This window comes from Rhea americana, unplaced genomic scaffold (assembly GCF_003343005.1).
Source record: "Rhea americana isolate MKP2758 unplaced genomic scaffold, rheAme1 scaffold_48, whole genome shotgun sequence".
Taxonomy (NCBI): domain Eukaryota; kingdom Metazoa; phylum Chordata; class Aves; order Rheiformes; family Rheidae; genus Rhea; species Rhea americana.
Window position 1 is genome coordinate 2,881,371 of NW_028186623.1, and position 128,370 is coordinate 3,009,740.

At 42.6% G+C, this 128,370-nt stretch overlaps 2 protein-coding genes, 1 long non-coding RNA gene and 3 other non-coding genes across 8 annotated transcripts; 5 read left to right on the forward strand and 1 right to left on the reverse strand.

The window, feature by feature from the left end:
* Positions 1-64,169: 64,169 nt before the first annotated feature.
* On the forward strand, positions 64,170-112,290 carry CLMP (CXADR like cell adhesion molecule). Of its 3 annotated transcripts, none has more exons than XM_085316813.1 (7): positions 64,170-64,585; positions 102,773-102,930; positions 103,651-103,852; positions 104,666-104,833; positions 105,227-105,349; positions 106,985-107,126; positions 108,581-112,290. In XM_085316813.1, exons 1-7 carry the CDS (start codon positions 64,438-64,440, stop codon positions 108,873-108,875), a joined length of 1,236 nt encoding a protein of 411 aa, XP_085172939.1. In that variant the 5' UTR covers positions 64,170-64,437; the 3' UTR covers positions 108,876-112,290. The 3 variants fall into 3 exon arrangements, 2 of the variants coding, with proteins under 2 accessions (XP_085172939.1, XP_085172937.1); XR_014897251.1 differs by lacking the exon at positions 64,170-64,585 and having other exon boundaries at positions 102,588-102,930; positions 108,581-111,284; positions 111,319-112,290; XM_085316811.1 differs by lacking the exon at positions 64,170-64,585 and having other exon boundaries at positions 102,588-102,930.
* A 2,118-nt stretch (positions 112,291-114,408) lies between these two features.
* Positions 114,409-115,633, reverse strand: LOC146589111 (uncharacterized). The gene is made up of 2 exons (XR_014897252.1): positions 115,178-115,633; positions 114,409-115,079 (listed from the first exon to the last, which is right to left on the reverse strand). It is a non-coding gene; the product is annotated as an uncharacterized LOC146589111 (long non-coding RNA).
* A 587-nt stretch (positions 115,634-116,220) lies between these two features.
* Positions 116,221-121,592, forward strand: HSPA8 (heat shock protein family A (Hsp70) member 8). The gene is made up of 9 exons (XM_085316814.1): positions 116,221-116,321; positions 117,255-117,464; positions 117,963-118,168; positions 118,258-118,410; positions 118,506-119,061; positions 119,391-119,593; positions 119,903-120,101; positions 120,392-120,624; positions 121,140-121,592. The coding sequence occupies exons 2-9, from the start codon at positions 117,260-117,262 to the stop codon at positions 121,323-121,325; spliced, it is 1,941 nt and encodes a 646-aa protein (XP_085172940.1). The 5' UTR covers positions 116,221-116,321; positions 117,255-117,259; the 3' UTR covers positions 121,326-121,592.
* Positions 119,231-119,321, forward strand: LOC146589113 (small nucleolar RNA SNORD14). The gene has a single exon (XR_014897289.1). It is a non-coding gene; the product is annotated as a small nucleolar RNA SNORD14 (small nucleolar RNA).
* Positions 119,716-119,812, forward strand: LOC146589114 (small nucleolar RNA SNORD14). The gene has a single exon (XR_014897288.1). It is a non-coding gene; the product is annotated as a small nucleolar RNA SNORD14 (small nucleolar RNA).
* LOC146589115 (small nucleolar RNA SNORD14) lies at positions 120,711-120,807 on the forward strand. Its single transcript, XR_014897287.1, has one exon. It is a non-coding gene; the product is annotated as a small nucleolar RNA SNORD14 (small nucleolar RNA).
* Positions 121,593-128,370: the final 6,778 nt, after the last annotated feature.

Consider the following 128,370-nt stretch of genomic DNA (forward strand, 5'->3'; position numbering starts at 1 on the left):
TTCTCTAGGGCTTTCCAATGCATCTTTCAAGATGGAAGTCACAGGATGCAATGCAAAACTTGTTACAAGCAGCAAAACCTCTCAAGAGTTCAATCAAAGTAAAACTTCTCTAGCAGTTTAGCGTGATGTAGGCATATGAGAAAATTATTTTTAACCATTTGTATTTAGTGACACTAAGAAGAGATCAGTAGTTACCATTAAGCATACAGTATTCTTTTCAGCTCAAATCAGATCGAGGTAAAATTCAAATGAGGGTGGGAGAGCAGAGAGAAGTTTGGTAAGACTCTTTTAACATGAGACCCATCTCTCCTTACACACACACGCCGCGCACACTTGTGTCTTTTTCTAACCCACTCCATCAGTCCAGACTTTGTTAACTCTGATATTCAGGGGCTGTGATCTGAGCTCTACTATTTCAACTACACAGTCATTTCCTGATCTCTGCTCAGCTTCCAGCACAAATCTCCACTTCCTGACTCTTCTGAAATTACAGAGTGCTGTTGGAGTTGCCTTTCCAGTAACTTGCAGTGAAGATTTGACTTCCCTCCCTGCCCTTCCCAGTACATGTTGGGTGTTTAAAGAAAAGAGAAGTTAATATTTCCTTGTGCCTTTACAATCCTATACTAATCATTCCAGGAGTTTACAGGACTATTCCCATCCTACTGGAAAACTCATCGGCTGTGAATAGATATCAGATTGCACGATGCCTTTCGTTTTTGACCCCAAGTTTTTTTTAGATTACCTCAGCATGACACAGTTCAGTTGGGATGAAACTACTTTAAATTCCATGGTTCAACTGTAGTTTTCATAGGTTGAACTGAAGTCAAGCAGTTCCCAAAGCATTTTCACCATTTTACATAATCTATAATCACTAATAGGGCAGTGAACACCGCCATCCTGTGTGTTATAACCACACATTCATAGCAGCTTAGTAAGATTCAGTTCTCACTTGCCTAAGATAACATGCATGGGCCTTCCCTCCTCAGAGGTTTCCATGGAAACCTCAAATTATGCGTATAGAGGAAGAGAAAAAAAATAAAAGAAAAAGGTTTCCTAAGGTATGGATGAAACAGCTCCATGGAAACAAGCCCTAACCGTCAGAGAAGGTAGAGGGAGGAGGTTTGTGTGGGAAGAAATCAGAGATGATCATCATCTGCGTGAGATGAGCACCATGCAGACCAAGAGAGCCGTCATTCAAAGATCTGTTACTTCATGACTGGCATTGAGAAACCCAGGGACTCAGGAGCTCCCAGTGTATTTGGGATCAGTCGTTGCGGATGACTGCAGTGCCCATTGACCCCGGAGAGGTACAGACATTTGTCTAGCTATGTGGTTGTAATTCACCATTCAGCTGCTAAACCTCGTAGCCGGTTCAGTGCAACCTGGCATAATTCAACGTGGTTCAAGCTAAGAAAGGTTAGGTGGGGTACACAAATTCACTTGCTCATTTGAGTAATCTAAATCTCATAATTCTACAATGTTGCTCTGAAAGCAAGATAATGATTTCTCATCTTTCCTTTCAGAGGGCTAGGAGGGGGGAGAGAGAGGGAAGAAGGAAAGGGAGGCTGTCAGTCTTTCTTTGAGGCTCATGCTGGAAATGCAAACCCTGCAATAAACTCCATTTAAAAATAGGGAGAAGCTTTCTGGAATGGAACTCACCATTTTCTTTGCAAGATGAAAGACAAAAACCACAGCAGTGTGTGTTACTGTTGAATTGTGCTCAAGTCACTGGGAGAAAGACTCAGTTATCTTAAATATATCTGTTGCAGTTGCCCTCTGTTCCCTCTCTAATAAGTAGGGGAGTACATACACTGTTATCTCATCATGAAATAAGCATTTAAATAGGTTAGAAGTCTAAAGCAAATGAGTTGAATCTGATCCTTAATCAGCACGTGGTAGTCCGCTAACCTCCGTTAAATTATTTAACATTGTCTTACTTGCATCTACCTGAACAGCTGCCTATTTGTGCCACCATTTCCCTAGTTGCAAAATAGCAGCATTACCTCAGCCATGACCCAATTCCTTTGTTGACTGTCAAGGAGAAGTAAAACATAAGAAAAAAGTTAAAAACAACGACAATAAATTGCCTCAAGGTCTTCATGAAAAAAGCTTTTCCAACCTACCTGCCTTGTCATTCATCTCAGAAAGCACATTTTGCCTAGGTTTAAGGAAGCTCAAAGTTTTTCTTCCTGAAGTTATTCTTCAGTTCTTTTTCCGTTCTGTGTTTCCCATTTCCATTCTGCACTTTCCCTCTCTCAGATTTTACTTAACACTTTGTTTTCAGTTTGAGAAATTCACTTTCATCTCTCCAGCTGTGACCCTGAACCTGTGAAACATCCAGTTGTGACACAATGCTCAACCACAGTTCATAGCCAGCCAGATAGCAAGGCACTCAAAAGCTATTCCTAAGCTTTATTCCTAAGTTCATACGAGGCAAGCCTTTTCCCTAAGGAGGGCAGAACTCAAAGGCACACAGCATTACCTGCTCTACCCCCAGTTTTCCAGGCCCTGCTATTTCATGCTTTTGCTACCATACATCACAATCCCAGCAACTTTTCTGCCTTGCTTGATTTCTCATGCCTCCCAACACCTGCCAAAACCTAACTCACATAACACATATCCTGATAAATTCCCTCTCTTCTAGACTCAGCAACAACCTTGCTGGTCTATCTTTTAGGAAGTCTAGTTGTCTAAGTCAGCCCAACTTATAATCTGTCTGCCATCTACAGCTCTTCTAGAGATAGCAGCTTTCTCCACCGCAGAACATTAAACCAGACCTATGGGAAGAAAATGATACTGCAAACTCAATAAGCGAATTTTAAGATCACTGGAACAGAGCCATGAGGTCAAAATTCAAGTATTCTGTAAATTGGGTCTCTTCTGAGCTCAGAATTGACCTTTTTTTACCAGCCACTTATGAAGAGAATTAAAGCTAAGTTTGTGGCTACAAGCTAGCATGTTTCATGGAGAGAATCAAACTCCATAGAAATTTTTAAGTTAAAAATCAAGAATTTCCAGAGCTTCCAATTTCATTCAGAACGCCGCCTCGAGGAAGGAGTTCAAACGAACAGGAACACACACATCACAGAATCATAGAATTGGTAAGGTTGGAAGGGACCTCTGGAGACCATCTACTCCAACCCTCAAACGAGTGGCCTGTACAGGGATCGAACCCACAACCTTGGCATTAGCAGCACCACGCACTAAACAACTGAGCTAATTTTTAATAAGTAAATATCTTCCAAATGGAACTGTACTCCTCTAACAACCACTCTCGTGCATCTCAACAGCGCAAAGAAGGCTTGCTTATCTTGGAGAGACAATCAAACAGCTACGTGGCTTGTATAAACAGGCACAGGAAAGCTGTGTTCTACAGACTGAGACTGAAAACCTTGCTCAGCATTGGAGCTATTATGCTTCTCCCCTGGTAACAATTAACAAAGTTGAAATGGCAAATTTTTCCCCTGACTCTTGTCAATGATGAACATCTTTCAAATCCCTCTCCAGTCTTTCTCTCCCCCCCCCCCCTCATTCTTCCCAGCAAAAGCAGCCACATCAAGCACTTCTACATCCAAGGCTCAAGTCAGGAACTCTTAGAAAACAGAAAAGTAATTTCTTTACCTGGCAAGCTTTTTTCTTCTGCAGAGAGGCACTCTCTCTGTGATGTATGAAGATGATATGAGTAGAACTCTCATTTAACACCTGGACCAACTTCATCCACACTTATAAAAACTAATATTAGGGTGCATAATATGTGAAAGTAACCATTTTAAGCCAGCCTCATTAATGAGTCATATGCAGTGATGCTTTGGGAGGGAAGAGTCCTACTTAGAACCTATCCCATTTCCTTCTCTGCCTACTCAGATCACAAAACAACACAGAAAAATCTCAACATGAAAACCACAAATCAAATGGGATAAGCTTTTATTCAACTTGAATTTTATGCCTAATGTAAATACATCTTAAAGAGATCTTCCAGCCCTCAAAGACTTCTGTGGCCCTGAACTCCATGACAAACTAAGATAATTCACTTCCTCAACTATCAGAGAGCAGGTCACAATGTCACAAGCCACTTCACTGCGGAGCACAAGCATGCACATGGCCATGGCCCATCGTCTCTCATTCCTAGGAGAGCAGGCAAAGGGGCCAGCAGCTCTCTTCACTAGCAATAGATACTTTTTGTTGTTTTTAATTTTTCTCCATTGGTACTTATATGGCTAGATGCAACCAGCTCTCTGTGCTGAAACGCCTGAGTATTTTTAAGACACAACAGGCAAAGAAGCATCGCTTGCTCTGCCCCAATCCTCAGCACAGAGCATGCATCTCCCAGTCTCCCAAGTATTCATACTCAGTCCTGAAAATGAAACACATGAGAGCCTGCTTAGTAGCATCTCTCCTTATCGACAGTAAATGTAGATCTTCATAAACTTGAAATCCAGTACACATTATGATACTCAGGGGGCCAAACATTCGAGCTTTGTAGGGTCTCAGGCAAAATGTTATTATTTGAAGCTCTACCAATATTTTTGGTAAAAGCTACATCAGGAAAATCATTTTCATCCCGAACATCAGGGTACAGAATATGTATCCCTAACTGGATCTCTCTGACAATACAGTGATGAGGGGGAGTTGAGAACCACCCCAAGCACCTGGTATTAAATTCTGCATCCTTCTCCCCAAGTTCATAATTTTATTTCCTTTGGTTTTGTTGGCATTACTGTTTAGCTATTCCCACACTTCACTTCACGTGACTGGAGAATTAAGTTACTAACGCCAGGAAGGTGGCAGTTGGAACTACAAGCAGTGGGACATTGTCCCATTGACATTGTCGAAACATCAAACAAACTCAAAGCAGCTCCCTCCAAGACTTGATTTCCAGTCAGATTTAGTGCTACCACTGAACAGATTCACCTTGCCAAACTGCAGGACTAGTTGCCACTTGTTGTGTTCTTAAACAACCTTTTTCAGACTGTCTGTGTTTTGTTCTCTCCCTCTCATTCCTCAAATTGCTTCATTACTTCCACTTCTCATCTAATACTAAATGGTTACCTTACATGTTTTGTTTTTATTGTCTTACTATAGACACTGAGTTCTCTCTCAAAAAAAGGCAGACTTTTCTTTTTTTATAGGATGATGCCTTAATCCAGAACATCAGTGCAGGTGTAGAAGTTCATTTCCTCCTCAGGTAAGAGTTCTAGGAAAGGAAGGTACTGTAGCTGAATTAAACCCCTTCGAGAAAAAAAAAAATATATCTTGGGAATTCTGCTAACAATCCAAGGGTGATAGAGACATCAACTACACACAAGAACAATTTGCAAGTTATTGAAGAGTTTCACTAGAAAATACACAGATGGCACATGCAGACAGTCAAACACTACACATAAATTTTCTTTTCGACATTTTGGAAGCAGCACAATTGGATTTGAATACACCAAGCTGTTACTCAGAGCAAGTGTACCTGCCATAAACAAAGCTCTAAGCCATTTCTTCACATACTTGAGCACATCTGTGGCACGTATCTTTGATCATATTCATAGTAAAACTATTAACATGGATTTGCTATGTTGCTGTGATTAGTTATCTCCTCCTGGCAATCTGGAGCTAGCCAGGAAGAAGTCAAAGAACAAAAAGGCAATAAATGACCTTGGAAAAAGGGTACAAGCCTTTTCAACAGCTTTTAATGAAATGGTCCATTCAACTGACCTTCAGGTGTCTCTGACAACTTGGTTTTTTTCCTATAAAAACTGACAGCCTTGTGCATTGTCTATCGATAGAGATTGAGGATATTCTTTCCCATTCTCATTCTTCTTCCCTCCCCTCACCCACATAGCAGACAAATATGCCCAATTCTGATTTTTCAAACACATCCAAATCCCCTCTGGCAGTTTTGCAGTCAACAGAACCATTCTTACAGAAGCGTTCTCTGCTGCACTATTTTCCTGTGGCAGGAAACTCGCATGATCCTGCAAGCAGGTTGCATGAAATACTGAAACACGCTTATAAAGTGAAAGCCATTTCTATTGCCTGGACTATAGTGTCCCCATGACTTCGTTTTACTGAATAATCTTCTCAATGCATTATGAACTCCCAATTTCAAGCTCAGGAAAAGCGTAGGATTCTTGACTTAAAATACTAAACAACTTATGCATCATATTCAGTTCTCAGACTTGGAACAAAAAACATTGTCAAGCTCAAGAACAGCAATTTAAACATTTGATACACATGCTGTGATACTGAGGGGCTTAAACTTTATTTAACAGTCCCAGTTTGAAAATAGAGAACTCCTCTGATTGTTATCCTCTGTGAATACTGATGGGGCTTGAGTTACCAGCAGCTAGATTTAGAAGTCAGAATTTGCTAGAGATTTTCTCCAAGTTCAGATCTTCCCATAGTGTTAATCTAAGCTTCTTAAGAGTGACCACTTCATTTAGCTGTATATAAAGTTAGTTAAATATAGCAGCCACAGGAATTCCTAGAAGCCTCAGCTGAGAGCTGCCTTCGAACCCAGCGTAGTGCATCCACCCTTACTGAAAAGACACCTTTACCATGTAAGAGTTGCTGAATAATGTAATCATTTTTACAGATAAGGCCTTTGCAGTGCTTTTCCCCCCTCTAGTTAGAGACTCAACATTGCAGGGACTTCTGCAACACAAGAGCATACTTTTCTAGCTACTTATATCTAGGCATTTATCCTAGGTATCCTCTGAAAAGTCACACAGAAAGGTTTCTTGCAAACCTCAGGGAGAGTAACAGCTGCCTAGACAAAACGCAGAGCTGAAGCTGCTACAGCGTCCTCCAGACTAGAGGTAAGCACTCAGAAGTCTTTCTGGGGAGATACAATCACACATAAGAGATAGAGAAGCCAAAAAATGTTTTACTAGATCAAAGTCGGAGGCAGGCAGGGAGAAGAGGGGGAGTAACTGAAATGGCAGAGCTGCTAATCTTGCAGATGCCACAGCAAAAAGGGACAGAACACTGATGAATTTGAGAGTTTTCCCTCAAGTGATGTTGCTCTACACAAAACCCTGGAAAATTCTGCTCTAACCAGTACAGGCTTGTGCAGAATCACCCTTCCTGTCACTAGCACCAGTCTGAAAATAACCCATGAGCTGCTGACTCCCTGATTCCTACTGCAAACTCTAGACTACCCTGAGCTAATCACAGCCCTCAGAGTTAGGCCAGAAACCAGGGAGTCTCTGCTATTCCTATATTGTTTGATCAAATCTCAGGGGAAAGCTGAGAAGGGGAGGGAGAAAACACTGTGGGGGACATGGCTTTCAGGTCCTCAAGCAACCTTACCTCAAATTCTGTTCATCTCAGGATGAACAGAAATGTCTCCAAAGAGCGAAGGGCACTAATAAGTAGATCATTTCAGCAACAATTACACTTGACATTTAAATTACAGCCCAGAATAATTTCATTTAGGCTTTTATCAAGTAACAGGAAAAAATAAATCCAAAAACATGACAGAGGTATGACAGGCTGTCACAAGAGCTGTCTTTAACTCCTTAAACTCCTGCACTTTGTGAAAGACTCACAGGACACCTGAAGGGAAGCTACAAAATAAGCCTAAGACCCCCCAACCCTCGGTTGGCTCTTGAAAGCAGCTGCTGCAGGATCCTATAATAACATGCGTGTAAAAAAAAAAACTGCATTTAGGAATAAACAGGAAAGAAGCCAGCACTGACCCCCATATGTCGTTGGGAGAGGTTTTAAAACACCCTAGAAATTGAGACACAGCAGTGAACAACATCAGCTTTAAATGATGTGACAGTTTTCACACGATTTTAAATCAATTAAGTTTTCGTTGCCTACATAGCACCGAGATCCAGTTACTTTAAATCCTTTTGAGTAATCCACAGCATTTAAGCAGAGAGATCCTAACAAGTTTCCCTTTTCACTTTTGAATTTACTAACCATTTTCAGCATCAGTTGACATTTTGACAGTGAAGTCAAAGGAGACAGCCAAATCAGGAACAGCAAGAGGCTTGTTCCAAGAGAATTTTGCCGTTGTCAAGGACAATGCCAGCCAACAACAGCAACAAAAAAATAAATCTTTTTCTTTCTCCGCAATACTCTTATTTGTCCCTGCATTTTTTTTTCTTCACACCCAATGAAATACTAAATGCCAGTTCCACCACCTGGCCTACTCAGTTCAGTTTCTGCAGTTACCAGTCAAAAAAGGCAGTGAATGAAAAGATACGTTTGCAGAAAAGCAAATGCTAGCAGTAACATGGACAGCTACACAAGACCAGATTAAAAAGCATACTACAGGCAAACGCTCTTTGCTAGCACAAAGCAGAGCAGCTCGGTTATCTCAGTAGAACTGCATCACCCAGCACAGAGCACTGGGAAGCCTGGCTTTATGTCCCCCAGCTGCAATCCATGTAGTCTGTGGTATGACACCAAGCACATTCCACTGGAAAAATAAAAGATGGTTTGGCATATAAAGCACCACTGAAATTAAAGAGTTCATTTCTATTCCCACCTTCAGTTTAAGTTTTAGTTCTCCAAAAGGTTCCCCATGTATCTCCATCTTTTATCCTGGGAGAATATCTGCACAAAAACAATACTGTTATTTGTACTGCGTTGTTCCCTAAAAGCTCCAGCAGAAGCTAGGAGTCTACGTTTCCGGGAGATAACTACTCATACTAGAAGAAGCCCTTCCTCAAAGACATATAAAGATGCAAAAGGCTTCCTACACAAATAGTAGATAGACAGCTGAACTGATCTGCCCACTCCAGTCATAGGATTACAAGGGCTTGGAAAGGGAGTCCACCTCCTCTCTTTAACGGCTTTTTGATGCAGGAGCAGCAGTTTACACACATAGAAATAGTGTATTCCCAAACTTAAGCCGGTAAGCCCATATGACACTGCAAAGACAACTCAACAGCAACTGAAAAACAACCACCACCCCCTCCCCCCCACAAGAGCATCAAGATACCAAGCCATCTCTTAGCAAGGCAGAAGCCAAAACGTTCCCTGCCCAGAGGAATGCATTGCCTCACACCAGTGCAAACTGCTTTAGGAACACTTTCTGATTGCATCCAGGTTTGCAAAACCATAGACCAATAGACACAGCTGCCTTTGTACCCCAATGTTTCACTGAAGTCAGAAGCTTTTCTTACACCAGTATAGCCCAGGGCCTCCACCCTGCAGTACTCACACATGTCATTCTCATCCCCTTGTGACACAAGGGGAAAAACAAATCATTCAGCAGTTAAGACTGCTCTGACTGTAACTAGGTTTTTGTTGTCACAAGTTGGAATTGATTAGACAGAAGAAAGATGGCTTCTTTCAGTAATCACAACTGCACTAGCCTTAGCCACAGCAAAAATGTATCATTAGGCATGCGGAGTGTGTGTGTGTATTGGGGATGGGGCGGGGAACAGTATCACACACCAGGCATCAGAACAAAACAAGCTGATCTTCTCCAGCCTTCTGCCTGCTTTAATGGCCTTACTTCAATAGCCTTTTCTAGCACAGGGTCCCTAGGTCCTAAACAAGTTAAGAAATAGGCACCGAGTTGGCACTGTCAGAAGAACATGGATAATGATCAAGCCTTGAAAACTCCTCTAAGTCGAGTGGTAAACATGCCTGGATTAGTTTGGGTTTTTGAGGACAAAAGCTGGTGTTACTATAACCAAGCCATCTGTACTAAATTCAGATGACCCCTTGCTCTTTAGTCAGGCATATAGGCCCTTTCAATACTACAGTACTTACATTCCTGAAGACTCAGAGTGGAGTTAAAGCAAATCCAAATTCTCTCTCTGCTTCCCTGAAATTCCAGAATCCAGAATGAAGCAGCTAAGAATTGGCAAACTGACACGAAAGTTTGAACCTTGCAGGCAAACACAGAACACATGGAGATTCAAAGCACGAGGAAAGGTGTGCTGACCTCTGACAGGATAGTCAAAGGGACAGAAACTGAAGTTCAGCAGAGGAAGGGGACAGGCAGTAGACACACAGGCCATGTAACAAAAAGATCTGGCTAATTTCTCATTCTGTTCACCTGTAAATCCTTTATTTACTCAGAAGTCTCAACACAGGAGGTGAGAATCTGCATGGGGCTTGCCTCACTTGGATAAAAGTGTGCGTGTGCGTCAGTATTTCATGCTCCCTTACAGTTGCATAGAGTTTCAGAGTTTTGAGCAATCTAGGGATCTAGCACAGTCGTTCACCTTTTAACTATTTGCTGGGAGCAAAGCTCCTAGTTTTAAGGTTGCCAATACTCTGTTCATCTCATCACCGCACCAACTTCAGGGCTTAGCAGGTAAAGACAGCAAACACCCAAGCTGCAGTTCATGACTACCTTCTGTGCCTATCAACTCAAACAACAAGCACCTCTGCTCAAGCTCTGCCACCTATACCCCCCAAAACACACCTGTTCCACTTCAATGCTTGAAGGCCACAGTCCCTGAAGTACAGGCATTTCTTCATCACGCAAAGCACAGGCATTGCGGGCTATGTCATAAATTCCTGTACAGGAATATCTTCCTCTTTTCTGCTTAGCCATCAGGATAGCTTGATATTCAGATACAGGTGCATCCATAGGTGCCCTAGGAGCAGTTACTCAGTTAATGTGCATTTTCCTTGAAATATAAGCCCTCTTTTGGAGCCTGGAAACCAAACCTGCCTCTGTAGATTTGCTACAAGATGCCAGTGCCAGCATCCAGACCAGCAACCTCAAAGCCTGAATATTAATTCAGATTAAGGAGGAACGAATTTAAAACAAAGTGTCATCATGTCTAACTCTCCACAGAGAGATTTTTAATTCAAGACAAGAGTATGTCTTGTTCCCCGTATAAATAACCCCTCAGGCAAAGCTGATTTGGTATTTTCCTGAAGCCACGGGAATGTTTTAGTCAACTCCATTCTACTAAAAAAGTAACAGCAGTTTGCACGTCTCAAACAGAAACCCCTTTTTATGATTCAAGTTACATCTCTCCGCATTTTATAAAACTCACGACAGATGCATGCACGTTTCCGCATGACACGTTGAGGTACTTTTGAAGGCTGTTTTCTTAGCTCTTTGTCATGCCAGACAGTGGCACGTGGGCTGTTTTGAGGGCTGTCTAGAAGCCACCTTTGCACAAGATAATTTGTTTGAACTTTGTCTCTCCCTTGCAAAGATGATTTGCTGTGCATTAGTTTCTAAAAACCCCAGCTGCAGTCCAAGGTCCCCCTGTGATGTCTTTCATATGGATAACAGAACATACATAAATAATTCTTCCAAGGAAATTATGACATAGGGAGTTTACTTCCTCCATCTCCCTCAGAGCCTTCTATTTCGACTTCCTTTCCCTTCCACTACTTGCAAATACTTTGCCTGCAAATACTCAGGACATGGAAGCTGAAAGATCATAAATCATTTGGGTGAAAATACATATTAACCCAACAGTACTCTCTCCTGAGACATGCCTTAGCCAACTAGTAGGTCATTAGCTGGACTCCGCAGTTTCATCTCAATCACAGCAGTGCATCAGAGTTATCCCTCGATTAATTTTTTATTTCAACACAGATAATCCATCAGTTTTTGAGGCTATAGATCCTCCTTCCCAGCCACATAGTTAATTAAAAACTGTAAAAAGACTAACAGATAGTTCCAAGAGTACGTTTTTCTATGCTATCAAATAGCTTAATACATATACAGACCAGAAGCATGCTCATTCTTCTGGTCATGACCTCCCACTTCGGATTTGCATATAAAAACTGCCTAAAAGAGGAACTGGAATGGCGGGGGGGTGGGGGGGAAGTGGCTGTACTGCAGTCATCCAGGCTGCCAGCTAGGCATAGTTACTACTCTCAGTGACCTAGTTAGAAATGGAAACATGTGCGAGAGCTGCAGAAATCTCTCACACTCAATCAACACTACAGCCTAAATCAGCACACCAAGCCTTTGGTTTCATTTCCCTATCCACCTGTGCTCTGTCCTGTCAAAGGCAAAGGTCTTCCTGAACAGCACCAACTGTTCCAGGTTCTGAGCCACCTGGCTGATTCAGCATTAGACAAGGCACTTGGGAAGACATACCTTCCTTGCCCATACGTGCTCTATTCTATGTTTTATAGAATTAGCTCTAAAACCAAGCCTGTCAGATCAGGTAAACTGTCCTTTTTAGGACATGTTCCCTCTTTGCTTAAGGGGGCACAAGGGCTGCAAGGTTCTTCAGCTGGCGGGTCTCTGGCCTTTCTACTGTGTCATGTGTCACAGCAATGAGCGTCACACCAGAGGGAGAGATGACAGCTTGCTCTCTTACATTAGCTTCTCTTGGATCACACAAGAGCCGAACAGAGTCATAATCGTCTGGGACTCATCTCAGAACCGCATTTCCAATCCCTGTTTCATTCAGCACAGTACACACAGGAAACAAGTAGCACACACTTACTTACTAGTCTCATAGTGAAAAGGTGTGTGTTGGGGGGAAGAATACAATGGAACTGTCCAGAAGCTAGGCATGTGTGTTTAAGGAAAGCCAAACAAATCGTGACATGCAGATAGCAGAAGACATGGCAGTTAGGCTAGGTGCTAGGCTAGCATGGTCCCTCTGATCTAGTACCCCTGCCCCATCCATGATTAAGGTGTGACGTTGCATAGCGCGCTCTGAAACCCAAGCCCAAAATTTTCCCGTCATTATGGGCCACAGCCGCAGACCCACAAACATGACATTTTCCTTCCCTTACAGAATCTCTTCCTATTTCAACTCCACTGTAGAAACATGAGCATCAGCCTTACAGAAGGCCCATGACATGGTGTCCATCTTGCTAAATGTCCAAGTACTAGGTGGGAGAGGACAAAGACAGACAGACATATATGGACATATGTGAAAAGTGCTGGAATTAGAATCAAGCTGAAAACAGAAAAAAAGATTGTGGAACACCAGAAACTAGATTAGCTACAGAACAGTACAATTAAGAAACCATGAAGCCTATTTTTAGTGTACAGAGACATCAGAAACATATCCACATAAGACATCATCCATATTTTTACAGTATTGTACAGGCAGACCACCACATTTTGGTTATGTAGTGTATGATTTCAGTGTGTCAGTCAATTTGAGATTTTGTAAAGAGTCCAAAACCATGGCATCATACCTTTCTATACAATATTTAACACACGCACACAATATTTCAACAGACAAGACAAAAGCTTGACTTTAGAAGTCTCTGTTCACAAAACAGTGGAGTATTGTCATAGCTATGGTAAACAGGACATTAAAGGACCTCTTGCTCACTTTTCTGATTTTGTGAAAGATTTAAAAATACTGAATAGTTTTTATATATAAAAACTGAACAAGTTCTTGAACTCATCACTTAAAGTCACCTCTGATACAGGCACGTTACAGTCTCACTACAAGCCCAGTATCTCCTGGGATGCTGATCAACTATTAATTCTTTGTCAGGTATAAATAAAACCTTCACAGAAAACACAGCCAAACAGACAACAGGATTATTTCCTAATGGGTCTTGCACCTTACACGCAGTCAACATTGCTTCATTTTCTTCTAGGAGATGACATGGCCTCCTCCAAGACTCATAATTTCAACATGCCAAGTAGTCAGAATAACACGCTTTCTACCCTTTGGCAGCATGCACATGCCTGCCATAAATAGTTCTTAGCTCTAAAACTCAATTATTAGTGAGCATCCCATGGTGGGAACTCCACCTTGGACTGATCATCCAGTTCACAAACTACATTAACTGCTCCCAAACTGAGCGTGCAGAATCTTTTGTCTGTTGTGATACTCAAAAGAAAAGATACTTTAAGCCAACACGCAAGGCAGGGTGTCGGATTAGGAGATAGCTTAGGTCTCTCCATTCTCAAAACTAAGTTTATCAATTTTTCCTCTTTTCTCTAAATTTCCCTCTACTCCATCCCCAGTATACCATCACCATTTGCAGACTGCTAGTACTTCCTCTTAGTCCAAATGATCTACAGTATCATCTTTCCCACGACTCGTCTAGCGCTGTTTGACATCCGGTAGCTCTGGTGACAAATGTATTTGACTATTGTTGCTGCAGGCAATCAATGCTGATGTCTAACAAAGATTCTCCCTGTCTTCCATAGGAAGGGCCTTCTCTTAAGGTAGGCTGACAGTGATAAACTACAACAATATTTTGTACTGAAATAATATGCATTCTCAGGAGCTGTGAGATAGCTGAAAACCGAGAGCTTCTGTTTTAACAGATATGCCAGCCACACTAACGGTGATATCTGATGTGTTGAATTTTTGCATACATCCTATAATGAACTCCAGCAGCATGCCTCCCTGGCACATATCAGGTCCTCAGGAGTCTCCTCAGGTGTTGTTCTAAGCATTCTTCTGCCTGTTAAGAATTCTTTGATTCCTACTGGACTTTGTAGCGAAGAACAGATAAGTTCTAATCATGGACAAACATCTATATTTACAGGAAAAAGAAACAAAAACAAAGACAACCCCCTCCAATACTAAAGAGGAGAAGTAGTAGTGAACATATTCGTTCTACAGCAGGCCAAGAATTCAAATACTCACTGCCCCGCTTCAGTGCTGAGGGAGATGGGTGAGAAAAGTCAAAGTTTTTTTTTTTTTTTTTTTTTTTTTTTTTAAGACTTCTTATTCGGAAAAGGTCAATAAAATGATCGTGGTAATACTGCACCCGTGATTTCTTCTGATGGACCACTTGTTTCAGCGTATTTTCAGTAAATACACACAGGCACAATGGATTGCATATAATGTGATGCAACATTTTCTTATTAGATACATGTAAGATGAGCTTGGACTGGTCACAAATCACTGTATTCTTCCATTGCTGTTTACAAGCTTCCAATTGCTATAAGCAACAGAACACTAAGTAGTTTTGAAAAAGATTAAACCAAAAAATAGGGGGAATATTTCATAGAAATTAAGTCAAACTTCTACCTGCTTCCCCCTCCCCCCGATAGTTTGAAATTTGAATCAGAATTGCAATGGTATATTAAGTTTGTTACTTTTGCGTTCAGTCTCTACATTTAAGCACATGGGGCTAATGTTCTTTCTTCCCCCTCCTTCCATTAAAAAAAAAAAAAAACAGAACATAGACACATTTTACTTTTAAATTTTTCAGAGCTGTGATATTTAAAGAATTACAACCAGCTAACAACCAAGGAAAACATCGCCATCTTTTATTTTAAGTCCTAATGCCTCATTGTGTGAAGGATCATCATTAATAAGATAAGTCAGGTCCAAGTTTTATGAGCAGAGCATATTCACAAAATCCTTGCCTAGCTCTGTCCACATTCCAGTCTAAGATTTGGCAACTCAGTTCATTTAGTGTGCTAAGTAATGCCTCCTGACATACAAACATAGATGACCAGAGAACTAGCCATTAAAAGCGTGGACAGACTGAAATTAGTTTCTTTTAATAGCTCTTCTGTCATGACTTGAATGAGAAGGCTAAAGTCACCTGCTGCATTCAGTAGCCTCCTAGCTCACACCAAGCATAAAACTTGCAAGACAAACACTTAAATATACAAGCTATGAATGCATGTTGTGAGCTAACGAGCTAAAAGCTTCATTTTTCCATTAAAGCAAAGCAAAAAAATGAAGGAAAAATTCCTTAGAAACAGGAGACATGAGCACAGACAGTGAAAAGCTGGATTTTAATAGTGAAGCGATATTTGCAGGAGTGTTCTGCACTATCCAAAAGGTCCACAAAATATTACATATTGGATATACTATTATTTAAAAAATTCACCCATCTTGCATGAAGAGACACATTCTTTCCAGTTACATGGTACGTAGTATTTTAATAATACGTCCATCTCCGCAACATTTAAACCTTGCAAAAAGAAACAAATTTAAAGCAACCCAATTTCTTCTCTCTCCAAAAATAGAAGCTGATCTTTCCCATCACAGCCTTTTCAACAGTCCATGTTAATAGCTTTACTATTGACTTGCAGTAACTTCAGTGTTCCACACCGGGACCACAGTGGATAAAGCAACACAATCGCCCTCATGGGTGCTCTAGAGGAGACTGTGTGACTGTGTCCCCAAAGACCTATACTTTTTAGTCTGTGCCAAAAGACCAGCATGGTGATTTGTTTGCCTGGCTCCCCACAGAGGGTCTAAACCCAGAGCCTACGGTACTGCCACAGGCTCCCAGGGTTACCCGAGCCAGAGGCCAACAGGAAAAGGGACAAGAGTAAGACTCAGCGTCTTACCTGGCTCTGCTCAGAGTAGCACTCATTCATCAGCCAGCTGAGCAACTCCAGCTGAGCCTGCCGCGCCAGTGCCTCACAGCAGCATGCTCGTGTCAGACGCCACCATGCGAAGGAAGACAGGTCCCCATTTAGAAGGGCAGGATGCGTGGTGAGGAGGAGGGGACCCCTTGCTGCAACCCTTCACTGGCCTCCGAGATGCAGGGTCAGTCCGTCAGCCGGTAAGAACTGAGAGCTGCTCCACTCCTCCTCTCACATACTGTAGCACATCTCGCTGCCAAGTACACACTGCCTGCACAGGAGCTGTGCGCCGTGTTAACCCTCCTCTGGCTGCAGGGCAGGAGGCAGGCGCCTGAAGCTCTCTTAAGGGATCTTCCTTCTCCTGCGCTTTCCAATCCATCCTCTCAGTACAGCCCTCTGGAAAACTCCTCTCTCAGATCAGGAAGGATTTTGCAATGTAATCTAAGGAAAGATAGATTTAAAGGAATGAAAAGAGATTGCCAAATCAACAAAGACCCAGGAAACAGTTACAGATGCACAAACTACAAGCAAGACCCAGTATCTTTGGAACAAGGGTCTAGTATGGAATGGGGGTTTCTCAACAAGCCGAATCCCCACATTGTTTTTATCTCCAGTCTTGTGTGCCTCTAACAGTGTGTTTTGAATCCTCCCAAGAAGAGGTCTGCGTGCTTATACTTCTTCCATTTTACAAGTGGATTCAGATAAGGTCTGAGCTTGTGTGCCCCTACCTTCCCCCCCTCCCTATCTGCAGCAAGATTACAGTTCTACAGGAGTTAAAGTATTTAGTTGTTCCCAGAATCAGACAGGTTAGGCCACTAGGGTTATACATGCAACAAAGAGAGAAAACAGATACTGAGCTAGACCCAGTTAATAGGTGATCAGGATTTTCTTCCAGCATAAAATCACCTCTCAGTACATACACCACTCCTCTCTACAAACAGAAGCTCACAGTTTTGGTACATGATCCTCTTTTCTCAGTCATACCATCCGTTTCCTCTGCTCTCACACATTGTCTTAATTCAGCAACCACGGACAGTGATTTTTCCTTTCTTTGAAGTATGCTCTAGGAATTTGGATATCAAGTTCCCATTAACTGTAATTAAATCAAAGTCTGTTATGTAGCTTGCAACTTTCAGAAATCTCTGCTCATCTTTTACCACATTCAGCACACCACCTAACACAAGAACTCCCGTTCTCTCAGAAACACTATATCCCACCCTCAGACAGACCCATATTACAGACACCAGAGAAAGCTGGTCGACTGGTTTCAATAGGTTGAGATAACCCATCCTAATCAGAGAAAGATTTTTTTTTTTTTAAAGAAAATTTAATAGTTACAGCCATCAGGATTTCAGACTAGCATTTTCAACTAAATCCTGCTATGACTATCTTCCAGAGACCCCTCTTAAAATACCATCTCATGCACTATGACTTTTGACAGCCCACAAAGACACAGATATACAAAGCCATCTAGATGCCTACTACTTCAGTAGATTGAGATGGCTGAAAGAACTTGCACGCATTTATAAAAAGACAGAAAGAGAATAAGTACCCAAGCACCTCACAGTGTGTACTATAGATCATGTATTTAATACCGAGCAGTAAAAGCTTGCTTGCAAAGAATCTCTTCCTGCTTATACCACCTCTTACATTCTAAGATGGAGCTGGTTAGAGCCACAGTCCTTCAAAGCGCATTCTGAAATAGCAGGCCCCAGACATTTCTTTACTAGCTTTGTGGGGAACACTGACAGTCCCCGGCAACTAGAAGCAATGGATAAAAAGTGCCTGCAGTTGTCCATCTCTAAGGACAGTTTCTAGCATATCATCCTTCATTGTAAAAGTAATCCACAGGATTTTCTCCTCAACTACCAGGATCACATTAGCCTTTCCAATATGTTATTAGAAAACAGTAAAACTGTGTTTTGTGCTTTCCCTTAAGATACATAGCAATACTAGTAGTCATTTCCCAAAGAACACTTCAGATCAGGTGCAAACAAAAATATTCTAATTGCATTGCTATCCTAGGACTAGAAAAAGCCATTAGTACTATGATTCTGCATCCAAGCCTGTTATTAAGCAACTTTGTGACCTTAGGCATAGGTCAGGTTCTCTACATCTATACAATCCACATGATACTGTTCATTAACTCATGTCCTGCAAGGTCTAATTGAATAAAGCACGTGGAGTTCTTCAAGATTCTGGAGAAAGAGGCAGCTTCAGAAAGACAAAACCTACCTTACGCATGCTGCAATGATGCATAGAAGTACTTGGCTGTAGGGTGTTTTGAGTGGAATTACCACTCTCCTCAGCTCCCTATTCTTTAAGGGAAGAAAAAACTTAAAGCTTTTCTACAGCTTTCCATATTGAGGGAATTCTCTCACAACTGTTCTGTCTCGATTTTTCTACTGTTCACTCATTTGGTGGAAATAAAATAGGCCCAGAAATCAACATGTGCTTCCCACACATTGAGGCATGGTGTAATCTTCCAGCCATTGAAGAAAGAAGTAAAATTCACTATTTTTTCCCTCTAATACAAGATACTTCAGAGAAGGCTACAGCAGCTCTTATACTCTATTTGCATATATATTAAGGCTGACCCTCATACCATCAGACTCTCCTCTAATCTGTATTTAGACAAGCAGTTTACATAAATCCATGACTGCATGCTTTAGCATAAACATCTGGTTGAGTAATGTCACCTCTGAAATTAAAAACTCAACACTTTTTCAAGAAATCTCTCTGATTACTCTCAGAAAAGAATGTATGTATCCCAAATTGACCATGGTCAGGCCAATAGTACAGCTCAAAACGTGGAAGACTGCAGGCTACCAAAAACTCACAGGCTACCACAAAACAAAACCCACTAGTCTCCCTCCTCTCAACAGTTGTTTCTGCCTACTCCTCCACACACCCCAAAACCATTTAACTGAGAGCCCTGAACTCCAATACTACCTGTCCTCAAAGCAAACCTTCACTATTGTGGCAATGGAAGTAAGCCATTGGGAAACTCCTGTGTTTGTTCTTTAATGCCTGCTAGATGCGTCTAGGCACATTCAGATTTCGCAAGGATGTGAACAGACCATTGCCAAAGAGCAAGCACTCTCCTAGAGAACAACTTTATCTAGCATAAAGGACTATTGCAGCTGCCAGACAAAACTGTAGTCAGGGACTAAAGGTTTGTCTACATTGCAGTGCAATACAGATAACCAGGTTATCTTGGAAACCAGAGGCAGTCTAGCTGAGACAGCAGAGTGTGTCCATTCCAGCAGCAGGCTGTGTTGGCCTACTTGGCATCCCCCTCCCTGCTGCCGCTAGACTGCTTGGCTCTCACACAGAGTAGCACATAGAGCAAGTAAAGAAAAAAAATGCATCTCCAGATTCTTTCAAGTGCAAAATACAGTCTTCCCCTATTCTCTGTATAAAAGTATCCCTCACGTTCCAGAGTACAACTTCTGTTTTTCTAATCTAATACAGAACAGCAGCAGTATAGATGCTGAGATGCACCATTGTCCCAATACTACTGGGCTGTAGAAACATTTATATCTAAAGTCTGCAGTTCACTAAAAAGAAACATAGCCACCTACCAGCAGCCTTAGGTAATTGTTTTCCTTTGCAGAATGCTAAAAGCCCAAATTTGTTCAAGTTAAAGATATTTTTTCTCTTGTCCATTTGCCTTCCACTCTTGGAAGCACAGCCAGTGTTTAAGCACATCACAGCATAAAGTACTTGTAAACCACAAAATATAGCCCATCCCCTGATGTTTTACTTGCGAAACCATTTGCTTTGCATACGGTCCTCACTAATTATTGCTCACACGAGCAAGCACAGAACCAAAGCCCCTGTATTTCAGCTAACAGGCTATGCCTGAGAATAGAGAGCTGCTCAGTAACTGTACAGTTCTCTTACAGGTTGACAGCATGAACACAACGAGCACTGGTTCTGCTTGCAAAGATCATCAGTTACAATGGTAAGCTGCAAAACCCACCATTACAGTCCGTCTCCAGGGTTAGCAGACCTTGGACTTGAAAGAAATCTTGTGCTCAGGATCCAAATAGTAGTCAGGGATGCAGCTGTTATGCAAGAGAGTTTATCTTTGTCTCTCTAGTTTTGAGTGCTCATATGCAAAAAGCAAAGCCTACCCCTTCCAAAAGCCTGCTCCTTCAGGCATCGCATGATGGCTCAGAGAAGTATCCTTGAAGCAAGAGCTGTCAGTGCACAGATTAAAGTTTGTAAGATAATACCTCCTGAAGGTAAACCAGAGCATAGCAGCAAAAGGCATGCTCCCTAATGCTTACAGTAGTTACACATCAGACATCAGGTCCCCCCTGCCTATTTTCAGAAGTAAATCATTATTTCTCTGTTTACTTGCAAAGACAGAGTACTTGGGCCCCTACAGCCAACACTACCATTTTTAGTCCCCATAGGCTCTCTTCTCCCTCTAACAGGGAGAGACAGCAAAACGCTCATCCAGCACCTTACAGAATGGAATTCAACCACAAAGGCTTACATTGATATTGATAAGCAGCATGTCTTTTTCAGCGAGAGGAGAAAAAACAACACTTAACATAGCCCACCCAGAAAAGGGGTTAATTCTGTGTTGGCACAGTTACCTATTTATTCCTTCCCAATTATGACATTTTCTGCTATGGTTTGACTCAAGGGTGAAATACATCATTTCATTTTTGCCAAACATTCTGTTTCTGATTTAAGACCAACAATTAAATATTCCTTTCTTACTACATAACTACAGAATTTTTTCTCTCGATAGGCAAAGACAGCACCCAACCTTTCTGCTAGGTAAGCCAGTCACAAAACTACATTTAGCACTTGTGCACTCTTCTCCATTTTCAGAAGTTTGGAGTAGTACCCAGCCAAGGCAGAAAAATCACCTCTGATGGAGAAAACAAAGCAAAGAGATTGGCAGAGCTGGGACGAGAACTCTGAGCACCAAAACTCCATTTGCACCAGACAACTCTTACAGTTACACTGTTGTTTTGCTTTCTGCATACATCATCAGTTTAGGACATGTTCATTTCTGTCCTGAAGAGAAAAGAAAAAGCAGCTGACAGCTCAGCACTGTAAATGACAACTCCTAAATCATTCACAACTGTCATTGCCTCCTTCCAGCTAGGAACTGCTCTACAACTATGCTTTTACTTTTTCAAAATCCCAGTAAATAGAAAGAAAAAGCCAGAAAGAGCTTGTTCTTCCTCTGCTAATCCTTAGAACAGATCTGAAGCAAAGCGAAATTTGGCCCTTTCCTTCTAAGGCAACACGGAGCAGTGCAATTTTTCTTTGCCCCCTGTAAAACTGAAGGTGAAGCAGTTACCAGTGAATTTGAGCAGGCGAAAAAGAAAAGCGGACTACACTTAATCAGCAGTAAATTCAAACAGAAATTGAGCAACTTCTGGTGTTGCTTAAGACAGCTTGAGCATGGGATCCCAGTGACTTTGGATGATTTAAGAGGTCTTTACAAATCTATTCAGTCCTGTTGCGCATTCTGTAGCTTTGATCCCCACTAGAGACTGATACAATATATAATCCAGTGCTTTGAAGAGTAACTTTACATGACACCAGCAAACATGGATTCCACATTTTCTCTTACGAGGTGATATTACACTCCGATACATCTCTCAGGAAATACAAAGATAGCTTATTTGTCTGCTAATCCATATTACATACACTTACGCCAAACACCGTAACCAAACAGGAAAACCAGTCAGCTGCCAAAGCTGCATTACAAGTCATCAGTTAATCAGTAGTACACATCTATAAAGGAAATGGATCTGGAAACAGCTTCTTTTCCCCAAGAGCCTCTGCTAGTCACAGAAGCAGGTCCTGCCTAGGTTTTCACTTCATTTCCTCCCCGCCCCAGATGACCAATTCAAGTTTCAGATATAGGTCATTTGATACAGCAGAATATAAAAAGCATCTGAGGAGTTGCAAGTACTGAGGAAGAGAAACTGAACGACATTTTAAGTTGACTACAGAGAATTTGAAAACAAACAAACGAAACAAAAGCTTCACTTACTCTCTGAACCATTTCCATGAAGATTTCTTGGGCTACAGGCTATTTACACAGGAAGATTTTGACATTCTTCATGTTACAGAGGTCAAGCCAGATGAGATATATATGTTGAAAAGCATTTTTTCATTCTCCAAATGAATGCTTTTGGCAGAAATGCGCAGTTGTAGATTCTGAATTTCCTCCCTGAACCACAGCACCTTCCTCTTAACTCCCTGTTTACTTCAGATTGCCCACTTGTGAGAGGAACACAAATGCACAGATGAGTGATTTGACACAAAAAAAACCCCATGCTATAGCTTCAGTAAGCCTACAGTACAAACAGCTATTGCTCAAACTAAGCGAATCCATGCATTATCTCATGCACTCTTGAGGAATCTCTCTCATTTCCTGAAATACTAGGCTAGACTTACAAAGATCAGGCACCTTAAGCATAATATGGCCAGAGCCTTGCAATACCTGCAGCAATAAAAAGATGCACAACCAGTACATCTTTGGGCAAAAAGGCCCGATCTTCAAAGTTAAACTATCTGGCAAATGACAGAAGCATCGCCTCTAAACAATACCACCTTCAACCACACATCATCTTCGGTAAGCTTAGATCTGTTATTCCAACCTTGCAACTAGGACTTGTACTTTACCTAAAAAGCCAAATATAAACAGTTCTGCACAAATCAAAGCTTTATTCAGTTGAGATAAACATTTCATGCTCAAACTTGAAGCACAAAGTTAGCAGTCTATTTTTAGAATGCCGTTACGTATTGAGGGTAGTTTATAAATACGAGCTGTTACTCTTTTCGGCTGTTGGGAATTGTGTCCCGTTGGGCTAGACTCCAAGTCATTTGCCAGAAAAGCAGTGGTCACAATTAGAGATTCTTCCTTTGGAAGGCAGGCATCTGGCACACATCCTTCTGCTTAGGAGAGGAATGTTATGCCATCTTCACTATTCATTTCCCCTCCTCATGATTACTGTAGTCAAGGGCAGGACAAGCATAAAGCTGATAGATGATGTTAGAGACAGACAGCACTAGACCACAATAATAAATACCGGAGATAAAAGTTCTTGAGGAAAACCGGCCTTAAGGCTTCTTTCAAGGACAGGACGCTTAATAATAAATGCGGCTGTAATACAGCTCCCATAAGCAAAGACGCAGACATTCAGGGGAAACAGCGGGAGGCTTAAGCCTGTTTTATTGGAGTCATTTAGCACATTCACTGTGTTTAGCTCATACCAGAAATGCTCCCCAGGAGAGACGCATTGTCCAGTTTCAGCTCTTCAGTTTTCCCATCTTCCTAGCATTTCCACACGCAACGCTGGTATGTTCAACAAAAACATCTTTAGAGCAGTAAGCAAAGAACGCAAAGCCAGTGGGAAGAAAAAATCCAAATACAGCAAGGGTGTGATTCCTGCTAAAAAGTAAAATAGCTTCTCTTCAAAAACCATCTAGGAAGAAAGCTGCCACAGTGATACTGGAGGAGAAATCACATTAAGTATATGGGGAAAGCATATGCTTTCAAAGCTCAAATTTACCTAGTGTTTCCAGAAAGTAAATAATCAAAATAAACAGGTCCAGCCAAACCTTGGGAGTGCAGTCTGCTACAAACTCACTGATTTACATGGAAACACCAACACCCAAGCCACTGCATTTAAGCTCACTGTATATTAAAAAGCAAGACTTATGCTTCAGTTATGAGAGGTATCAAGTGCCTCGAGCTTTGCCATGACTACTCTGAAAATGGGCTCAACTACTTTTGACAACTATGCAAGTTGAGGCAGTGTCTCAACTCTACAGAGAGGTTAGTGAACTGGTTTATGAAGCCAGTCAACTGGCATTTGACTTGGCACATACACAAGACCTTAAACAGGAGACACTGCTGGTGAGAAACCTGCTTATATAAAAAGCTGTTTTTCTGAACTAAATTAATGATGCATTGGCACCCAAAGCAGGCTGGCAATAGCTAGGTTTACTTTTTCTGAAATTCAGCTTTCATATTCTGTCAGTTCATGTGTGTAATACAGCTGTATGGACCTCTGTCCTGCACATCTGTTAGACAGCTGCTCACACGAACATCATCTCTCAGCATTTAAATTATCCTTTAGGAAAACAAAATTGATACCACGGAACTATGTGAAGAGCATACAACTTCAGAGAACCTTCTTCTTCCAGCAGATAATTTTTTTTTATTTGTTTGGCTCCTACCATTCCCACTACTCAGCCTTCACAGAACATTCTGGAAAGGCAAAGCAGAGCGCAGACACCGACCGTACAAAGGGAAACTCCAACCTCAGATGCAGCTATTGAAACAGATAGTTGCAAGGCTTTACCAGGTAATTGTTTACAGGGAAATACCTTGCTTTCTCTTAAGACCAGAAGCAAGGTGCCAAATAGGCACTCCTTGAGCAGACAGAAGTTATAACCCCAAATATATGTATTTTACTGTAAAATTTTATAAATTGAATTTGTGATTTCCCTAATAGGAATCTTGCAGTTAAGGTCAAGAACATAAGCCTCAAGGGAGAGAGAGAAGCACAGCAAGACACTCCGCAAAACCACAAGTTAAGTCCTAATCTTCATCTCCTCCTTCCTGCGATACAGGGGAACAGACATCACCTTTTTGCACCCTTTATCCTTCACGACTTTTTACATCACCAGTTCCGAGTAGAAAGGACCAATTCGACCCAGGATATTTAAACAATTTCTTATTTTTCAGGGGCATCTTGCAACCCCATGAGTATTTCTTTAGTTAACACCACACTCCAGCTCTGAGGGTGGGAAAGGGAGGTCACTAGGGTGCTAAAACACCGATTGTACTGGAAATTGATTATTTACCGGTCAGAACTGGGAGACTTGAGCGCAGGCTTCCCGACCCCCAGGCAGGAACCCTCAAGCCCTCTCTCCACCCTCGGTTCACCTGCAGCCACGGCAGGGGCCGCAGCACCCTCGCAGCCATTGCAGGGCCTGTTACAGCATGCGGGGAACCTTCTAGAACATCCCCCCCCACACACACACACCACAGCAGCACCGGTGGTGGGTGCGCAGGGAGGGGGCTAGGAAATCGCGTAGTCACCTGGTTTTGGGGAGAGGCACTGCAGCAGCGTTCACCTCAGAGGAGCCGGGCAGAGCTGGCCGGCAGGACCCCCCTCCCAGCCCCGCTCCTGCTGCCCCCGAGGGCACCAACTGCCTCACCCCAGCCAGTGCCCCACAGGTGGGTCCTTTCCCCTCGTCAGGTCATTGCAGCCATGGTCTCTACCAGGGGGAAGTTGCAGGGGGGAGAGTGAAAGGGGGAAGGTGAGCAGCAGCTCCAGAAACAACCCCCCCCTCAAGCCTTCCACCAGCTCCCCACAGCTCCCAGCACACGTTGTCCCTCAGGCAGCTGCAGAGGAGACCGATGGCAGCACAGAGAACAAAGGCATTAAAATACACTTGTTTCCCATTTAATTCAGAGCTGCTGCTGCCAGGAATAGAGGAATTTGTGGAAAGGTTACTGGGAGCTAGATGCAAGGAAGTGACTTGCCCTGAGTCACCTGGGGAGCCGTGTCAGGGACAGAAATAGAATTTAGCCATCCAAGTTCCAAATCTCTTACCTGCCTGATCATGTTGCTGTCCCCTTTTAACCTCTTGCAATTCATCCAGGTACTAATAGAACCGAGTCTAGTGAGAGACTGGAGCAGAGCTGATGATACAGCTGTACCTCTTGCCTTCCCCGTAGAGGAAGTGTAGGCAAGAGGTTACTGCTTCTGGAGCGCTGTGCCTTTCTTCCATCAGTACAGAAAACGAACTAAGTCAAGAAACTGAAGGCTGGACAAACGAGAGGATTACAGCCATGAAGCCGAAGCCCTCACTGAGCCTTATCAAGGGTTTTGAAGTCCTTGCAATCATTTCATGTGTTCAGAAGGCAAGTGAACTCAGCTAGAATAACGCAAATCATGTATGTGTTATGTCGCAGCAAGAGACTGGGCCCCATCATACCCGTTCAGTTACCCTGTGTTACTGCAGTGACAGTCTGAGCTTTCTCAGACCCACTAGACCTAAATCAACAGTAAAATACTGCCTGCTTCTATTAGGCAAAGACAATTTCTTCTTTCATGGCTACGTGCAAATTTAGGACACTTACGTGAAACAGCAGCAGATGCCATTGATATTTCTATGTAGCATCACTTAAGCTTAAGCAAGTTGTAACATAGGGTACGTAGCGTGTGATTTTCTGACCTTTATTTCCATGTCACTTGGCTTTTCTTTCTTTTTTTGGTAAGGGTCTGTGTTGGGGTAATAACAAGTAGTTTCAAAACTCATTTCTGCACCACTGAAGAGCAAGATAATGCTAGTGAAACTGGAACTATATCAGGAAAAAAACTAAACAAGAACTCTCAAACCACTAACTCTATGGCTGGATTCCAATATTTAAAAGGAGAAAAAAAGCAAATGCTAGACAGGCAACCATTTCTTATCAAAAAGCTAAGTGGGAAGATATTTCTAGTCACCATGTGATATTTATGCAACACTTAAAAAGCTCAGAGAAAACAAGTCATAAACTAGATGAGAAAACCAAATACTAGAAAGCATCCGGCCAACCATCTGCATAATCTACTGCTGCCATACATAACAGATCTCTCTCAAAAAAAAAAAAAAAAAAAAAATCAAGTAATCCCTCCACAAAATGCTTGTATCATGTGGTTACCCACATCCTATTTCTAGTCTGTTCATCCACTTGTTGAATATGGGCTCTTCACCAGAGAGTAGCACTTGCTTTAGGCTTAGGCAACATCCATCACAACAGGCCACTGATGGCCTTTGAGACACTAAGCCATCTCACAACATGCTGAAGCAACTAACACTTGAAGGAGGGAGGAGTCAAGTTAAAATGGAAAAGCCCAAGCCCTGGTAGCATTAATGCAGCATTTATAAGCATTCTGATGACAAACAAGCTTCAGATGGGGTTTACAGCAGAAAACAGTCTGTGAAAGTCGCTTTTACTACAGCTCCTGAGGCCTCACTTACAAATCCCTGTAGGAACATAGCTTGTAGAACTGCCCACGGATTACAAGCAGAACACAATCAGTGAGAATTGGTCAACAAACTTTCCTGCTTCGCAGTTCTACTTTATCCTGTTTTCCTCTTGTGCACACCTGGGAACTGCCTTTGCAGGAAACTGTATCCTTACTGTCAAATGACTCCAAGTCTGTTACTACTGTTGCAGTCTTAAACATCCCCATGCAACATACTGGGGGGAGTGGGTGAGAAGGGGAAATCGCTGTCTTTAAGACAATAGAGTACAAACAATAGACAGCATGTTAGCCTCGGTTCTGATGAGAGCCGAGAAGGTCTAGTAATCTTTTAACACCATAAATCACAAAAAAGTAGTCCAGTGTAACAGCAGATTTTCCTCTTTCAATAAGGAGTAAGGGATAGGGTTATTGTTTCAGGAACAGTCACAGCAGAGTTGAAATAAAGAGTAGGAGTCTACTTAGAAAATAAGAGTCAAATTTTTACAGGCAAGAAGAATTAACAGATATTTAGAGGGAAACTCTTGTCTGTCTGAATACAGAAGTTGTAGCAATCTTACAGACAGTGCCCTCCAGTCACTGCAGTAGAGCACACAGAACTTGAAGCTTTCCACTAGAAGAAACTTGCATGCAAGTTTATTATTCAATTATTAGCCAAACCAATCCTATATTAGAAATCTAGATACAGATCATCTGAAACATTTAAAACTTAGGTTTTTCATTCATTCTCTACATAAAAAGTTAGTACTTGGTGCTTTCCTGGAATAGTAAGTTTTAGCCTGTTGAGTCAAGAAGTAAAATATACACAGCAACCATCCTGCATAAGGTTTATCAGGAAAAAGCCTATAGGAGAAGGGAAAACAAAAGGTGGTCACATTTGCACTGCAGTGTACCGTGTACCTAGCGCATCCAGGCATAGAAAAACCCCAAACAAAAGCTACAAAAAATACACTAGCTACTCTAATCACCCTCTACTTCAATCACATCTTTAGGCTCCTTTAATTGTACTAGTATGCATACTCAGGCCACACTTCCCTTTTACCAAGGCCATTTTCTGAGGTAAAATATCCTAAAAACAGTGTGGGCTGTCTATAGAGATACAGAGAGTAAGGTAGAGAGCAAGGCAGTCACCCTAAAAGCTTCTACAATGTCCTTCCTGCAGCATTCATGCTTTTGAGCTGTGAGATAGAGAACAAGCCTTTAGCTGGAAATACTTGGGAAGGCAAGCAATAGGCACGCAGAATTAGTCTCCTAGAAACAAAAGTAGAAAGCTTTCAGCCAGTCTTTAGTAGGTGCAAGGAAAACTAATAGGAGATTGTGAGCCTTGGGCATCAGATGTTGTAGACAAGATCAGCAGGATGTTACTTTACATGTTACATGTTCTGGTTATGGCAGTAGTTTGTCTGCCAGACAGAAATGATTTTGATTGTTGCAAGTACTATGGCAAATTTAGACCTTCACATAAAGGCTTCATACCAAACTGTTCTATTGATAGCTACAGGGGTTGTATCAAGTAGGATGATTTCTCTTTGCTAGTGTTATCCAGACTGATGTTCCTGCTGCAGTCTTTTCTTGCTAGGGCTTATTACACAACTGAATCCAGTGCATTCCCAGAGGCTGTATTTCCTGTTTTTATGTAAGGCAGTGGCAGGTGCAGCCCCTGTCTTAGTGGCAGAGGAAGAACTGCTGTCACATCATGTGAAGTGAGAGCATACATTACCTTGACAGTTTTCCATCATGGGCATCAGCCCTGCTAGTCTCCTTTACTAAATCCATGTTTGATTTAAGTCTGTTCACAGAGACTGGCAAATGCATGAGCTTTGCTACACTAACCATAACATTGCAATGTAGAAGACTGGGAGGCAAGAAAGAAGCATTGCAAATGAAAGGGGTTGGGGTTAGGGAAGAGAGCTATCATTAGCATAGTAAGGATCAAAATATTAATATAAAAGCTGACTGAGCTAGAGGCCTCCACCAGGACATAGGCTTACCAGCCAGGATGTAGCTTGTGTTATTTTCTCCGGGAAGCAAACATTTCCTTGTCCTGAACTGTCATGTGGCATAGCCATTCTGTCTTCAGCAGCTGCCACCCAGAGGTCGCTGTCACTGCGCATAACAGTTTTCCATTGCTTCTAGTGGGTGCTTAAGGTGCTTTGAGTATTTTTGGACTGCATTTAGGTGAGAGAGTTAGTATAAAACTGAGTTTATCATTACTTCACCTCCAAATCCTTGCTTCTCTGTTCTCACAGTTATCTGGTGATGCCAGACCTCATTCACTGTGACCTCTTCGCTGAAAACAGCTTGCTGGCACAGAGCTTAAGGATCTATCCTCACTTCAACCTCACTGCAGACTTTAGCTGAGGGTCTTCTGGTTCATCCAGTTATGCTCAAGTCCAAGGTTTGAGTTTGAAGAGTTATTTTCTCACACATTCTGGGCAGCAGAAGCTGGCGTGCTTTGTTGCGCTAGCCTTGCAGACCACTTAATTTCAGAGCAAGTCTCTGACTTGTGTATTGCCATCAAGGGCACATGCTGACTTTGAAGGAACATTTTCCAAGTGCAGTTTGAATTACTAACCACTTGAAAAGCAGGCTGATTGCTACAGAGAACACTGATCACTACAAATCATCCGCTCTCTAGGGATGCCAGCAGGACATCACTGACGACTGAGAAGTCAGAATTCAGGACTAAATAACAGAAGCTGGCAGAACAGAGAAGAGCTGCCTCTGTTCTCTGATACTACTTAAAAAGCACAAGCATGATACTATAAATAACTGCCAGCATTGTACAGGCACACATACATTGCTGCATGAAGTATTTGTTTCCTTAACTTACGCTACCTAGACTGTTTTCATAAATGAATACCACTGCTCAACTAAGAATGTCGAAGCACTTAAGTATCTCTGCCTTAATCTGGCAGAGCTCAGTCTTTTGTGCCACTACTTTCATCCACACAGGAGAAGATGAGAGCATCATTTTGTGAACAGCCTCTTCATTCCAACGCGTCTCCAGATGCACCTTGGTTTTAAGACAGGCTGAGCATCCTTCCCACAGTCCCATTAACTTCACCGCTTGGCCCAGGTACTCAGGGAATAATCAAAAGCTACAGTGGGTGGCATCATGTCCCTTCCTTTAGGCAATGGACAAGAAAGCAGTCACCTCAAGATAGGCAACACACCAGCATTACCCCACCCCACCCTTTCAGCCTAGAGATGCCACTCAGGTCAACCACAAAACCATAATGTGCAGGATGTGGTAGGGCCTAGCTTCTCTATAGCATGCTAGCAATTGCCAGAGTTATTTTAAGCCTTCTGTAATTGACTTAATTTGCATGCAGTAAAACTTTGTAGGGCAGGAACTGTATTTTCTTTAGTATTTATACAGTACCTAGCACAACAGACTCCTTTGTCCATTTTAAGACTCCTGTATACTAGAGAGTAGTAAATGGGAGGTTTCATAAATACATTCCTAGCTTTGCCTCTGGTCTAGGAAATTAAGCCCAACCCCTCAGAAAAAAAAAGTGTGGTGCTAGAGGGTAATAAACAGTAGAGTTCATAAATATATTCCTAGCTCTGCCTCTGGCCTGGGGAATTAAAACCCAACACCTCAGAAAAATCCAGAGTGCCATCTTTGAGGGTATATACCTGAAATAGAAGACTCAATCAGAAGCTATTTTCAGCCAGTTAGCCTTAAAATACTTCCTGCAAGTCAAATGGAAAATCCTAAATACAGAACCCAGCAGATACACCTCCTGCTCATGTACTTCCCTGAGGCAAAGCCTTTTGCTGACCACTGCTTCTTTAGAGCTCACACACCGGCACTTTTGAGAGGGAGGGGAAATAGTTTGGGAAACCCAAATAGCAAATTTCATACAAATGTCTCTGCCAATGCTTTTTGAACACAGTGGCGTTCATTCCTCATTCTCCAACCCCCTGTAACAATGTACTGTCTGTACCACATCCCTCATATTTTAGACATTCATACCGTAAAAATTCAGTTCTCAACTCTCCAACTGTGCCTCTGTCACACAGGAGAATCCACAGCCCTAATATGCCCTCTTATACCTTATCATGTAGTCTGCAGCACAAAATACTGTGCCTCTGGAAACCTCCTTTTAAGCAGTTCACAAGATTTATTTGCACACATTCGTCTGTTTGCATGCAATTGTGCTTCATCATAAAATGGCCTTTTCCCATCAACACCATGTTACTAATTAACACTGCCTAATAAGCACCTTCCAGCTTGAGTTTTCTTTCCTCTCACACTAAATACCAGCCTTCCCAGCCAGTCTCTCACAAAGGACTTTGATCCGAAACGCAAATGATTGCATGAAACCCTGTTAATTGTACAGGCAAAAGCAGAAACACGTATTCACAAAGAACATGACAAGGACACTCCTACGACATCTGTGAAAGGTAGAAGCAGACTTGTTTATTTTATAATCTGCACTGTTACATTCCTTCATGCCTCCTAAAATGTCAATTTCTTTACAGAAATAGTTGTTCCATAGGTACACATACCTATAGACCATGCTGTTTTCTCCTACATAGGAGAGGAACAACTTGCTACAGCACACAAAACTCCAACATTTTACACCAAAACAGTATTTTTGCTTCCTAGAGTATTTAATCAAGCAATAAAAAGCTTCTTTTTCATATAGGTGCCTCCTGACAAGTGGAAAGAAGCCATCATAGCACATCACTGAAACACTGCAGAATCTAAAAATAATCAGGCAATATTTTCTTCCAATGGAAAAAAATAAGAGGACAATGTATTACCTAACATGAAATAAAGTCGGAAGTGACAACTTCAGTCAAGTGTGCAGACTATCAGATGCCATTAATACCCATGAGCATATGGCTTCAGGTTCTCATTTGATATATCACGCAGGAGAGAATCTCCCATATATTAGTATATGTTAGTTAGTACACAGCATAAAAGTAGTCCAGGATAAATAACTACTTAGGCATTACAGGTTTTATTATTCAAATATTAACCTAGACTGACCCTGCTTGATTTTAGCATCAAGAGGAAAAAAAAGAAGTCACTACTTACAAGATTTTACTGTGGAAAGGAGTAAAAGAGGATGCCTGTAATTTAATTGTGGGAAGGAAGAAGATGAAAGCACCAGGGAACAAAATTAAGTTTCTTTGGAAGCCTGAGGAGAAATAGGTTTAACCTTGAATGTGGTCCCTAAGTTTATAGCAGGATGAAGCATAAAGCACTGGTCAAAACCAGTCCAGGGCTTCAGTTCCCCACCACAGGGGGAATTTTCTTTAAATTTCGTGTATCCTCTGCAGCTGTTTCCTTATCTTCTGGATCAGCTCGCTCACAAAGCAAGAGGAAGGGGCAGGGTGGTGGTGGAGGGAAGCCAACACACAGCTTCAACTATAGCTCTTTTCTCCTTATTGCTGTAATCCTTGCAAGTGCTCATGGACTTGTGCTTGCTAGGGTATGTTCAGTTGATGCAGCAGTTACTGAAAAAGGACTCGTGAAACAGGAATGCTCAGCAAGGGTCCATCTACTGAGACACAGATTAGGCCTTCGGCTCATTTTGGGACTTCATCCCAGCACAGAAGTTTAAGGCCTAGGGCTAGCAGGGAGTTTCATGCCTGTGAAAGTTACAGAACTGGTGGATGCATTCAGGAGATGCACACTGCTGCAAACTGAGAAGTCAGCTGCCTGGGTAAGACAAACTACATATACTATACTTACCCCAGCTATGAGCTCTACTAAAACTGCCTTTTCATCCACAGGACTCGAGAGATCTGTGCTTCCCAGAGCATTAATGATTGAGAGCTAGGAACAAGAGGGAAGACATTTCACACAGCACTGAAGTGTGGCTTCAGTCCCTGCTGAGAAGGGCTAGGTTCAAACGCTGAAGCTCCAGCTTTAAACACAAGCAAACACTTCCCAGCAAACTAGCCTCCCCTGTTTTGTTTTCCTTCCTGCCCTCAAGTCCCCTTAGCATTTGTAGTTTCTATACTAAATGTTTTCTGATAGGTCCAAACCCCACAGTCAGACAGTGCTTGTTTTATGTATCAAGATAATCATTACTAACACGTAAGAAGTGTTGGCAGTCTCCCGCAGGAATGCTTGTTATGAAATGAAAACAGAAGGCATGTTTCTGGTTCACAGGCAACCCACAAGCTCATTTCACACACACTTGTTTCCTGTGACAGAGAAATCTAGTATTTCAATAGCAGCATAAAATAAGCAGGCATTTTTGTTTTCTTTTCCTAATCTGTTGAATTTAACGAGATTCACTGTAAGATTCTGACAATTTTTAGTTATTGAAGTACAATGACATTTTAGCATTCATTTTCCTCTTCCAAGCTGGACCAGTCTACAACGAAACCTAGTGAAAGCACAAAAACATCGATATCTACAGAAAACAGAACAAAAACACACACACATGGAAAAAAAAAATTACAGGATTTCTCAACATTAAGCTTTTCATGCCAGGAACTTCTTATAGCTTTTACAGCAAGTATATAATTAACACATGAAGGAATTTATGGGTTGCTTTATGGAATGATATAGAACTCATACACAGATTCAATTTGCTAGCATTCTGTAAACTTAATCCGTTCCCAGCACCAGAGAGCGTCCTTCCTAGTGAGGCACGCATGGGTTCCTAACAAACTGAAGTTATGGACTAGAGGCAGAGAGGTTTTAGTTACACTATAGACACAGTATTAAAGCTTATATGTGCTGAGGAAGCTTTGGATAGGTGACAAGGAGTCATCCCATTACTGACATGTAGTGGGTTGCCATGCAGCAGTTGATACGTAAAAGCTGAATGGCTGCAGAATTCTAGCCCACTCCAATTCTGGACTATTACGAACAACCAGATTTTATGTACACTGGCTCGTGACCTCAAGTGGCCAGCCTGCTAGCCAAAACCTGTTAGCTAAGCCCACTTTTCCCGTCACTTCCTTATGAATATAACAGATAACACACAGTTCTTTTCAGGGCTGGGATTCACCAATTTTTGGCCCTTGCTTTGCACATAAAAACTTTAGCATGCAAGAATCACGGCTTGAGCTCAAATGGTAAACACTTCTGCTACCATGCAAAGCACATCTTCTAAGTCTAGCTTTAACAGAAAGACACCAATTATAATACTAGAAGATTTTTCAAATCTTGTCTTCACAGAAATAACATAGCTGTAATGTGAAGGAAGATTCTCTTCCTGCCCCCCATCTCTCCCCCGCCTCCTGCCGCAAGCAGCAAAACCTGAAACTCACATAACTTCGCTATGCTCTGCCATTAACACAATTTTTTTCTTCTGTCCATCACTGTCACAACATATCACAGCATATAAAAACAGCTCTTTTGATGCTGCAGGTCAGTACGTCTATATGTTCTCCCTATCACCCTGGTCTTTGAAAACACTGCAGATGTGTGATACACCTTCCCTCCTCTTAGCAAATGCCTTTTCACAAATGACTGATTTTGTCTTTTTTTTAAGGACGCAAGAGAACACCACAAGAAGTGGTCTGATCCTTCTAAAGGGCCTCTCATCAAATCGCCAAGTAGAATGGTTACAGAACAGCCCCAGGTGTTAGTATTCTCATGAGCATGCATGAAGCAACTCTTCTATCCCTCCTCTGTCCGAGAGGCTTCCAGGATTCAGCTCACAGGTTAATTTAGTTAAGCCCGTTGAAATCTTGAGGAAAAGAGTAGTGTTCAGTAAGTGGAAGCTACTAAAATTTTTAGTGAGTGAACAATTGTTGGCAGTGTGGTTTGAATTTCTGAACACCTCTGGCAAATACATGAAGTTACTAACTTCTGCTTTTAAAACCACAAATTAAAATCCAAATAAACCTTCTAACAGCAGTTCTAGAAGTTGGCAGTAACCAGATGGCAACCATGTAAAAAGTTATTATTAACAAGGAAATTAAAGTTACCATGAATAGGAAAACGTAACACAAAGCCACTAGATGGCTTGAAGACATGAGAAGACAGTGAGCAAAATACTTAAGGAAGTGTAACAGATGAGTTTGCTGATACCTTATGTCACTTCTCGTTTCCCACACCAAAAACAAGAAAAAAATTCTCCTGTACATTAAAAAAAAAAAGCTTTTGTCTGCAAGTTTTACTCTTCAATAAAAATAAGTTGTCAACACTGTGTTGGTAGACTGGTGTAAGTACCATGTAGCAAAATGGAAAAGCATTGATACATTTGCTTTTCCAAGTCTGTTATCGTAAGATAATTCTTAATTCAGCTTCTCTACGTCAGTGGGCAAATTTTCAAATAGCTTTGAATTATCACTGTTCAGATGGGGAAAATGCATACTTCTTATAAGGAGGTAAAGCACTGGCAGAAACTATGACCATTGATACTTCCTTGATTTTTACCCAGTTGTGACATTTCACAAGGCCAAGAGCAGCATGCTTGAAGTCAATGCCCTGGGCTTTTTATTCCCTACACCACTATCCCCAGGGCTTTGTCTTCAATACCGTCACGATCATTTATGACACTCGGACTTTACGGAAAGAGTAGAAAGCAGACCTTTTTACTGTGCCCAGAACACCTTCTGCTTGGGAGCATCTTGGGGCAGAGGGCTCTGGTGCAGGACCATGGACAGCTCCTGCTTCCCTGGAGGGTTGCCATGACACTGAACCCACCCAGCATCAACATGTGGGTTAACTCAGGTAGGCTGTAATTAATCTTTAGACACACACATGGCTTTTTCACATTATTCCTGAGCATGTAATCATTACAGCATCTAAGCTGTAGAATTTGCCACCAAATCATGTTAAAGACTGGATTTTAGGAAGATTCAGAACAAAAAACAAGCCCACCCACTGATACCTTCATTGATGCAAAGCATGTTAACACTCAATCTGTATATTTTACTATAGATGTTGTAAGTGTACTTTAAATGTTTTAAAGAAAGCGCATCATAAGATGGAATAGTAAGTCTTATGCATTGGGGATTAGGACACCTATCAAGTACTTAAAATTAGAAAGAGATGTTTCCTTGTGTGTTTATAGAATACAAACCCACGCAAGCACAAGAAGAGGCAGTCTCACATCTGCATAATACCAGCATTCCTTTGTTTCGCTCTGAAAGGGTAGAACTATCCCCAATACTATTGTGCATTATGGGAGATAGAGCATGGCCAATACTGTGTCATGTTAAATAAAGGCAAAGAGGGATTACTGTACTCTGAGGATCTCTGCTTGCTGGGCTGAAGCAATCACTGTGCTGTTAAGAGCACAATCCTCCTTATGTTTTCAGCACAAGAGCCTCAGATCCCAACAAGGAACCCCAACACGCCACAGCAACGTAGCACATTTTGGTTAGGTGGCTTTGCTAAGGTTTGCAAGGCCAGCTAAAGAGATTTAGCCAGAGAACTGCTATTGACATCTACAACAAATCTGATAATTTTAAAGTATCATCACTGATCACAGTGCAGTGTCCCCATCTGGTGGGAGATGCTAAAGAGCTGAAAAGAGCCAGGAGGCAAATGATGCAGAAAACCATTTTCCACCTAGAGATTTCTAAAGACATTCCCATGCCAGAGTTCCTGTAAGACTGCCATCTGTGTAGAAAAGAACAGCTATAGAGAAGTCTTAGGAGTAGTCCTAGCAGCATGATTTGTACACCTACAGCTTTTAGCTTTTAACATTTTAATGCAGCAGAACAAGGTATACTTCTACAATAGAAGTCAGTGAAATAAACTAAACTTCAAAGACAGCAGTAGGATAAAACAAAAACACAAAAAAGATAGTCAAGGTCTGCAAACAGGTAGCTCAAAGATCTTCTGTTAAGGACCCAGAACATGGAACTCCTCATGCATCTTGATTGCTACTTATGTAGGGAAAAGACAGCATTTGACCAACTCCAGTACAAATATCTCCCTCAGAATACAGTATGTTCATTTACAGAGATTATTTCTTCATCTATGATTTATCATCTGAGTACCATTCTCTGCTTCTTGCATCAGCCACACTATCTACTTCAATAGTAAGACCTGATGTGATACTGCTCTACACCACCTCTGTGGAAAGTGACCAACTTGAACATTTGATCAAGGTAGACAAATCATACCATATTTGTTACCATATACCGTATTTATTGCATCAGATAACTGCAAATGTAAGATAAATGGTTTTAAAATCATCCTGTAGGAATGATGGCTAAGTACCACAAGTAGTGGTAGAGGGATTAAGTAAAACATTGGCAGAACGGCAAATCCTATCAGCCTTTCCAAAGCACAGGAAAAAATTCAGTAGTGTGCTCTCTATTCACCAGCCTAACCCAGTCACAGTCTTTTCCACAGCCCGCCTGCCTTCCTGTTGAGGAAGTCCACAAGGTGGCATCGTTTCTAAAAGAATAACAGCCTTAAAATTCATCATTTCAAACCAATAGTCAAAGACTCACAAAAAAGGGGGGAAGGGGGGCTGTATAGCAAAATTTGAAACTTCACTTAAAAATGCAGTGGCTTTTCAGTTGCAGATTTTTCCTTAGCCTACTACAGGGAAAGAAATAAACCTCTTGACAGGGACAAGCTTTCTGTTCAGTATTTGCAGAGCGCGGACTGTCAACATGCACAGATCTGTATAAGGGTCTTCAATACCGTAACACAACGTTCTACAGCCCCACTCCATCTTGATCTGAGGGACAGGATGAGAAACAGACTTGCATAGTGATAAAATTTTATATTGAACAACAGCTATGATCTGGACAGCAGTTTTTATAAACCTATGTCTGTCATGCCCCAGAGCTTTCATCCTATTGCACATCTTCTCTCCAATCCTAATTTTCCTAACAGTAGCATCAAGAGAAGCACTCTCTCATCAGTTCCATTGCTTTTCACATATGCTTCAATATTTAATGATTGAAATTGACTGCTGTCTCCGGTCTCTTCATGTCCCTTGTTCCATTTTTATTTCAAGTTTTAAGTCCCAGATTTTTCTTATACCACCTTAGAATGATTAATGCATTTTGACTTTTCTTGAAAAATACCGTAGTCAGCAATTGCTGAGAATTTTTTTTTAGCGCCATGATGCATCTCAAGTCTTTTTAACAAGAATAACATTGTACCGTTTTTCTTTCTTACAAGAGCAGTTTAATAAGTGCTCCGAAGACAATTCAAGTATCCACATAAGCTACATGCTGCAGACACCTAGCATAGGTGAAAGTTGTATGCACTACAAATCACTAAGGACTAAAGTTAGAGACCTACAATCTCCAAGTAGGCCACAAAATGATTAACGCATCTGATTATGCCAAAAGACCCATGTTTCTTCTCTACAGGTGTAAGGTCAAACAGATGCAGACATTCCTTCTAACACAGTCTTAGCAACTCCAGGGTTCAGTTTAGCCATGATGAACATAGCTTTGAAGCAACTGGACTCTTGGAAACTTTCTTAAAAATCCTTGGGTGATAAGGAGAAGAAATCAAAGTTTATGCTTTTAAGAAGTCCTTGCATTTAATTCAGTTGCCCAAAGAGACTTTCACAAGAAGCACATTGTTAGATAATTTCCTCACTGATAAATACAGAACTGAAACATGAAAAAATTTTACTAAGAGACCATTATCAGAAGTTAACCTTAAATGCAAAATCCAACTCACTGCTAGACAGTTACAAATAGGAAATCATCTTCTTTAAGTATGTGATAGTATGCTAGTCTCTTTTCAATAGGCAATAAATATTGACCACTGGGGGAATATCAGATGTAGTAAAGTCATAATCCAAACCCTTTGAAAAAGATAAAATCCTTGGCCAAAAGTGTTGATGTACTAAGCTGGATTATCCTATTTCTAATACCAGCTGCTAACATCTCTTGCTTTAGGGAAAACTGCAGTGAACCAAAACTCAGTTTAAGGTCCAGCTTCGTTGGAAATTAATAGCCAGGAAGAATAATTTCTTCTGCTCCTTGTAGAGCACGAGAGCTGCAAGAATCATGCGTTTCTGCTGCTGAAGACCATCCTGTCTTTCTGAAAGACAGTTGCAATCAATGTGACACAGGAGAATCTGAAACAAGGAGACATTTTCTACTTCACTGTGCAGAACAAAGTATGAGCGCAATGCATTCCGAAATTACCAGCAATCAAGAACATCCTGCCCATTCAAGGGAAAGAAACAGAAAACAGAGGAGTTGTATACACACACAGTGAGGAGCGCATGTATGCGCAACACAAGCATACGAACATGCACATACATGTGCACGCCAAAGGTAGCAGCTCTCTGAAAGATGGCCAATATGCCTTCCTAACAGCAGGAGGGCAAACAACAGGCCCAAACTTTATTCAGATATTTCCCAAGCAATTTAAGTTTTTTCTTCAACTGCTACAACCACAAAATACCATGAAAAGCTTCCCTCCTCCCATATCTTTCCCCTCCAAGCAAGCCAGGATATGAACACTTAATGTGCTCTTCTTTCTCCTCCCCACCATTTGCTTTAGATTCCTTTCCTCTGCACTCCTATTGAGATCAGAGTTCTCAGGGCAAAACTCTTTGAAAGGGGATTACACTACGCACCTACTGGAATCATCCCTGCTCTGTAGAAACTAGTTGGACAAGAAAGATGTAATCGTGCTAGCATTAGTTAGCACGTAGCTCCCTGCTAGCATTTTTTTTTTTCTTTAATACATGAGAGACTACCAGGCACTGACCAACCAAGCAAATAGCTCCAAGTCTCACACAACTTCTATAGCAGTCAGAAAATTGGCCAAGTTTAGAGAGGATTAGTTTAGTAGCAACTATGAATTCCAATCAAAACAAGCAATAGAGCCTAGCAAAATCCTCAGGTGACTCTGGCCAGCACAGAATTTACACTATATGAGTATGCAGCCTTCACTGCAATTCTGAAATCCATAATCCATTCAACATCAAAGATGCAGAAGAAAGCAGTTCAAGCTCTTTGGCTTGTCATTCTAACAAACCATTTGCCTTAGAAAATGGGAGCAGAAGCACAATGCATGCTTATTTTGCTTTGGATTTTTTTTCTCTTTCTAGAGATGCATCTGACCCTACAACTTACAAGACTCTGCTGCTGGTGAGAAATTAACATCCAGTAATCAAGACTCCAAATGCACAGAAGCTACAGAAAAGCAGGAGTGCTGGTAGAAGTCTTCCCTGTTAGAGGCATTGATCCAAATGGAACATGGTCTTGAAATTATTCATCAAGCAAATGCTTCTCTCCTTTTGGCAGTTATACTTTGGGGAAAAAAGATATACTGGGAGCATCTGTCTCGGTATCTGTAACAGCTTACGCTTCTGCCTGAAATATTTTTCCTTTAATAAGCTTCTGTATATGTTCAATAGCATGTGTGGGCCTCTGTACTTGGGTGTACAGTGACAGCTCTCAGTTTATACAGCCATGTCAGAAACATGCTAGCCCAAAAGACTCAAAAAGCGTTGTGGAACCAACTCTCGAGGTGCAAATCCAGTCCTCAGCGGACATCGCAAAAAAAATTCACACCACTTTCGATCAGTATTCTCCTTCAAGTGTTTTGCCTTCATACTTTACTACTTAATGGGGTAAACCCCCTTTCCTCCCTTCAGGTAACATCTAGTCATACCAATGTGGTGAAGTAGTGCCAAATCTGCTGCCAAATTGTGATATGGAATGCTTAGATGGAGAACTCCAGAGCTGGCAATCCTGGACATAGAGTTTGCACCCACTTTCAAGAAAAACAGAGCATTAGTCAATAGAGCAAGCAACAAATCACTCAACAGCCTTGCCTCAATAGGGCAGAGAAGACCTCTACATTTTGCAGCCAGTCTCTTATTATCAAAGAACAGGAATATTTGCAGCTCACTCCCTACCAACCTATTCACTTCCCCCCCCCCCATCCTGCAGTCCAGAGGGAAAACAATTTTTCACATCACAGTAAACAAAGCCTGCAAAATAATGTAAGAGGTTTTTGCAAAGAGGATGAAAGGAAGAATGAAAAACAGGAAGTTGTCCTTGACACCGAACTGAGTTTATGTACACTGTGAGAAATGGCACAGATTTCAAACACTGATGCAGCTGCTGCTTCCCAACCTCAGTTACTTCTTAGAGGTCACTGAAGCTGCAGTCAAAGTGAAGCAAGGTAAGAGCAAACTCACAGCAAACATTTCTGTATCAGTGGAGCCTCCACTTAGAGGCAACAAAACAAAACACAGCTTTCACACAGCAGGGAAAGAAAGCATGACCTGCACTACCAGCTACTAGTGCATTCACACTAGTTTCTACAGGGGAAAGTTGCTTCAGCAGGACATTAGCAAGCCCTCCACATGCAGACTACACTACCCAGCAGATGCTAGCAAACATCCTGCGCAGCTGTTTTGCAGCCTTTCTCTGTCTGTCCAGTTCAGCAGAAAGACTGTCAAACCCACCAAAATAACCCTCGTGCACTGACTTATCTTCCCTTCTGGATCTCGGGTGAAAAACAAGCAAACATAACTAAACAGCTCCCCTGTGAAGTGATCAGAAAAGGGAGTAGCAGAGGAAAAAAAAAGAAAAACCAAGAGTCAAAACAGCCAACTACGTGCATCAGAAGTGTAAGTGTCAAAAACCAGTGGGAACATAGTTCCGTCCGGAAGGCCAAGCTCACGGCTTTTTAGACTCTACTTGTACCAGGCCAGGGTCAGATCATAGCCTGCTCCATCTGTTAACAGAACAAGAAATATCTGTCGTCAGGCAACTATAGCCTTATCAATGTTCAAGCGTCCCATTTTCCCAAAAGGTTAACTTCTAGTATGTTCTTATACTATATACTACTCCTCATACTGAGAAGTAATAGAAAGAAGAATATCTGTCTGCTTTGCGTGTGCCAGAACTTAATTCCCCAAGTGACAGCCAGACCACCCAGCGTCCTCCTGCTTCGAGACAGCAGGGCACGACTTCCTACAATTTGTTCTGAAGAGCTTTTGCTTTATTATCTTCCAGAAATGTTATTTTGTCTTCAGCTCCAAACACAGACACACAATGTACTGATGAAACATATTTACATTTTGAAAGCTTTTTCATTAACTGGCTTTTCACTTGCTCCTTTCTTTTTGAAGGTTGGTCATAAATAATTCAGAGCTATGTACTGAGGGAAACATATGAATCTCAGCCCTTTTACATACTCCACAGCCAGAGGATCAAGTGTTCATTAAAAGAGAATCACAGATCTGGTAATCTGTGTGCTATTGTGTGCATTATCTAAATATGTTTAAGCACAGGTATAACAGAACTAAGTACAAAAACACATGAAGTACTTCAAATAAATCAGTTACAGTAGTGCACTAGCATATTTTATCTTGTAACACAAGCAGATGTTCATAGGCTGTCACATGTAAAGAAACAGTTAACAAACATAACTATGGATACAGTGATTCACATTAAAGCCTCAGACTGTTATGCTGAGCTGCTCGATAAAAATAAAATCATCACTGACTTGGGCAGAACAGTTTAGTCGTGAATGGACTGGCTGAAAATAATAGGTTTTATCTTCCTCCAGCTTCCCTGGCTTCACTGAATGCAATTAGTTTATGTTTTCAGCTATCAAACACTGGGAGGCAGTTACAGCCTCTGGCTCAAGGAGTCTCTGCCTTGCATGGTCCCGACTTTTAGTAAGAAGTGGTTTAAAGTCATACTGTGCTCGCCTTGTTCTTACTCATCCGCTAAGCTTTCACTACCAGCCAGCATCAGAAAAAGGATATTGCCACGCCTGGACTTCTGCTCTGAGTGAATACTCTTGTTCTATCTTTATATTTCATCTTCTACCAGAGAATATCCTTTTAAATTTATTCATGGCCACCCACAACTAAGGCAGGTCTCCTAGGCAGCCCTACAATAATGAAATAGGGTGCAGTACAAATAACAAAAATGCTGATGCTACAGCAAAGTCATCGACATCAGGATGTACGCGCACACCCTTCACCTGAAACTTGCCTTGTGAGCTCTCTGCTAGCAGCTGCCCTCTTCAGCTGAGGCTGGACAGGTGCAGAATTTTGTTTATGCCTTTTATGTCTGAGTCCTTGTCAAGAAACAGCAGGGCTCACATAGCTATCACTTTACTACCATATTTATAGAGGCTCTTATTAATGCTCCAAGTACCACACTGTGACAACTTGTTTAAAGGTTCACTAAAATATTTATAACCAAAAAGAAAGGGAACCAGAAACATCCCTCCAATAGGGAAGAAGAATTTTTTCCTCGCAGACACTTACTTCTTATCCCGAGGTTACCAAAGTTAGAGGAAACTACTAGAAGAGAAGAGCTAAACAAATGGAAGTAGCAACAGGAGAAGAGCAACTAGCTCAAAAGGTGAGAACCCAAAGCTTACCTCTCCAACAGTATCCTTGAAACAGCAATATTGCTTAGGAATTGTACTAGCTGGACACCATCTGCATACAATTTCCAATGGGAAAGGGGAGGGGAGGGATTAAAGCTGCTATAGCTAGCTGCCATATTTGATGAGTTGAGGCAGTTCCACCAAAATCTACATGTTTCACATGAACATGAAAAATATCAATCTCTTACTTCATTCCCCTACACTAACAGGGAGTGCAAAGGAAAAGAGGTAGGGGGAAAAAAAGTATCAAAAAATTTCATTCTAGATGTCAAGGTATTTCCTTCTTTCTTATTGTGATTATTTTTTACTGTAACTGTTACAGTGACTTTAAATATTAGGAGCAGTAAAAGGTCAAGGTGAGATGACTAAACACTGCAATGAGAAAGCAATTTTGAATTCAAGTTTCAGCTTGAATAGTCTTTTACCAGTTGGTTCCTATTTAGAATAACTTTATTCTTTTAATATGGCCAGCAGTCATGAAATGAGTATTCCAGTTCTAAGCTAAGAGTAATTCATAATTAAAACCCACCCACATACACAGTTGAGTTTAGAAGTTTAAACAGTGAGAAAGAAAGAAATTCACTTCATAAAGTATTTGAAAGTTTAGGTTAGATTTTGAACTAATATAAATTGAAAGCAAAAGAAGAATACCAGGGGATCTGAGAGCTCACTTAGCACACATAAAAGCCAAGTTCGTATTTATGTGACAGCTCAGCAGCAAAACTTTCTTCCATTTTCCTTCCTCTTCCTTTCCCCTCACACTCTTGTGACTCAAACCCCATCACACGTCTGAAAAACTTTACCAATAAACTTAAACATTCTGTGGATGCAGTAGATAACACTAAAGTTTTCATCCCAATCAAAATTAGTGATCTCTCAGATGAGATTAAACAGATTTAATTAAGAATTGGAAAGAGACACTTTTCCTCTCTCAGCATTGCCTCCAGGGCAGATTTTGTGCTTTTATAACGGTTTTTAATCTTCAAGTAACCTAGGAACCAACCTGTGCTTCATAAGGCCACACAGATCTTCAAAGTGCTATTTTTAATCAGAGCAATGCACTTAACACCTTTGAGGATCTGAAATTAGCTGCTGTTAAGACAGGGAGGATACTCAATTTCTTCAAAGTTTCCTTCCTGTGAGATGCAGGATGATACTCTGTCTTTATTAGTAGCTGCATCTTCTGTATCAGTAGCTGTAGCAGTACTCTCATAATGAGCCGATCGGCTCTGCTTTGTACTAGGCTGCATACACCCTCCTCCCCAAATAACTGCCAGAGGAGACTCTTGTACTGAACAGGATATCCAGCTAAAGAAAAAACAATTGAGAGTTTTTTTTTTTTTTAAAAAAAAAAAGGCAGCAAGACTAGGAGGTGTAAATAGAAAAGATCCATCAATAGAAAGTCCTATCAATAGAAAAAAACACAGACAAGAACCACTAGAATATATAAAGCAACTTTCAGCCATGATTGTAGTAGTAGTTAGTAAGAAAGTATCTGACTCTTGAAAATCTTCCCAGTGAGCTTTTTTTTTTTTTTTTTTTTTTTTTTTTTTTTAAGAGAAATGGAAAACTACAGTTGTGTGACAGAGCTGAACATTCTTTGGAGAGGAAGTTTCCAGTGCTCATTAACAGGATTTCTCCATTCAGATGTCTCATTGAGCCAGAATACTCCCCTTAAACATTCTTGTTTTAGAAATCCAAAACTCAGTCTGAAAATAAGTTAATTCATGTAGCTCCTGTCTGGGTGCATGCAAGAAAATACTAGTTGTTGTACACGGATTCATTCCCCAAGTTGTAAACCTAATTGATTATTATGCAAGCTGTTTCCTCCAAGTAGTGAATACAAAATACTCATCCTCTCTGCAGAACCCAGACAGATTCCAGATCATATGTCTCAGCCAGTTAAGTATCTTTTAAGTCAAAGGCTCAACAGTTCATATCACTGTATTGTTTGACAGAAAATACCAGCCCTCCCCGACCCCGGGGAGGGGGAAAGGCAGCAGAGGCAGCTCCCTCCCAGGTGCCAGTTCACACAGCACTCTGAAGCAGTCACCTGAAAGCTGGCATTTTCCATGAGCCAATCTGAATATCAGCTTAAGATAGAGGTTCCCCAGGTGCCACATAGCCCGAGTGCCTCCCATCAGTCTAGCATGAGCTGCATCATTTTGCAGTTACAACAGCCTAAAACTATGTATAGCTGGCATGGAGCACCTGACATGCAGTAACTTGTTAAGCCATGGTATATTCATCATGTGACTCAGTCCTAGGACAGCATCTCATTCAAGACAGTCTGCAGGGTTAATTCATGAAATTTATTGCCATGACAAAATACACAAGTGTTGCCCAAGACAGATCTGTCATGTATCTGTTGGGAGCAGGAAATGAGTCACCTAAAGTTGGGATCTGCTTTCCTGTAGCATCTGTTCCTCATCTAATGGTAGGCTGAATAACATGATACTGAGTATTTACTTATATACAGCATATGTCTATACTGCCTTTGAATCTAACACACAAGCAAGGTACAGCTGGTAACCCAGGAGAGGTTAGCCCAAGAACCTGACTGATTTGTGCTTTTCTCCATGTGCACTTGAAAGACAAGAGAGGGGAAAACACTGTTCCTCATGTTTCGCATTTCTGGCAAAGGGACAATATTCTAAATGACTAAGCCAGCATGCAAGTGAACATCTTCAGCTGACTAAATATACAGATGAGATTTCTCCCCCACATTGCTTCTCTGAGCTGACTAATTTCCATTTCTACCTTTAACCTCATTGCCCTTTCTCCCTCCTCCTCCTTTTTAAAAATACTTTGTATGCTATGTTAGTCCCAGAAATTTAGGCTGGAGCTTTTCCAGGTTGGAGCCTTCAAGTCCCTGTCAGCGAAAGCCTGCGAGTTAGAGCTAGAAATTTGCAAAAATCCGACACCTGCCACTTTCCATTGAGCTTTGAGTGGAAAATGTCCCTGGCCTCTTCCATTTTTAATGTCAGAGTCAGCCTGGCGGAAGAGATTACCTCCAGGTAAAGTCATTCAGAACAGGGGCTTGTGTCTGCCAAGCCCCTCCTCTTTTGTCACTCAACTGATGCACCAGAAGCAGCATAATCAGGTTGGGCATCACTATTTTCAGTGGCAGGGGAGGTCCTTGCAGTTTGCACTGAGACAGGATTGCTGCCTCTGAGGCTAGGCCTCTAGTGAGATCCTGACAAGTCTTTTCCCTCTGCAGGAATGGAACAAGTTGCCTCCTTTACAATTCTTTCATGACAAAAATCAGCCTGTTTCACGATATGGAAGAGGTGCCAGAAGTTAGCATTGGGGGACCTCAAGCATTACAGATACTTAGCAGCCCTCAAGTGTCCTTATTAGTCTGTCAGAGGGGAGAATCTCAGCTGCAGAAATTAAGCTTTGTCCCACCAAAGCCTATGGCATTACGCATTTCAGAATCAGCTGAAGAGCCCATTAGCTTTTTGCAGCCTCAGCAACACCTATGCTAAATAAACAGCTTTCTCCCATGATATACATTAGCACTTTCCGAGTATATGTTGCTAAAAGGAAAGAAACAAAGATGTGAGAAGTCAGTCAGAAACTTATCAGGTGCATTCTGCATTTGCATGGAAGTTCGTCACCTTTACATTTGACTGCATTTGCATTAGAAACCAGCTTCAGAGAATCATGCCACAAAAGCACTTGGATTTTTTTCTCCCCACAACTCCCTTTTGGGAGGAAAAAAAAAAAAGAAACAAAACAAAACATACACAAGATCTCTGTCCCAGCAGAAGTGGTACTGGATGGAAAAAATGGTTAACCTAGCATCCCTCTTTAGATAGAGGCTATACAATACAGAACCAAAGAGTTCACAACCAATGGTGGGATAAGCTCTTTATATGACAGGCAGACTATTCTAAAAGGGATACTGCCATTCAGAAGATGCATTTGGAACTCAAGCAATCACCTGTAGGCAACTAAACCTTAGGTAAAAAGTCAACAAGCAGATCATTTGGGCAAAGTTTGGAAGGGGCAAGGGATTTTTGAAGGAAATGTAAAGTCACAGATACAACACTAAAGATTGTTCTTGCCACTAGCCACCTAAGAGACAGTTGCAATGTGGTCAAAGGGAGATTTTAGCAGACAAAGTAGTGGAATAGGGCTTATCTCTTAACAAGCACTGAACCCTTTTGAAGTAACACTATGCCTACTTCACCAGCTTATTCTGCTTACATCCCTACATATGCTTACTGGGTACTCTGCCTTCCTGACATTCCACCAATACCTCTATGGCCTGAAATCAGTGTATTCAGATCTGTCAGGGAACCATCTTGGGCACTAAAGATAGCCTATGGAGAGGTTTAGGGAAGACTTGCACAGCTGCACATTCCTCCACTGTGCTTAATGGATTCCTTCAGTGCAACACAAAGTAGACATTTTTAAATAAAACTTTCAGAAACTTGCTTTAAGTGTCATTTTGATCTGATTGTTATAGCCCAAATGTTCTAAAACAGAAGGAAATAACAGCAAGAGATGTCATTCTTTCCTCACTAATGTCGTGAGATACTGATGCTCTTTATTTATTGATGGGGAACTCTCCCTCCAGCCTAGCAATCTCCCATCTTCATGAATATTTCTGTGTGCACAGGAAGGACAACCTTCTGCTTCTTTCCTTACTATTAGGACCCTGAAAACTGATTTCCTTAGAGAGACTAGGCTATTTAATTCAGCTGTCAAAATAACTGAGCAAACCTGGCTTGTCTATTTGCTCTTCTTAAGCTAGATCTCTTCAGAAGCCACAGAAATTCAGTTTCAAACAGGGAGGAATACCTTAGAAAAAGTTTGCTCATTTAATTACAAGATTAATTCACAGCACAGGTGTTAAGCTTCTTCCAAATGCTTAAGGTAGCCAGATGTTCTTTGAGGAGAAGTCACAGGAAGAGGACAAAACCAAGAAGGATAAGCCATTTCTGTGCAAATCAATTCTGTTCACTGCAGGATTCACAGCAGTAGTATACATCTAAGAGATTAACCACAGACAGGCTAAGAATCATGAACCTAAGTTCAGAGCGATCATATCCTGCCAAAGAGCTATTTGGAAGGAGGCAGGGAAATATGACCATACGGTGGTTTACAGAGCCAAGCGTATGCACCATGCAGAATTCATCATGAAATCACTCACATTCATGCACTTCGCATTCAAAGATCAAGTGCCTTAACATGAGCAAGGAGGTATCCGAACCCTACCAGCTGCAACACAGCAGAAATCTGTTCCACTGTGATGCTGAGCATGTCCTCAGAGCAGAGGACAGAAACTGAGTGAAAACACTCATGCTTTTCTTATGACTGCATCTAGATGATCAGATGAAGATCAGGGTGCTCTTTTGAAAAGCTACATCAGAACACAGCAAGAAATTATCCTTCCCACAGAACTTTCAATCCAAAGGAAACAAGACCAACTTAAAAAACCCACTGTTGTTGTTAACAAAAACACCAAAGTTGAGGCAAAAACCACTGACAGAATTTGCCTCAGCTCACACTGTTGCACAAGGCTATTCCAAAGGTGACAGACTGTGCTTGTTTTAGTTGACAGGCTGGAGAAACAGGTTGAGGGGAGCTTCAAAGTTCCTGGTTCCTTTGAGCAGCAGCCCTACACTTCAGTGCATGAACTAGTTCATTGCAGTATAGGATTGTCCATGAGCTTGCCAGTGTTGTGCTCTATCCCACCAGGACCACTGACGGAAATTTTCAACAGCCTCAGCCTCAATAACAAAAGTGAGAATCACCACTCACTCCTCACTTAAACAACTACCCTCCAAGCAGCTGCCCACCTGTGCAGTTCTTACACCCCACAGCTCATCTACGATTTGGCAAGTACCTCACAGTGAAACTGCTTACCTGCAAACATGACTCTGTTTTCTAGCCTCAAAAAGGTGCTCTCTCACACTGCACAGCATACTGTGGTGCTGGTCTTAATCTGACACAGTGAAATAAGAACCTTAAGTGTCCCTACCCACTTCCAGCAATTCTCTGCACATTTCTTGGAGGTCTCCTGTCCAAGTACTGCCCACACCCAGTTTTAGCTGATGCAGTATGACATGAACAGGGACCATAATATTTTTTTTTTGCTTTAGAAATATTTGGATTCAGGTCTTACCAATTAAAATGGCAATTCAAGGTTCAGTGTAATAGAACACCACTTCCTATCCTGAGACAGGAATACAGCTGCACATGAAGGCTGCAGTTTCTAGAGGGCATCAGCACCCAGCACAATTCTGTAGATGAGCCCCTAAGGTACCTGGGTTTCTTGGATATTTCCAGCTGTATATGTTGAGGGATTAAAGTCTATATAGGTAAGAGAATAGGAGCCCAGAGAGAGAGGCTGTTATATACACTGCTGTCCAGTTTCTGCCTTTTAAAATTCAGATCATGAAGGTCTCATTTACTATTTCACTTCTCCACTATTCCTATTAAATCTAATGTTTTAAGAAACATGAGGACTAGAATTCTTTGTGTGACTAAGAGCACAAACCAGTATAACCCGAAGCAGAATAGTGGAAGTCATACCTAAGTGTTACAAAAAAGGAATATACTCTGAAGGCCTAATAATTAACAACAGAAGGAGAGTCGTGCCTTAGAATGCAAGTAAATTGTAAAACACTGCCAAGTCTGTCCACATAAATCCCAGTGATCTCACATTTTATTAGACATATAGATAGGAGAGAAAGTAATGTAAAAGGAATTCAGTGAACCAAAACTGGGAGAGTGAAGAGACTTTTCTTCTGGGGTTATTTTTAAATTTGGAGGCAGTATGGCTTGATGAATTCAATGTGCATCTGAGCTAAAAGGAAGATACAGGATTTGCCTTAAAAATGGTGGAGAACTTTTTCCAGAAGGCTCTACATCTGACTTTCAGAAAGGTTTTGAACCGTTCACAAGCAATCTCAGACCCATAACAAGATTATTTTTCAACAGGTTTTATCCACAAGTCAAACTCATAAGGAAGAGAAAAATACCCTTCACAATCCTCATACAAGAGTCAACTCCTGAAGGATAATGTCAAAGGAATCAAGATTCTCATAACTAGCAAATTCACTAGATAATGACTATTTGGCTGGAAATGTAGTCCTGAGATGGGATCTGCTAATTTCTACGACCGGTGTCCTTAAGAGAAACAAAGGGGCAAAGTCACCTTCTCCATGTTAGTGTAATAGATGCTTATACCTTACAGTGGGGTAAGAAGCATGTTTACTCAGGCAGATGTAAGCAAATAAACTTAGGACAGACATTTTGCCCATAGAAGTCTAGTGAAAACTTGACAATAGCAGCAAACTGCAAGAATCCCAGTGAATACATAACGCAGCTGGCTCCAAGGCTGCGCGAGCTGCAGCGGGAGCTCTTTGGGACGGTTGCTCTGAGCAGCACTAGGCCAGAGGGAAGATGTTTACCACACGGTTGGGAGCACAGGATAGAGGGAGCAGCACCTGGAAGAGAATCTTTCAGGAGCAAACAAGACCCTGTTGTAAGCTCTGTGAGTGGCTGTCACACTTATACAAGTGGGCCTTCTTTGCTTAAGAGCTCAGGACTTGTTCTTTGCTACTTTGTAGAGAGCTGTTAGTATCCCCAGTTTAGCTTAATCTAGACAAAACATTCATTTCCTGAGCTGAAGGCTTATGAACAACCGGAAACCTAGTCTTGCAGCTATCTCATCTTAATGCTGTGCACAGATGAGCATCATGAGCACACCAAAAATCACTTCCTTGTCCAAGCAAGATGGTATTTCTCTCAACTCTACCAGTACAAGCCACAACTGTCTCTTATTAATATAATTAGCAATTATGAAACTTCCTTGTATATTTTTAGCTTCCCAGTGTAGCAACGTCGGCTAATAACTCTCCTGAAACAGTAAATGCTGCACCAGCCACCATTTTCAGCAAACTAAAGGGGAAAACAAACACCAAACAGAAGGCTGCGCAGAGATGTGGCACAGAAGCAGGGAGAAGAGACACCGCAGGCTGTTTGCCTGCCTCCTCACAGGCACACGAGAGGCAAACAAGCGTTCTTACATATTTTCCTACCTATCAGGATTTGCTTATAAATGATAGGAAGATATCAAATGATAGGTCACCCTTGTTGCAAGAAAAAAAAATTTTTGTCTTTTAAAAGAACACGCTCGTTTACTTTAACCATACTGCTTGCTGCAGGGATCACAAGATAAATGCATATAGCCTGTTGTATAGCATGTCGATAACCATAACAAGTCAGACTCCTCATTCCTGAAGTCATAGAAAGGGTCTCAAGATTATCTGGCATCTGCCTTTTTTGAACATCAGTTTTTGAGAAATACTTCCCACCGTTCTTTCCATCTGTGCAGCTTAGTTGCAAATCCCCAAACCTATTGAATTGCACAAATAGGGCAAGCAGCCACTTTCACGTGCATAAATTTTCATACTGACTCACTCACATCAAAATTCAAACACATACTAGCATATGTGCCCTAGCAAAGGTTTTCTTCTGGGCTGATGCAGTGAAAGAAGTTATGTACTCTTTCCCAGCTTCACATTCATTTCTTATGATGCTGGGGCAGGAGAATAGCAGAAAGATACAGCAAGAAGCTACAGCAAGAGAAAATCCTTTCATCACAAGCTCTGTCATATGAGTGACATATTTCCTCAGGGCAGGGGGTCGGGGAGGGAGGGAAAGGAGGGAAGATCTCTGTACAAATCTCCACTAGGAATGCAACATGCTCAGTCTCTGCCTCAAAGGAGTGCACATCTTGGTTTTAAGTTTAAGGAAACAATTATTTGCTTACGATCAGAAAAAGGAACAGTGAAACACTATCCAGTGACAGCAAAACGGGAGGTTTGAGGACCTAGGTCCTCTGCTCTCTGCTGCAACAAGCTTGGCAGACCACATCTCTTTCAGCAGGAATTCAGTATCCGGAGACTCCTGCAGACAGGGGCCCCACACTACAGATCCAAGCCCATCCTTTGCTCCCCATGTCACTTGTACGCAGGTTGGAACAGGCTCAGGCACTGAGTATCCTTTAAAGGAAAAATCATCTCCAGTAGGGTCAGGTCTTGAGGGTAGACTCTCTCTCATTTACTTAGCCTAGAGAACTGGACATAGCAAAGGGTGAGGGTGCTGCCATTCACTTCAACAGATTTACCACTCACTGTGCTGCCTGCACACAGCAATCATTAGAGCCTGACATTTCACACCATTTTGGCTCACAAAAAAAGGACAGGGGAAAAAGTACAGTATGCTTGAAATTGCTCTTAAATTCCCTCTTGATCTCACTCTCAATGTCCCTTCTGTCCCACTCCCTGCCCAGTATATAGAATAGAAAGCACAATTCCCCTATCTGAGAAGGTAGGCAATACTGCAAGCCCTAAGTATTGTGTACTTAAACAGGATTTAATGAAAACACAAGCAAAACTACACAGAAGAGCTCACAGCAGAACGTTATCTTCCTTTCAATGGTACAAAAGTCCTTTCAGTACTTGCAAGAGAACAAAATGAAATAAGATTTCAGGAAAGACCGAGATGAATGTAGTTCTGAAGCTCCAACAGGATGTTCAACTGCTGTTTCCAACCACCTGCACTACAGGCCTTCCCTCTCCAGCTCTCAGACATTCCTTATCATCTGCAAAGACCTTTTCCAATTCACCTGTCCTGTGTTGCACAGCAACTACTCCTCTTCTGCCCCAGCTTTTAACAGGCATGAAAATTTCAAGCGTTTCCCCCCCTCCCCCCCCTTTTTACTCATGCCTTCTCTCTCTCTAAGCCTTCACTGCTTTCATAACAGCAGTTAGCTGAAGGCCAGACACAACCTTTGAAAGCGCCAGAGCTCCTTGTTTCCTATTCTGAAGAAGGATGTGGGTTTCACAAGGTCGCAACTTGATAACAAAGGCAGAACTGTAAAAGAAAATTTAACAAGGGTGTCCATGTTGGTATCACCAGTTCCCACGGAACTGGTCCGTGTCCCTTGTCTCTATTTGGGATTTTCAAACACTTGTGTGAAGTCATTTGGGCCTTTGTGTTTAAATAGCTTTGATCTGGACAACTGAGAGCATCAGATACAGTTTAGCTACTGAGCAGAAAACCCCTATGAGCTTTTTTTTTTTTTAAGGCACACTAAGACAGTGCCATAGCATCAGTGACCATGCTGGCATTTTAATAGGAGCTGAAAGAACAGATCTTGGAACCTTCACTCCTTACAGTTCATGTTAAATTAGTAATAGACATTAAATGATTATCTTAGATGGCATTATTTAAACATAGCCTCACAGGACATTTGCCTCAAGCAAACTGCAACAGAAGAGCTGAGGGATTATGCAACTCACATACGCATGAGTGTACATTAACATGCTTGCACATATAAGCGTGCCCAAGCAAGTTCACAAGCCTCCGCATTTTTTTGAATACACAGGACACAAACACATTAAGAATCCATAATGATAAGCCTGCACTTTCAAAAGGAAATAGTCATTTTTTGGACAGGATAAAGCTTCCTAATTTTGGGGGAAACAGCACATAATACTTCTGTTAAACATCAGACCCCTCAGATTTCCTGGACCAGGCACCCACAAGTCTTAGCGGTTTCATGAAAGCTCAAGAAAGATGTCCCAGGTTACCTATGCTGGGGTTTTGCCTTGCTTTGGCACAATGCAGTAAAACACAGCAGCAATGAAATTTAACAGCTGCAGCTAGGGTTAAATAGCATGATACAAACCTAGCTGAGAACAGATTAACCAATCTACAAGAGTAAATTGCAGAAGTTCAACTGCATTGACAACTGGACGTTCTCAGCTTAAGCTCCTGCTGTGCTGCAGTCTCCATCAAATAAAATAACCCCTGCACCTAGTGCTGAGTGTAGGATCAAGTAACATGGAGAAGTACCTGCAAAGATGCAACAAGCGCAAGTCCTCTGAAACAAGCCCAGAGAGACTGTCATACGTAGAAAGGTAGTAAAGTACAACTGTGTTCAGACTCTTCAGACATTCTCTGAGCCATGTCAGCATAACCTGTCTGTGAAACAGCCTTAAGTCTTCCGATTAAATATCTGTAGGTAGGAATTGGGAATCAAATTCAAAATGCTAAGATAAAAGCAGACTGGGATTTGCACAGATCTTGTAAGAGCAACACCTTCTTTACTTCCAAACCACCAGCAAGTCGGCCCAACTATGGCACTGTGGCACACGAGCATTGCAACACTTTTTAGAATATTTCAACTTCGGGACAACAGGTTCAGAGATGCAACCTCATACTTGTTAAACGCTAGAAGTCAACTCATGACTTAATGACAAAACGTCTGCTTCAGGAGGACATCATTTTCTTGCTTGGCATCTTGTCAACATCTGGATCTCAGTCCATTCTTAAGGGACTATCACATACATTCCAATTAAATAACCAAAAGGTATCAACAAAAGGATGTAGCACAAAAGCTGCCTTCTGCAAGAGCTTCTTTAAGTCGTGATTTAGACAAACATAGCTATAGGAATTTTAGCATTCTTATTCCACTATGATCATGGAATTGTATGATTTTGCCATGTTCTGTCATTCCTGGATTACTTTGCTTCCTCAAGAGCTTAATGAATTATGTCTACTTCCTCCAGATCTCCATAGGAAAAGACGACTGATTTCTTCTTGCCTTCCTCCCTCCAGAGGTAAAGGAGAAAGAGGAAATTTCCTCTCTGAGAAAGCTGTTTTATTTATTTTGCTTTTGAAAGAAAGCAACCCATTTGCACAAGCAGCTACAGAAAAGTAGGCCAGCAGCTTCAATGAGCATTTGTTTCCTATTGAAGTTACAGATAAACAATTAAGCAGCTTGGATTTATCACCATGTGCTCTGAGGATGAGTGGGGATACACATGTGGAACTTTTCACCTCACAATTAATGGGATTGGAGTCACACAACTAGTTTTTGAAGAAATTAATGTAATTAATATCCTACTGCATCAGTCATTCACTACTATATTAAAACACCCAGCACATTTTTAAGTACATTGCTGAAAGGGTTCCCCTGCTGCATTTTTGGCCAGCTCTAACTGGATTAACTACAGTAAATACAACAATAAACTAACAGCAGAAGCTCCTTAAAGTACCCAAATATCTATGAGTAACATGTGGTTGTCTAAGCAGAACAAAAATACCTGGTACTTCACATACTGTAGGAAAGGGCAGCATTTTAATGCCAACTATCATGACCCTAAAGCAACCAAAGACCCTTGAAATGTCTCAAGTTTTACCTCTCCTTAAAATTACGCACTCTGTGTGTTTGAGCCTGTCAGAACAGTTGTAGAGTGCACAATATCAGTACAAGAGCTGAATAACAGTGAACAGAAGATTTCCATGTGTTCAGGCAACTCCAGTCAAGAGAAGAAAATATGCCAGTCTAAGCCAGTAAGATGTCAAGACAGCCACAAACAATCATTAAAACTAGATATTGAGCAATTTCAATAGAAGCATGCATATTGTCTGACTTTTCCCCTTCTTTTTGTGCAGCATGAGGATGAGTGTTATTGTTGAGAGTTTCTGAACTTGACTCTGCGGAATTATATGCTCAGCGTGGCATTGGCAAACATGGAATATGTCCAAATGGCTTTGTACATGTTTCTTGCAACACTGGATACCTAATGAAATTATCCTGTCATTCTAACCACTAAGGTTATCAGATTTGACTACTGAGAGGGAAATAACAGCTCAAGTGCAACAATTTTAAGAAAAGGGAGGAAACGGGTCAAATATAACCAAACACTGCATACAAATGGCAGGCTTGATCTTATGAGGCCCAAGTGCTTAAAAGTACATTCAAAGCAACACAAAATCAAAACATGGTTCACCAATTTATTTATAGAGCTATAAACTGAAGCATAAGTTAATGGCTTGTTGCATCTCAACAGCAAGTTGACAGGACAGAATCCAAGACTCTGGGTGCTCAGATCCCATGCAGACCCTTCCATAGGGGTCCATCATGCAGCTTCAGGTTTTTGCTTTATAGGGAGTACCTTTTAAAGGATAGGCTCTTCTAACTAGTGCTATTTAACTAGTGAACCAGTACTAGCAAACACCAACCCAAACACTCTGGGGACAGAACACTTCAACACAGCCTTCTTCCCCCCCAGTTCAACTGCTGATCAAATCCACACTGCCTCCATGCAATCCTCAATCTCCCAATCTCTTTTAACTTTCACTTGGAAGCCTCCACTAACCATGTTAATTTTGGCCTCCAATCCAGCTCACTGTAGCAGTGGGTTTAGCAGTGCATGGGCTTAGCATGACCCCTAGGCAACTTGATGAAGTTGTCAGATTTGTTTTGTACAGTCCTGCAAACAGCCACTGCATGTCAACAACGTTCAGACGCTTCCAAATCGATCTGGGTCTTTACCAACAGCCAACAAATCCCTTTAAGGGTCTTATTCACACCATTGTCCTCAATGACAAGATTAATAGATAGGAGACACCAATCTCTAAGACCACCCTGGTTTAGTACAAATCTTTCCTTCTCCTTAGGGTCATACAAGACCTTACCCAATCATTAAGCACTTCTTTGCAGCTGTCTGCTGCTAACAGACTGGTGGCCCCTGTAAAAGAGCAAAAGCAAAGATAGCAAAGAGATGGAAATAATAGTGAGCATTTCCACATAGAAGTGACCTGCTGTCCCTCCTCTCACTAAGGCCAAATCAACAGGAAGTACAAGGGAACCGAACTACAGCTTGGGACTTGCAGTTTCTCTTGGGTCAGGCTTCCTAGATTGCCCTGCCTGCTACATACAACCGCCTGAAGTTCACTGTTGTGAAGTGTGTTGATAGGCAAAAGCACTTCCTTCTTCCCCTCAATTTTTTTCCCCAAGTTCCTACTTTTCTAACTAAGCCCTTTTAAATCACCTCTTCTAATGCTGAGAGGGAAATCTTGCTTGCTAGCCAAAGTTTTTACTTTTTTTAATCTAAGTCAAACTGAGGACCAGCCTTTCTACAGGCTCCTGGCAAAGCTGTACCATACAAATTGTTTGCTGTGATAGATGTAGTCAAGTATGGATGCTTCAGTCTAGTTGTTTATTAGCAGAAGATAGAAGGGCTGAAATACATGAACAAGAGTTACTTGAAAGCAATTCAGAAGCACTATAGTTGCCAATGGCTTGCTATTCTGGAGCATATCTTTGTATATTTGCCCACAAACAGGTATGATATGTTTAAGATATTAAAAGAATTTTTTTTAGACATGAGTAGGAGTACAAAAAGCTCAAATTTTAAGTTCACATTTTACCTTCAACAGTTTTATTGATGGACAGGCTTAAGCACTTATTCTTGGATGAAGGGGAGGAAGGAAGACAAAGGAAAAAAAAAATCATATCCCTTATCATTTTACATGTAAGTTAAACTTCAGATTTACTAACCTTAATAGTATTCTTTGGAGAAAGAAATTTCTACAGAGTCAAGATGGGCTTGTAACAAGCCTTTCTATTTTCATTTGAATTCTCTTCTCTTCCCCACCAAAAAGACCCAAAGAGAACTGAGTATAGAAAACAGTAGCAGGGAGCTTCAGAAGAGTATTCAGGAGTATTACGTAACCACACTCTAAATGTAACAGGAAAAAAAAGAACATATCTATCTTCCAGTACCAGCGTTTTCTCTGTTTAGAGTAAGTTACATTATTGCTTTTTTTGAACTGCTAGGCATTTAAGCAAGTTTCTGATTTATAATCAGTTTTCTCTATCCCTGAAGTCACACCCAGAGTTAATACAGTGCTTTGTGCTACAAACAAGCTGCCTGTTTTTCATTTCACAACAATGTTTAAAGTCTTCAGCTGAGACTGAGGTCCCATATTGCTGACTGCTGTACTAGTAGTTACCATAGCACATAAAAAGAGGTACAATATTTAGAAAGCATTTGCATACAAAGGGGCCATGTCCTGAATATCACACAGGTCAGTGACAGCCTAGGTCTCAAGTGTGCCAAATTACTAAACGCTCCCTCCTGCAAAGTAGCAGCTACATGCTGAAGAACAGAACACTATTTTAACAGTTTAAGCTGGTAACAATCACATATGTGTTTTCCCACACCAGAAACTGGACAATGCAAGAGCTTCTCCTATATAACCCCCCCCCCCCAGCCACAGGAAGCACTAGCAGAACTGAAGCATCAGCATTCAAAAATTATGGGCACTTATTAGAGATGCAACACAGCTACCCAAGCCTCCAGGAGCAGATCGTTTAGACAGTAACACCTGAGCAGTCTCAGTCAAGCCAAGCATTTTCCAGCATCTTCCTTCCTCCATTATGCCTATTTTAAGTTAGTTTTACACACTTCAAGCCATTCTATCTGCACAAATTTTAAATTTACTTTTTAAACAGTTCCCAAAACTTATAATTACTTTAGAGAAGTTAAACAGCAAAAACATCAATACATAAGTAAGGTTTCTTTAAAACCTAACATCATACTGCCAAGTAGTCGAGTCTCAAGAACAAGCAGAATACTTCTGTTTACTCTTGGCTAGCTAAGAGCTTTGTTGGCTCTAGAAATACAGTTGTTTCTCACTCACTGTTAGTTACTCCCCCCCCCCCCCCCAAAAAAAAAGCCTATATGCATATTGTGCTTAATACTATCACAAATCATGACCCATAAAACTTTGTTTTTTATTAGTTCAAATAACTCAGTAAGAGGTGTTTTTTCACTCCCTTTAAACAAGAAGACCCATATACTCTTTACCTTAAAAAGATTCTCCAAACAAAATTTAATTTCATAACACAGGAAAAAAAAAGTCTCACGTACCTCACTGCATAAAAAAAAAATCTACCTTTGTAATTCTTTTTTCTTCTTTCTATTTCCTCAGTCTTTTTCCTATATTTTACTACCCATAATATGCATGTGGGCTTACTTTATGAGTAGCTTGCTTTATTCTTCTACCAAAACATACATACATACAAACAAATAACGCCACCATTGCTCAAGATAAAACAAAAAAAACCTTAACCCAAAACACTCAACAAAATAACATTACTTCTCTTCAGCTTTTCTAACCTTTTGTATCCCTCCCTATTTAATTTCATATTCTTCACACCTGTGCTTAGTGATTGCAATTAACTTGCCAATTATCCAATCCCACTGAGGGAAGTGGAAGTGTGCACTTTCATTGGTAGTTTTTCAGAAGAAACAGGATAAAAACAGCATTACTCCATCAGTCTGTTTTTTCAGAGACTAAGCAAACAGTGAAGGTAAAGAAGATTTATCATAATTAGGGTGCTCATAGATTAGGTGAGTTTTTTATTGAGATAATGGTGATTTTAAGTGAGCTTAATTAATTTTTGCTCTGAAAGAGAGAATTTATGTTATGAAAGTTTGTTGTTTTTGATAAAAATGAAAGCTTGCTCAGTATAGTTTACTTTTACTTTAAAGGCAGGAGACCAGTGTAAATACTTGAGGCTTAATTCCTGAGCATCTTAAGGTTTGCATGAAGTTAATGGCTTTTAAAAGATGTGCTCTTGCTCTGGGAAGCTCTCTATGCTCTTGACTGAAAACAGTTAATAGTAATGCACTTAACTGCAGATGTACATAAAGAGTAAGTTGATCAAGCAGGTAGGAAGGACTTGGTCCTATCAAACGAGCAAAAACATGCTGGTGTAACAAGATGTACATACACAAATTTTTCAATAACTGGAAGAAGATATGAAGCTTTTTGCTTGTTTACTTGTGTTCTCAAGTTGATATGTCTCTGCTGACAGTAGTGTTAAGGTTTATTGAAATAACTCATTTCTAGTATTAAATGACTAGTAATATTTTTACAATCAATTATTGAAGCCTCTTAGAGGGATAAGAGCTTCTTTAAACATCTAGTCTTTAAGCAAATGTCTGAATACTGATAGCATATAAAACATTTCCAATGAAGGTTACTGTGAAAATAAATCCCTGTGTTTGGTTTTATCCTCTACTTTGTTTTTCTCTATTGTCTTTTTTTGAGTTTTGACATCCAGAAGCTGACTGGTTTTGTGTGAATACCCTTTCCTTTTTCAGAGTTTTTTTTTTCCTCTGTATGTTTTCAGTTGTAAAGCCAGAGAGACCATGGTTTTGCTTTGGGGATTCAAAATGCTTTTCTGGCTATATTTGTGGGCAAACCCTATTGCCTTACTGACTGTATCAATAAATTTCTGAAGTCATTTAAGCTGTACAAGATAAGCTTCTTCTGGGAGTCTCAGAATGACTTGATTGGGGGATCCCTCCGAGATGGTACCAGAGCAGCAGAAGCTTGCGTTACTGCAGTGTAACAACTGTCCTAGAAGAAAATGAAGAGAGGGCAAGTGAAGGCAGAGTTGTTTTTCATGTACTCTGTGTGTCCAAGCTGGAAAGCTTTTTCTTTAAAACATAATATTTTCCTTCCATTTTGGCTTTTACTTGGATGATTGCAATGTTAGAGCTGATGTACCTGGGCATGTGCAGCACCCCTTGGGTCTGAGAAGATAACAGGGAGCTCTGCAGCAGAGGGGAACAGCTACATCTTAAGGGGTTGCTTCCTGTGTCCAGATCGATTCTGGCTTTGCAGACAATGTGGTATGACAGCAGCCCACTGTTCCCTTGGGGCAAGGGGAGCAAGGTGAAAGAAGCAACCTGATGTTATGCAAAGAGCATCAATAGAATAGGGAGGGAGGATCCCCTCCATGAATATGCTCCAGCAGCTGAGGTGCAGGAACAAGCCAACAAAAGCTGGCAGGCTCTTGAGGGAAATGCAGTACCTAGAGAACATGTATTTCTAGTCAGGGTTACTTAAGCAAGTCTGAGAGGGGCTGAAACTGAGATGGTGCCAGGGAAGATCATCAAATAGCTGAGTTCTGGTCCATGATGATTTAAATAGGGCAGTCTGTGTGCGATTATTACAGTGTGAACCTACTCTAGACTTAAAAGTTGGGTCCTGTCCATAGCTGTGCAGCAGCCTTGTATGCCCAACTCAACGGATGAAGGGTTTAATTAGCCTATTTTTACTTTAATGCTTCTGATGGCAAACATTCTGGTTTCTCTGCTCTGTTTTTCTCCCTACTGAGAAGTGCATGATAAATACCTCCCATGCTGTGCTAGCCCTGTGTGGTAATGGGTTAAATCATTCACAGATGTGTTAGAACAATTAGCCTCCCCTGGAATAATAATATGCTACAGATATTACTTATTCCACCAGAAAAATATCAGCGAAGATTTTCATTATGTGTTGGTGTTAGAAGTGGTATGGATGTCTGTCTAAATAGATGTATACACACATGTGCCCTCACTATTCCCTCACTTGAGCTGCTCTGCAAGTGAGATACCCTTGCAATAGTAAGTGTGAACGCCAGAGGGAGAATCCCCACTGAACCCCAAAGCACAAGTTGCTCTTGAGGAGCTTCCTGAAGGGGGTGAATGTAATGCGAGAGCAAGCTGTGGAATGGCAGGAGATGCTGAAGGAGGAGATCTTGCATGCACGGTATCCTTGCTCATTCTAAACATTTGCCTCTCCCGCTCCTTTGGCTTCTCTCGAACATCCTAGCTCTGTGGGTTTTAATGGAGGCTGGGGAGCAAGTGCAGGGTGACAACACTTTTCTGTCTTGGTTTCTGATGCATTGATTTTATTAAAGCCAAGAAGCATGCTGGGTATTTGCAGCATAGTTTGGGACATCTTCTGTCAGACTTGTAATGCAGAGAGACAAGCTCAGTGCTGCTTGGCTTCTGGAGAGCGGGGGAAGGGATTAAATGCACTTTTCTCCATTGATTTATGTCCTACACTGAAAATCAACAATGTTCTCTCGGATCCACTCAACTGTTTGAAGAACAGCAGCCTGTTTGGTCAAGTGTGTGGGGGAAAAGTTCTGCAGAAATCTGGCTCCTACTCTGGGGGCAGATGACAAAGATAAGCTGTTTTGTAGGGGCTGCTGTATTTGCTTGTTAATGCTAACTTTTATCTGCATATGCTAGGTGGATATGGTGTTCCAAACTTCCCCTTGCTGTTAGAGCAGCTGCTCGAGAGAGGAGGAGACATGCTGCTTTTGTTTCCATCTGTTGAAGCTGGGAGAGGCAAATGAGACTGTTGAATGAAGCAGGATGAGGGAGGATAATATTCATCTGTGTTACGTCTCTCTAACGGGAGTTACCTGAATCTCTGGTCCTACTGTGTCCTGTGTAGCAGCATTTCCTGTCTTCCAGTAAATATTTGGAAGTCTTGTAATGAAGAACTAAGCTACTGAAGTCCCAGCGAGCTTCTGAGCATAGTGCTCCTCGTTGTGAACTTCATAATCATTGCTGTCTCTGCTTTCCCTCTTAGAGAGTGGGCGTAGCACCTTATCCCTGTTTTTACAGGGGAGAGGTATGCAAACTAGATCCTGATGAGGTTACATAGGGAGCTAATAAGAGAACTTGGAACTGCAGTCAGAGCTCTCACACTACAGGCTACTAGCCATGCATGTGGCCTACTTTTCCTCTCAGGTATTAGAAATGTTCTTAGCTATTCTTAAAGGACAGATTTTTTTATCCTGATTTTCCTCTTCTAGAGCTTGCTTTCACCTCCAAGTTGCAGAAGGAGGGTGAATTCCTTTGTTTTGCAAGTAGCTGTGCATCACGGACATTGCTGCGTGAGTATGCTTACTTGTAATGTGCAGTTGCTGTTTAAACCTGAGGTATAGCTATAAGAATTAGCTGCGGTCCTGCTACCTGTATAACCATGGCTACACATGGAGATTGGTGTAGGGTACCTGCCCAAGTATTTACTTAATTTGGGTGATTTTTATAGCTGCTGTGGAGTTTCAGGCTGCCTGTGTCACTCTTCTGTTCGTATTCAAGAAGGTTAACTGAAAGCACTTGTTCTGAAGATCAGATGTGTAGTAGGACATGGACATAAGTGTAAGTATGACCTATCTAGTTGTAAAGAACTATAGATCAGAACAGTACCATGTATGCACACATGTAGTACATCTCTGTTTTGGTGGCTTTGCTGAAAGCAGCAGGAGTAGTGTTTTGCTTTAGCATTAGAAAAAGCTCAGTTCTGGCTTGTTCAATAGATCTCTAAATGGTCAAAGCCATCCTCTGCGAACTATTTCCCCTACCACAATTGATCCTTGTTATGGTAACTGAGGGGTTTGTCTTCACGGCAGTGAAAGGCTGCAGGCACCACTGTATGGCTGGCTTAAAACTAGTGTGAATATGTCCATATGAGTTGCATCCACAGCAGTCACTAAATATAAATATACCTTGTTTACTTGATTTGGTGCTTTCTCTAGTCAGTGAAACACAGAAAATTAAAGATGAAATTTACTTTAGTTTTTTTTTCCTTTGATAGGAACTCAGAGACCTAATCATAAAGGGAAAAATGAAGCAAACTGAAAGTGTCCTTCAGTAAGGTAAAGGCTTAAATTCTGCAGGTTACTAGCTAGAAGTGGAAATAAAGATAATGTATATATGGAAGTTTATTTATCAGTTGGAAAAGTATGTGCACTCTTTTCAAGAGTCTGTCTCCAGCTCCTGAGTGATGAATCTGATTTCCTTTTTTTTTTGTGCTGAGTCCTTACTGCCTGCAAACTTAACTGTTTTGACATTAGAAACTGTCTTGTTTTTCTCCAAAGGTTTAAAAAAAAATTATTATAGTTTTGTGAAGTTAGCAGTACCTCACCCACATGACTGATCCTCACTATTAATCCCAGCTGATGGTAGGGAGGGGCTCTTCTGGGAGGCAGCCATGTGGTGAACATTGAGCACAGTATTTCCCCCCCCTTCTCTCCTTTTCTTTTCAGACATGCGAAATTGTTCTATGCTGCCGTAGATGTGAACTCCTTGCTGCACCGCCTCTGCCTCTTCTCTTCCAGAAACTCAAGGGCCTGAATTATGAGCTGTGGATATCTAAGATCTCGGTGAATCTGGATGGAATATGAACAGCGAGATGAATAGCAGAAGCAAAGAAACGGTGAAGTTGGTTATTTTTCTGGCACATGGATGCAATTACGCTCAGTGCATTCCAGAGGCGTTCCTTTGAATTCTGTGCAGGTCTGCCTGCCATTCCTGGAAGAAGGAAAGAAAAAGGGAGGAAAAGTCCCTCTCTTGCCTGGAGACGGAATGTCTGCACTTTCTATCTTCCTTTTAGGTAGGTTGGCTTTTTGGTCTTATTTTGTAGTGTTAAACTTCCATGTGCCCTCTCTGCACAATGCAAAATCATTTATGGTGAGCTCAAAGGGATTTGCAAAGAAAAAACTTCTGCAAAACTCTGAATTCAGTGCTGTCTGGGTTTACTGTTGATGCTTTTCTCTTTCAATTATTAGCAGGTTGATGACCAGAGACATTTGAAAAACTAGATGGATTTTTAGAAGTGGTGGTTAAACCTCCTTTTGGTTTTTTTTTCTTTTGATTTTTAAAAGGACAGTGCTTTTAAGCAATGAACTAGTTGAGGGGCTTTAACCTCACTGGGAAAGCAAGGTGAACAAAATGTCTTTGTTCCACACGGTGTCAAGTTTGTTTAACTGTTTTGCTTTGCTCTGGCATTTAACATTCTGATTTTAAAATAAAAAGGGGTTATTGTTTCCAATAGATGTCTGATTAGAAACAGATGTGCTGAAGTGCAAGAGGGAGGAGGCTTGTGGGGGGAAAGCATGAGCAAAGAAGGGAGATAAAGGAAAGAAATGGAAGGGGAAAGGTTTAAAAAGGACTGGGGGGAGAGGGCTGCTGAAAGCAGGGCAATAAAAGAGCTAACGGAATAGAAGAAGAGCAGAGAGCAGAGAAGAAGACTCTATGGAAAGAACAGGGAAGGCAGGAGGACTGAAGGGAGAGCTGTTTATTAAAGCCATGACCTCTAGAGAAAAGGGGTTTGCAGCCCTGAGGTCTTTAAGGGGGCTTGCCTACAAGACTGACTCGGAAGCAGCCTGTGCCTCAGCATCTCCAGAGGCACCGTAATGCGATGAATGAGCTTCTGTCTCTGTTCTGTTCACCAGATCGCACTGACAGGCAGGCAGCTTAGAGAAATCTGTTGTGGCTGAGCAGAGGCTGTGATTCCTGGGCCCTCCTGTTCCCCAGGAACCTGAGGGCATGTACGAGTAGGGGGTCAGGTCTGTCATTTCCTGGGAAGGGTTGAGCCCCTCAGGGTGATGGAATGGGCACAAGCAGTAGAAATGAAGGTTTCAGGTGGGATGCTGGGAACAGATGCTTCAGGGGATAGCCTTGTGTGTGAAGTCTCACAGGTGTGAAACGGACTAGCTGGATTGTTAGGTGTCCAAAAGACAAGGAAGCATCTGTAGAGCTGCAGAGAAAGGGTTTTGCTCCAGGGACTGCTGTTAGCATAAGGTTTCTTCCGCAAGAATGTGCGGGAGAGCTCGGACATGCTGCAGAATCTGCAGGGGGAGTGCAGGCAGCAATTTGTCCCCTCTGTACATCTGTCTTGATAATGTGTCTCGATTGCAGACTCCAGCAGCTCGGCTGCTGAGGTTAGGGCAAACAGCTGGGTTCCTGTAAGGTGTGTCTGGAATGAGTGTGTCCCACAGAAATGACCAGAAAAGTGGCTCTGCAGAAACGGAGTAAGTAGGGAAGGCTGCTTACCTTAGTGACGAAGGGCAACTGCCATCTTCCATCCACCCAGCCTTCTTGAGTTGATGACTTGCTTCACAGAGGCCGAATGTTGAAAGTCTGGAGCAAATGAAATAAACTCTCTTCACAGAACAGGCACTTGTGGCTGTAACTACAGCTCATGACTAGCACTGCTTTCATCCAGCAAACACAACAAGCTTTTGTAATCACTCTCATGTCTTTGGCATCTGAGGTGCTCCATAGTGCTAGTATACCCAAAGGAAAAGACAGTCCTACGCTGAACCCATGGAGTTTCTCAGTCTCAGCACTGGCAAGGGGCAGGGTGTTAAACAGCTTTCCAAAGCTCCTGGCCTGAACCTAGAATGTTTTGTCTCCTGGCACCCCACTGTAGCCATGGAACTACCCTTTCTCCTGCCTGTGTTGTACCTGCCTTGTCAACAGACAGCTCTAGTATTTCTGCTCTGAGTCCAGGCTCATTCACCAGTATTAAAAGGATGCTCCAGGAAGAGACGACTGTTATGGCCTCTGTTTCTAGGTTGTGCCTGAGAGAAAACAAGAAGGGTGGAAAATCTCATTGGCTAGCTAGAGAAAGCCTCGTAGCTGCTTCACAGCAAAACAGTGAAAAGCAAGCAGCCACTGGCACTCGTTAAGGAAAAGACTTGTACGAAGGGCTTTGGAGAGGCCAAGCAGACCTGAGAGCAAGGTAGCCTGGTTTGATTTTTCATTGCTACTAGACATGTTTATAGTGTGGGCAGTCCCCACTACACTGTCCTTGCCCTGCAGAGGTGAAAGCGTAACAGGAAGCCAATTAGTTTTAAGGTGAGTTTTAAAATGGGACAAGATGGAAGACTTTGCTAAGTGTGGGCAAGACCCATGACCCTGCTTTCTTCTGCTGCAAATGCTAGGTGAATGAAGCAGAAAGGCATGAGCTGTAGAAGGTAATGCACGCTAAGATGTATACTTATGTATAAGCGTTAGTGACACTGATTCTTAATCCAAGTCTGCAGCTGGTCAAAATTTTGTTTCAAACTGCATATGTAACAAATTGCACTCTTAAAAATTAGAATGGAAATTTCCATGGGAAATACAGAATTTTTCTTTTGGGTGTGAAAACTTGCAGAGAAGGCTGATGTTCTCAGCTGGTAAGAACTAGTAAATATTTCCATTTAGATGTTTTGCCTAACTTATTTAAATTGTCAGATGGAGTTCTCCTTCGTCTTCTCCCACCTCCCCTAATGGTTTATTTTCAATGAGCCTTCTATTAAAGAAGGAAATTCATTGTCCTATAAGCAAATGTTTTCACATGGATATGGCTTGTTTGCCTGGCTTTCTTGTAGCACTTTCTTTTTCAACTTGTTGGCAGATGTATGAGCTTTGACCCTCTTCAGAAATTGAGGGGTTTAGAAATCCAAGGTAGCATAAGATGTGCCAAACCAAATCAGCTATCCAGCTTGCTGGTGTCCTGCTACTGACACCGAACCCTTGCACTGACCTTGGGTTAGGGACTGCTTACTGCAATGCTTGAAGTGCTCAAATATTGTTTAACCTGAAGAGCAGACAGCTACTTACCCACAGAGAAGTTGCCATTTACAGAGAGGAATGGGAAAGAGTCTGTTTTCATTCCTCCACAGTTAACTTCACAGTTCCATCAGTAAGCACAAAGCCTCCATGGTCTCTCTGAATGTGAGGCGCCAGCGGGATGTGAAGTCTGCCTTCTGAGATCAAGAGCAGATGCACTGGGAGGCAAGTCTGAGCTACCACTGTATGCAGAGTCTCTGGGGAATGACAGGAGTAGGATATAGTGACTGTGGGGAACCTGTATTGAGGCTGCTGAGCATATATACCTGTGACTGTCTGACTTGTGCATTTAATCTGCCTTATAGTCTAATAAAGATGTGTTCAGTATGAGAATCTCTAAGTGATGACATTTCTAGAGTGGATGCAGCTGTAGCAGCAAAACTACCTTTTATTACTGATGTAGCTGAGCTCTGACCTCCAAGCTCTGAGATCAAGGACTCCCTTACAGTGCTGTCCCAAGGGTATACAGTTACTGCATGGAACACCAAGGCTGTCTGGCTGTGCTGGGAAAAGGTTATGGTGCAAATCCCTCTAGTGCCTGTTGGCATGAGCAATTGGGTCTGACAGCATGCATTTGCCTAGGTATTCACCAGAAAGCTAGCTTAAACTCCTGTAATGATATGGAAGCTGCTTTGCAGCATTCAGCAGTGGCAGGTCAGCCTGGGGCTGTGCTGGTATACTGACTCTCAGATGTCTGAGCCTGGGCTTCTCTCCTGCTTTAAGAGTACAGGCAACCTGCACTCTGCCCCATCACATATCTTTGAGATCAGTCTTTCTCCTTAACCTTCCAACACCACATTCCAGCACAGCCATGCTCAAGAATTACTGCAGTATTGTGTTTAAGAAAAAAAAAAAACTTTCTGTTCCTAGTGAGGTTCTTGAAGCTTTTCATTGACTTTTAAAGGATCACTTGTGCCTGAAAACTGACAAGAGAAAAGGCAACTATTTTTAAGCAATCTGAAAAGTAAACTAGATCTTATGTTCCTGCTGATCTCAGGTCCTTCTCAAATTGCTCAGAGCTGTTATCAGTGTATATGGCACTTACCATCTCCAGGTTTTCTCAAAGCTTGTACCTGTACTGAACCCTGTCTCCTTCATACAGAATTGGTAGTCTGTTTGTACTGGGGTACTCTGGCCCACTTCAGAAGGTTATTTTGTGTAACAGCAGCACAGGCTTCCCAGAAATGCTTGTCATTGCACAACTGGCTTGGAGATATCCTGATGTTTATCCTCAGGATCACAACAAATGCCCCTGTTTTCCTCAAGGCAAATACAGAGCTTTATAAGGAACTTAGCAGGTTTGCAATCTGGGATTTGTTTAAGTTTTTAGGAAGTGCCAGAAAAGAAATGTAAACAGTTGCTGTGACAAAGTCTCACGCGTATTTGTGAAAATCTGACTTGTGTGTGATGGTAAATGATTGCATGTCTACTACCCAGCAAAGAAGGGTCTTGCTAGCTGCTTTGCGCCTTTTCTCTCCAGTTGTCCCTGTAGCTTCAGTGAAACTGTAACGTAGGTTTTAAAGTAGTTGTCTGTGTTAGCTTAAGTGGTAGCCATTGCATGCATGTGTTGCACATATGTAGTGTACTTAATAGAGACACAGAAAACTTTCAGTTCTTGAGTTTAAAATTGCCTGTCTTGCATGCAGCAATGTGTTACAAAACAGAGGTTACTTTGGGTGCAGTGGGAATTTGATGGTACTGTCTAAAAGATCAATGGGTCTTTTTTCCCTAAACTGTTACTTCATCCACTCTTAGAAATGATTAGTTTACAGAAGTAGCCCAACCAAAAGCCAAGGGTGAGCTCAGGTCAGAAGCTATGAATAGATAACTAAAGGACCAAATAATGGAGAATGCAGAAATGATGAGAGCAATAAGCACAAGAACAAAAAATGTGCAAAATGATAGAGAGTCAGTGATAGAGAGTTCTCCGCAGAAGCCAGGAAGATCCAATACTTCGCATCCTGTTCATCTGTTTCTATCCCTCCCATTGGATTCTCCAGTATTACTGAGTGGAATGATAAGAAGGGAACAGCTCTAGCACTAATAGCATGCTTTTGCCAATCAGGGCATCAAACCTTGCCTAAAACATGCTTTCTGTTTGGGCAGAATACAGAAGTTGTATTGCAGTAGTGACTGGGAGCTCTAGCAATGTGTTGCCACTCCAAAATACTGTCTTTCACCCTGACAGCTTACAGTCTAAGTTCAAGACAGAAAACAGCTGGGATATCCTTATGGGGGATGGGTATTGCCTTGTCTCAGCAAAGCCTTAGTGTCACTTTATTTTGGTGCCTCAGTTTCCCCACATGACTAATTAGGGAGAGTCACCTTTTCTTTGCAATGCCCTGCCAAGAGGCACGAGCAGTTATAAAATGCGTTGTAGGTGGTGAGTATGATTGGTGAAGATTTTGAAATGATTCCTGTCCTTGCCTGTTCCCTCATCTTCTCTCAAAAAGAGTTAGGCAATTATAAAAAGCAAATGTTCTAACTCAGCATTTGTCTTAATGGGCCAGACCCACGTTCATGATGTCAGAGTTGCTGTTTTACAAGGATCGATATACATTAAAGAGTATACTTTCAGCACGGCTTTTACTCCTCTGTAGCTGACATCTGCATTTTAGTGGCTGCAAAACAAATACAGAGCCTTAATATGTGCCTTTTCTTTTTCTGAAAAGAGCCTTGTTCCTGAGTTTGACTAGGTGGAAGGGCTGAAGTTCAGATTAGTGCCTGCAGTTTAATTGCCTTTGGTAGGAAAAGGTCAGTGAGAATTTTGTGCTTACAGTATGCATTGGTAGAAGGGAGGCTGCTCTCCCGGAAACAAGTCTCTTGAAATGCAGCATGCACAGTTAGAGGCGACTGATGACAATGGCTGCAGACTGCTTTTGGTCTCACTGCTAAAACTCTTGTAGCATCCCTTATGATGCATATTACATGACATTTCTGTTAGTCTCTGGATAATTCATTTAATCTTGCAGTGATATATTGACTTGAAGTATGTGAAGTGTATTTTTGAGGAGGAAACTGAGCGCAGATTGATGCATACTTCCTCATGATAAGGCAGTGCTCTTGCTGCATCGGTAGAACCCTAGCAGCTCTCACTCAAAACCATGTGCTGTGGTACTCTGGTCTAATAGCCTGGAGTACAGGCAGAAATGGTGACTGTCAGATCAGCTGCAAAGAGCTGAATTTGTCAGCCAGAACTTTATCAAGTTGAGGTCCTTGTGCTGTCACCTGGAGGGATGACTTCTAAAGAGAGATGGAAGATTTGACTTCATCCTTTTTTATTTACTTGCCAGTGATGTTTGACAAAATGTGATAATGGGCTTTAGAGCGCAAATGTGCTGAGAAACTCACTCATGATGTGAATGACTCATTGGTGTTACCAGAGGAGTCCTCACAGGAGGCTTTGGGCTGCCTGTGTTTAGTCTCTGAATGACTTCGTTTAGGAAAAAAATCCCCCCCCCCTTTTTTTTTCTGTCTATCATATACCTGCAGCATGATCATCTCTAGTTAAAGATGTTTGCTTTAAGCTGCTTGGCGGAGCAGAATGTGGAAGCCAGGTACCATAAATGATAGACTGGAGTCATAGAATCAGTAAGGTTGGAAGGGACCTCTGGAGATCATCTGGTCCAACCTCCCTGCTCAGCAAGGTCACCTAGAGCATTTTAGACAGGGTTGCGTCCAGCCGGTCCTTGAAGATCTCCAGAGAAGGAGACTCCACAGCCTCTCTGGGCGACCTGTTCCAGTGCTCCGTCACTCTCACAGGGAAGAAATTCCCCCTCACGTTCGGGCAGAACTTCCTGTGCTTCAGTTTCTGCCCATTGCCTCTTGTCCTGTCACACGGGGCAACTGAAAAGAGTTTGTCCCTGTCCCCTTGACACCCTCCCTTCGGATACTTTTGCACATTGATCAGATCCCCCCTCAGCCTTCTCTTCCCCAGGCTGAAGAGGCCCAGCTCTCACAGCCGTTCCTCGCAGGGCAGATGCTCCAGCCCTCTGATCATCCTCGTAGCCTTACGCTGGACTCCCTCCAGTAGCTCCACGTCCTCACTCTGGACCGTCTTTTTCCATGACCTTTGAAGGGGAACATTAGCATGCCTGCCCTAAAGCATGTGCATCTGCATTCATTGAAAATATAGCTGCTCCTTGTGAACTGTTGCTGGGGTTGGGGATGTAACTGTGCACCAATAAGCATTCTGTCTGTGAAAATGTGTCTCAGACCTTGTTTTAGAGAGAAACGGTATGCTTAGCTGGAGTGTATGAAAGTAAAACCAAAAGCAACAGGTCAGGAAAGCGTTGGGGACTGTTTAATGTAAGGAGCTGGGAATCTGGATTCAATCCCCTGCTCTGTTTTAGAGCTTTCCAAGCCGTGTAGGTCCCTCTGTATGCCTTCCCCACCACCACCCTGCTACTATTGGCTTGTGCTTTTCACTAGACTTGACTGCTTAGGGTCCTTTGGATAGAGGCTGTCTTTCCCTGTGTGCCTGAAGGGCATTTAGTGCAAACTGGGGTGGTAAGTGGCCTTTCCAGAACTGGAATATAAAAATAAAACAAGTGACTGTTCTCTTCCCCCTTTGTGCCTCAGTAAAAACATCAGGAAGAGGTGATTTTCCAGTACTCAGAATATTTGAGATGCGTGCTGGCTGAGTCTCAGCTAAGACTGCTAGGCTGTTCTTTTTTTTATTTTTATTTTGAAGCCTTGATAAAATTTTAAAGGCCATATTCTTTAATATAGAGATGAACTTTATATGGAGGATAGGGCTGTAAAGCACCAGGAAATGCTGGGGCATGTTTGTGTGTACAGGCTGAAAAGTCTTTCATATGCCACAGCAAGCCTTGAATATTGAGCTAAAACAGTCAGGCAAAAAAAAAAATCAAAAAATCCAGGGTTTTCAACCTTGAAGGCAAATTACTTTGTGACTTCATTGTTTAAATTTAGGTTTTGTTTTGCGGGAGGGGATTGTTAGACTTCAAGCAAAAGCCTTATAGCCCAGGGACTGTCACTTCTGATTACTTCCAGTGACACTTCCAATTATTTCCAATCACAATTCCAGGGACAAGAGGAAAAAGGAGCCGCGTTCTCCAACATCAGGCCTTTTTCTGAACAAAAGATCATTTATGAAACCTCTGCAGAAAAGGGGGTAGGAGCCAGATTTGGAGCTCTATAATAGTAGGGTAATTCCAGAACAAATTTGCTGAAGTGAGACTTCAGGCCAGTGTCTGGCAGAGCGCTGGGAATCCTGTGATGGACCCTGACTTGTTGGGTAGTATTAAGGAAATTGGTTCATTTTCCTCAGGCATTAACTGGCACTAGGACTCATTGCACTGCAGTAATATGCAACTTCAGTGAATGTCTGTTAAATAGTCAGTGGGTCCTGTATGACACTAAGAGCACGTAAAAATACTGTTCAGAGAGCCAACAGGCTTGTGCTCCAAATGGGAAGCAAGTCTGCAGATGTAACTTGACTGAAGCTAGCTAACAGAGAGGAATTTGGCCCAGAGTGCCATAAGCTATTTGGCCCAGGAGCTATGAGCTGTTTCCTGCAGAAAGACTCCTAGTACTGAAAGGCTGGAGAAGGTAAAGGAAAGGCTGAAATGTAATTCTTCGAGGGGGAGCTGGCTCTGCTTTTTCTAGTGGTAGTACCAGGCAATAGCTCACCCCAACTGTATTGCAGCATTGCTTTGGAAGAGTGTCTAGTGTCTCCATTTTTTTTCTGTTAGCCAAGTTTAGCAATTTGACTCCAGATCAATAACTTGGTGGTATCTTTGTTCCAAGGCCTTCAAAGCCTTGCTGAGCATCGGCTCTGAATGGTTTGCTTTTATCTGCTTGTCTGGAGTAGGCCTGTTCCACAGCAGTGCTGCCACGTCTGACTGAGGTGCCGCTTGCATGAGAGCTCAGTGCTAATCCCCTAAGAATTCTCAGTGTTTCATGTAAATATCTATTTTAGTGAATCCATCCAATCTGGATGAATGTTTCAACAGTACTGCTTTGTCGTGCTCTAATGTGGTGTGTGCTGTGGGCAAAAGCCATCTTTATTTCCATTGTTTCAGGCTCCTGCTTTGAGACAAAGGAGATTCTAATGTGACAAAGTGTAGTTCTGCTGACAAATGTTGTAATTTCTCTTATTCCTTTTCCAGATAGGGGCTGTAAGCAATTTGGAGGACTGTCTGGTCAAAGCAGTGTTCAGAATGTCTAGATTTCTTTCTTGGTTTGCCAGTGTCTCAGTTTGTCTTGGTTTGTCAGTGTGATGCAAGTAATTCCAGGCTCCGTTTTTAAGTACCTGTTTTCAGAGTGTCTATTTCAAGCGGTGAACTTGAGCAATGAAGGAGCAGCACTTCTGAAAATGTAATCCCGGGGCCTCATGAACTGGACTGAGTCAGACCAACGATGTGCTAAGCCTGGGGCCTTTTAAGTGTCTGAAGTTCTGAGAATGATTTGAACATTTTGGTTTCGATGGCTCTGTGCCTCAGCTGCTCCTCCCTAAAACGCAAGAGCGGTCACCAGTGTAGCAGCCCTCCTGCAGAAGTGTAAGGCGCGAGCCTGTTAAGATGAGCCGTGTACTAGCGTGAGGAAGACAACGGTGTGGATCCGAGTCCTCCCGTGGCAGCCTCTCTGGCAAACGCAGTGCAGTGTTGTTCGGCACTGTCGGAGCTCCTTCCGCTTGGCCCAGAGCTGTCCCTGAAGCGAACGGCAGAATTCTGCTGCTGTTAATTAATTCAGAGCCACTCTGACTCGGTATATGGAAAGCTGAAAACTGAAGTAACTTGCTCTGGAGCTAATAATTCTGCGTTGCACAATACTTCTTCCTCTAATTACATGAGTTCTCATTTTTGCCTGTTTAGTAATACCCTGGGCCTGTTGCTTCCACTGTGGGATACCAATGAAAGCACACCCATTAGTAAGCAAAGGCAGCGGAGGCTGCGGTTTTTTCTCTAGTGCTTCTTTATGAAGGTGTCAGCATCTTTGCTTTTCCCCCATGTTCTCTTGACCTAGATGAAAGCACCAAAAGGGGAGGAAAGCCAAAAACCGAAACATGAGTGGAACAAATTAGGGTATTATTGAACCAGACTTAAGTATTTGGGATGATATTTTCTGGATTATAAGTGCTCTGAGGCTGGGACTGTTTCACTGCATGGCCCCTACAGCACTGCAGACTTAAAAGCCGGTGTAGTAGTCCAGGCTGTTAAACCTACTTTTACTCCTGCTTCTTGTGAGAAGAAGCCAGGCACCAGCTTAGCATCTATGCCTATGAAGCCCAGGCAAAATGCTTCTAGAGCACAATCTCGTGCAGTGAATCAGCAGGGAAAATGGGCATCTAAAGTATTCAGACAGTGTCTGAACAATTAGATGAGATGCTGAGGGTGCTTGTTTTTTCATGAGCTTATGTGACTTAGGTGCGGTCTGAACCAAGAGCACTATCTGTTAGCAAATTCATTATACTTTGCTGAAGGTCCTTACGGCTGACCAATCCTACAGTGTAGTTAGGATGCAGGGAGTTGTCAGCCTCTCTGGATCACAGCACATGAAGCCACAGAAGAAAATGCAACAGAAATCTTACAGGAATACTTCAGAGAGCCTTGATATCTTGGTATGCACACAGTTGCAGGAATTTTAAAGCCGTCTTGCTTTAAAAAGCTGTGTCTCTCTAAAGATAGAGTGCAAGGATATCAGGGGCAGTGTTGAGGACGGCCAGAGGGTCTGTATAGCAGAGGCCAGATAATTTTCCTCTAGTTTTCCATGGATTTAAGCTCTTGAGTAAAATATCTTCCAAGATGGTCAGACTTGGATTGAAGGCCGCAAGTGGTGAAAAGTCTTCTGCCAAATTGTCACCAAGATGATGCATCTTACCAACACGAATGTTCCTGGCTTCAACTGTTACCATGTTTTTCTCCTCAAAATATCTGCTGTTTCCTCTCCATTAAGACACTTATGTTGTAGCCAAATTGTCTTGGTTTTTCTGACCTAGAGTGGCTGAGCTTCTGCTTCCCCTTTTGTTTAATGCTGGCTTTGCTTACAGAACACGAATTGCTGTAGCATGAAGCAGACTTGTGCTGCACCTCAAAGGGTGTCAGGCACCACACTTCTGCCAAGATGCTCTGAACAAACTCAGGATTTCAGATTTCCAAAGGACCTATGTTTGGGCCTTTCTGAAAGCAGTATGGTATCAGGGCATTTTCAAAAATCTTTAGTTGTTCTTAATCAGTCCTCTCTAAGTTAGAGACATTTATTTCTTGATTTAACTATTGTTTTGGAGGTGGGGGTGGTGTGCATGTTCTTGCTTTAGTTTTCTCAGCTCCTGGAACAATTATGTGTTAAAGCTTCTTAGAAAGAGTTAAAATAAAGGTTGCCTATATTCTCTCTCCTCATCACTTCCCCCCCCCCCCCCCAGAAACATCTTTAGGTGTAAAGATGGGGAGAGGAGTTGGTAGCATTCATGCATGTGGAAGGATTTGTTTAACTGGCCAGTTAAACAGATTACTCAAGATGCCAATATTGTCTGTATCCCTTAATAGTGCTCCTCTGAGAGCTCCTGAAGACACAGACTGCTTCCAGTTGCTTTACTGGCTCTAACTGAAATAAAACAGGCCATTTGCTCTTTGTCTCCAAAGAGAAACTGATGCACTGATAAAGCTTGCGCATGTGCTTTGTTTTATACAATATAATAGTGGTATATGGCACACTCTACCTCAGCTCAGAAGAATCTCAAGTGAATAGTAAGTTTGCTGCAAGTGATTTGTTACAGCTGAAACAATTATACAGGGCGCTTTAAGTGACAGCTCTTAAAGTGTACGCAATGGAGGCAGCATTGGGCTGAGGAGTACTTTATTTTCAAAGCCCCTGCTTTTCCTGAGTAGGAAAATCCCTTGAATGCAAATTTTTATCACTTTGCAATGCCATGTGACATGTGTAATAGCTGTGCATCTTCATGGCAAGACAATTCTTCAGCTATATTTTCCTGTCACTTCTATCCCTTCAACTCTGTCAGCAGAACCAAGGAGGGGGGTAAACATGAGTACAACAAGGTCTGTGGGTTGCTGAGCTTTCTTTTGGATTAGGGACTACCTTTTTACTGAGATGCTTATAGTTCTTAGTGCAAAGGAATCCTACTTTGTGACCAAAATCCAAGGTGCTGCTGTAAGCTGAATAGATGAGGAAAAGCATCATATTCCCAACTAAATATTTTTGTATTACAAAAGGTCTTTTGATATTTATTTTCCCCTTTGAGGTCATACTAAACTGGGAAGTTTGGACTAGAAGCACTGGGGTCTGGGCTGTCCTCCCACTTTGACCACAATTGCATCCTCTCCCATACCATATAGTGCAGGACTGTAAGCAATGTGCTTGGCTTCTGGCTATAGCCTTCCTTGGTCATGTCTCAAGCTGTTCTCAATTCTTGCTCTGCAGCCATGTGCATGGAAAACCTAATGTCCTCAGAAAAATAGCAACCTATTTACTAGCTGCTGGCTTTCTTCATTCCAGTGTGCTGTGCTTTGGGTATGCTGAAGCTCTTCAACTCTGTATGTGTATCTTGTGGTTTTGTTTCATGTGTGTTGAGGGTCTGGTATATTTACTGCAGATGTGTGACATGCTGGATTCCAGCAACATCATTGCATGGGGTGGAAAATGTCTTCATGCTGGAAGTGCCTGAGGTAGCGAGTCTAGCACAGCAACATATAGCCCTTGGAAGGAAAAGGAGCTTCCAGTTCCTGCTGAGAGTGGAGCTTATTCATGGAGGAACTGGCACTACTTTTCCTTTGCTGCTGATGCATGTGCTTTTTTGTGATGTGGCATAAACAGAACAAAAAAAACTAAAATAGCAAATACATTTTTTTCCCCTGAAGCTTCTGAGCAATAGGTAAGAACTGAGCCCACTTGATCACTTTTTTGAAAGGTGACCTGTACCATCTTTTCAGTATGGATCCACCTGGAAGAGGTCTGGGACATTGTTAGCTTTTCTTACAGAGTCTATCCAAGGCTATTTACCTGTTCATGCCTTAGGTGTCCCGGTGCAGTTACTGACAACTCCTTCATGACACCAGGCCTTCTCAGCAAAGCCCTTTGGTTTCTATGGAGTAGAAAATCCGTGTGGTCTCATTGTCACCATTTAATTTGCAAAAAACTTCTATGTAATTGGAGAGTGTGTGGTATGCTGGAGACCATCAAGGGTTTGTGATTTGCCCTCATTGGCTAAGGTCTTGAAGTAGCCAGGGTAAGAATTGGTCTGAGCTGCAGGAGGAAAAAAATATAGTGCAGCTGCATATTTCTGATCTTGAGGGAAAGGCCCTGCTCATTGCCTTAAATAATTTTAGGTTTTCTTCTGTGTCAGCACTGTCAGTGTGTATAATGCTCAGCCAAAAGAGGCCATCCTACCCCACCAAGAGGAGAGGAGACTTAGTGAGGAATCCCCTTCAGCAAGGATGTGGCAAGCAGACTGATAACATAAAGGACAGCAAAAATATTCTGAGCCAACCTGCATAAAATTTGGACTTGATTGATGCAAAATTTAAAAGGAAAAAATCTCAGCTATGGGGAGCTGGTAGAGCCCCACAATGGGCAGCATTTATTGCCAAATCATGCATTATAACAACAGTAATTGAGCAGGTAACGATTATATATGCTTTATAAACGCACCTGATCAGTTATGTTCATACTGTGCAAACAAAGACTCCAAGTAGTAGATGAATGCTTTTTTTGCAGACAATTTGAATAGTCATTGCTCATATGTTTTTTTTTGTATTCATTTCCAGTTCAAAGAAAGTAGTATCTCATATATGAACAAGAAATGTGTGTTAGCAGTTGTGAGAAATTAAAGATTTCGGAACAGTATACTTGCATTAGTGCTGAGGCATGCTGTGTACGTGGGGACGGTCTGGCCTTAGGGATGGATCAGTGCACAGAGGCTGAGAGGAGCTCTGGTCGTTATCTGGCTTCCAGTTTCCTGGACGATGGTGAGCAAGACTTTGTTCTTGTGGGTCTCAGATGGAGAAAATGACTTCGGGTGTCAAGCAGTGTCACTGATGTATGGAAAATAGGGTAGAAAACTTGGCAGTATCTATACTGCAGGTGAGATGGAACTGTTTGCAAGTAGAACAAAAGATGAGGCAAGAATCTGCGATTCCACTTCCAGCTGTAGTGATGACTGTAATTAGGTAATATAATAATGTAATTATACTGGAATCAAAATTTTCTGTAATACCTTTCCATTGATACTATTCAAACTGGGTTCACTGACTTGCAGCTCACTTCAACCATAATCCTAGCACATTGTATACAAGGCCTTTCTGAGCCTTAGCTTTCTCATCTGTAAAAATAGAAATATCTTGTCGTATTATATAACACAGTTTATAGTATTCAGAGAAGACAATGTGAAGTATCACATGAGTAGTTTCATTATACTATCAGCCCTCCCACTCTAAAGAGCTTGTGCCTACTACCTGTTTTCATTTGCAATTTGTTACCCTTCATCATAATTGCATTGGTTTGACAGAGCTAGTTCTTTCCTTGCGTTTTGGGATGAATTTGAAATCTTCAGGAGTCACAGAAGTTCTGACTTCAGTTTTTTTATGCATTTTGTAGGAAATACTTAGCCATGCTTCCTAAAAGAAGACATGCCTGAATCCTGTCTCTTGCACTTAGAATAAACAGAATCCAGACAATTTAATCTAAAAGGAAAATGTTCTTTTGAGGATAAACAGTCTGAATAAAACATTTCTGAGCAAACCCATGACAATTTCTCTCCCCTCACACCATCTCCCCAAACAGCAGCTTCCATACTGAGGCAAGCCAGAGGCAGCTGGCTGTCAGCTAAGGGGTTGCATGCAACCGAGAGAACTGGCCTCAGCAAACCAGACCAAGTCTTACCCAATACCCTCTTATGCCTGCTGCAATCATGCTTATACTATAATCATCCCAAATGAGCCTTGAGAATCAATCAGGACTGTGCAAGTGAATGGATTTTATTTACCTGACTGACTTCAGGCAGATGAGATGCTCTAGTTTTGTTTCTAGGTGTTAATGAGCCGGACATGCAGACTCGGGTGGTTGGGGACCACTGAACTGCTGTTATCTCTGTGATGGACCATTTTATTTCCTTTCTCCCCTTCTCCTCTACTTGGCAAGCATAATAAATATATATTTATAATGTTGTATTTGCAGCATTATAAAGTTGCAAAAGAGCTTTACTATTGCTGAGCTCTCTGGGCTGAAGAAACAAAGCAGAGGCTGAGAGGTTAAACTTAGGCTTGAAGCTGGAAGAGAATGGGTGTACAGCTCATGTCACTCCAGCAGATATGGGAAGGAAAGAGCTAATAGGCATATTAAATGTGTGAATCTCACACTTGTAATTAAGCTGTTTCCCAGACATAATGCCAACATCTAATAAGCATGTCTTACAGAATAAGAGGTGCCATGTGAGTTAGACTATCCAGTTAGCCTGATAGCTTGTTTCCAGTAATTTCCAGGAGCTGATGCTGAGGGGGAAGAAGTACAGGAAGTGAGCAAAAATAAGAGGGATTCTTCCCCGACCCGTTGGTTCCAAGTGTTTGCAGTTAGCATTTTGGGGATGTTCAGGAAATTTAGGTTTAATGGATATGCTTGAGCTCATCCTCCAGGACATTGTTCAGGTTTCTTTTCTGCTGCTTTTCCTCTGAGCTGCACATGATACTCTACAGACAACTCATGGCATTGAGCTGTAGTCCCTTCTGTGCCCCTCAGAGGACCTGGTTGCGCTTGCTTGATAACTGTACATGCACTGTTCTGTCTACAGATCTATTTTATTCTCTTTTTACCAGCTGCGCTGTACCACCAGTGTACTTGGAGTGGAGAAATTGTCCCTAGTGTAAAACATCACATAGGAGACTTGGTTCCACAATAGGCTCACTTTGTGACCTTGGGATAGTGCCACAATCTAAAACATGAGTGACTACCTAAATCTTGTGAGATACTGTCTGCACCAGCAATAGAGGGGTCCAGTGGAATCCTAGGCACTATTTATATGCCTCTAGGAGTACGAGTATGTGCAACTTAGGCTTGTGGCCACTGAATATAGTGAAAAAGTCATGAAGCGCCTTTAAAAAGTGCTTCAGGTACAACTTAAAGGCCTGGGAACTTGAGGGGAAAAATGTATGTGCTAGTTGCCATGAGAAATATGGAGACAAAGGAATGTCCCCAGTTACGCATATTTTCATGAAGTTCATTAGCCCCTTGTCATTTAGTAACAGCAAATGACAAATGTACTCATTTAGCCGTGCTTTCCTCTCTGGTCCGCAGGTTTGTCATAGTTGTTCATGCCCTGGATTTGGTTCTCTGTGTGCTGTCACAGTTGCATCAGACCCTGTCTGACAGATGCCTTGGAGAATCTACAAAAGCCCTAACTTACAAGTATTTCATTTTCTTAACATGAATTCATTCTGTGAGTCAGACTCCTTCTGCCTGAAAGCAAACATGGAAATAAGGAGGTAGGAACTATTGGACCGAATCAGACTGACAGTTATCTAAACCACTGTTTTGCTCTTTCATGGTCCAGTATCAGATGGCGGTGTGGAAGAAAACTTATAACTGACAGCTACAGAACAGCATGCTTGGGAGGGAAACTGATTGCTGAACATGGGTGGTTAGGCAAAAATAGGTATTTTTATACTTAGGTAATATAATTTTGGTTCTGAGCCTTTTAGCTGTCTAATGTCTTCTTGAATAGAGGTTCAGCATTTCAAATCTGTTTCCTTGTTGCCAGATGCTCCATTTTGTAACGTGCGTTCATTTTGTAATGAGCAGAACGGGTCGTCTTTCTTCGCCAATCTTTAGTATTACAAAACTAGCTGCTTACCATCCTGTCTTCTCTCTCAAGGGAAGTAGCCACTAACAATGCCCGTTTCAGAAATAGAAATCTTTCTGCCTTGTGTGAAACTCAACATTTTCAGAAGAAAAAGATGGAAATATGTTATTTCAAGGACTGCGGACTCTTTCATTTCTGCTCTTTCCGGTTTGTGGGAAGAGGCAATGTGTCAGCCTCGGTAAGTATTGCGGATGGACCTCTATTATCAGCCCACTGTGACTGTAGATCTTCCTTCTAGCAGATTCTTAGGTGCGTAACAGAAACCCTGCAGGCCCAGAAAAAACTCAGAGACACCTTGGCGTTAGGGAGACATATCCAGCTTGCTACGGAAAAGAAGGGTTATGGAGATAATGGGTCTGTGTAACAGATGCTTCAGTATCAGTGTACTGAGATTTCAGAGGAAAACGTATTTGGGCAGTATCTGAGCACAGATGAAAGGCATGGATGGTGGCTGAGCATATAGGTCAGGTGAACTTCAATGAATCTGGTGAACTGGACGAAGCAGGAAAGATGGACTAGAGAATCTCTGATAAGAGTTAAACTGGAGAACTTGTTAAGGAATTTGTCTTGGCTTTGAGTTTCATGGAGCCTCAGGGGACGTTGTGAAGAGCTGGCCTTTTGGATGTCCCTGCAGCCTTGCAGCTCTGCTGCTTGTTCTGCCTGTTCCAGGACAGCAGAAATGCATAAACAACTGGAGTGTGGCTTTTTGTTCAGGAGCTTGTGCCTGGAGAGAGTCTCGCTCAGTCTGGGTCAGGTTAAAGGTTCCTGCGTTAAACCACTGGCACAAGGCTGCTTTTCAGCTTGTTGAAACGATGCAGCCAAGCGGAGTTTAGCTTGAGGAAGGAATGTGAACTGTTTAAGACTGGGAGATGACTCTGGGCTGTGCTGGCTGTCGGATATACACAGAGCCTTGTCAGAATGTGCTGTCTCACAGCTCTTGGCATCTCTGTATGTTTTACCTGATTACCATTTATAGTAAATGTTTTGTGATATGCACCAATGTGTCCAGGCTAATGCAGGCACAAGGATGATATTAAGGAAACCTCCCCAGATCAAGAGAGAGAATGCTCTGATTGACCCTCTGAGAAGAGGGAGAGGATTAAATGCGACTCACTTCTGTAAATCTTGCCCCTAGTTCTAAATGAGCCCTGAATCCTAATATCAGCGGACAGCTAGGCCTGGTTAGGCCTCCTCTTCCCTCCCAGATGGAGCTTGAGATCAGGACAGCCGCTGCTCCTGGGGAGGCACAGGAAGCAATAGGAGTTTTCTGGGAAAAATGCACATGGGGTGTTACAAATTGCCTTGCCTTGTGTTACTGTGAGACACCAACTCCAAATTCTATGTTGTGACCCTTTATTTTTCTAAGTAGCAGAGGTAACTAGATTTATTTTTAAGGTCTCCTTGATTAGACATCTTTTCTCAAAGTGCTTTGTTGTCTAATGGGCCAAATAAGAGCTGGTAGCTAGAAGCTGAACAAATAGAGAATGGAAATCAAGACTCAAGTTGTTAAACATAAGGTTAATTCACCACTGAATCAGTCTTTCAGAGTGCAGCAAGTAGGAGTGTTTCTTTGAAAGATATTAATTGAACCGTGAACTATTAAACTGTATGTAAAAGTTATGATGATATCCTGTGTGGTCTCTACTGTGCTAAAAATTAGATTGATCAATGCTGTTCTACTCTGGCTTTTAAAAATCTATTCATCCTGCATTTCCTCCTTATAATTGTATGGTGGATTGAGACCTGGTTCAGTAGCATATGGAGCTAAGCACGTAGGATGCTCCACTTAAGCTACAGGCTTAAGACCTGCATGGTTTAAGTTCTGAAGTAACACTGGTAGCTCTGCAGAGCTGCTTAGCGCTTTACTATTCAGCGGTGGCAAGTGCAAATGTGGATAGATAACAGTATCCATGGTGAGTAGACCATGTTAATCTTTTTCAGACTCTAATATATTAAAGACTTTTGCTGACAAGCTGGTCTCTAAACACCATCCATCTGAGTATAGAGCTCAATTATGTAATTCAATGTCTTGGGTTCGTTGAAAGCTTCCTTTTTTCCCCTTCATTTCTGTTGGCCTCAGCACTTCTGCAGGACCAGCAGTCCTCTCTCTGAATTGAGGCATGCATTGCCCTTACGTTCAACCAGGGTGCTCTGCTGAGGACCTTGCTGAGCCAAAAGAACTTGTCAAAGAATGTCATAAGCCTGATTTAAAACAAACCCTAGAAAAATATCGCCAAGCTAGATACGTGTTTCTTTCCCTTGTTTAAGATCCTAGTTACAAAGCCTTTGCTCAGGATGTGACTTTGAACAGTGCAGTCTTGCTAAATCTTTGCATCTTCCTTATAAACTGCAGACCGTCAACAGTTAAAACTTGCTCTAAATGATACTGCTAATGCTATTCCAAAACTCTAGATCATTTTGAGTGCAAAATTGGCAGCAACAAAGCTTGCATAGTTGAGAAATGAAACTGAATGCCACATGGAGACAACAGTTTTTCAGAATTATCAACAATTATAGCAAAACAAAAGATATAACAAAAGCCACAGTCTGGAGTTTGTAGTCTGTCTCCATGCAGTTTGGTTTATTTATACTAAGATGTTTTTCCTGCCCTCCCATTCAACTCAGTTTAATTGTCTCTATACATCAGCTTTGAGCTAAGCATAAAGCTACATGTGCTGTTTATCTGTTTAATTCTCACAGAAATATGTTGCTCTTTCTTTGATTAATCACTGTATCAAACTTCAACCATCAGTAGCCAGTGTCATGCTTTGAAATGCAAGATTTAATTCTTTGTTTCCTTTTCTTGAGTTTGTTCTATTTTGCAAATACATTTTTTCTCATCCATCTGAGCTTCTTATTGGAATAGAGGCCTGACTCATCTTCACATCATATGTAATTTATTCCAAAGATATGGACAGAGCTTGCCACATTCTTTGTTTTGAGAAAGCTCATGGGGTTTGAGGCTTTGTCAACCTCTCCAATTGTTTTTCCCCTAGAAACTTACTTAGCAGACAGATGAAAGACATCATCTTTCCTGTTTATGCCCACAATTTTTTTCTTTCAGGCTGAATCAAGACTTTAAACAATTGCTCTATCTATATAGCAGCTATCTGAATGTTGCAGCACTAGAGGAGCCTGCTTTAACTGCTTTCCAGAGTAGCAGGCAACAAACAAGTATTATGCGTATATACCTATAGAGTATTTTGATATGGCTGCCTAGTACTTTGCAGGCTGAGAGGAACTCGGTTTGTATTCCTTTTCGCTGTATCTGCTCCTCTGCTGTCTTTTTGTTCCTGTTTTGTGCCATTTTTCTTTTTCTTCCCATTTTTTTCAAGTCTGTTTCTCAGTCTCTACTCAGGAGCATATGAAATGAGTAACGTGAATCGGAGTACAGGCTTTAAAGCTTACAACATCTGGATGGATTTGAAATTTTTTCACACTTCTGTTGCTTTACAAAAAACTTTAGCTGTTCAGTTTCTCCACAGACGCTTGATAATTCCTTCTGAAGATGTTCAGTCTCACAAGTCATCTTCTCAGGGCTTCTGCATTGTCTCACCCCACCTGTTGTCTTTTTCATACACAAATGTTAAGATGCTCAGAATAGAAGAGTCTCATGTTTTCTGCTTTATGTAGCATCCAAACAAAATGGATCATTGTCTGAGGCTTAAAGTCACACATCCTAACAGAAAACATCTTCCATTAGCTAAATCAACTCTGTAGTCAAGAAAGTAAATGTAGAAGCCACTTTTTACTAAGGAGCAATTTGACCCTAAACATAAAAGCCTCAGATGAGCTCTATTTTTGGCTGCCTAGGCCTTTGAAATACAATCAGATTTACCACATCAAGGGCTTTACAATAGCAGGGAGGCACCAGACTGGTACTTGTGTTTATATCACGCTTATTTCTCTTTATTTGATCTTAAAAGTTCTTTGGGGGAATCTCTTATCAGCTGTAAACTGTGGTTGCACTTGTAAATAAGAAGCAGTGACATTAAAAGTAATTGACATTAAAATGTTCTGACATTAAAATTAATCATGTTTGATGGATGCTAGAGAGTGCATCCACAAGGCTCCCGGGTTCATGTTTTAGCAAGTTTTGACATTCGTTCTCTCCCTCCATTCCCACAGCCGTTACATAACGGCTTTCCCCATCTGCCGGCTTCTGAGAGCTTGTGCAGAGAGGTGTTATGGAGAGACGGGACTCTGATTCAGATTTTGAAACTACAGCAGAAGTTTGGAGTAAAAAAATCATCAGCCCAAATGGCTGGATTCTCACCGCTGCTGAATGCCCTTAGCATAAGGCAAAGGGTGTTTGGGCTGTGGAGCTCCTCGCTGTCTCACTGTTAACATTGTAGTCTCCTACCACGCTCCTGGTGCACGGTGGCTTTTTTTGTGAGACTGTAGAAAGCGCTACAGGAAATGTGCAGTCTGTTTCCTGAGCCAGAATGATTAAGGGGCATTTTCTACACTTTTACCTGGACACTGTGCATCTAAGTAGCCCTTAAAAGTTGGAGCTTTGACTCTGATCACAGCACAGGCAACTGCCTTGCCACGATGCATTACAGTTTCCCTGTGCTGAAGTGGGAACTGAGTTGCCTGAAGCGTAGCCCTTTGGATCTGTTGCAACAGCAGTACTGACAGAGAGTCATAGAGGAGGCAGATAACAGTGGCAACACCTTGGGATGATCTGAATTTACTGGCTAGCTTTGGGACCCCATCTTCTTGTACCTATATGCTGCAAAGTACTGGCCTTCATATGTTCTTTTATAATGTGAAAGATTTAAGGTTCTGGTGCTCTTACCAACCCCTTTGGTAGCTTGGGATGAAAGGGCTTAGTGTCAGTATCTCAAAATCAATGCAGTACTTGCGACTAACTGGTTTCCTAAGTGACAGCATAAGGCTGAAGACAAACTGGACCACGGAGAAGTTAGCAGAAGAGCTGGTGAAGTTGTTCTGGAGCGCTGGTTTGCTGTGCCGTGGCAGTTCGAGGCAGAAGCAGCCTTGCAAAACACTGTCTGCTGTTACCATATAAATAGGAATTTGTGTTGCCCCCTCTTAAAGTAATAAGAGGAAAATATTTAGTTTTCCTAACAATTGTGCAAAGTTCAGTAGGAAACGTGTCTGTTGCCAGGTCTGCTCATGTGGCACTAGTGCTAAGTGAAAAAGAAACTGGCTGGTTTTCTTTAGGCCCTCAAGTTTCTCGAAGAGCTGGAGGGGATGGGGTGTAACACCTGCATTTTATAGCCAAGTTCTTTAGCAGCAGCCAGGAATATGGTGAGGGTCAAGAACGGTCAATGGCAGGTCACCATTCCCGCATTTCCTTTGTGAAGCAAGTGTCAGGTGGAAATCAGTCAGCTCCTCTATGGCTGAAGCTTACCCGGATGAGGCTCCCTCTAGGCAGGGAGCGAGAGGGGAAGATGCCGCATTTCTCATTTTCGGTACAATGCCTTCCCGCTTCCTTTTTTGGCAACATGAGGCTGAAGGGGCCTCAGAAGAATGAACTGTTGCATTGGGCAAAAAGCCAGCCACCTCTTTGCAGTTTGAGCTCTGTGCTGGCGTTGCTTTCTGTCCTATTTGGAAATTGTAAGTAATGAGCTGACATGAGCTGGTTTTCTCTGTTCGATTGTGCAGTCTGCAGAGGATGCCACTTGTGTGAAAATGTTGGCACAATAGGCAGACTTCTTCCACGGTGATGCGAGGAAATTTGCAGGAGAGTCAGCATCCCTTGGAAGTTGTTACTTCACTTCTGTAAGTACTTCATTCCTTCTAAGAAGGAAGAAGATGGTGCCATAAGGTTACATTAGCTGAGGGTTAAGTTTGGCCCAGTGTTTAGGACACAGCACTAAACTCTTCTGCAGGCAACCAGTCAAGGGGAGTTTCCAACCTTAGCTTGATTTGGACCTTATGAGTTATAGATCCTGTTCACAGCTCCACCTTTGACTCCTTGTGACCTTGGTCAGTCTTGCTGCGTGCCTAGTTTCTGTGTGGATGAATTAAGCCTTAAATATTTGCTTCCTCTTTCCTTTGCAAACTGAAAATAATGATACTTAAGAGCTTCACTGGGAGAATGTGAACCTCATTTAACTAACGGCTGCAAAAAGCACTGAGAGCTTGGAATGAAAGGATTGATGGGAGAGTCGTGACTTTGTTCTTTGAATGGTTACAGTGTGCACAAGTTTTATGGTGGGGTACCAGTGGGGAAAGATAATGATAGGGATATTTTTGCTTATGAAACTAAGTAACTGGATACCACTGGATGAAGTCCATGAAGTCAAAGGAAAGCAAATAGGGGGCAGAACTTTATTCAATACACGCTTTCCTTTTCCTTATGCTTTTTTCTCTTTATTTGGAGATATCCAAGCCTCTGAGAAATACATAGGCTCAAGCATTTGTGAATGTGTAAAGTACAGTACAGAGAAGTTGTGGTTGAGACTTTAGACATCTGGTTTGCAGAGGTGGCTGAGGACCCACAACTGTGCATGTCTTCAGTGAAGGGTATGACGGTCAACAGCACCTGGAGAGGCAGGGAAAGACCAGATCGCTCAGTTTAGAAAGCCAGCATTTTTTTCTAGTCTTCCTTCTTACTGAAAATACATTCTTAAAAGTGTGGGGGAGAAAAGCTGTTTGTCAGCTTCTAATAGGGAAAAGTGTTTCTCCTTGAGAAACTGAAATAGTAAAAACCCATGAGTATTGCAGTGACCCGCCAAATGTTTTGTTGGCTTGCCTTTTTGTGGAAATTCTGGCTCAAGAATATTGGGGATTTTTGAAGACAAAATTAACTCCTTGAAACACTGAACCGCAATAATTTAAACTATTGTTTTAAACTTTCTGCAGGGAAAGCAACCTTGCTTTCTGCGGAGGGTACATTCCTGTACATTCCTGGCATCAGTGTTAGGGTTTGGAGCAAGAGGAAGCCAACTGCAGTTTCAGTTCTGCAGTCTTAAGTTCAGTTCCTGAAATCAGAGTACTGCTGGACAATGCTAAGTACTCTGCAAATATTAAGTATTTTTCATTAATGTTTTTGCTTCCATGCTTTTACCATTTTCTATGGTTACTAATGACTTATTTTTCTGAAACCTTGAAATTTGTGTTGACCAAGTAAATATTGCAGAAAACCTGATGTTAAATATACTGTGCATTTACGTGCAAGTTCAGTCAACCAGGAAACAATATCAGATGATTTATTTGACTAATGACAACAGCTTGTCTTTTTCCATCGCATGGAGTGAATTTTTTTTTTAAAAAAATACATAGTAATGAAGAAACTGGAGATAGCTGTGACCTGCTCACAGATACTGTCAGCAGAAAGAGGTTAAATTCATCAAATAAGCTATGTGCTCAGCTCTCCCCACAGACCACACACGCTAGGAGAGCTGGGGTTTACTGTAAATGTGGCTGACAGATGGCTGCCAGACATTACAGTGGACTTAATCATTGAGAAGCCCACCACCTCCGTCCAGCAGCTGTGTACACAGTTTGTATGTCATGGCAGTTTAAACCTAACTGGCACTTTTTAGGAACCTTTCTGTAAGCAAGGTGATAGGAGGTGAGGTTTTTTGCTTTTTCCTTCTGTGTGGTCTAGAAGTTAGTGAAGCAGGAAGGCCTAAGGCTTGGGGAGTGGGACTCAAATTGTACAGGTCTTTCCTTCATGTGCTCTGTGATCTACAGCTTGTCATAGTAATATAAATTGGAAAGGACTTTGAGAGGTCTCTGGTTCAATCTCTGACTCAAATCAAGACTGCTCAGGATCTTGTCTACATAAGTTTTGAATAGCTCTAAAGACGGTGCTTCCACAACCACCCTGAGCCCCTGTTTCCAGTGTTTAGTTGTCCTCGTGGTGAAAATATTTTTCTAATATCTGACTGGAATTCCATGTTTCATATCTTGCACTTAAAGGGGAGAAGTGATGGACAGAGAAGCTGCAGCTTGTCCGGGACTGCTTGCTTTTGTATCAGGGCTTGAGGTCCTTGATTTTGTAGTTTGATTTCTCTCGCCAGGAAGGTTAGATAAACTCCCTGAGAAATCCCTAGTGCAGTCTCCCAAATCATTTGGCAGCAATAATTCTATCACTTCTCTTCAGACTGTGCAGACACACTGAGATCCTTCTTTCCACAGAAATTCTGTATCTCTGCACTAACTCTGGAACTCTTGTATCCTCCAGCTTAAATCCTTTCACTTCTGCAGGAGAAGACCTGGGGTCCTGGTGAGCAAGTTGAATGTGAGCCAGCACATTGCCCTAGTAGCGAAGCAGGCCAGTAGTATCCTGGGCTGCATCAGGAAGCGTTGTCAGCAGGTTCAGGGAGTGATATTTCCCCTCTATTCACACTTGTGGGACTGTCTGGAGCAGCATGTACAGTTCTGAGATCCCAGCACAAGAAAGCCAGACATACTGGAGCGAGTCCAGTGAAGGGCCATGAAGATAGTTAATGGACTGGAGCATCTGTCATGAGGACAGGCTGAGAGCTGGGACTGTTCACCCTGGAGAAGAGATCCCCTTGGGGGGGAAATCTAAGCAGTGTATAAATACCTGACTGAAGGGTGTAAAGAAGAACAGAGCCAGACTCTTCTCAGTGGTATCTAGTGAAAGGACAAGAGGCTTTGGGTGCAAACTGAAATACAAGAAATTCTGTTTAAACGTTTTTTGTTGTGAGGGTGATTGAACACTGCAACAGGTTGCCCAGGAAGGTTTTGGAGTCTTTATCCCTGGTGATATTCAAAACCCAACTGGACAATATCTTGAGCCACCTGCTCTGTCACCTGCAGCTGTCCTTGCTTTGAGCTGGGGGTCCCTTCCCACCTGAACTATTGTGTGATTCCAGTACATCTTTAATGAAGTTGAGCTATCGGAAGTTTCTGGCAGGTAGGTGCTACAAATACTGATTGCTGTCCCGAGCAACAGAGTTGAAGTGGCTCTGAAAGGTAGTGCATGCACATTCATCTCATTTGAACCTACAACAAATGTGTTTCAGCTGGGTCCAAAGACCATGTTGATCACCATGTTATGTTAAGACCACTAATAATTGCTCTCAGGGGTTAGAGACATTGGAGAAATTGAGGCTTAAATATGCAGTCAGCACTCCAGGAGGGTAGTGTGTTTTCCTCACCTTTTGTACCAACAAACTTTAAACCTCATGCAACCCCTAAATGGTCAGGAATGAATGTGGATGTTTAAGACATTTTTTTCAGATGAAGTTAGGACCTCTTGGGAAGACTCTGAGTAAATGTTAATTTACTCATTTAAGACAGATGGTTATAGATCTAGCAGATACAAGTAGCAGGCTAACAGAATGCAAGATGTGATCGCTCCCAAAGCAGAGCTGATATATAATGTAGTCTATTTCTTGTTTTATTGTGAGATCAGCCTGTTCTCTAAGATGTTACTCTTTCTTCAATACCTCCAATTTTATGCCTGCAGTCAGGGCAGCTCTTGATATAAACAGCTTCTGATGTAAAGGAAGCTGGTTGGTCAAGTTACTGTAGGGACCTCACAGGATCTGTGAAAGAGCAAGGGAAAAGTTCAGTGGCATTTTTTATTTGGATTGATGCTTATGCTGTGGTCAGACCTCCTTGATCACTGAACAGAAGGTGAAAATTCAGAGTGTCTTGATAGTGAAGTTTCAGCTGATCGTGAGTGTGTGCTGCCCATTCCTCCTGGGCTTAGTTTTATACACTTCACCTGACCTTTACAGTATGTTCCTTGATAATATGCCTGACCTTTTCATATCCAGTTAGCAGACTTGTTCAACTGTTGACCAAATCTCATGTTATCTCCCCAAACCCTCCCTCCCACTTCTTGTTCAGCATCTTGGAAACACTGTGCTTGCTCACCAGATGATGTATTGTAACTCTCAGGGCTTTCTTGCTCTCAAACGCTGATACCCAGTGCCAGTTTTTGCAGAGGGCTCTGCCTCTCTAGTCATACTTGGGGCAACCCTCACTTCAGAACAGGCATGTGTGCCGGAGGAGAACTAGATTAGTCTTTTTTTGCAAAGGTCACAGGAATATTTGGCAGACATGATGCTTACATGTTCTCAGTCAGGGTTTCCCTAGGAATGGCCTTAGGCTCTTGCAAACTATGCTGCTCTGCAGAGCCCTTTACATCTGCAAACATGCAAAACATATGTAACCCACAGCTCAGCTGCTGGCCTAAGAACCCTGTGGTGAGCAGAGAGGAGAGAATCTGCCTCCCCACCAGTCTCGGTCTCATCTCTAAGGCAAAGGCAGCTAGTTTGCTGCTAAGGACTACCAGAAAGTAGATAGTTCAGTGTAGTTAACTCTCGAATACATCTTCCACCCACATCCTAGTTTGCAGAAGGTTTTATTTAGCTGAAGTGATATGGAGCTCTGTTTTATTCTTTTCCCCTCCATGGTGTTTGAAATAAAGACAGCTAAAATTGGAATTAAAGTCAGTACCTTGAGGCTGCTGCTTCTATTCCTGAGGAAGCAGAATGGATCGCTTTCTCTCTTCAGTCCTTGTGCCCTTACCAAGTATCTTCCAGGGTACTTTAATTAATGTTTTGAAGAAATATTTAAATACTGTAGGTCTTCATCAAAACCCTTGTCTTAGGTTAAAGAAACAACACTGACTTCTGGTAAGCGTGAAGCCCATTCATGACTAACAGGAAATGTGGAAAAGCCTGTTGTTTGAAACTTCTGGAAGTTCCACAGAAGCGCAAAAAAGTCATTACTCTCTTTTCTTGGTATTTTTTATGTTGCAGCAATGCACTTTAGCCAGCTTGATCAACGTAACATTATCAGCTCCTAAGCCGTAGTTTTGTGGATAGTGGAATCCTTCTGAATTAACTGTCTCTGGCTCGTGTCGCTGCACTAGAATACCTTAGGTTCAGCCACACTCTCAGTAATCGCTGAAAAAATATGTATATCTAGCTAATAGAAACTAAAAGCCAAAACAAACCTGCAGGTCTGACATTTTGTAGCAAGGATAAAGCAACATTTCCTTATTTTCTGACTTTTCAAACCTTTTTCTGACTTGAGAAACACTCGTAGCAACTGTGCAGCGTTGCAGTCAGTAGTTAGAACAGCTGATGTGCTCCTCTTCAGAAACCTGTCCCTCTGAAGGCAGAATGCTTTCCAAGTTATGCTTGTCTTAAAGTGAAAGCAAGTTCTTGTGACTACAGTATTCACAATCTAGCCTTTGTTTTTTAAATACTGCTGGGAAGAGCCTTGATTACTTTGAACACGGGGCCTCACTAAAATGCCACTATAACGCAAACTAAGAATCAGTGTGGAGGGATCTAGTGTGGGTGATGCCAGCTTTCTAAAATCCAGGAGGCGTGTTTCTCTTCCCAACGGAGTTTCACGTTCCTCTCTAATCCTCACTCGCTCAGTTTCAGGCTGTGATTCAGAAAGCACGATTTATAGAGCTCTACCTCTGCTCTTCTGAGGCATCTCAGAGTGTGTGTACAAATGCCCTAACTCCCTGTAGCAGTGGAAAAAACATGACAAAAGCTGCATCTGTTGTTGGGAGCTGGCTTGCAGCTGGTATGCTGTTGTGCCAAACCACAGGAAAGTTGCAGGGAGGGAGTTTAATAGTGATAACAGTTAAGAACCTGATTCTCCTCTTTTACTTGCTTTCAGTTCATACTGAGATTCAGGACTGAAGAGAACTGGGCTTCTGTTTGTTTACCATGCTCAGAAGGTTTGTAAATAAAGCTAGTTAACTGATGCTCACTAGTTGTTGCAGTAGTGAGAAACTGAGGCTGGGGACAGTTGGGTGATTGTCTTGTGACTATAGATGGTATCTGCAACCCTTTTGGAGTTGGACTGCTCTTTCTGGTCCTGTGTTCAAACCAAAAGACTGCGAGTCTTGTTCATCTACTAAGTGTTACAGAGTTTAACACATCTTTTTCACAAGACTTATGGGGGTGATGGGGAGGAGCTGCTGCTGCTATTCATTTTCTGCCCTAGGGTAGACTGTAGCTGAGTGTTTGAAAGTGAATGAATATGAGAATATGAAAAGTGACAGAGTGCTAATACATTAGGCATTCATTTTGTATCATATTAGTAGTGCTTGTAGTGGATAAGTGAGATGTCATACCATGTTATATGCAATTATGGGTACGCAACTGAACAGCTCACTGAGGTAATACAGATGTGCTTAACAGGCACTGGAACCTGTATCTTAAGATTGCATCCAACTTCATTGAAAGTGTCTATGAGAGAAAGATGTAGAAAAGCATGAAGTTTATTTGTGAGAACCTTTCAGATTTCTTACTATCACCTTTTTGGGGGGCAAGCTTAAAAGTTTTAGTTCTATGAAGAAAAGCATCAGAAGCAGCTCAGCACTTTCTGGTTAACCTGTCTCACTTTAGAACTAAGAAAAAAGGAGAGGGAATCCTTAATATAATAATGGTTTTATGAGGAACCTTCTTTATCAACTGCTCAAGTCTTTTCCTTTTTCCCTGATTTCCAGAATTGCCTCAGCTGATACAACTCACTTCTTGGACTTTGAAATTGAAGAAAGATCACATAAGGGATCTGATCTAATGGACAACTAGTGCTTTGAAATCAGTTTTGCTACTCTTTTTTGGTTTGTGTTCTGGATTCTTCACGGTGTCTGCCTTTGGCTGATCACTGCATTCCTGTCTGCCTTCATTGCTATGCCCATTAAATGACAGTAGTAACTGGTGCACTGGGAGGCTGTTGAGGCCTAATAGAATCACTTTCTCAGGCAGAATAGGCCTAAAAATTGTTATTGAAACTCTCTCTCTTCTAATAACGAAGCCTTGTTTGCAACCAGAAAGCCCCTGGTTGACAAGGAGTGAAACTTCCGCTGATAGGGATGGAATGTCTTGTTCTCTTGCTTTCCTCAACACAGCTTTGTAAGGCACTTGGAGCGGTGCAGTGACTCTTGCAGAAAGCCTTCGGTGCTTCAGCCCCCTGAGGAATCTGTGATACGTACTGACGAGCTCTCTGTATGGATCTAAGCAATGCAGCTGGAAATTAGCAGCTGCATTACTGAGAGGCTTAGCTGAGATGTGTGTCTGTAAACAGAATACACCTGGACCATTTTCCTAATAAGATGCCTTGGACTAAAGGGCTAAGAGACTTTACATGTTTCCCTGCACAAACATCCTGTGGACCATTAAATAGGAAGACGCAGTTCTTGTGTCTTGCTTTCTGTTCTCTGTGGTCTCCAGAGATATAAACCCAGAACCTCCTACTCACACTTGATTTTTAAAATGTAATGAGGAAAAGGACAGCCGCAATACATAGTGGCTGACTGCCTCTGCAAATGTTCAGTTAACGGAAAGCTTCAGTGTTACTCTCCAGGCTTTGATTCAATCCTCTCTGTTGGTGCTAAAGGCAAACTTTGGTGTTTTCAAGGACAGAATTTTACCTCTTGTTTCTAGGAATGTCATCTTCAGGATTGCATGGGGTCATCAGCACTGCAGGATCTCAGTCTGTCTTTTGTCTCTGTTCCCACTTGTTAGAGGAAGGTTGAGTTTCTTCAGGAAATGCTGCTACCTTGCTGCTGGGGCCATTTGCAAGACCGAGGCCTCGTACTGGACTGATCAGCATTTCATTTGTGCCTCAGTGCAGTGTGAGCGCGCTGTGCACTTAGAGATTTGCATGCACAGGCACCGTTGCTGTCCTACAGAGCACCTCCCTGGCTCATCGGAGACCAGCCCCCAAGGACTGGTTCCTTCAAGGAGCCAAAGCAAGGGTGACCAGCTCCTGCCTATGCTTCTGCAGCTGGCAATGTTCCTTATGGCAGGAGTCTGTGTATCACTAGCCCAGTTTTAGCCCTCTCCTGCACTCCTCTATTAGTCCTTGCAAAGCTGTAAAAAGCAGAGGCTTTATTTTGTGAGACGCTGTTTTTTTGTTCTTCTTGGGCCTTCCTAGCTCCTCAGCGGTTTCAATTCCAAATGCTTCACGTCACCATTTGGAACCTCGGCAGTATGCAGGACTCTTTTTTTGCTTTGTGCAGCAGCTGCCTCAGCCGCAAAAACATGTGGTTCCAATTAGAGAGAACCTCTGCAATGTGATGGGGATGGGGGTTGGCCAACCTCTTTATTTGAACACAGCCAGCCTGTCCCTGCGGGAGCTGACTGTTAGCTCACATTTTTCTTATTCGAGGCTCTTTTCCTTCACAACCGAATTCCTGAAATCAAAGGGAGACTGAGGGTAGCAGGCTGCAGGCAGCATGCACTGGGGGCCGGGTCTCGGTCACTTGGAGCACTCGAGCTCTCGGGAGAAGGTGACCTATGGCCTTAATGTCTGTGCGAGCCAAAGAATACACAAAGCAGATGTCCCAGAGCACAGCCTCGGCTGAGTTAATTATCCTTAGGAGACTTCCAGCTGCCCCCAGCTTCTCCTCCCTTGTGCAAAGAATGCAAAATAGCTGTCTGTGTAAAAAGACACCATTTTGTATTTATTTTGGCTTAAAATGCTGTTAGGGCTAGAACGGTCTGATCGTGAGCGTAGGGTGCCAGCCTTCTGGGTTTTGCTTGCAGCTCTGGAACAAACTGTTTTAGTTATCTAGTGTTTTGATTTATCCACTGCAAAAATTGGTGAAGTGATTTAAAGAAAAGAGATAAAACTGTATGCGCGTGTGTCTCCTATACTTACTATTGAACGGTATTAGTGGGCAAAAATTAATTGGATTCTCAATGAAGGCCTTAAGTATTTAAGGGCCAGTGGGCCCTAAAATTACCTGTACAACTAGTGTTTTCAACAATTAGTTGGTCTGGGCTTCTAAGTCACTCAGGCATTTCTGGAAGTTTCATCCCAAATCTTCTTTTTTTGGCCATGAAAGTGGTTAGACGACTCTTTAAGCATGTAAAATGCTGAATTTTTGTTGAATGAAGTCTGAGTATTTTGCAATAATTATTGCTGTTATGAGCACTAATTGGAGTGGGGGAACAGGCTTTTGTTTTTGCACAAATGAGCTTAGTAAATGATTTTCTGTATAACTGCAGCAAGATCAAACTAACAGATGTAAAATGTCTTAAATTTCTGGCATGGAGGATTGCGTTAAAGCTGCAGTATGGCAATCTGTCGTGTTCTTAGTTCACTCTCGAGCCTTGTTCTTAGGTTTTTCATTTACATTGATGCTTTGTGTCTTCAAATGTGCCTCTGAGTGGAATGAATGCATGTAACTCTACAAGAACATGGAATTCAAATATATAGTTATTCACATATAGGAACATTACCTGCCTGAATAACACGTTGTGGACCACTTACTCACTTTGGAGCATGGATTTAACTTAAAACACTCAAAAATCTTTGCCAACTTGGATTGTTTTGACTAAAATGAGTTAAGAGGTACTTGTACAAGCAGTTCAGCCTGCAGTTGCAGCTGCCACCAACTGTAGCATGGAACTGTCAGGTGCACTGAGGTGTCTCCAGACAGCCTACGTGGGTTTTGAAGAGAATGCGTACTTTACACAGAGGACTGCAGGACCAAAACCTCCTTCCTACAAGGCCTTCGTTCTCAGTTAGTGGGATCACGTGGGGATGTGAAAAATGGTTGAGTGCACCAAAGAGGCTGCCTCAAATGAGTAACTGCCCAAATTATTCACAATGTTTAAAAACACTTGTCTTTAGCAGACTGTTCTTATTCTTTCAGGAAAGGCGTGATGTGCCTTGACAACTTTTGCCATTAACTGCTCCTGTCACATTTACATGCAGGTAATGTTTTGACATAAATGAATAAAAGCAGAGAGCACCTATTCCAGGTGAACTGGAAATCGTCCATACAGTACTACCAGCCATGTAGTACAGAAAACAAGAGGTTTTAAAACTGGCATTTTGGCTGTTGTATTGAAGCAGTTTTGCCTCTGCAGCAACCTTCTCACTTACCTGCTTCTCTACTCTGGAGAATGCTTTGAAGTACGTTCAGAAAACATTTTTGACCTTGTGTCTAGTAATTCTTAGAAGGTAAGCCTCAGATATGCACAAAGCTATCAAAATACCAATAGAAAAGAATGATCATAGCATATCCTGCTATGGTCAATAACATAAGTGGCAGAATTAAGTAGGTAAGTTCAGGTCTGAGGTATGAACAGTAGATAAATGCTGCATTTCCAAATCGGGAGTTGGTTGACTGCTCCCTGCAGTCTCCCTGTGCTGTGTCACTTACTGGATTACTTCTATATTTCTTGAAAGTTGCTAGCTCATAGCAATGAGAGAACTAAATGTACGCTGCTCTCTGGATTTGTTTGTTTTAAGAGATGGTGGCATAACAGTCTCCAAATCTGAAGCTCCTGAAATGTGGTCAGGCTAGGATAAACTGCGAGTGAGATTGCTCTGAATCTGCAACAGGCCTGCGCCTATCCCAGGTGAACAGCTTTTACTATCAAGGTTTTGATTTAGTAAAGCACTCAACCTTGCTTAATTTAGGGGAGTATTTACATCTCAGTTTAAGTTGGTGACCCTCACTTTTAAGGTAACAACTTGACTTTTCCAAATAAACCTGGAAGCTGTGGGAATCCTTTTTGTGTCTGGTGCTAACACAGGATGTCTTGAGTCACAGGAAAATAGCAGGCTGTGTTTCTACTTCTGCTCCTGAGACATCACTGTCCTGAAATAGTTGGTCACAGATACCATCTCTGACAAAGCCAAAAATAAACTATGAAAAGTGTAGCTAAAGAATATGTTTCACAAGAGAAAACGAGAAGTTCCTGGAACAAGAGAAGTTTTTCAAGACCCATTTTAGGAGTTCATTTCTCAAATTATGTTGGTAGGTATGGTTTGGGCAACGTCTGCTAAGTTTCACTGCTCATTTTTCATATCTTGATCTCTGAATCTTTTCTAGGCCATTCCTTCTAGTTCTAGCAGTCAGTAGGTGATATAGCACAACTCATTATTTTTTTAAATGTGTAATCTATATTTAGCATTGCTCCCTAATTTAAGCACTCTTCTGAAGCTAATGAAAGATTTAAATCTGGAAGCTTTTTAGCTTTTAGCACATGAATTTGGCTATGAAAATATGTCAGCAAAATATTTATTTTAGTTCCATTCTGTGTGTTTGTCTTGCCAATCCGTGTTTACTCTGTGTTCTCAGTAGGTACATGCATTTGTGTATATACCTATTTATGGATGGGCATGCAGGTGGCCTGGGCTTCGTAATAGATATGCTGCATATGTATGAAAGCTCTTGTGTGCATGTACAGGATTCAGACGTGAAAATATTTCTTTGGGCAGACATAATTTGTGATGAGGCAAAGAAGCGCTATGGTCTGTGGCAGTACCCAGTTCCTGAGAGCGCAGCACTTGCTGCAGCACCCAGAACAGTTTTCTCCCTCTGTTTCAGAGGGCAGGGGCTTCTGATAATCAAACCCTCTTAAAGTATCTCACATACATTCAAAATCAGGAGTCACTTAGCAAAGTATTGAAGCGAGTTCTGGGGACTACTCTAAAGCTTAAATTTTGCTCTGCATGAGAAAAATGCAGGGTGTTGTTCTTAATGTTTCTTCCTTCAAAATCCGGGATGGATACATGGCAGAAGGGCCCCTATTTCTGACAGGGGTTAAAAATCCCTTTATGTCACCTGGTCAGATCTGTGCCCTTCTCCTGATAAATTTGCACTTGTGCTGTTAGGGTACTATCTGTTCAGGTGTGTCAGCTCTTGTGATTAAAATATCTGTTGCACTATAATCCTTGAATTTAAAATGGTTGGAATGAAAGACAAAAATCTCTCTCCCATGTCTGCAAGGCTTTGGGTAACTGAGATATTGTCTTATGAACAATAGTGCAAATGTTTGAACAATAAAATCATCCCGTATTCCCGTCCATACTGAACAAAGCACTGCGTAGTGCGTCAGCGAGACTGGCGCTGCGCTGAACACGGCTTTTTTTTTTTTTTTTTTTTTCTCCAAGCCTACGAGCTAATGCTTACATGGTGCAGAAACTGCTAGAGAGCCAGGGTTCCTGCTCCAGAGGAGAACCAAACCAGCCTCCCTCTGAAGTCGTGGGACGTAATCTGAGTAGGGTCTGAGTAAACCGAAGGAAGCAATTCCCAAGCTGGACTTTGTGGTGTAAGGAATGCCACACAGGATGCGTAAGGGGACGAGTGGCTCCATGAGAGGTTTTTTGGGCGAGGACTGTGCAGCCTGCTGCTTTCCTGCATTGCCGAGTGAGACCCTGGGGGGACGATTTGGGGAAAATCGTGTATTTCTTCATTTATTCATCTCATCGTTGATCGCTGTGCCCGGGTGCCGGCCCTCGGGCATTATTCTCCGCGGAGCCTCTGCCCTCGTGTGGCTGCCAAGCGCCTTGGGAGGGGAAGGTACAGAGCCAGCTCTGCACCCACCCGGGACAGCAGAAGTGCTTGCCCAGAGTAAACTGCTTTTCTAGCTAGCAAACATTTATCCTGGCAAGCGTGTTGAAGATGATGAGTGTTTGCTGCTGTAAGGGGCTGCCCACATGCTGACACAGTCATCTTTTATAACCATTGAAATAAAACTTTTTTTAAAAAAAAAAAAAAAAAGCTTAAACACTGTCAGCAGAGTTTTGTTTCTTCTTGCTTGATCTCATCTGCACCTGAATATGAAATAAAAAATTGTAGGGAATTAATTATTTGAGTAATAAACCCCCCGAAATCTAGAAGGGTGCTCAGATTTGTTATCTATTTATTTATTTATTTATTTATTTATTTGAGGTGTATGTTGTAAATCCCAGCACACATGCAAATGTTCATTTTCGTTTTGTTACTGCTTGCTACAGTGAGACCTACCGAAGCTTTAGAAAGGTGGAGGTCTGTTCACTGTGAGTTCTTTTCCAAACTTTGCATAGCCAGTTTCCATAAATAGCACCCTATACTGGGTATCTTTAATCAAAGAACTAATATTAACTAAAGGGACCAGCCTTTGAATAAGGTACAGTCAACTATCTCATGGAAACATAAGCACGAGACTTGCATGCAGGTTTGGTAAAGAGCTCATACTGGTACCTGTAACGACACAGCATGTAGTTCAGTGGTGAATCGACTGCAAATTATCTCAGATTGTGAGACTGCTGCGGAGGGAAAAATGGTGCTTTTGAAATGTGCAGTTGTTTTTATCTTATTGAATGCCTCTCAGATGTTACTCGTCCCTAGCAGACGAGCTTACGGGCAAAGGGCTTCTTCACAAATCCAGAGCATGTTTTCTGAGGGCACCAAGCCCAGACCAAGGTGTGGCCTAAGCCGGAGAGGAGGGGAAATGATGCTGTTGGGGCTCCCTCAAAATATAACTTATATTCCTGACGAAGGGTTGTAATGGCCAGAGAAGATGCTTGTTCTATAAAGGGTTCCCTGCAAGATGTGTGTGGAACTGGCATAGGATTTTGAAAAAGTTGCAGATGTGTGAACAGTTGCTGTAGTTGGCAGATCAATTAAACTCATTGATCAGTCCATCTAGTGAGTGTCAGTGTGTTAATGAGGGGAGCCCCCAGCAAAGCAGGCTCTAGGAGAAAGCAGACATTCATTTTTAGACAAAAATGTGTAATTGTATTTGGCAGATGGCACTTTGGGACTAGTGAATCCAGCGCTGAACTGGATTAATTTTCCCTTTAAAGAATGCAACTAATGTCGCTGAAAGGAAGCTTTCAAGCTCATTGATTCGTGTGGAGATCCATGTAGAGGAGGAGAGTTTAATCGTCTGCAGCACTCTACCTGTCTTAAAATTCTATGCATTTTTCTATGTGTGCATGCACATACAGCTGCATGCCTTCTGTAAAAGTATTTGGCAAATATTGATTTAAATATCAGAGAGAAGCTCAAGACCTGAGGGATGGTCATGCTGACAAGCTGGAGCCAGATCTCAGAATGAACGGGTAGAGGGGAGCGGATCGCTGTTTCTTAAACCAGGGTTGTTCATAAAGAAGCAATACAAGCCGAGGAAGTGTCACTTCTGATGTCATTTTTCTGCTTTCCTCATGTAAAGCTGAAGGAAAGGTTAAAGATCCACTTGGTCTGAATGCAAGTGCAGGAACAAATTTAGCGTATGTTTTTAGAGCTGCTTATCCTCTTGCCAGTTATTCTGCTATATAGTCACAGGACTGTGTGTTCAAATACATGTGTCTTCAGTGTTGCCGACACTCCCAGTCTTAATCTGTTTCGTAATTAGTCTTCGAATCAAGAGATTTAATTTCACTTTGTTTTACAGGAGAAGAAAATATTTTAGGCTTCCTTGCTGCACAGCAAAATTTAAGACCAACAGCCCAACAACACTCTAAAGATTCAAACACGAAAGGCAAATGACATTCATGCCACAGAAATCCATGTGGGAACTCAAATGGAAAATTTTTCATTAGGTTTCATTGCAGATCTAGAGGTGACTCTGACCTAAACACCCGGAATTTTCTATATCTGACCTTTGGGGCCAGTTTTAATCCAGCTTGAGCTGACCAGAACCCATCTGTTAACAAAACATGGCGACTTGCAAGGCCTCCGTGCGAATGCCTGATTCGGCTGAGTTTTAGCAGGGATATAGTTGTATTTCAGTGCAGCTGAATACAGCACAGCTTCAGTGTAAGGAAAAAAAAGAAAGGAAATAAAGTGTGGGTTTCAGCATGACTTATACTGTGCTGATTTAACACTGCTCTTTTCCTAGGGTGTGCCGTTTCCTGGTTCTGGTTTTAGGGAGGTATGTGTGTTTTGGGATTTATTCAGTAACTTTTATGAGGCTCAGATTCCCTCTAGTGGTTCAACGTGGGAACACTTCTTTTTTTTCCCCCTTGATAAACTGTTTGACACCTTCTGTTTTTTGATGCTGCTGCTCAACAACACGTCACTACCCTACTTGCACTGTGCCCTTCGTTAGGGTTAACCTTTTTGTTCCCACTCTGGTCTCTAATTCCCGGTGCTGAGATGCACACGAAGAGCATTCTCTAGCGCTAGGGATGAGGCTCCGAGCCTTGTCACGCTGGCACACGCGTAAAGCCATGGGCGCTGAATGTCTTCCAGGCTGAAACGATATTCACGAATGAAAGCAGTGAAAGGTGAAGGCAAAAACGAGGAAGTAATCTGGAATTTTGAGTTCATAGCTGATATAGGTGCATCTATGGCTTTCAAACTCCAAACTGCCTTCAGGGTGTTCAGACAAGTTTCACTGTGGCAAATAAATGTTAACAAAAGGTTTATGCGACTTTAGTATTGGCACATCTGGAGTGTGAAACCATCTGTTTTTCATACTTAAATACTAGTGTGAAACTAACTCCCTATGTATGTATAGATGTCCTCTTTAATCAGCTGCAATCTGTCCAGGAAGTCAAGCTGTTGGGTTTTCTCCTATGCTGTGAAGCAACTGAAAAAGAATGCGGAGAAATCTAAGGCAGCACCATTTGTCACGGCAGAGGTAAAGCCTTCATCTTGGCCTCTGATCGCCAACATCTGTCTTTCAGCTTCCTGTTCTGTTTGGATATCTGAGGCTCAGACTGAACTCAAGAGAGTGGCTGAAGAAAACGTGACTTTGCCCTGTCACCACCACCTGGGCCTCCTGGAGCAAAGAAGCTTGGATATCGAGTGGCTGCGGCACGTTTCTGAAACAGTACAAAAAGCAGTAGGTTCTCTTTAACCACAGCTTGTATCTGCTGAGAAAATCCCCTTACTTCTACGTTGACATCAAGAACAGGCATTAATCTGAAGAGATTTCTGTGTTCTTCCTTTTAAGTTATACTGTGGGAGTGAATAATGTTTAGAAAATATAACTGATTTAAAGAGATGTGAAATGTACAGAAGTTATTTGATATGGATGCGTCTTATATTGGAGCAGGTCCTGATATAATAGGGTTTGCTTTAAACCAACATCGTTAATCAGTTGTCTCTGGATCAACCTCAAAATAGCCCTCCAGGTTTTCAGAAATGACCTTGGGTTTTGTATGTCCAGTTTTTGAAACCTTTGTTTCAGAAAAAAAATAAAATAGAGTTTAGTACTTTTAAAAATCAGGGCTGAGGTAACTTAAATTCGTTTGCCAAAACTAGCCAAAACTAGAGGCCACTTTTGTATGCTGTGGCATAAGCTGATATCCATGCTGGGATGTGACACAAGTATAAATGCTCCAGCATAAACCTGTAGTGTAAATACCGTTTAGGTATGAGTCTCAAACATGGAATCTACATTTAATTTTCTCCTCTGCTACGGGCTTCCTGCGTGACCCTGGGTAAGTCATTTAGCCCTGCAAAAAATTTAGTCCGCAGTTTCTGGAAATGCTTTGCTTTTTGCTCCACATGTTGAAAGTAACACTAAACTGGCTGCTTGGTGACTGTTTCGCCTTATCAGGTAATCACTTACTCTGGAGGCCGCGTTTATGACGACCTGAATGAGGAACAGAAAGGCCGTGTTTCCTTCACTTCCAATTTTCTTGCTGGAGATGCATCCCTGAAGATCATATCCCTGCAGTCCAGTGATGCAGGAAAGTACATATGTAAAGTTAAAAATGCTGGGCAGTATGAATGGGCTCACGTCACCCTGAAGGTTGTAGGTAAGGTCATTTTGTTGTTCTTCCAAAGAAAAAAAGATCACTAGACTCATTTCCTGGAGGCAGATTTATTTCAGCAGGGTATAAATACACAAAGACATTTCATGATCAGATTTCACTGTCCAACTCCTTGTCTGTCTTTGCATTTTTTGGCAAAGGACTGGACACAGGAAGAGCTTAAAGAACCATTTGGCAGCAAAATCACTTGTAAAATCATATAAACTTTCCCAATTACACCTATGATCTTATCACAACCTAGAGCGATATCCCAGCTTAGCTGGTGATCGCCCTGTCCAGACCTCTCACTAAGGATTCTGGGTTCCTGTTCCAGGACTCCAAACTGGACCAAGTCAGGGAGGTGACCTGTAAACTGCAGGGGTTAGCATTTCTCTTCCTTGATTTCAGTTTATTGGTTGGCTTTTGCCACACATGCTGTCATCCCAGAGAAGAACTGTTGTGGCTTGCCAGATGCTGCGGGGAGGAGGAGGAAGAAATGGAGAAGTGGGAGGGAAAACATGTTCTCTAAATAGTACCTAAAGAAGGAATACAGTGAAACAACTGCACTGGTGCAAGTATTCGTGAGGCAAACTGCCCAAACCAAGTGTGGCATTTCTATGTCTATGGGCCAGCCAGCCCTGCTTCTTAGATGATGAAACTGCACAAAGTTACAGTTATGTCCTTTAGGAAACATTCCTGATGTTCTTGCTAATGCTCTCTAGAGAAGACTGCTCTCAGAAGCTGCTTGGTATGTGTCCTCTTGCCAAAGAAAGGTTACAGGTTGTGGCATTTGCATGACCTGTGTTCTGTTTCTTCCAGAGAAGCCTTCCAAGCCCAAATGCTGGCTAGAAGGAGAACTGCTGGAAGGGAAGGAACTTTCCTTGCAGTGTCGTTCTGCATCTGGCACTGCACCCATCTCCTACCGATGGCAGCGCTTAAGTGAGGATGAAGAGAGAGCTGAACATCTCCCACCTACATCAAGAGTCAGTAAGTAAGGTCATTTCCTCTTGGAGTATACTTGGGAAAGCCAGTTAACTGTATGCACTTGAACTCCTCTCTGGTCCTGACGCTAGAAGTCATCTGCCTGCCTTTAAATGGGAACACTTAGTGGCAGTGATAGCGATGGTATGCTGGTGCTTCTCGCTACTGCAGCTGGACAATGTGGTTCTAAAACAAGGGAGCGAATGAGTGTAAAGCGTTCACTGTTCTACCGAAGGTTGACAAATGATCTTTTATGAGGTATCGTTTACTTTTCTTGAGCTGATTTGACCTGGGAAATCTGTGTTGCTGTGTCCAGGTTCTGTGCCCTATTCACCATCATTTATAGCTTCCTAATTTAAAATTTTCTGATTAATCTTGCTGTTGTTTTTCCTATTTCAGATATATCTAATCCTGGGCAAGTCTTATTAAAGAATCTCACACAGATGAGTACAGGTTTATACCAATGTATTGCCACCAATGAGGCTGGACAAGAAAGCTGTGTTGTTCAGGTGACAGTGCAGCGTGAGTATCTGTGCATAACTAGTACTTGCACCACTCTGAGCAGCACTGCTTCCCAGCTGTCTTATCTCTGCTGATAAAATTCTCTGTGCCACACCTTTGCCCTTTCATATTTGAATCATATGAAGCAATTCTTATTTATTGCCCTCATGGTTGGTACAACATTCCTCAGGATAACCTAGAGTGGTGAATACCTTCAGGCTCAGACATCTTGGTCTGTTAGAAATACTAATTTTGAGAATAACTGATGGAGCACTAGGAAAAAAAGGCTGAGCTACAGAGTTTGCAGAGGCTGCAGCTTTTACTGGTACTTATGGCTTAAACGACTACATGATAAATTCCTGTCAAGTAAAAAATCTCAGCAGATAGTCCATCATTCCAGTTTCAAATTAAGCATCTCTCCTACCTGCGATCGTAAACTTACTAAAGGTAGCCTGAATAGGCTATTAGACATGAAATAACATGCAGAGTTAAAACACTACTCTTTACAGAATCTGTTTTACTCTACATTTAATAATTTCTGGCCTGAATACTAGAGATTACAATGTCGTGCACAGTTAATCACATCAAGAGTGTGTATGTGTCTAGGTACTAGTGCCTTTGCATATGCCTGCAAGGAAAAGGGTGGAGTTTAGCACTGCCACTGATGACAAATTCAAAAACTACCGTTCAGCCTGTTTTTAGATGCAGCTCTCAAGTGAGATCAGCAGGAGGTGGAACTCCTGTGATAAAGGTCCATTCATATGGTGGTCTCTTTTGTGGAAGTCCCACAGCTCTAAAATTTGTCTGCCCAGCCAGGGCAGAAATAACTGGAAATAGGGTCATGTAGCAAAGAAAGCCTGTTCCCCTCAGGCATTGAAATAAAAGCATCTGGGCAGCTTTTATGCCATTTGAACTGGTTTAAACCTTACTCTGAATCACTACACCCTCTGCAGGGATGAGCCTCAGGGGAACAAATTCCAGCCAAACCCAACTTAACCACTTTTAGATCAAAAGAAGTGTTTGTAGGGAAGCAACCAAGGGTTCACATGCATTAGAAAGCTTTGTCTCATTAACCTTGTTGTTCTAGATGAAAAATGCCCTGCACTGGCACAGTATGGTCTTCCTTTCCTCCTCCTGTATCTCCCTCAAGTCACTTTTTTCCCCCAGTTGAATAATTCATTTTGAAAGTGGACTGCAATCACTTCAGGGTGATTTGAGGGGAAAAACAATCCTCGTGGGGAAACATTCATACTTGAGACATACTCTTCTGCCTCTAGGACACTGCTTGGTGCCTGCCTTCAGATGTGGATTGCCCTGTCTTTTTACCTCTGTGCTGTCTGTGCCTGTGATCTTAGGAGAGGATTCCTCCTCCGCATTTAAATTCCGGAACACAGCCAGAAGGCACAGCACTTGTGATCCCACCCTTACAGAGCTGAGTACAGTTCTCAGTGTTAGTGCCCATGCTCAGTTTTAGAAACGCCTTAAGGTAAACTGGTTCAACCTCTGCACAAAGACATGCTTAAATAAGTAGATTAAAATGATACATTCTGTTCTGAGCTATACTCTGTATAAATCCTAGTGTGGGCTCAAATATGATGATATGGACCACAGTGAGAGTTTCCCTACTAACATATCCGTTTGTTTTCTGGACAACAGAGGCACAGAATATCGGCATGATCGCTGGAGCGGTTTGTGGAGTAGTGGTAGGACTTTCCCTCCTCCTTCTAGTGGTGAGGCTGACAATAAGGAGGAAAGAAAAAAAGAGATATGAAGAGGAGGAGGCCCCAAATGAAATCAGGTAACGCCTTTTATTGAATCCACCACCTCACACCCTTCCTTCTTGTAGTTTCACATAGATTCAGCATGATGCAAATTAACACAACTTTTCCAAGCTGTTTTAAGTAACCAAGTAACTTAGGTATAAGTGTCTGCAAAGGTTGTTCTAAAAAACTTGTATTCTCCCTGAAGTGTCATTGACAAGTATCTTGACTGTGAGAATTATCTTTGTGTAGACAAAAATAGATTAAATGTCATTTTCCAAGGAAAATGTAGAATAAAACCTAATAAAATTATATTAAATGCAATTTAATATAAAATTTCCTCTTTCTCGCTTCCAATTTTAATTACATTACCTTAGCCCTCTCCAGTACAGACTTTAACCCACCTGTCTGCTATGATTCTGTAAGATTTGTTTCTTTTAAATTTCAGTCTCTGTTGGGAATGCTGTGAGGCAGGCAGGTTCTCACAGTCTTCCTCGAGTCTTTCGAACAACTGTGCTTCTGGATATAGCTCAGGGTTGAAAATCCCCTGAGCGTCTGTGTGCAGAGTTGAGAAGCCTCGCCTTGAGCATGTGTACCAGGAATGCTGACGTGTGTTCTTCGAACTCATTCGTTAAATGTGTGTGAGGTCTGCCGCTCGCTCCTCTAAGCAGAGATTGGTCTCTAGCCAACTGAGCTTAAAGTTCTCAGGAAGGAAAGTGCTCGAAAAAGATATTTCCAGGAATGAGTTTTAGCTGCTCTTGCCCTTGAAGAACCCTATTGCTTTGTTGCATCCTCCTTTCTATTCGTAAAGGACCGTCTGTCCTCGTATGACATCTGTGTACCATTGAGCAAGAATCTCTGTAATCCATTCAGCAGCTGATCTCTCTGCCTGATGGCCAGGACACATACATAACTGGGAAGAAGCAGTTCTTTCCTCCCTGCCCTTTTTCTTGTTTTCTTTCCTTTCAAATCTTGGGTGCCAGTTTCCTTCCCTTTTTTGTGGTCTCAGCTTCAGCCTCTTGCATCAACTTTTTACCCGCATTTGGTACCTCTTTCTCTTCCTTTCTCTGGGCCCCGTTTTTGCGTTTCTTTTACTCCTCCCATTTTTACTAGTAGAAGAACCAGTCTCGGCTAGCTCTGTAGAGGTGATTTGTCATTATGGGAAAGAATTACAGAACAGATAGTTGTGTCTGAACTCTCTGCACTCATTCCACAGACCTCCTACCCCATACAAAGAGCCAGACGTGTGCAACATGTATTTCTAAACCATTCAGATGATAGCTCTGCAGAGCCAGAGGGAGTTCAAGCCACACAGTTATGGAGGACAGAATTTGGAAGACCCGGGCCTTGCTCAGCCTGCTGGGCAAATATGCCCTGGGTGATGTACAACTTCAATGAACAACTGCTCGTTGCAGCAGCAATTTAGTCTGGTAAAACGTATTAATGTTTCTGTACTCAAGGTTTTTGAACCCTGTTATCTGTTTGATTGCAGGGAAGATGCAGAGGCTCCCAAAGCCCATCTGGTCAAGCCCAGTTCCTCTTCCTCTGGTTCCAGGAGCTCACGTTCAGGTTCCTCCTCAACCAGGTCGACAGCCAACAGTGCCTCTCGCAGCCAACGGACTTTGTCAACGGAAGCTACTCCTCATCTAACTCCTCCCCAATACAGCCAGAAGGAGATGGAGGGAAGGGAAACTGAGCCAAAGAAAGTTGACTACGCTAACTTGATGAAAATGGGAGCCACGTTGGTCATGGTGCCTGCCCAAAGCCGAGCGTTCCAGACCGTGTGACTGCTCACCAGCTGCCTGGAGAGTCCTGCCATCCAGAAACACTTCACATACCACCAGCCACCTAAGAATAGTTAGATTAGCTTGTTACCTTCCTAGTCAGCTTATTTTTAATCACTTCTGATTATTCACACCACAAGAAGCCCTCCCACTCAAATCTGTCTTACATCTTCCTGCACTGAGGTTCTGATACAAATTCTTTTTTTTTCTTAAGATAAGTTTGAGGAAAAGGGAGCCTTCTTTTTAAATTAACTCTTTATGAAATGGAACATCAAGCATTTTAAAACTACAGCTGAAAAATGTCAGCTAAGCGCTGTATAAATGAAATGAAACCAAACCTCAGGATTTTTTAAAAGGGATCAACAAAGGCAAAAAGGCGTACAGTGTTATAATGAGGTTTATGGGGAGGGGAATGTCTTTTGTGCTGGCTTTGGTGAACTTTCTAAAAGAACCATCGTCTAACCTGAAGTTTTTGAGACAGCTTCTCCACTGAGGATTGTCCACTGAGACCTCAAGGGAACTTATAGCTGCCTCATGATTTCTGCATTCGGTCTCCTAGTGAAATACATTTGGAGGCTGTTAACTGATTCAAAAAGGTCCAGAGATGCAGCATTAAGGTATGTGTCTGAACAAACCTCTCTACTAAAAAAAGGACCCTTCGTGTCAAGGAAACAGGTGCTTAATTGCCAGAATAAACTTAATGCCAATAGATACGGCCAGGAGCCTGATTCTGCTCTTATGGTCAGCACTGTAAATCAGCAGTAACTCCGCTGGAGTTCTGTCTGTGTCAAATGAGCCTTAGTGAGATGAGAATCAGATGCTGAATCCAAAATGAAGGCAGCACCTCAAGAAGTAAGGGCCACTAATCTGCTAAAAAAAAAAAAAAAAAAAAAAAAGCCCTGGAAGAAGCATTTAGAAGGTATTTTTTCTCTTGCTATCTGTGAATTCGACAGTTCTGGGATGAGCCATGCTGTACGAGCCTTAAGGGGAGCTCTTCTCAAGGCTGACTGAACAGCATCCTTAAACTGACCTTCAGGAAACCCAGGTAAGAGCGGACTGACAGAGCACATTGTGAGGAAAATACACCAGGGCTGAGAAAACAAATGCAAAATTAATGGAAGGAAATGTCTGTGTGTATTGTCCCATTTTCCATCAAGCACTGGGCCTCGTTCCATTATTGAGGCTTAAAGTTTAGCAGGATTCAAACAAGCAAGAATAACACAAATATTTTCTGTGATTAAATTAGCCAAAATAAACATTTATAAGGGATATAAAGCCTTATACTTCAAGTTGAAAGCCAAACAAGAAATGGTGCGAGATAGGGACAGGCTTCTGCAGGCAGATGCTCCTGTAACTTTCTCTCGTTTACACTTTCCTCTGAAAGACTTGGCTCTGGCCACTGCTACACACAAGATACTGAGCTTGTAGACCCTAAATTCTTCTACTCTTAAACTGATGATTTTCTATATGGCCTGATTTTTTATTTGAGGAGGGAGGGAAGGTTTTCTTCAGTTTGTGGAAGGACTGCACAGGAGACGGATCAGCACAGAAGAACGACAAATCTATAAATGTGTCATGCCGGGGATGATAATTAACATCCTTCTCTGACTGAGGCCCAGCGTTCTGGCTTCTTCGATTGAGAACTTAAAAAATACTTGCTATAATTTCTCCAGGTGTACCAAAATCTGATCAAAACCGAACCTTGCATTTTTACTTCCTTATGGGAAATAGTCTTGCAAAGCAACTTGCCCTATACTTTCTGAGAGCTTCACTTAGTAGCAGTCACCCATTCTCCTCATGCGCATTAACATGTAACTTGATCTCTATACTCGAGAGTCAACCTAACTGCCCGTAGTAGGATAGAGTACCAATCTGTTGTGTAAGGGAAGCAGTCTTGGGTCACCGATTTAAACGAAGGAACTCTCTGGTATTAGACATCTGATAAGCTTCTATTTTTAAGAAAGCTCCTGGTATTGAACATTATGTCATTTTATCTAGGCGCTTGCCCTGGATACTCCGGAGGCATGTTCCTGGCTCAGCCATGTCTTGGTAGATGGTTGTGGCTGTTGCCATTTGGAAGAAGTGGCTGTATGTGTCTGGGACTCCTCTGCAGTTTGCTCTTTTGCTGGGCCCTGAAGGCCTACGTCCTCCAAACCGCTTGCAGGACACTCCGGAGCTGGAAAAGTCCTGAACAAGACCATGAGCAGGACTTCTTAAGCAGCTTGTGGCTTTTATGATGGCTTGCTGTTCAGGAGTGAACGCTACCTGTGTTCCCTCAGTGGATTTTCTGAGGATATGTATTCTATGCATACACAAATGAGCAAATTTCTCATTGAAGAACACGTGCACAAGCAACCAGACGCTTATTATCATAAAATAAGGGTAACAAATCTAACAGTTGAGCTGGCTAAGGTCTAGGTACAAAATACTTGTTTCTGAGTGATAGGCCAGATTTGCCATAGCTAAGTGAAGGATTCTCTTATCTGCAGCCTAGAGGCCAGCTATGAGAATTTGACCAGCCAGCTCCCGGCAGTCTCTTTCCTGGGGGCCTTTGGGAATAGGCTGCAGGACAGATGAGCCACGGCAGCCATCTCCTGGCTTTCAACTTCCCTGGAGCAGGGAAGTCGCTCACTGTCATATGAGGTGCCTGTCCGATGCATGGGAGAAAAGGTTTATGGACTTCACGGAAAAGAGGTTAGTTGGGAGCCACTGGGGAGCCTGGTGTGTCATCTTTCCCAGCCTTTGTCAGGAAGGAGGAAGCAGGCTACGCGCATGCTGGCTATCCGTGCATACACTGATGGCACTGTATATACAGCATGGGTCAGGAAAGGCACCGCGGTGCTCTGCCGCCGTGGACAAAAAGTGTGGGCGTCACTGTGATTTAAAACTGCAAAGTCTGAAGTGCTGTGGTGCTTTTCAGACCGCACATCGGTGATCTCGCAGGCAACCACAACTCAGTCTGATACTTCAGTTGCTAACAGGAAACCAAAAAAGGGCAAAGTTCCTTACTCCAAGGAAATACAAGAAAGAGATGGTTTCAAAGGTGTACTTTATTTTCAAAGGGACATTTTCTGAGCGCCAGATGACAGCATCAGGAGTTTTACAAGGGAAGCAAATGAACCCTAAGCCAAACTCTGTTTTGTAAAATAGTGTATTTAAAGCATTTACTGTCATATACCAATTATTACTAGAGTGTGACTACACGCATACAATCTTATGTAGCTTTCTTTTGTTTCTCAGCAGCTAAGCTGAGCTTACATTTCTCTTTTACCTGCTATAATTGGTGTACTAGTACTGTGTCTGAACAACTTGGAGGAAAGCAAATATTTATTACAGATTCCTTTGAATCAATGATTTCATAATTTTTGTTGTTTTATAAATAAATACGCTGCAGCAGAAGTGCTACAGCTCAACTTGATTTGTACTAGTGCTCCATCTTCTGTGCTATAATATGCTACACACGCTAAATTAAAGGAAAAAGGTACGGAAGCAAAAATACCATTTTTAAGCTAATAAGGATTGTGTGTATGTTTACAATGTCTGGAAACTGCAGGCCAGTCTCATCTTATCCTGGGGATTCTTTTTTTCAGTCTAGATTACAAGACACAGTATGAAATATGATGTAGGATCTTGTATGTATTCAAGTAAATGGGGTTTTGACTTCCATGCTATTTCACGCAAGACGGTTTGGCTGAAGAATGTAGATACTTCAAGCTAATATGGTAAATACTGCCAGTGCAGACACAGCACAGATAAAAATCTAACACTTATATCCTACTCCTGCATATGCAGCCTTAGTTCTGAACCACCCTGTGTATTTCAGTTTGTCTCCTAAACGGTGTGAGACAATGAAACCTTTAAAACCTAAGAGCTATGTACAGACAGTTTAGATCTTGCTTACAGATAAATGTTTTGAACCAGCTAACAGGAATCTCTAGTCACAGAGATGTAGGTGGAATTTAGACTAAGTATAATTATGGTTGACTTCTATTGTAATGGTTCAGCCTTCTTTCCCCAGGGCGCTTCATGCAGAGGTCTCCTAACATCAGCAATCTTCTCTGCAGAAGGCTGCGAATAAAAGTTGCACCACAGTAGGCTGCACCACAAGGACAGCACAGCTGTCCGATAGGTGTGTCCTCCTCCTATCTCCCTGATTCATGAGGAAGGGCTTTTACTGCCTCCCTCCCCAGGCAACAACACCCAAACTTCTGATTAGGTGACATGCATTTCAAATGGAGTTGTGCAATTGCATGCTGTTGTACAGTATCAGGAATCTTGGGTTATTTTTAACCTGGACCAGCTCCTACTGACGTACTGGAGAGGGATAAAACAATGGGAAAGATGATCTTGGAAAGGGGAGCACTGCCATAGAAATGCATGATTTTCAGACTTCAACTGGGCTGTGCAGATGTTGCTATTATATAAATAACAAATGCTATTATCATGAAAAGGAAGCACGCCTTTACCAGTCTCTGCTCTCTTTCCAATTCTGTTTTAACAGTTAAAAGAAGCAGCCTTTAATCTAAGGTACCAAACTGGCTTCAGAAAACAATGTTGGAATTCATGATTAAAAACAAAAATAAGAAAAAAAAACACCAGAACATTTCTCATTGCCTAGCCTACTGGGCCTTAATTTGTCTGACTTGCACCTATGTCAAGTACATTAACAGCCCTTAATATCTATTGTAATGAGTTGGTTGCCTGACTGCCCTCCTCTCTATACTATCTTTTTTCAGGTTGCTCCCACCTGCCATTAGTCAGCTGTGAGAAGTAAGGCTGCACATCTGAGTGCTACTCTTTTTAATATCAAGGTGCTAATGGTGCTATTCTTAGGTCCTACTGAAATTCTGCTTGTGATTTAAAAAAACAGTATTAGTAATTTAAAAAAAGCAGAGACAACCCCTTGCTAACAACATGGTCCTCGTGAGACTCGATACATGGTGTATTCAGTGCAAGAGTTAGCACTGTATGGCTGAGAAGCATCTTCCAGGTAGCACAGAAAGAAATTCAGAGCTCCAAGACCTGTACTCTGGACAGGGCGGAGCGTGCTTTGCATGCCATACTTGGTCCGCAAAGGGGCTGTGGTTCATGTTGCCTTCCACACCCCTATCTTTAAAGGCAAAGGAGAGTGACAGCCCTTTCCTCTCCTTCCACTGTCCTGTTGTACCTCCTGCCTCTCTAATATTGCATCCCCAGGTGTCAACCCCAAACTATGCCTTGTGTGAGAGGACCCAGGGGTCCCAATTCAGGTTCCAGCACCGACCATGGCATAGCAGAGAAAATGTACAAGCCACAAACTACTGCTTGACCCAAGTGACTTCCTGTCCATCAGCATACCCACACTGTCAGCTGCATGCCGGCTCCTATCTGGTGCTGGGTGACAAGAATTACTGCACATTAGTGGTCTGATAAGTTACCAACTGTCAGCTGATCCAAGGGAACTGCATCATATTCCCTGGTAGAGGTAACTCAAAATTGATGTGAAAAGATAAGTTAATGTACATGTGTCTCAGGATATAGGTGTGCACACAGGAAGTCATCACAAAGAGCCATTTAATTGGGACGAAGTTTGAAATGTTTTGAGCTCCCTGCAAGGACTAGAATTTTAGCCATTAATAGGAGTGTTTTTTTCTGGGCCAGGAAGGTGTACAGCATTGAGAGCACCAGAAATGGTTTTCTACATTGTTCCAGTTTTACACTGCGGAGTCTCCTTTTGCACTTTTTCCCCGCTGCACAATTTCACAGTCTGGCAAGGATACAGGTTTTGTTTAGCCCTTCTGCTTGTGAACTCGCTCTGACATTTCCATGTGGCCTTTTATGTCACGTAAACATCTGCCGCAACTCGCAGCACTGCTGATGGGGCCCGGCCTTAGGTGGTTTATGACCTCTGATCGGCTTTCAGCCTAGGGCTCCGAGACCAGCTGAGCGTTTGCGGCCGTCCATCTGCTCGCTGGATCCCAAAGGAACGGCGATGGTTTTCCGCCGATGGTCTGGACCTCTACTTCCTTTCTGCTGAAATAAGTCATGTTGATAGCACACCCAAGGAGAAGTGAGCAGCACTGACGCATGCTGAGGTATCGCAATACCCCTCAGCTCAGCGTGTTACCTCAGCCAGGCACGAACAGCACCCATTATAAGCATGAGAAACTCAGCAAGGATTCATGAAGGATTAAAAAGTCGGCTCCTAGAGAGGCCAGATTCTCCTCCCTGGAGGAAAGGCAATGTCACCCTAGAAGAACTTAAACAAGGTGGTTTCCTCCAAGCGAGCAAGAATCAGGATTTGTCGAGAAAGCAGAGAACCTCACCTTTTACCTTGCGAAACAGAAAACAGGAAAAGTTAGGCTTGCAACACCGCTAGGAAAAATTATCACATTCAGCGATGTTCAGTGAGGCAAGTCTTTGAAAGCACGGGGCAATGAGGTGTAAGAACAGCACATGCATTAAAAAACAGCAAACATTTACAAATACTATCATTTTTCTTGAGGCAGAAAGTGATCCCTGGCCGTTTGTCACAGGGTAGGCCCTCTCCACGTCTGGCCCGTGCTGCTAGTTCCCACTGGCTGCATTTTCCTCTCAGAAAAAAGCCTAATGATCTTTGCCTGGACTGAATTTCATCTCTGCAAAGATTTAACACAGTACACGCGTACTTGATTCGCGTGCCGTTAGTTCTGCTGAGACGCCGAGCCTGCTAAGTGTGTGCCCAGCGGTGGCCCTCCCGCAGCGGCCGGGCCGGGCCGGGCCATGCCTCGGCAAGGACCCGCTCCCCCCTCCCCGCATGGCATCCTCCATCTTGTCTTCCTCCCGCTCCCCCCTTCTCCCCCCCTCCCCCGCTTAGCCTGCCACCCTCTATGCAAACGACCCCCGCGGCAGCGCGATCTGATTGGTCGGCGCCGCGGCGGCGCGCCCCTCCGCGCCTTCCCCCCCGCGCTGGAAATATGCGAACCAATCTCCCAGCGCCGTGCCGCGATTGGCTGCGATTCGCGCTCTGGCGCGCTTTTCCTGCCTCCGCCTACGCCTTCAGTCTTCGCTCACCAGCGACGTCACCGTCATGCAAATATAGCGGCCGCAGAAGGGTTCTCATTGGCTCCCGCGCACCCGAAGCGCCACCCCCTACCTAGCGGGAGGGGGATGAGAGGAGGGAAGCGGTAAATGATGGGGGGAAAAGAAGGGAAAACGCATGAAGGTTCGAGAATGCCGGCCGGCGGGCGGGCACGCCCCCTTCCTGTGTGCGTCACCAAGGGCGCGGGTTCCGGCGGGCGGCCATTGGCGGGAAGGAGTGCAGGGAGCGCGAGCGGATTGGCTGGAGCGGTGAGCAGGGGCGGGCGCTTCTGGAAGGTTCTGCAGGCGTATATAAAGACGCCGGGGCGGGAGGCGACCGCTCTCATTCAGCAGCAACCTTTGCGGAGCGGGTTTTTGTTTGCGCACCTGGGGCTGTTCCGCGCCGCTCAGGTAACGGGGGGTGCCGCCCTGGCGGGGGCAGGCGGCTGCCTGGGGGAGTGGGGAGCCCGAGCTTGAAGCTGGAGTCTGTCTTGTTCGAAGTGGAGGGTGCCTTTGCCCGCGGGAGGGCCTGCGGGGGGCGAGGCAGGGGTTGGGGGCGCCATTTTGCCACAGCGCCGATAATTTTCCTTGGTCAGCTGCAGGGCAGCAGAAACTTCGATGAGGCTTATTGCTTCATTTCTCCCCCAATTCTGCAGCTTCACGGCTGCGTTTCTTCTTCCTTCCATGTTCCTGGGCGTTCTTGCGGCAATTTAGAGAAGGGGAGTGTGGGGAAGGTGAGGGTGCTTGGCGCCTATATCGCCTCTAGCTGAGGTAGCTGGAGGCGGGGGGGGGCAGGGGAGGAGGGTGGGGGGGAGGGGGCAATGCTCGTGGGGCGGCTGGGGCATGCTGGGGGCTGTAGTCACTGGGAGGAGGAGTGGTCTTGCCGGGTCACCACGTGGTGGGAGTGGGAGGCCCGGGCAGGGGGAGGCGGGAGCAGTCGGCATCTCCCTGCTCGGTGCTGGGTGGGCTGGTGCTGGGGCCGTGCCAGGCCACGTGGCCCAGGAAGCTCAGCCCATGCGAGGTGGAGGCTATGTTTCCCGGCATGCAATGTGTGTGTCTTGCACCACGTGATCTGTGTGGGGCGTTGAACGATGGGATATGGAGTTCGGGGCCACGTGCTTAAGCACGTGGTTGGGTTTTTCACTTCCACGGTTTAACGGAAAGACACTCCGCTTACATCTATGTGCTGTAAAAAGCAATTACTGATACAATACGGAATACCACAGCATTCAACGCTCAGGTTTTGAGATGTAGTTACCGTGGAAGATTTTAATTCTTGATGAGCTGTATCATGTAGGTGGCAGCTTGTAAAAAAGGCCTTAACATTCAATTATTTATTTTCAGACAAAATGTCGAAGGGACCAGCTGTCGGAATTGATCTTGGCACCACCTATTCCTGTGTTGGTGTATTCCAACATGGGAAGGTGGAAATCATTGCCAATGATCAGGGTAACAGGACCACGCCAAGCTACGTTGCCTTCACAGACACGGAGAGGTTAATTGGTGATGCTGCAAAGAACCAAGTTGCAATGAATCCAACCAACACGGTCTTTGGTGAGTAGGCTTGTGTTAACTCTATATGAATTTACAGCGGGTAGCATGGTCAAGTTTCATGTTGGGAGCTTAACTGACTAATGAACATAGGTAGTATGACAGTGAGTAGTGAGTTCTTACATTAAGCATTGGGAATGCATACGCCATACAGTGAAAGGCTTGCTTTGCTGATGCTGAATTTGTACTTGCAGCAATTACAGTATTAGGTGGCTGTGACAAAATGTTCTAGTCTTAATTTCCAGGCAGCACTAAAATTTTCTTGTTGCCAGAACTGCAAAAGTTACATATGGGTTGCAGTTAGGCCTGTGAGTTTAGTGATGTGGGTTTGTATACTTCTAAGTTGCAGCTTGCTTACCAGTGCTTAAAATGAAATCTTGGTAAGGCATCAGTAATTTAGGTTGACAGCTTTTAGGTTTTTTCGCCTTGTTTTTTAGGGAGAGTTTCTGATGCTTTTCTGTTGTGACTGAAGAGGCTTATTGTAGTTCATTATTTTTCTAGATGCAAAACGGTTGATTGGGCGTAGGTTTGATGATTCTGTTGTCCAGTCTGATATGAAGCACTGGCCTTTCACGGTGGTGAATGATGCTGGCAGACCAAAAGTCCAGGTGGAGTACAAAGGAGAGACCAAGAGTTTCTACCCAGAAGAAATTTCTTCAATGGTCTTAACCAAAATGAAGGAAATTGCAGAAGCATATCTTGGAAAGGTAAGGCGTAGGATTTCTCAGGGAATGGAACAAAATTTTACGTGTACGGGTATTATGTACAATTCATTGTTCTGTTTGCTTTGTTCTAGACTGTTACAAATGCTGTTGTCACTGTCCCAGCCTATTTCAATGACTCTCAGCGCCAGGCTACGAAGGATGCTGGAACCATTGCAGGGCTCAATGTACTTAGAATTATCAATGAGCCAACTGCTGCTGCTATTGCTTATGGTTTGGACAAGAAGGTAAGCTATGCAATTGCGGTTTCTGACTAATAAAAGTGCTGGGCTAACAGTAGAAAGATTACAGTTGCATTATAAATGGGAAACTTCTCTTGCAGGTTGGTGCTGAAAGGAACGTTCTTATATTTGACCTTGGAGGTGGCACCTTTGATGTGTCAATTCTGACTATCGAAGATGGCATCTTCGAGGTGAAGTCCACTGCAGGTGATACTCACTTGGGTGGAGAAGATTTCGATAACCGTATGGTCAACCACTTCATTGCTGAATTCAAGCGCAAGCACAAGAAAGATATTAGTGAGAACAAGAGAGCAGTTCGTCGCCTCCGCACTGCATGTGAACGTGCAAAGCGTACCCTCTCTTCTAGCACTCAGGCCAGTATTGAAATTGATTCTCTCTATGAGGGCATTGACTTCTACACATCCATTACCAGAGCTCGTTTTGAAGAGCTGAATGCTGACCTGTTCCGTGGCACCCTGGATCCTGTGGAAAAGGCCCTGAGGGATGCCAAACTAGACAAATCACAGATTCACGACATCGTGTTGGTCGGTGGGTCTACTCGTATCCCAAAGATTCAGAAACTGCTGCAGGATTTCTTCAATGGCAAAGAGTTGAACAAGAGTATCAATCCTGATGAAGCTGTGGCTTATGGTGCAGGTAATAATAGCTGTCTAAGTTGTATTTTCTTCTGTTTTTTGCATATTAATAGCTGGAGTTGGGTGGAGTTGTGATAAGCTGACAGCTGAGCTGTATCGGCATCATTGGTGCAGGCCCTGAGTTCTGCACCTGGATCAGTAAGCCTCCTAAGGCAGTTAGCTATTTCTACTTGCAATGATGAATCAGATTCCAAAGCCATTCGTAGTTTCCACCAGAAGTCTACTAATGATGGCCAAAATCTTCCTTGGATGTCTGAGCGAGCTGTTGGGGTGGCTACAGTGTGAGGTATTTCTGTTGCAGGATTCTTAACTTGTACTCTTTCTTACTAGCTGTTCAGGCTGCTATTCTGTCTGGTGACAAATCTGAGAACGTACAGGATCTGCTGCTCTTGGATGTGACACCTCTGTCTCTTGGTATTGAGACTGCTGGAGGTGTGATGACAGTCCTGATCAAACGAAATACTACCATCCCTACCAAGCAGACTCAGACGTTCACTACCTACTCTGACAACCAACCTGGAGTGCTTATCCAGGTAGGTGAGCAATGCTGAGGTGACCTGGTGGGCTTGCTCCAGTAATCTTCAGATACTGAGCACTTCAGGCATTGGGCAGATGGCTTTCTTGCAGTTCAGAAATGATGGCAGTTAATACTTGGTTGCAATGATGAAAGTGATTCCAAAGCCATTCGTAGTTTCCACCAGAAGTCGAAAGACTTATGTTGGTCCAAGTACCTTCCTTGGATGTCTGAGCGACCCGTGATACTTCAGGATAGAAGCTGTTAAAGCTTAAATTGCTAAGGGGTGAAATTTTAAAATACATGCTCTGTTCTGGTTTTCTTCTAGGTATATGAAGGGGAACGAGCTATGACTAAGGACAACAACTTGCTGGGCAAGTTTGAGCTGACTGGTATTCCCCCTGCTCCCAGAGGTGTACCTCAGATTGAAGTAACCTTTGATATTGATGCCAATGGCATCCTAAATGTGTCTGCTGTGGACAAGAGCACTGGCAAGGAGAACAAGATAACAATAACAAATGACAAGGGTAAGTATTGAATGTTCCTGAGGGTGGAAACTGCCCAGCTGCTTATGGTTTGTAAAGAAAATCTATTTTAGCTTTACCAAAACAGGCTGTAATTTTTATTACAGCTATGTAGCTTGTGTTTTTAATGCAGTTAGCCCTATATTTATCAGGAAGCCCAAGATACAGGCACCTGAAGTTTGTGGACCTTCATACTGGCTTAGTGCAGAATTTGCCTAGGAGAACATGCACAGAATTTCTCTGCTAAAAAGAAGTGGCTCAACCATAATGTGAAATGTGGTTGCGTTCTACAGGCCGCCTGAGCAAGGAGGACATTGAACGCATGGTTCAGGAAGCAGAGAAATACAAAGCAGAAGATGAGAAGCAGCGTGATAAGGTATCTTCTAAGAACTCCCTGGAATCTTACGCATTCAACATGAAAGCTACTGTTGAAGATGAGAAGCTCCAGGGCAAGATCTCTGATGAGGACAAACAGAAAATCCTGGACAAATGCAATGAAATCATCAACTGGCTGGACAAGAATCAGGTATGTTCCCCCCCCCCCCCTCGCCAAACAGTGTTGACTTCTAGCATGTTTGACCTACAAAGTAAGTTCACTGTATGGAGAACTGGTTGCAATGATGAAAGTGATTCCAAAGCCATTCGTAGTTTCCACCAGAAGTCGAAAGACTTGTGTTGGCTTAAGTACCTTCCTTGGATGTCTGAGCGACCACAGACTGTCAAAGCACGGGGCTTTCTCTTCCTCCCGGGTCAGGCTGGTTAGCTTGCAAGTGTGGCCTTACGTGATCATGTTACTTCAGGAGCAGTTTAAGCTCCAAAACCTGTTCAAAGGAGTCTTGGAAAGAGGTTTGTTGCATTGGAACTAAACCAAGGGGAAGTGAGAACTGCTCTTCAGCTAGCCCACCCCAGACTACACCCCCTGGTTCTGAAAGGTGGGCTTTTGTTAGCTGAGACTCCAAATAGTTAAGCAGTGTGGTGCCAGTTAACTTCCAGACTGTGCATGTCAGTATAGTGGGTACTGAGCTATTTCTTCTTTTCCAGACGGCTGAGAAGGAGGAGTTTGAGCACCAGCAGAAGGAGCTGGAGAAGGTGTGCAACCCTATCATCACAAAGCTGTACCAGAGTGCAGGAGGCATGCCAGGTGGGATGCCTGGTGGATTCCCTGGTGGTGGAGCACCTCCATCTGGGGGAGCTTCTTCTGGACCAACCATTGAAGAGGTTGACTAAAGACACTGGGAAATGCATTCCACTAGCAGTTAGTATTGGAGGACCCCCAAACGGGGGTTAGACTGAAGGACCCAAAATTGTAGGCACATCTGGGTATATTGCCAGATAAACTCCATAACTGAGCTGCTGTAAAAAAATTTCTGGGCATTTTAAATACTTGAACATGTGCACAGGAGGAGAGATGAATACCATTGCACTTTACAGTACTGTAAACAAGTGGAAATGCAATTCATGTCCTAAGGAATAAAAACTATTTAATGGGCATCACACTGGATCTTTGTTCCATTTTTTTGGGGGGGGGGGGGTACAGGTGTGCGTTAAATCTGTTGGGGGGATTCAATACTACACAGGAAGGACATACTACTTCCAGCTGTAGCTGAGTAATCCTTTCACCAGGAGCATTCATACAGACTGACATCTAGTGCCTAAAAGTTCTTCAGTGATTTCTTAGCTCTTGCATTCCAGCTAGAAGAAGTTTTAGAGCTGTAGTGAACTAAAAAGCAAGACTCCAAATTCTGAAAGGCCCGCTGTTAAAACTGCATGCTAAAACCACATCAGAGGTGCTGTAGGCTGAAGTTAAGCATCTTGATAGTAACATGAATATTTGGGGGATGGAGTGTTGCTATTCCTTAAATACTGGCTGCTCTTCAGAACCACAGGTCTGAACGGCAGAGTGATTCTTTCCACATGATGCTGCAATTTAAAATGTCATTGACAAAGTCAGGAATGTATTTAGCCAGAGCCAGGTTACATCTGGCTGAAAGGTGGCAGGAGAGCTTTTGGCTTGAGTGGGTCGTGGTTTTGTACTGCTTAAGGTGTATCTCCGTGCAGGATGATAATGAACAACTTCAGGGAGCAGTTACATCTGTCTAGTAACTGAACTTTATATATAGTCTTGTACACTGTGTTAAGCCAGCAGTAACTGAAATTGGCTCATCCTTGCCCAGGAATAGAGCAGTGCTTTATTAGAAAGCTTCCCTGCAAGGTAGCTACAGTTAATTCCCAGCAGTAATAAGCGTCTTAAAAGGCATGTAATTGTCCTTCAGAACTTGAGCGGACTGATGGCTTAGGGGTGTATGGAAATAAATTCCAAGATGGCTTTTGTGCATTGGAAGTAATGCTCATCTCCAGGCTGTACAGGTAGACTTACATACCCTTAATGAGGCTCAGTGGTAAGTCGCTGTTCATGATCCTTTTCTTTAAGAGCTTGTGCTCTGTATGTCTATTTTTTAAGTTTTTCGTTAGTTGTCCCTTGATGAACTTTCCCTTGATTTTAGAGATAGAACCTGTATTTAGAATGTAGGGGGGGGGATTTGTTGTTCCTTTTTTGTTTGTGTGTGTTGTTTTTTTGGTGTAAGTGGCTAACCATCGGAAAGCTCAACCAAACGAGAAATAATGCTCTGCTCATTTAATCTTAATGCTGCTTTGTGAGGCCATGTTACCTGTTTGGAAGGATTTAGAGTGCTGCTGGGAGGGAACTGCTGAAAGAAATGCAAGAGAGGAAGTAGATGTTTGTATAAACAGTGGAAGGTTTTGCACGCTATTACAGCAAGGCTTTTTTTTTTTTGTTTACACAGATATTTTGGTTTCCTGTATAGATCGGTGTGGCTGTAAAAGGGATAGCACTGTTGAGGTGAATGCCATCTATCTTTGTCCTCTATGATATTGAAGAAGAAAAAAACAGGTGTAATCCACAGAATAGGGCAGTGAACTAGAGCTGCTCTGAATTCTGATCAGCAGCTTAAATGTTGTTCCACACCTCTAGCACCTCTTCCTGTCTTGAGAAATGGGGTGCCACTTTGGGGGAAGCTTTGCACAGTGGAATGGCAGTTTTTATTGTTGTCAAGCATGTCTGTAAATACAAACACTAAGTCATTCCTTAATAACAGGAAAATAGTTGAAACAGATTTGCTTCTGCAGTGGGAAAAAGCAGCATGCTCTGATGTTTACTAACTTAATGTTTGAAGTGCAATTTAGGGTTGAGTTTTGTGTAAAGAGCAGGCTGTACTGCAGTGTTAGTCGTGCCTTGTTACACGTTTGAGTTTTGCCCGCCAGATGTCAGTAGTTGTTACCATAATCTCAGAAAAACATTTTCCAGGGGGTCATTAAATCCACAAAATGTTCTCAGTCAAAAAGTCTCAGCGGGTCAAAGCATCTGGTTTTAGTGTTTACATCCAACTAAGAGTGCGTAACTGCTTCATTACACTAGCGGAAGTTAAAGGAAGTTCTGGGGTATTTTAGGGCCTTTCAGAAATGATGAAAACTAGCCCTTTTTATCAGGGTGGCGCATAGGTGTCTCATCAGGATAGCTTTATAAGCTATAAATTAAAATCCTCAACCTTTTTAGGCTGAGTAACAAGGCCTCGTAATGTGAATTATGGTGAGTGGTATGCAAAAAGAGGGGAGCTGTTTTTAGGATGATGTAAGGATGATTGAGGAATGGAGCAGATGAGGAATCAGAATCAGAAGTGATAAAAAGCTTTCCTCTGTTGCAAATGTTTCTCAATTACATGGAAATTGGGTAATAGGCTTGGAGCACCTGCAGAAATACATGGTTAAGGCTAAAGTCAGGGAAAACCACCTGTGTAACTGCAGAACTGCTCTGCGAGATGCATGGAAGCAAAAGCAGGGAGCATCTAGAGTTTGCGAATCCTCTGAAGATCCTGTTTTCTTCAAAAGTGCCAGGGTAAGCAGCTTTATTTTCTTCACAAATGAGTGAAATCTGTCTTTTTAGGCGCAGATAGAAGGAAGCAGAGGAAGCAGCAATACTGAGTATATCAAACAGTGGTAGGAGAGCGCTGCAGGAGGCAAATTCTTCATTTGGGTGCCTGGCCTTCAAAACAGACACGTTTCACAGCCAAGCAGTTACTGCAGTGACTCAGTTATGGGCCACCCAGCTCCTGTGCTGTCTGACACAACCTTTTTTCCTTGTAAGATCTTCCTGATTGCTTTGCTCTAAGGGCTGTGCCGAAAAACCTGGGCACGTACATCACAGCCTTCAATTGCTGCCTCATTGGAAAGGGCAGAGTTCATATGTAGTTCTTTTAGGTAGCGTCAGAAGCTATCTGGATCTCATCTGCCTGGTAAGCGTCCTAGAGGTTGACTCTCCTGAAGTCATTAGATTGCATTAGTCCAATAATACAGTTTGTACCAAACTTAAACTTCCAAACGTCCCCACAAGCACTATGTCTTGCAACTAAACTCAGGCTTTTGATCTTAACACTGACTAAACTGTGCCTTGGAGACCAGCAAACTCCCTAACCCCTGACAACTGCAGAGGTGCTGCTAAACCCTCCTCAATAACCTTGAGGACTGCCCCCCCCCCCCCCCAAAAAAAAAAGGAAGGATAAAAAACCAAGAAAAGTGAAGGTTGAGCTTTCAGTGCTGGCAACAGCTGCTTGTAGGAAAAGGGCATGAATCAAAGCCCTGATCTGAAATTGCCTTTACAGTAGGACTTGTAGCAGTAAAATGCAGCTAGAACCGGAGCCCGAGCAGCTAGCTCGCTGATGAGCCTCGGTTCTTGTCCCCTCTCTTTGGGCAGGTGCCAGCTTTTTCATCACACAACTGACTCTGGGGCTGTTTTGTTCAGGCTGAAAGGCAGGAGCGTTTGCTGGAGGATGTGGTGAGTGCAGGGGTCTTGGGGCCTTGAAAAAGCAAGCATTAATGGGTTTGCTGGCTTTGCACCCTAATCAGCATTGAATAAAGGCCAATCTCTTTCGATAGCAACTGAGCGGCCAGTCAGAAAACGAATACAAGTCAGGATTGCCCAGTGCCTTCACGGTACCTGGTCCCAGCAGAAGAGTTGAGGTCTCCAGGAGCGCGAGAAGCTGGCAGCAGCCTCCTGGGCTGTCCTTCAGCCGCGGTAGAGGACTGGCAGCTCAGGTGCGTGTCCCGTGACGTGGAGGGTGTACAGCCCACGGTCTTCGTGCGCGGAGCGCCTGGGCGCTGGCTCTGTGCGGGCTTGGGGCCTCCCTGAATTCTTGCCCGAACAGTGCTTTCTGCAGGTCAGTTTGAAACTCTGAAGCAGGGTAGGTGCTCTAGGGTTCCTTGCCTCCTTGTCCTCCTCCTTCAGTTTCCTGGGCCCTTTTCGCTAGCAGTAGAGGAAAATACAACCTGTGGCAGACCGATGCAGAGGCACAGATGTTAGAGGCTCTTTTACTAGATTTGGCAGAGAATAAAGCAAGCCTCGGGGCATATCCTGCTGCATTTTGTGTACCACGCGGCATTCTTGCCGTTCAAAAGCAACCACGGAGCATCGAAGCACGGCATCTGGGAGCAAGGGACAGGCAATCATCCGAGCTGTAATCTCTGCCCCTTCACTGGATTTATTAATAATCTTCGCTTTAATTAGCAGACAAATGGATACTCAGCAATCCTCTACTCAGCCCTCCTTCTCCGCTCATGCTTTTTCCTCTCTTCGTCCACTATCCCGCATCGTCATCCCTTTTTTGTCGATTTTCCAACAATTCTATTATTCGGAAAGATTTCCCACTGGGTGGTAGTTTATTTCTGTCATCAAATCTCTGATGAAATCTTTAGAAATGAAATATTTAGCCCGATACCAACAAATCGCGCATAGTGTTAACGTGTCACAAGCTGCCTGGAGACGGCATTAGGCTGTAATTTGAAAGCGAGTGAAGTGATAATGCCATGCGCACCTCTTTTGTGAGCCTGCATTAATGCATCTTTTGCCAGGGCAAGTCATTGACAGCAAATCGACTCATACTAATAGTATGCGGGAGGGTGGCAAAATTGGGGGTGATGCAGAAAATAAAGTGTATTGACCAGCCAACTGCCGCGCCTCAGTAGCCTTTAATCTATTATTGCCCTTGATGGGAATGTTTTAATGCAACTTTACTGTCAATCGCATTTATAGTCACACACTCTGCCTGCTGGGCAGCACTGTGAAAATGGCAGAACCTGGAACATGCTGTTGCTTAGAGCTCATAGTTATCGATTGCGGCTGGGCTCAGGAGTCTGAGTTATAATTATTTCATTAAACCATTTAATGGTTATCAAATATGAACCCTTCTACCATTCCATTTAGCAAATGCAGCCAGCTTTAAGTTTATTGTTAATCCATGTTGATCTTATTTTTCGCAAATGGTCTGACACTTCCAAGTGGTCGCCGTTCCGCCACCGAAGTCCTCCGCGTATCGACCCTGCGAGAGCCGCTCTGAATGAGGCAGGGAGGCGGGATCGGATGTGAGCGAGGGCAGAAATGAGGTGATTTGGGCGGCCTGCTCTTGGTCTCTAAAGGCGAAGGTGCAAGAGTCACTCCAGGCACTGCCAGGCACCGTCCCTGCGGGCTTTGGGTTTGTTTTTCCATTAAGCCCTATTAACTCCTCTTCATTTCAGTTTCCCTCCTTATAAGGTGGGGATTAAGCCAAGGTTTAATTCCTGCTTGAGCTCCTCAACTGGGAAGCTCCATAGGAGTCAAAGAAACCATAAAATCCCAGGGATTCTCACCAGCTATCCCAGGGCACACTTCTGCCTCCTCTCACACCCAAGTACCTCTCAAAAATGCCACTGACCTCCTAATTAGAAGGTGGAAAACCAGAGTGAAATCTGGTCCAGGAGGGCAGGGAGGCTTTGAGGAAGTCTCTGGGTATGCATTTGTATTCCGGATCCACTGAAAGCAAGTCTTTGTCGGCACCTTTTCATTAAAACCCTAGATGCTCTGGAAAAGCTGTATCTTAATTTGAACAATCTGATTCCCTTTTCCTGTGGGCAGGCAGTACCGTTCCTGCAGAGTCCTTTATCAGTATTCTGTGCTGCCTTCTGGCAGCTGCTCATTTTATGTTGCCTCAACCTATGCTGACCTCATTTTCTACCACAGAGTAGTGAAGGATTTGGTAAAAATTAGTTATATTAGTAGCTCCCGATACAGTCAGTTTATTTGTGATATGACAAATATTTCAGCCATTAGGATCTTTCCATCTCTTAGCAGCTTAAATGCACTCACTTATATTCCAAATCACTGCTTAATTTAAAAGCCTATTTGTCTAGATTGTTGCAGGCATGAAAAAAAATGCAGAACACCTACCCTTTCAAATAGGACTACAGCAGAACTGGAGTTGTGCTTGTGCTTGAATCTCCTGCTCCGTAACTTCACGCTCGGCGAAGCCGCAGACTAATCACTTAGTGCCTGGCAGAAGCACATCAATTCCACGGAGGAAGGGTGGGTGGGTGCTTCTTCTGAGAAGCATATAAACTTGTGTCAATGCCTAATTTTGCCTTGCTGACCTCTTCTCCCACTCCTGAAGCTCAGGAAAGGGGGATGGCAGGGACTCTACTGTGTCAAACATCCCATTAGGGATGGGGTCATCCCTAATGCTCAGCCTGACCATGCTAAGAGTCAGGTACCATCTCACTATGTTCACTTTCCTGCTCTCCTTTGAAATCCCTGCTCTGAGACACGTTGTTTTTCCAGGCTTTTTTCCCCACCCAGAAGACCTAAACTCTTCCTTTAGGCACTCAGACATTTCCTTTTTCTTAGAGACAACATGACTCTGGGAGCTGGGGCTTTAGGCACCCCGTTGTCTCTTACAAGGATCACAGTAAAATCCCAGGAGCTGCTAACACTCTCGCTGTGTCAACACAGCCAGCTCTGCTTGGCACCCTGAGCTGCCTTGGCTCTCTCCTGTGTGTTCCCCTGGGGAACTTCTCAGTTCCCCTTTGACTCTTTTCTTCCACCTAAAGCAAGCAAGCAAGCAAATGCATACTTTCCCTCGTAAACATCTGCTTGGCCAGTGGAACTCATTAGAGGAGGCGAGTGTCCCTCTGCCAGCTCCTTGCCTAGCTACGAGAGGAGTTTGCTGCCTTGGTAATGCACCAGCTTTCTCCATTGAGCAGCCTCCAGCTCGAACATCAGTTCCTCTGTTGGTGCTCTAATGGACGTGATTGAATTCATGGGCAGCCACCTGTTTAAAGCTAGCAAGAGGGAGCAGCATCAAAGGCTTAGTGGTTTCTCTCTCGCTCGCTCTCTCTCTTTTTTTTTTTTTTTTTTTTTTTTTTTTTTTCAGAAATTTTATACTTCTGTTCT

Coding starts and splice junctions, on each gene's coding strand:
- CLMP (XM_085316811.1), top strand. CDS start 102,604: ATGTCCTCTTTAATCAGCTGCAATCTGTCCAGGAAGTCAAGCTGTTGG. Junction 103,853..104,665: donor CGTCACCCTGAAGGTTGTAG/GTAAGGTCATTT, acceptor TGTTTCTTCCAG/AGAAGCCTTCCAAGCCCAAA. Junction 107,127..108,580: donor GAGGCCCCAAATGAAATCAG/GTAACGCCTTTT, acceptor GTTTGATTGCAG/GGAAGATGCAGAGGCTCCCA.
- HSPA8 (XM_085316814.1), top strand. CDS start 117,260: ATGTCGAAGGGACCAGCTGTCGGAATTGATCTTGGCACCACCTATTCC. Junction 117,465..117,962: donor TCCAACCAACACGGTCTTTG/GTGAGTAGGCTT, acceptor TTATTTTTCTAG/ATGCAAAACGGTTGATTGGG. Junction 119,062..119,390: donor AGCTGTGGCTTATGGTGCAG/GTAATAATAGCT, acceptor CTTTCTTACTAG/CTGTTCAGGCTGCTATTCTG.